Genomic DNA, 144,179 nt, shown 5'->3' with positions numbered 1-144,179 from the left:
AACATGCTAGGTATCTGCCAAATTTCATACAGGTGCTGCAAATGGCGCCTACATTAGAAGGAAATTAGACAAACACCTTTTAATTTGTTATTTGTTTAATTTGGTATGTAAATGTTAAACCTTTGAAACCGATTTGGTGTCTTTTTCAAATGCAAATATTTAAAAATACTACTAAACAGATTTACACCAAACCATAAAATGCACGTTTTCGGATTGAGGTTCTGCATTTATGCCAAGTTTGGTGGAAATCCCTTAAGTGATAGGTGGGGTAGCTGAGAGTAGAATTTACTTTAACTTTTCAATCTCATGTCTTTTTATGTTTTGTATTCTAACTAGTACTGACACCACTGGACCCTTATTTCCCCATAACTTGAGTTTCTTTAGTGAATTTACGGCCAGATGTAGGTAACAGTTTGCACGTCGCAAACAGCAATTTTTTGCTGTTTGCGATGTACAAACTGCACTATGAAATGCACAAAGCCCGTTTTGCGAGTCGCAGTTAGGAAGGGGAGTCCCCTGCCTAATTGCGAGTCGCAGTGCAATGCCAGATTGGTTTGTGACTGCGAACGCGGTCGCAAATCAATCGCAATTTGCACCCATTTTGAAATGGGTAGTAACCCATTCGCAAAAGAGAAGTTGTGAATGGAGCTGAAATTTTTTTTTCAGAGCAGGCACTGTTCCTGTGGACCACTACCTGCTCTGAAAAAATGAAACAAAAACATTTAAGTTTTCATTTTTGTAATGCATCTTGTTTTCCTTTAAGGAAAACGGGCTGCATTACAAACAAAAAAAACTGCTTTATCAAAAAGCAGTCACAGACATGGTGGTCTGCTGTCCGCAGCAGGCCACCATCCCTGTGAATGCCGCCACTCGCAAGGGGGTTGCAAATTGCGACCCACCTCATGAATATTAATTAGGTGGGCCTTTGCGACCCCCTTGCGAGTCGCAGATGGTGTCAGAGACACCATCCTACATTCCAATTTGTGACTCACTCCAAAGCACTCCAGCGCTGGTGGATCAGGTATTTTGCTTGCCTAAAAGGCAAGACACCCTTTAATCACGTCTTCTACTTGTTGGTCCAGCCCTGGGAACTAGAACTTGCTCCGAAGCCTGTTGTTTTATTTAATTACCTGGTGGGCTCCATGTGCTAACAGGACGGCCTGCTGCCTCAGGCAGGTGGGCAGCACGAGGCGGGGGCCTTGCAGCAGACACCCTTCTTCACTCACCAAGAGCTCATGGTGGGCATGATAAAGGGCTTGTGGAGTAGATTCTGCCTAAGTGGTACAGAAGGGTGCTGGGTGCTGTAGAAGGTTCCAGTCACAGGATCGAATGGCCTCCATGGCTATTTGTAAGCAGTCGCCTTGACTAGTGGCTTCCACTATCTATGCAAAAGGTATGAGTAGTGGTCTTGGCCGCTCCACCACCAGCCTGACATATTTCTCTTTTTCAAGAGCTTCTTTGGCTTCCCCAGGGGGTGACTGGGCTTGCATGGCGTGATTATAAGTCAGCAGGGTTCCCTGTGCCTGGCTGGTACTCTACGTTGAAGTTAAATTATTGTCATTGTAGTATCCACTTTTCAATTCTCTGTGGCGGCTTGGATGACAAACCTTTGAAGAGAGGGAGGAGCAGCTTGTGATCTGTAACAACCGTGAACGCCTTGCCATACAGATATAGGGGAAAGTGTCTGCACCCCCAGTGGATGGCAATGGCTTCCCTTCTATCTGGGAGTATCGCTGTTCAGTGGGTTTCAGTGTTTTATGATGGGTGAACACTCCCCGCAGTCTTGCCTCTGGGCCAGTACCGCACCCAAACCAGTGGGGCTTGCATCAACAGCCAGCTGAGACTCTTGATGAGGATCAAGATATGCCATGGTGGTATTGGCTGAGAGGGCATCTTTCGTGCTCTTGAAGGCACACTCTTGGTCTTTGCCCCACACCCATGGGTGGTTGGCTTTGTCAAATCCCACAATGGGCCAGTGATGTCAAAAAAGTTCCCCATAAAACGCCAACAATACGTGACCATACATAGAAAGCTCCTAACCCCAGAGACAGAGGTTGGGCTGGGACCTCCTGAATGTCTTTCACTTTGGCGGTGTCTGGGCCGATTCCTTGCTCTGAGAACCTATACCCAATTGGCTCTCAAGCATAGGTGCATGCACCAGAATGTCACTGCTTACATTTAGGACTCCCAAGAGCCTTTGCAGGACCGTTTTAATGGTATGCTGCAACACCTCTGCAGCACTGGAAATGCCGACATTCAAACTGGTGAACCTCCAGATGCCTGTTTGGGTGGAGAAGGTGGTTATGGGGCGGGAGTCTGGGTGTAGTATGATCTGGTGGTAGCTGGACCGGAGGTCCATTTTAGAGAACCATTTAGAACCAGAGAGTTCCCTTATGATGTTGTCTGTAGTTGAGGTCGGGGCCTCTCTCGCTTGATGGCTTGGGTAGGCAGCCACATATCCACGCAGATGCAAACTGCGTCCGGCTACTTGGATTTCCTCACAATGACTATTGGTGACACCCAGGGAGTGGGTCTGGACACCTTTTCTATAATTCCGGCTTGCTCTAGGAGTCGTAGCTCCCGTTCCAGTTTTGGGCGAAGATGGAAAGCCACCCGTCTGTGCCTGGGGGCGACTTGGGCTACGGATTAATCGATATGCAGCTTGAGGGGGGTCCTTTCAGGCACCCAATGCCATTGAATAGTGTTTCAAATTCTTTGGTGATGTCTTCTACACTGCTGCCATGAACACTGAATGTGAATTGAACTAGACTCATGTTGTGCGCTGTCTGGCAACTGGGCAAGAACCCCCACCCTTCTTGCGACACATAGACTTTGGCCGTGAGTTTTGTACTTTTGTGCGCAATGTCTGCCATGAAGACGCCAGCTATCTGTAGCGGTTGGGTGTTCCCGAAGGCATATACCTACACTTGTAAGGATTTGAGAGGCAAGTGGTCAGGTAGGCTGCCGTACACCTCTGCTGCCATAAGATTGATTGAGGCTCCTTTATCTATTAGAGCTGGAAGAGCGTGTCTGCGCACTACCACTTGCCAAGTGGGTAGCCGCCGGCTGTTTGTTATCCCTCCGCCCACCGCTCTCACTACATGAACCACCTCTTGGTTGTCATCCATGTCGCTGTCTGATGAGGTGGCGGGAAGTGCAGCTGCTGCCTTGACTGCCTTCTTGAACGTGTTGGTACTACCTTGGGAGACCTTTGAGAAATGGTTCAGTTTGCCACAGGAACTGCAGGTCTTTCCCCTGGCTGGGCAGCTGCCAGGGTGTGGAATGGTGCCGCCGCACCATCTGCAGAGTCTGTCTCTCAGCTCGACCTTGTGGATTTGTGGTGGTTTCCATGACTACAGCGTTGACGGGTTTAGACTTGATTTGGACAGCTGGTGTCTGTTCCATGTGTGTGGCACGAGCTTTTGAAACCCCCTTCAAGTGATCCAGGGTGAGGATGTCCCTCATGTTCATGTTCGGTTCTTGTAGGATGGCTCTCAGAGTTTTGAGGAGGTGCACCCTTGGATGAACTGAGCTCTAACTTCATCATCTTCGTCTGTCAAGGTGCAGGTGCTGGCCAGTTCTCTCAGGTATGCATAGAAGACATCCACCAACTTGTCAGGTTTCTGGCGTGCTTGGCGCAGTAGGAACCATGCATAGTCAGGGTTGGCATAGGGTTCAAAATGTGCTGTAATTGTCTTTCAGCATGGCATCCGTGTGGGGTGTTGCTGCCACCACTGACTTGGAGATTTTATGAACGTCCACCCTCCCCAGGTGTAGGAGTAATGGTCGTTTCCTCTCATCCTTCACTTCCAGGGCTTCGAATTAGGCCTTGAGGCACTCAATCTAGGCTTTCCAATGGGCTGCCTGCATGGGTGGGGCCCAGTAATTGTGAAATGTTCGTGGGCTGGAATGCTGGACAGTTTGGGGGGTGGATGGTTGGGGAGCTGTCACTAACTTGGCAGTCGTGGACTGCATTGGGTGGCCAGAGTATTCCTTTAAGTCCTGCCCACTATGAGCTGTGCACAGTGTTAGTGGTGTCTTCCTTTTATTTTTCTCAGCTCTGGGTGATTGCAGGCTGGGTGGTGGCTTGCTCCCTTCATATCCCCAAGGTGCCCCTTGTGAGAAATGCAATGCTTTCCTTGTGTAGGCACTAAATATTGCTGGGGCCAGTTGATGCTGGGGGTGATCTCTGGGCACTCGAGAATTATGCACAGTACCTGCCAGATGTTGTGGAGTTCACAGCAGGCAGGGCAGTGGGCACGCTGTATGGCTGGGCATGTGGAACGCTCGGCAGGAGCAGCTCTGCAGGGAGGCCCATGGTGGAGGAGTGCCGGTGTGTTTCCCTCCGAGGCGGGGACTTCTAGAGCATAGCAGGTGTGTCAGAAGGAGGAACATTGGCCGTAGGCTCGGACAGAGCCGCGTAGCTGCGTGCGTGTCTGGAAGTCTGCAGCAGGTGGCGGGTGCACTGGGTGGATTCTCATATGGGTGTGAGTACTTCATTTGGTGGTCCCTCATGGGTTAGCACCACACAGCGATTGCTCCAGCGATGACGTGCGGGGCAGGCACTAGGCCGTGAGACAGGTGAGGACGTCTGCGTGGCCCTTCTCATCGGCAGTTTCGCGTATGCCTAGTGACGACACGGAGCTAGGAGTGTTTGGTACAGGTTCTTTATTGCTTGCGCACTCACTGCTTCCTCCTCCTACACCCCCCGGATATTTAAATCTTTTCACTGCTACTACATCAGCCCAACCATTCCGCCTCATTGGAGAGGGGTGTGCTAACATATCCCCCTCCCCGGAGACTGCATCATGGGTTTGCCTGAGTACAAGCAAACACTACAGACAAGATGGGGGAGCATGAAATAACACCCATCCATAAGCAAGGGAAGCGGGTGACAAAGACCCCCCAACCTTCGAAGGCAAGGAGTATATGAAAAACATGTGCATCCTTGGATAAATCAGAGGACACAAAATGTTTTTCTGCCACTGGGTAATGACCATTAAGAAATTGAGTCGTTAATGTTTAATGCATGTTGCCATCGTCCCTGCTGGGGGCTCGTGACAGGACTGTGTTTAAAACTAAAGAAAATCTAACTTGCTGGAAACAAGACTTTGTGAAATCATGGCAGTATACTTTTACACCAAGGCTTAAATTTCCCTCTATCCTTTGTCCTTGGAGTAAGAATAAACAATGTAAATGTGTAGATACGTTTTTACTTTGTTATTTAATTTTCTTTTCTTTACTAAAGTATTTTTTCAAATTTAAAAAACAGCAGAAAACAGATTTGGATAGTTACCGTTTTTCTTGCTTTGCAATTCAACCCTAAAATGTTCTGTTGAAACATGGTCACATTGAATGAACTCTGGCCATTCGTTAATCATTCTCGAATAACTTGTGGCCCTTCCCACCATACTCCATTCTTTTATATATGCCTTTAATTTCCAATCTATTTACTTCTTGTGTTTAGTTTGTGTTTAGTTTGTGTGTGCTAGTTGTTTCTACATGCTTCACAGGCCAGTATGGTATCCGTATTTTAAGAATTCCACAACGGGGTTGCCAGATGCACTACACTTTGTAAAATACCTTTCCTTTCTGTGCTTTGTGGAAGGGGGATTCTAAACTTCACATTAGTGACTATTAAGATACATGGGTTCAAATGTATGAAACCATTCTGCCGTTGTAGACCCTGCAATTTGCAAATCACAGGATCTGCAACCTCAAAATAATGTCTCACCATGTAGCCCTATGTATAGGTTACCCTATGGGAATTGCGTCTGCAGCCTCGTGGGGAGCCATCAAGGGTCCAGGGCACTACTGCTTGCTTCCCAGATATCTTTCCAAATGGGAAAATTGTTGAAAAAACAGCACCAGTCTGTTAAGTGGCCACAAGCTGCTTTAAGAATAAAAATACTTCCAGTCTGGAAAATCAAATGCCAGGATAGACGTCTGCTCTCCATTGCAGGCCTCTGTCCCTGCATTCCCAGTCAATCAAAAGGGTTTGCAATTTGTATCCTGTCTAATTACTTTTCACTAGGCAGGTTGTTTTTCACACTCCTAATTAAATGTACAAACACAATTTGTGATGTAATCTGTTAGTACCTATAAAAAAATAAGCCCCATATTTATACTTTTTGACGCAAACCTACGCTAGCGCAGGTTTGCGTCAAAAAGTTTAACACTGGCTACCGCCATTCCAACGCGCCAGCTGGGCGTCATATTTTTGGAATGACGGTAGCCGGCGCTGTGACCTGGTTAGCGTCAAAATAAATAACGCAAGCCGGGCAGCGGAGGCGTAAGGGATGAGCGGGGGTTGTGCGTCAAACAATGGTGCAAGTCAGGTTAGCGTCAAAAATATTGACTCTAACCTGACTAGCGTACATTTTTTGACGTACAAACCCCGTGGACATGACTCCTATCTTAGCAAAGACAGGAGTCATGCCCCCCTGCCCAATGGCCATGCCCCAGGGACTTCTGACACCTGGGCATGGCCATTGGGCACAGTGGCATGTAGGGGGGCCTAAGTTAGGTCTCCCTGTGCCACTTTAAAAAAATAATGAAAATACTTACCATAGATGGGTCCCCCCATCCATGGGTGTCCTCCAGGGGTGGGTGAGAGTGCAGGTAAGGGCACCTGTGGACTGCTTCCATGGCGTTCCACCATGGAAATGAGCCCACAGGTCCCCTAATGCCTGCCCTGACCCAGGCGTTACATAATGGCGCTAAACAGGATTAGCGCCATTATTTAAGGCCCGCCTCCTCCCGAGTGTCATTTTTGCACAGGAGGATAGATAAGGCGCAAATGCCTTAGAGTCATTTTTTGCCTGGGAATGCCTACCTTGCATCTCATTGACGCAAGGTAGGTTTCCGCGGTAAACAAAATGCTGTTAACTCCATAACTTTGACGCTAGACAGGTCTAGCGTCAAAGTATAAATATGGAGTTAGCTTTGCGCTGGATTTGCTTAAAAAAAATGACGCAAATCGGACGCAAACAGAGTATAAATATGTCCCTAAATGTATTCATATTGGTAAGAGAGTCACATGTCTATTTACAAAGGTAAATCTAGAAGTAAATTTACTCTAACACTACTCGACAACTTATCTACTTTGGGCTACTCACACAATCTGAATGTACATTTACTTAAAAGTTTAACTGTAGGGGTGAAGTATGTGATTAGGAGTGGGGTTACTCTTAACCCTTGCTTACTCCTCTTTTGAACTCTTTCCATTAGTTGTAAATATTTCCCTTGTGCTTCCCACATTTACTACTAAAACACTTCACAGTCGAGGCGGAGATCGCCACACACAAATAGATAGGTCAGGAAGAAGCGTAGACCTCTGCACGTAGGTTGAGCACTGCATTTTGTAGTATATTTGCATTACAATTTTAGTACTACAAGTGCAGTTTGGGAATAGATCCTCAGTGTGCAAATTCACCTCCATGGTTTGTGAATGGGAATAGCCCTTCTAGCCCTAGATAATTTCTTTGTTTTTTTTCCATGCAGGTTCTTCCTTTTGCAGAACAGAGTTGCTCTAACATTCCCCTCTATGACTCCCCTGTTGCCTCTTTACCTTTCCAGGTAACTAAACAATGGGAACCACGGTACCCAGTGAGGTTGAGGGTGGTTCTGATCAGGAAAAGAAGAGTCCAGACCAGAAGCTCGAGGGAGATGATCCAGGTGTGTATGAGATGTGGACAAGGGCGACTAGGTCATGAGTATTCTAGGGCAACAAGGTGCTGCAAGAGTGGCGGCCGTCCATTCCTCACCCCAGGGTTATCCACAATCCTAACACAGATGTACGTTTCTTGATTTCTACCACTGTTGCGCTTATTGGTACTTCTTGTTCCTGTTTTGGGCTTTATTTAGGTTCTACTGTATGCTTGCTGTCCCTCCATAATGCTTAATCCTGGTTCCCTCCCCCCTTTTTGGACTACATTCCTCCCTCACGTGCTCATTTTCCTGGTTCTTTCTCATTTCCTCTATTTATTCCTCTTTCAGTTATTCTTATACCCTATTCTGTCTAACGGTTCCTGTCTACATTCCTCCCTCAATTGTTTTTATTCCAGGTTCTATTGCCTGTTTCCCGTTATGTTTTTTCCTCTGTTGCACTTATTTTCCTGTTTCCTGGGTCTATCCTTGCCTCAGCGTCTCATTCCTGCCAGTTTATTGTATTTGCCTAGGAAGCCTCACATAAAACTAAATCAACCCAAAGCCTTGCCTACCTTTCAGAGACATTGGGTTGCTCCAATAGTTATTTTCAACAGTCGCTCTCTTAAATGTAATCCCTTGATGCCCCATGCTCCTGCAAGGGAAGCTTTCACTCATACCCATCCCTCGTTCTCTCCCTCCTTAGAGGATCTCCAGGAAGAGCCAAAGAAGTGCAGTAGCTATGGCGACTTGACTGCTATGTCCAACCCTGCTGCTGGCAGCATATGTATAGACTCCTCCTCCCCACTACAAGCCCTGCGTAAGTTTGCTAGGACGCCCGACAAAACTGTGGTCACCCCCAAGAAGGAGGAGGAGGAGGAGGAAGAAGAGGAAGAGAAGGAGGTGAAAGAGGAAGTGGAAATGGAGGAAAACATCAGCAACAGCAATGAGGAGCCTGAGACAAGTGATCAGACCCCTGACCCCAGCCCTGATAGCACCAACAAGGAGGTGCGGATGGTGCGCACTTGCTTGCTGGGCGAAGCCAAGGCACGGGAAGCTTGCAGCAAGGTGATCGTACAGTACCCAGTGGAGGAAGAGCACAGTGAGGATGAGGCAGTGCCAGATGAGACAGATGAAGATGAGGTTTCAGACAACACCCAGAGTAAGTCTGGGTGCAGCAATGTGGAGTCACCAATTCCCACGGAGCAGGTACTATAATGGACAGGGACCTTTCATCATTTAAGTAGAGCTACACTGAAGGGAACTCCTTGTAGAGATGTTGAGAGTCCTCACTCCTAGATATGCACATATGTATTTATGTCAATACCACCAAGTTTGACAGTTACGTCACTTTGAGTCCATAGGTCTATGAACAAGCGCCACCCCCTGTCCCTCTATGTATGATTCCCTTCAGACACAGACAACTGAGCAGATGAACTTAACTTTAGTGAACTACAACTACATCTCCAGACTCCTCAGGGCTTGAGAACCGAAGCTCTGGTGACCACTGAACACACTTCTCGTTTAGATTGTTTCTATTGCTTCTGGCCACTGCGTCCACAATTCCACACACATGGTATCAATGGTGACCTGAGATAGTCTTGGGAAAATACAACCCACCATCCCAATCATGTCAAAGACCACAATGGCACAATTTTTTTGCAAAATGAAAAAAAAGTATCAAGACATCCTAGGTTTCTTTCCCATATCCTCATCTCATACACATACCTCTTTAGGGATCCCAAGTTTCAGGGGCACATAAGCATAACATTTCAATGTTTTCCACCAAAACATATTTTATTAGAAAAAATGGTAATGTCTATGTATAAACTTTCATTAAAGTCTTTTGAACCACTACACACAAAGCTTAGACTGCCCTCCGGTGTTTCAGACTTACACTCTGTGAGTGACCTCATGTGGTCTAAGTGTCAAATTCATTCCTTTTTCTGGAAGCAGAATCCCACATTTATTAAACCGGCTTTGAGAACACTTTTACTAAGAAGGTTTTTTCTCCAAACATAATTCGATCTCACTTTTTAAATTTTGCCAAAGCTTTAAGATTTGCAGCCTTCGTATAATTTTGCAGACAGATGAAATTTCCCACCAAATAATATTTTGTGAGTTTTTTCACAACATTATTTTGTAGTAGAATTGTGTTGCCACATAGCAGGTTTTACTGAGTGGTTCCTAGCAAAACCTACTTTTTGCAAGGGTGTTCTCCTGGTAATTTTGCAAATAAGACACTTGTAACAGTGATGATTTTTTAAACTTCTTCATTAAGTTCTGAAAAGCCACGTTTGCAAATTTTCTACACCTCAATGCAGGTAGCCATCTGTAGTAGATTCGGGGTTATTTTAGCCATTATTCAAAACGTTATTTTGTAACGTATTGTTGTTATGGCTATTGCATACAATTATATGCATCATTTAAAGGATGATTATGAAAAAAAATCAGGATATTCTTGTCAATCCATAGAATTTCAGTAGAAGCTGAGAAAGCAATAGCTTCGATTTTCAGGGTAGATCAGGGCTGAAACAGGGTCGGAGTTTGTAACTAGGCAGTGGTAAAAATGGGGTTGTGTTCCAGGGGGTCCAAACGTCATCAGATAGACAACAGAGGCACGCTTAAGCTGTCTATGATGTCACTTGGAATTCCGAGATGGACAATTCCACGTTATGATGTGCATGTTTGTTATGTATGCCCCCAAATCATCTTTCCCTGCCCAGCTGACCCAGTAAATCCTTCAGACCATCTGTTAAGGGGAAGAAAGCAAAGTTGTGGGGAAGCTATGCACAACACAGCCTCATGTCCTTCAGCCCCGTCAGATTACTGCACATCAAAATAAGTATTTACCTGGTGCTTTGGCTCAGAGTCCTTACCTCCCCAGAATACACATAATATCCCTGGCGTCCTACCACTCATACTCACCACCCTTGTTTGTAAACTCTGCTACCCCATATACGGCAACTCTACCTAGCATCCACCATCCACCACACTGCGCTTGAAAACATGCTCCCACAGCTCCAAACCAATATTAAAAGAAAATATTTAGGGACTGATCTAGAGTTTGGCAGATGGGTTACTCCATCACAAACATGACGGATATCCTGTCTGCCGTATTACGATCTCCACAGGTTGTAATGGGATCGTAATATGATGGATGGGATAGCCATCCGTTTTTTGATGGAGTAATCCCCTCCGCTAAGACCTAAATCAGGCCCTTAGTGTCTTGTCATCCTCTCCCTCGATATCCTCCACACCAACACACCTTAGGGCCTCATTTACAAGGCCTTTGCGCCACCGTTGCATCATATTTTTTGATGCAGCGGTGGCACTAAGCAGTGCTTTACACTGCTCCAGATTTACAACCTGACACATTGGGCCCAAAGTGTCAGTTTGTAGAAAGATTTTAATGCCTGGTCAGAGCAGGTGTTAAATTTGAAGCAGGGCTTTTCTCTATGGGGGCCTTCCTCACATTGCTGGAGTAGTGTCATTTTTTTACGCTAGTCCAGCAATGCATCAGTTTAGAACCACAGAAGTGTCACAATTTCTGACGTATCTGTAAAAACGTACGCCATGGAGCCTGTATAGTAAGTACAGCACGTCCATGGCATTGTTATGGAATTGTTGGGCAGCGCAACAATCGGGACGATGCGTCAGTTTCTCGCAAATGAGGACCCTAATGTTTAAAAATTGATTACCTGGTGCCCGCTGCTCTCTCCCTGCGTCTTCTGTTTATTCCCTTTTCGATCCCAGCCACCACCCTCAGATACCTGCTGGCAGCTGCTGTGTAAGAGCTCAGAATCTCCTATCAGTGCAGGTCTGTGCACACCTGAGTAGACAAGGGAGGCGACAACTGTTATTCCCTAGGCTCTGTTGGTTCTGCAGTGACCTAGGTGCATTAGGATAGATGGTGGACTGTGAACTGCCATTCCACCTGAAAGACCCAGGCTAGGCAGATAAGCATCCAACTGAACACCGGCACCTCATTTTTCTATTGCTCTGACATCAGAACAGTGAATATCCGTGTTTCAAACATGATGTTCTCAATTATGGCTTCCTGTGGAAGCCATGCATAACAAGACCTTTCCACATGTATTCCATTTTAAACACATTCACTAATGAGGTCACTGAAGGTCACTGAAATTGACACCAGTCAGGCAGAGCAGTGTAATGTGCTTTTGCCATTTTCAGATTGTTACCACCAACAGTAGTTGGATGTCTTACGTGGGTAAGAAGGATGCAAATATATTCCTTCAGGGAGACTGGGGCCTGTGAAATAGCTCTTTCCTAAAGCATGCTCCACGCTAGGGTGATTCACCCTTCATTTTATTTCCTCACAGGAGAACGTACATTCATCTCAAGCAGACGGAGATAAAAGGAAACCAGGGTCTGAAGTCCCAGCACAGGTGAGCTCCTTCAGGGCTGTGGTGAGATGTTTCCTCGGTCCGGGATAGAAGGTGTGAGTGTCACTGATGGGAATATGTGTGATACACAGATACACTCCACCTGTCATTCTCTGTGATGTTAACTTGAACCTCATCAATTCTCTACTGAACACTTTATTGTGTAGCGCCATTCCAGCTGCTCACTGCTGCCTACATTCACAAATCCCATGTACACGAAAGGAAAACTCATGCAGGGCCTGACTGGGGCACCAAAAGCAGCACTGTAATAATGTTCAAACCAGCCCTGCTCCCTTCGTTTCCTAGCACAAGCTCTCTCTTAGCATCCATCTACTCTCTCTCTCTACTTCTCTTCTTTCTCTCTTCTCCTTCCCTTATCACTTTCTCTCTACCTTCCTCCTCCGTCTCAACCTATCTGTCTCTCTGTTGAAGGCCCCCGTGCCTGCTGTAATTACACTCGTGAGGCTGAGGAAAGTGGCAGAAGCACTAGGGGCGGCCAAAGCTTTCAAACGTGGTCTCCAAAGGCTCCAGTACACCGGGGGCTCTGATCTCCCCTCAGCCATTCTGTGTCTATCTCTAGGCGCAGTGTCTAAAAAAAGAAAAAAAAAGTGAGTTGATTATTTTCTGTTTCATTCACTGAAAGTCGATATGCAATTTGAAAACACTTTTTGCAAAGGTAATTTTCGTGCATCTCGCCCCTAATCTCTCTACCACGCTCAACTATCACTCATTCTTCTCTTTCAGCAGCAGAATGTGCAGCCTATTTTGCTCACAAACTTGTTTCACTTCTAGTTGGTCCACCATCCCTCCCGAAAGTCACTTTGGTCTCCTCTGCCACTTCACATACAGGGCACATCCCCATACTCAAATCTCCTTATCCATCAAACGATTCATCAGTCGACTTTGGCCCTCAACTATAAAATCTCTTATTCTAACCTTCAAGATGCTCCTCTACTTATCATCTCTATCACATAACTACCTCATATTTACTACCTACCCACCATGCTACTAATTTGTAGTGGTCTTACCTTAACTTAAAAAAAAAATACAACTGCGGCCACTCCTGCCGTTCTAACTGTCATCTAATGTCCCATCTCCCGTTTTTTCTCCAAAACTTTGGAATTCTTACTTTGTAACCACATTACCATCACTTATATCTCCAACACCTTGCTCACTTCCCTCTAGTCATGTTTCCATGCTCTTCACTCCATAGAAACCGCTCTCTCACACGTAGGCAACTTCATCTCAGCTCACTTGTCACCCTTCATCATACTGTGATCTATCAGCGGCATTTGATACCATCAATAACCCTACTTTCCTATTCACCCTAAATTCCATCTGCATCACTGCCTGAGCCCTCAGATGGTTTTCCACCCTCCTCTCGCACCAGTCTTTCTCCTTCGTCTTGGACTCCCGAGCCATGTCTCTACAAGCTGGTGTCGCCAAGATTCTATCCTGGGTACTCCCCTTATTGGCTTTGCCTTCCCCTTTGGGTTTTTACACCATCTATCAATACATGGGTCACACGTAACTCTTCTTTTTGTTTCCAAACTGTTCACACGTCTTCCAGGCACACTCCTGTGAAACCTGGCCATTCACTCCCTCATGTTCCCCATATCCAAGATGGAGATCCTACACTTACCTCCTTCATCCACCTCTATTTCTCTGCCTGAATGAATCACCGTCCTTCCTGACGCCCTGACTTTCGCATCTGCTTCCATATATCCTGGTGTTTTTTTTTCCGTTTTCTCTAGCTGAATGTAATCTTTGATTACTACCCTAGCTACTGCAGCAAGGTATCAAGTATGGAATGCACGAAAGATCCATCCATTCATATTTTTCTACACAGTCAAAGCACTGAACTACTGAACTAGTCCACGGATGGGCTTTTTCTCAATAATCATACTTCTCACTGGACACGGTCTTAAACTTTGCTACCAGAACCTTAGAAATTCTCCCAAGGTACACCCCGTCTGTTTCATATCAGCACCACACTTGTTGTCTACCTGCTAAAACAACCCAATACAATACAGTGAATACCTCTCTGCTACCTGGGCTCGCTATACTACTGCATGTCTACCAGCTTGCACTAGGGTTGCGTGCTCCATCAGCCACGCCCGTCTCTGCCCTTTGTTCAGAGAAATTATGTCAATCCAGTGACCCAGTCATTTAGCAAACCAATGAAAGTGGGTGAGGGTTTTACATGCTTTTAATGATCATAGAGCTTGGGCTGAGACTTGCCAGGCTCCTGGGCACACGCAACCCTGGCACAGAGAAGCCGCACTCTCTATTCAGCTTTACTGAGGTTTTTATATCATTGTGTTGACTTAGGTTTATGGGGGGTTATACAAGAGCCTTTTAAAATTCCAATCCCTATCACTCACCTTTTTTGTCGTAGAAAATGCAATAACTGCTGCACACTGCTCCTAATTTGTGTAAAAATGTATATTTGCGGTTACGTTTTAGTATATTATTATTACACCTACATGTCTTCGCTGTTCACTTGTTTCCAAAGTGCATATGATTCATATTACATTGTTGTGTGTTGACCACTCCTTCTTGCTATTGGTATGTGATCCAACATTGTCCTTATACATAGCACTTTTGTTTGAAATGTACCTGTTAAATAACTAAACAAATCTCTGTGCTGGGTCCCTGGGCGTGGTAGCCGTGATGCACGGGTACATACATAGTGTGTGAAGGCCTCTAAGAGTAATTGGAAGGACTGGAAGAAAGAGAGGTGACATAATACATAGATCCAGAGCTATAGTGACCTTTAGAGGTTTTATAGATCATGCACAAGGACAGATAATGTAGGGGTTGGGTACTGAGCGTGTGAGAATCTTATGATATCTATGTAATGTAAAGGTACAAATGATGTGGAGGCACCGGGGTGATTTCATGTTGTACAGGAATGAACATACGAGGGTCCCTGTAGGGATATACAAGATTTTTTAGCAGAAAAGGCATGACAGTGCTGGTTTCAGTCAAGCCCAGCTGTAGAACGTGCAAGCCTGCCTGCAGTGGATGCAGTGCTTAATTTGTAAATAGAAAAGTGCCGGTGCTCAGAGCTCTCCTCTGAAACACGCGGCTGCTGCAGTTAAATGTGTGAACACGGAATACTGGGGCAGCGTAATCCTGAAGCCATCTCGGGCCTCTTTAATCCATTTAAAGCCACTCCCTGCCCCTTCAGCTCACTCTTGCCGCTGTTTTCTCCCACTGTGACGCTTTTCCGTTTTTCCCTTCCTCCATCTTCCCCAAGTGTGTCTTTTGCTCGCAGCAAATGCTTGAGGCAGAAGAATAAGCCCCGGCCCTCAAAAATAAGTGCCAGTGCTCAGCACCGGAAACAACAAGCACAAATTAAGCACTGAGTGGATGGTAGCACTCAGACCCTCATGAAAGTTGCCCGTGCGAAGGATGCCAACCTATTGGAAGTGTGGCCGAATCATAATCAAGTACTATTCATATGTGGGGGGCTGAAGTACTAGAACACAAGGGTAGCAAGCTACACTATGCTAGTGTGTGGTTGGAAGGCTGTTGTTTGTCCATTTCGATGTTGACGAGTGGCCAGAGCAGTTCTCTTATGCGTCCTGGGTTTGTATAGAAGTGTGAGAAACAGTGTGCGCAGTTTACAATGCCCCTTAATCCTTGAAGTGGGGTGTGTGCATCGTGTGGCTCCCACCCAGAAGCAAACATCCATTGGGGCACTGTTGAACAATGAGGACAAAGGTTGCCTAGTTGAGGAGGGCGCTTAGGGGGACTAAAACATGTAGGCTGCTACATCACACCAACCTAGCCAGAAGAGCTGTGGTGGGCTCTGTGCACCAAAAAAGATGCTGATCACAACAGGTCGAGTAATGCGAATGCTCGAGGCAGGAATACTTCCAAATGTGTAAAATAATGGCAAATAAGCAAAATAAGAGTTGCATCAGGACAGGAAGTTGGCGATAAGAGTGTCATCCTGACAGCTTTTAAGGCAATGACAGTGCTGATCGATGTGCAAGCACACCTGAATGAGGTTAATGGTGTAAGAACAGCCAGGGTTGGCAACTAGCATAGGAACTACACAGTCATTAAAGGCCAAAACGTAACCTACTCCTACTACACCAAACTTACTATATTTTTGAGCAGGGGTTCGCTCCTCAAGTCCTTTTCTAGCTCCAGAAAGTTCCTAAAGGTGGAGCACCAGATGGGTGAAAACAAATTCTTTGTGGATCAAACCCAAGCCAGACTGCTGCCCTGTACATGTCAGTGTGAGGCCTGAAGAACTTTGTATGTTGCTGCACTGACTGAAGAAGACTGAACCAACCAAACTCGGGTTATCATATCCTCATCCCTCTGCACAAGCCCTGTACTCTTTTAGATCGCAGACGACAATACTGACTCTCTAGTTTGGTATCCTCCTGTACTTATAATATTTCCTCCAAAACCTTTCCACTTTTGCAATTACTATGGGAATTACACCTCAGGGTAACAAATAGTGCGGTTAAAAAGAGAGAAACTGCTTCCAAAGCTTCAGGAAGGACACTGGTAATGCAGATATTTAGTTGGGCTGATTTTTACCAGTCTTAGGGCCTGATTTAGGTCTTGGCGGAGGGGAATACTCGGTTACAAACATTATGGATATCCCGGCCACCATATTAGGATCCCATTACATCCTATGGAGATCAAAATTAGCCCTGGGTGGAGTTCCGCAAGCAGCGGAGTTTGTGTAAGCCACCCTGTTCGCACTGATTTTCAGCACCAGGAGTTTCTCCCACGCTGTAAAATCAGTGTGAATGGCATCATGCAGAGCGCCAGAGGGCACTAACTTCTTTCTGCTGCTTGAGTAGATGTTCTACTCGAGCTGCAGCTTCCTCAATGCGAGCAACAGCTTTTTCATTCCGAGCGGTCGTGGCCTCACCAACTTAGAGATTTCTCTCGCGCACACCAACTTAACGTTGGTGAGCAAGAGGAAAAAACTCTGCTCCGCGTCACTTAGCGGAGTGTGGAAAACTGCAAACTCAGCTGGCAGAGCTGAATTCTTTTCCCACCCTTAATCAAAATATGGCAGATGAGATATCAGTCACATTTGTGACGGAGTCTTCAATCTGCCAAGATCTAAATCAGGCCCATAGCCTTGCTCTTCTCTTTCTGTGAACCTTCAAAAACACAGCTTTATATGTCTCCACAAGCTAACTTTCATTCTGAACTATGCTTTTTGGCCACTGCTCACCCACCCTGCTTAACCACACCTCCCAGATTCAGGGCTACCAAGATGTCAGTGTGCCACTGTGTGATACTGTGTGATATTCCTGTGTTTGCAATGTGGTTATGTGTGACATTTCCATGTGATAGGTGTGACACTTGGAGTGGCACTTTGAGGACAGAATAAATCAAATTAGTGTTTGTGAGTGTAATACTGCTAATTAAAAAAATTACCTCCTGTTGGACCTGGCCCTTCTTGCAGGGTTATTCCCAAACGTTTTGCTTTCCTCCTCCTGTTTTTCTGACCTCTTTTTGTTGGCTCTTGTACTCTGGGCACGTTATCACTGCTGATCAGTGCTAAAGTGCATGTGCATTCCCTTGTAAAGGTGGTATGATTGGCTTACACCTAATTGGCACATTTAATTTACCTGTAAGTCCCTTGTACAGTGGTATCCCTAATACCCCAGTCCTGTAAATAAATGCTACTAGTGGGTCTGCAGTGCAGCTTGTGCCACCCACAAAAGTAGCTTTTCAAGCCTGTCTCAGGCTTCCCACCACCGGTGCGCATGTGCCCAGTTTACTGCCACAGTAGCTTAGCATCTAAATTAACGGGCCTAGAACTCCCCTTTTACTACATATAGGTCACCCCTACGTTAGGCTCTCGGTAGCCCTACGGGCAGAGTGCTTTGCAGATAAGAGGTAAGACATGTGCCTTACTGTGTGGCATGACCTGGTAGTGACAAACAGCCTATTCGGTTTCTCACTGATGTGAGTGTTGCCTCTCTCATAGGGTTGCATTAGGAATGTCCTTGTATTATTCCTAATTGGTATTTTCTGATCTATGAAGAGCAGCATGGGCATGTTTGGTGTGGTTGGAATGGTAGTAAGAAATGCTGCTTATTGGTGTAAGTGGAATTTTATTACCATTGTAGAAATACCACTTTTAGAAAGTGGGCATTTCTCTGTGCTTATGACTCTTGTGCTTTGCAGCCTGACTCCAATCCATGTCTGGGGCAGAGTGACAGCTGGGCTATGTGCATAGTTTCCAGACAACCATCACGCAGGGAGGGTGGCGGTGTAACAGGATTACATCTGCATACTGAATGGTGTCCCTGGGCTGGGAGAGGAGAGGTGGGGAGCACTTACATTTGTATAGGCTGTGTCCTGCCCTCACACAAAGGGCTTCTTTACCCCCTATTGAGGTCTAGAGCCAGGGCTGGGGTTGAAGAGGATGTTGTGAATGTCTGAAGTTCCTTTGAAGTCCCTCCTGAGATCAAAGACAAAATGAGCATAAGTAAGGGGGTTGTTCACTATGTTGTTAGACACTAGATCAGTGATCTCCAAACTTTTTAATTTCGCGCCCCGCCCCAGATAAAAAATAAAAATCATTGGGCCCCCCTCAGAATTTCTCACAATTGTTTTATAAAAATGACAATGTTTAAATATGTCTAAACCTATTTAAACACTGCAGTTAAGTACTGTTACCTTTTTTTAAATGCAATAATAAGCTTCTGCTTAAAACAAAGGCATGTTATCTGTATAATGCCTTCTTTTGGCCAGTGTCTGGCACCCCCCATGGGGTCACTTGAGGCCCCCCTAGGGGCGCCCGCCCCCCAGTTTGAAGACCACTGCACTACACGGACCTGGAACCAGATGCTGCAAGGAACCACCATTGGACTGGTTGATTGTGCTGACCTGTGATCAGCTCAGCCACCAGGAGGACTGCCACTTCGCCTGCAGGGACCCTGATGTGCTGGCCAACTGCTTGCCCTGCCTGGCATTCCCCAGCTGTCTCCAGGGGCTGGGTGGTGTGCCACCCTCCCCCTGTTTTTATATGGGATAGGGTGAGGGAAGCGCTCTATTCTTGACTTACGCGTGTAGGGAGTGCTGTGTGTAAACTTCTGTCGCCTCAGTTGGTGATCGCCATGAGATGGAACGTCATTGTGTGTGCAGGTTCCCCCCGGCATGTGGAGAGAGGTCCCTGGGCTGGGAGACCACAGCAGCAGCTGCTGCAGCCCCCAAGGTGTGTGGACGAGCCGCACACTGTCAGGTTCCCCCGGGGCACAAGCAGGCACTTATTCCTGCTGCTGGAGTTCTGAGCAGCTGTTGTGCCAGGTGTTGTGTTGTGGAAGACTGACACCACCGGGCCCGGGAGTGACCAGAATCCGTGGCCGGCTGTGACTGACTGGAGGCTGCGCTGCAGTTTCCCCAATCCAGGAGGAGCAGAAGTCTGTCAGCCGCTCCACATGGATACAGGCGGCTGCCTGAGAGGATTGCCGGAGTGAGCTTGCGCTCCTCGCTGGGTGCAGGCAAACCCAAACATGGTTGTGGGCCATCCTTCTGGAGACCAGGGGGGTTCCAGTTTTTCCGCTCAGTAGTTCGTAGAGGCTTGGAGCCCAGGAGCCATGAGAGCAATACGCCTTGCCGGTGGCCATGTGCCCATTCTTGGGCGGATAGCCATGCTCGTTGGAGGCACAGGAGAAGACCCAGCGAGGTCTCCCCGCAGATTTCTGTGGTGGGTCCCCCCCAGACTAGTGGCATACCTTGAGTGGGGCATTTTTTATGGATCCGCTGGCAGGACGAGGCAAAATCCTCATCAGGGGCCCCAATCCTGTCAGTTCGGTGTGAGCATTTCCATAATGACTGTGGGAGGCACACAGATGTCTCAGTGCCACAGAGTTACCCTTAAGTGACCATAATCATTTTAGAAGGTATGCAGGGAACCCTGCAGCCTCCGGCTGGTGAACATTACCGCACATTATATGCTAGCCATGCAGGAACACTAGATCTTGTGGTTTATGCAGAGAATCTGTAACTCTGAAAATGCCAATGGTGTGTAATGATCATAGGAATGAGTTGTACACTCCAGGGATGAGGGGTAATCTATGTGTTTTCTAACTCTCTGTATTTTTCCTGCATCTCATGACCTGAGGTTACGTTATATGTCAGTCTTGCCCTGTGGGGGTGACATGCATATTTTCAGGGTCTGCCTCATATGCAGTGGGGGTGTGTGTTCATTATGATCTGCGCACTATAGGAATGTTTTCTGTTATGTGCACTCATGTTGATGATCTGACAACTGCTTGCTTAGCAGAGTATTACTGATTTATGTTGTTTTGGTCTGATGTTTTATGCAATACAGCTTATTTTTATATAACTTGTGACATTTTCTTTGTGGTGTATTTATTGTGTCACTGGGTTATGTATGTTGTGCAAATGCTTTACACATTGCCTCTGGGATAAGCCTGACTGCTGGTGCCAAGCTCCCAAGGGGTGAGAAGGGGTTATCTTAGGTGTGTAGCTCCCTTGCCCTGACTAGAGTGGTGGTTTACTGCAGGACTGAAGTGCCTACCCTAGCCAACCATGAACCCCATTTCTAACACCTCCTTTTGAAGCCCTCCAAAATGTTTATTTGTGTAAGAGTGCTAAACATATACCGTTTCTGACACAGTCTCATCTCCCTCAGAAACTTAAGTTCAACTTATCCATCCCTTATAGAAACATGTCCGTCTCCAGCCATCATCCAAACTCTCTACCTTAGGTGTCAGACACTACATCTCGTGCACATGCTTCATGTATTGTCTCTTTCTTCTCAAACCGCGTCAGGTATTCCCTTCACATGCTCCAGGCAGTCCCCATCACACTCTTGGGTACTCTGTATTCCTTTCTCCTCTACAACGACATCATGCACTCTTTACTATCCTTCTGAACCCCTTTTCTTCATCAGCCAGACAAATGCTTTCCTTAACCCTCTAAGATACCATAACTCTTGCGTGTATCTCCACTAGGTACACTCTCTGCTCCTCAATCACCTCATGTAATGAAATCAAGTGAAATAATATTTATAATGAGCTGCTTTGACCTGAAAGGTGTCCTGGTGCTAGCTTAAATCAATCCCCCAAAACAGTCCTCATGCACAATCACCCATTAAACAGGGTAAAGCTAGGTCTTCAAGGCTTTCCTGAAAGTCACTGGTCATTGGGCTTGGCATGTTCTAAGCTAGGGAGACAAGTGGTTCAGTACTGTGCTGCTTTAACTGACAAGGCCCGACCACCTACCCTGCTTTTCATAAATTTCGGCATACAAAGAAGAGCTCCTTTGGAAGATCGCAAAACTATAGAAGGTGCATAAGACTTACATTTCCTTCGAAGAAACCAAGGGCCAATCTTGTGAAATTCTTAAATGTAATGCTCATAGCCTAAAAAATGACTGTTTCAGGGACCGGAACCCAATGTAACTCAGCCAAGCACTGAGAAATTGAATAAAATCTGGGCCGCATTAAGGCTAATTTAGTCAGAGCTGACTGGATTTACAGCAGACACCTCCGTAGGTAATCCAGAGCACCCAAGAATAATGCAGTGCAATAATCAAGGTGATTTAGAATTACGCCCTGGACCACTAATGGACGAGCCACCAGTGGAAGATAGGGCAAAACTTTGCAAAGCAATCTCATTAAAGCAAAGCAGGGGGTGATAACTGTTCACATGCGTGAAAATGCAGAGATCACTATCTACATGATCCCTCAGATTAGGCATCGATGGAGCTATCGATGATGCCGCTCTGTCAGACAGAGGCCAACATTAGAGGTAAAGGAGGCACTGTTTTTTCCTGCTGAACAACAGAGTATCTCGGTTTTATCACCATTGAATTGCAGAGCCTTGTTACTGGGCCATGCTGAGATATCCTTCAAACATTTGTGGAAGGAGTGTACAGCCAGCTGTTGGGAATAATCCAGTGCCAACATGAACTGAGTGTCACCGGCACAGTTTATACAATGAATACCCTGGGCTCTAATAGATAAGGCCAGTGGACGCAGGGGCACATTAAGCAGATGTGGGCTTCAAGCCAAGCCTTGAGGCACCCCAATCTACCGACCTAAAGGTGGACGGATATAGTTGCAGCTGTACGGCTTGTGATCATTCCCGCAAATTCTAGCCTTCTTATGTTGATTCCTTTTCCTTCATTTGCCCTGGGTAGTTTCTTTTCCCTCCAAAGCCTAAAGTTCTTTTTTCACCATCGTTTCTCTCCCACCCCAATTCCTATTCCAGTGAGTACATACCTGTTTTGTAATAAACAATTTTGAGATCTGTTACAGTTGTTACTTTTTAAAGAAGTATTATAAAACACACTGGTTATAGAAATGTTTGCTTATTTTAGCATGTAACGTTTGTGAGTTCATTTTCTGTCAGTTAATGCTTTGACACTGAGTTTCTGTGAACCATATGCCACTGAGACAGATGCAGTTCTACACAAATTTTGCTGCCTGGACTGAGAAGATAATGTAATTTTATCAGCCTTGAATGAAACTAGATGGAAAGGGATAATTGTTGTTGACATCTGATTTTCGGGTCAGTGGGTTTGCTATGGCCATTCAGACAAATCCCTTTTCTGCAGAGGTCATTGACAAGGCTGCATTTCAGTCTGTTTCTTCTTTTCAGATTCTGTGAGATGTCAAACGACCGCTTGCTTACTGTTTAGTGGTTTTCTTGTCAATCTCATGTGCTTGTTTCTTATTCAATAACTTTTCTTCTCTTGCATTTATTCCTTCTCTTGAGCATAGCTTCTTTGCCATCCTTTTGATTTGATGTTTTATATCTTTTCACTGCTTGCATGGAGAGAACTACTTTTTATTTCAACACTACTTGGGAGTATGTGTTTTTGTTGTTTTCCCTCGTCTGCTGCTTCCTCCCTGAAATCCCCACACGCACTCTTTTGCAAACCCCACTACCCACCAGTTAGCCAGTTGCTTCCCCTACCTATCTCCTACCTGTTTTGACATTTTTTTTTATTCAGAATCTTTTTATTGGAAGTTTTGATGGTTTATAAGATAAGCAAATCACCATTAAACAGAAGTGCCATGTCAACGGTTAGAGTTAACATGATACTTGCAGGATGAATTAACAGCACCTGGATAGCTTGCGATGCAATGGGCTAACAAGCTGGTACTTAGCGAGAGTATGCCTAATGCGGTGCTTGGCAAACATGAACAACAGAATAGGAAGCATGAACAGAACAAGGTATGGCATCCATAGGTCACCACTGGGAATCAGTCCATCAGGTGTATAGAGAATTGTAGGCAGTGTTGAAGGTGAATCAGGTTGCTAGGTGGGAAGGGGGAGGGTATGTTATATTTTTCAACCCTTGAGAACCACCTGCTTGTTACGTTGCTTACCAAAATAATTCATTATATTTTTCGTTTTTGGACAGCCTAACAGCTGCAAATTGCTTTCCAAAAATTTATTTCTCAGTAATGTGCTTTTGCGCGTATTTGTAATTTTTTTTTCGCTCCAAGATTGGCGTCTACTGCCATTTTTGAACAGTAAATTAAAAATTAAAAAAGAAACAACAATGTTTGCTGTGTCATGACACACAAGTGCTCATGGTTCACTCAAGTGCATGGACATATCATCATCCTGTGGATACTGACTTTGTTGAGTTTGCCCTATACTGCTCTGCATCAGCAAATAAAGCATTTTTAGGTCGAGCGTGCAATCGCTTTGACCTGTTATAAGCATTGTGGGCTTTTAACCACGCCCACCACACACCTATCACTTTCACTCATTCGTGGGCTTGCCTTTCAAAAATCCTTTGTTATCATTGGTAAATGCTTTACTTTTGTCTCTCCTTAGGGCGGGGTTGTTTCCGCCTTGCAGACTGCCCCTGTTAAATGGATAATTGCACAACTGCTGATAAGTTTGACTTCGAGCAAACTTCTTTTTCTTTTTGTGTCTTTCCTTTGCACTCATGCTTATGGCATCCATGGCTCTTTGAATCGGCTTGCTTACGTCAACTGTTTTACTTTTTATTGTCAATTTAAGTGGCAAGAAAAGTCCAGTTAGGAATTTACAACTCCAATAGCTCTAACTCAAGCAAATGTGAGACCCATTGCATTGCAAATGCTTGTTTTCTTTTCGCTGATACAGAACAGCATCCTCAAAAAGCATTGGCCAAGTTAAATTCTTGCATCGCAGCATTGAAAGGCGAGGCCTATTGATCTGCCAATGTTTGTTATTTTGCCCCACCTAAGAGCCTCGTTGCTTACTCTCTATATGGAGGAGTCAGGACATAAACATTTTACTACTTCATGTGGTGAACGATTTTTGGGAAAGTACTTTAACAAGCCTGGGCCTTTCTTGAACAGTTACTCGACATGCACATGACAGAAGAGTTGACAACTGCTGTTCTCTGTTCTGCAGATCTGCCTGTGAACTCCAGAACCAGGTCATGAGCCTACACTAGCTGCCTGTTTCACTACGGTGAAGGTGCACTGACATGAGGCAGGTCTGGCGCCAGGTCTCATGGGCAGCAGTGTGTGGATGAATAAAGTTGGAGCTTAGTAGCTGAGCTGGCTCCAACTAATTTCACAACTTCTTTCCTTGTAAAATAGAATCAAAATGCTTTCAAAGCAGTTCCCGTCCCAGTCGTTTTGGTTCTCAGAGTGGCCGAAGGCCCATCAGAGGTTGGCTACAGCAGGATGGCACACGATGTAAGGCAGCTAGACTCAGACCAGCCCCAGAAGTAACAGTCTGGATATCAGGTCCTCGCAGAGGCAGGCCCAACTTCCACATTGGCTCACTCTCCTGATTTGTTGTGTGCACGGGGGATGAGAGCTAAAACTGGACTGGGGCACAGAAATAACATATTTCCAAAGAGTACACTGTCAGCTTATTGATAGGTGATTTGCATAAGCATTCTGAGACCCTCGGTAATGTGAGAATATTCCTAGAATGCGTTAGTCTAACCCCTGATGAGTGACACTTGGCAGAGCTACCAATTAAGTCTGCTCCCATCTCCAATAAGAGGCAATAGGTGCAGACAACAGTAACCAAGACGGATGGACCTGATTTCCTATTGTAGACAAGGCCTGAATCTCTCTGAATGCAGGCTTCAGCCAGAAAAGTGTGTTGATTGAATCTGCTGGACACTGCATGTCATACCTACCCTGGAAGAGAGGCGCTATCTCTGCAGCTCTAGTTCAGTTCATGTAAATAGGCTCACTATGACCAAAATTTTATGCCACTGTTACCAAGTAAAATGCACAGAACAGAAAATTACAGCCAACGCCTGGAGGATACAAGAGGTCAGGGTTCATGATTCTGTGAGCCAAGGCAAACTACCCTGACCGACCCTGAAAAACAGCAGCTCCTATGCCTGGCCAGGACCCTTGGAAGCTTATTCAGGGCACTACAGTCCGTTTCAAACGCTTAGACCTAGGGTGGTATTGTATTGCACAGCAGCATTTATACTGTATTGCAATGTAGCATTTATATGGTGCTTAGTAGTCCTATGTGAGGCAGCCAAGTACTTGTCCCCATGGGTAACAAGCTACACTGTGTGTGTGGTTGGAGAGTGTTGTGTATTGTTGTGAGCCTCAATTGAGAAAGAACAGAACTCAGTAGGAATTCTGTACCATAGAAAAATATGATGTAGTGCCTTAGCAATTGTAAAAATATCTCAATAAAATGCAGGAAGCTGACCTTGCACAGCACCATCACCCATCGTTTTATATTAAGGGGGCAAATTGTTATTAGCATATTTGTAACACGAACCAAGCAGTTACCAAAAGACAACGCATTTACGTTTGACTATGCAGAGCACAGAGTGGGCAGAGGTGACGCCATCTTGAAGCTCAGCAAAAGGTTAACACTTAGCGTCGAGAAAAAGGTAACAAAACGTCAAAAAATGCAGAGCTCTTTGGTCACTGACATTAGCCGAAAAACAGAGTCATTGATAGAAACAAGCATATTGGAGGGGCGTGCACAAATTAGAGCTGCTGAAAAGCTGTTAACGCTTACCCATGTGTGTTGGGCCGAGCCACTTTCATTGTGTGACAACAAAGGGCCATCTAATGGGGCAAGAAAATGGCAGATTATTTGGCACATTCTGTAGCTGTACTCGTTCGCTATTTTGTAATTTTTACACACATTAATACAGACTGGGTAAAGAACCTCGTTAGTACCAGTCGAATACAGCTATCATCATCAAAAAAGCGGCCAGTTCAACTTTGCAATTGGTTAGCCACTGCATGACACCGGGTGTTGCGTTTCTCTTCTCTTTCGCTTTTATTCTTGAAATCTGCAAAAAATTACAGCAGATAGTGACTTGTAAAGCCACAGAATAAAGGACATGCGGGCACTGCAAACAGTGCCATTAAATAAAGTTGTAATTGTAATTGTATTTATATAGCGCTTTCTACCCTGGATGAGGCGTTGAACCGCTTTTTGGCAAGTAGCACGCTACTCCGGAACTGGATTGACTAGAGTAATGGAGGGAAGAATCCAGAAGTGTTAATATGGAGTTTAGAGTAATAGGACGAGACTTGGGATGAGTAAAGGAGAAATGGAGGAGGGAAGAGTTTGTGCAAAGGGGTTACAGAGATCATAGTAGCAGAAGGGATATTGGATGAGTCAAAGGTGAGATAAATGAGGGAGAATTTAGTAGGGTTGTTTGGGAGATTATGGTAGTAAACTGAGGTTTGGGGTGAGCTAGATGCGGTAGAGGAGGGAAGAACATAGGCAGGGTTATTTTGGAGATCAAAGTATTAGAATGGGTTTGGGATGAGTCGGAGTGGGGATGGAGTATAGATTGATAGAGACATAGGGTGATGGGGAGACAGAGTAAAGCTAACAAGAGTAAAAATTATAATATATATATATATTTTTTTATGTAATTATTTATTTTTGAATTGTATTTATAGATTTAATGGTATTTATTGTTTTTCTCTAGTACAGTGGAACTAGAATAATAAATAAATAGATATGTTTATACATAGTAAGGGAATGTATGTGTAAGGAATATAATAATGGGTATAATAATATGAGAAGTAAAGTTGTGTTGTATAAACACAGACTTTCAAGATTTGTATTATTTGATGTTAATTAATAAGTGTACTTTTCTAACATTATGTGTTTATGAAGGAAAGAGCCAACTCTTGAGTAGTCTTCCGAAGACAAGATAGTTATCAGTGGATCTTCTATTTGGGGGTAATGAATTCCATAGTTTGGCTGCTTGAACAGAGAAGGCTGTACCACCTATTGTCTTTTTCTTGTATGGTAGTGTTTTAAGGCGGGGTGCAAATCTTGAGGGGAGGTTCTTTGTTGAATATATTTGGTTATTTTATTTCTGCTGAAAAGCGGTCCTGTTCCATGTATAGCTTTGTGGGTGATACAAAGCAGCTTGAAGGAGGATCTTCTGGTAACTGGTAATCAGTGTAGTGCTCTCAAGACAGGGGAGATGTGGGCTTGTGGCTTTACATGTAATAGTAGCCTGACAGCTGAGTTCTGAATATGTTGTAGTTTTTTTCATAATAGAGATAATCCATGGTAGAGGCCATTGGCCTAATCCAGTTTAGATAGTACAAGAGAGATAGTAGCCTGCACCTTGTGTGGAAATCCGAGGTGGGGGAAGATGCATCGCACAGTCTTCAAGATGATGAAGCTTGATCGTGCTAATTTGTCCACTTGGGCATTCATTGTTAACTTGGAGTCCATGGTAATTCCGAGGATGTTAACTTCCTTGGATATTTGAGAAGGTGGTCCCAGATTGTCAGGCCAGGCGCACAGTGAGTCATGCGAGTATTTCCATTTTGGAAGCATTCAGTTTGAGATGGCTCCAAGTCATCCCCAAATTAACAGCTCTGAGGCAACTGAAGATTTATGTGTTTTCAATGTCTTTGGGGCATTCCAATTTAAGTAGTATTTGTGTGTCATATGCTTAGTTGTAGCGTATGAGCTGAAAATCATTGATCAATTCTGGTAGTGACATCATTTAGATGTTGAAAAGCATAAGTGAGATGATTAATCTTTGGGGGACCCCTGCTTTTGTGAGGTAGGGTTTGGAAGAGAAAGGGGAGAACAGATAATATTAGTTCTGGTTTGAAGGTAGGATGTATTCCAGTTGAGAGCCATCCCTTCTATGCTGGCTTTGTGGAGTCTTTGAATTAGGGTGTCATGGTCAAAAGTATCAAAGGCAGGTGAGAGGTCCAAGAGAAGTAGTGCAACAACCCCATTGAGTAGGAGGCTGGTGTGGTTTGTAGTGGGTACCAAAGGTACTGACACCTTATACCAGGTCAGGTTATCCCTTATTAGTGAAATGTAGTCAGTGTCTAGAAGCCTGGCTCTCTAGGGGTAGTGTGGATGAGCAGCCAAGGCCTAATTAGGAGACATGCAAAGTTCATGCAATATCACTGTAGTCACACAGTACTCACACACATGAAAGAAAATACTCAGTGTTACAAAAATAAAGGTACTTTATTTTGGTGACACAAATGCCAAAAATACCTTAGAGACTATACTCCCTTAGGAAGTAAGTAAGATACACAGTATATACACTAGAATGCAGAATTCGCTGTAAAAACAGTTAGAAAACAGTGCAAATTGTGAAAATCACAATAGTTAGAAATGGGCCTGGGGGAACACAAACCATATACTAAGAAAGTAGAATGCGAAAGTCGGTTTCCCACCTACGCAAGTGTAGTGTGTAGAGGGGCGCTGGGAGTATTAGAAAACACCAAAGGTAAGTAATGGAACCCACCCCAGAGCCCAGGAAAGCAGGAGTAAATCACAGTAACTTTCTTAGAACACACAAGAACACGAGAAAGAAGATTATAAAAGAACCAGAAGAGACTGCAAGACACCAATGATGGATTCTTGGACCTGAAGACCTGTGGAAGAAGGGTACCAAGTACAAGAAGCACTGAAGAGTCCAGGGAGAACAGGAACCCCTGATAACACGGATGAAGGTGCAAAAGAAGAACCACCGGTAAAGAACAACAGTCAGTACTGCACCCAAGAAAATGGATGCGGGTTCCTGGTTGGTTCAGATGATGTCCCGCGCTGGATGGATGATTGCAGTCTGCTTTGCGTTGCTGGATTCCGCCAACAAGCCTTGGCAAACGCAAAGCTCACTGTTAGCAGAAAATGGCGCTGCCCGTCACCAGGAGGGACCTGGTGGCCTCTACCCAGAAGGTGGAAACAGAGGGGGCTCTCAGCAACTAAGAGAGCCCTCAGAAGACCAGACATCGTGCACAGGAGTCCCACATCATGGGGACAAGGAAGGTGCAAAAGGAGGCCCACGCAGCATGACACAAAGGGATCCCACGCCGCCGGAGAACCACGCAGGAAGCTGTGCTTCACAGGATAGAGTGCTGGGGGCTGGAGCTGCACAGTGCACAAAGAACTTCATGGAAGGTAGCCAACAAGCCTTGGCAACTGCAAAACATGCAGTGCACGGAGGTACTGTTTTGTGTGGGGAGGCAAGCTCTTACCTCTACCAAAGTTGGAAAGTTGGACATCTGGACCGTCGGGACCACAACAGTCCACCACCTGTGTTGCTGAATCCACGCACTTCTTCAGGAGAGGAGACCCAAACCACCGGTCATTGCTGCAGAGGGGTGCCTGCTGAAGCTGAGAAGTGACTCCTTCACTTCAAGGGAGATTCCTTTGTTCTTCTGGTGCAGGCTGAAGACAGGCAGTCCTCGGAGGATGCATGACCTGGAAACAGTTGCAGTTGCTGGCACGAGCTGACGTTACAATGTTGCAGAAGTCATCTTTGCTTCTGTGTTGGAGTTTGTAGAGTTCCTGGAGGGTCCAGATGCAGTACCGGAAAGGAGGTGAAGTAAAGGATGCAGAGGATTCCTGCTGGAGTCTTGCAATCTGAATCTGAAGAACCACCCAAGAGAGAGACCCTAAATAGCCCTGAAAGGAGATTGGTCAGCTACACAGGTAAGGGGAGGGTTCTGACGTCACCTGCTGGCACTGGCCACTCAGATACTCCCAGAGTGCCCTGCCAACTTGGAATCCAAGATGGCAAAACCCAGGGACACTCTGGAGGAGCTTTGAGCATCACCCCTGGGGTGGTGATGGACAGGGGAGTGGTCACTCCCCTTTCCTTTGTCTAGTTTTGCACCAGAGCAGGGACTGGGGGTCCCTGAACCGGTGTAGACTGGATTATGCAAGGAAAGCACCATCTGTGCCCTTCAAAGCATTTCCAAAGGCTCTGAGAGGCCACCCCTCCCATCACTGTAACACCTATTTCCAAAGGGAGAGGGTATAACACCCCTCTCCCAAAGGAAATTCTTTGTTCTGCCTTCCTGGGCTCGAGCTGCTTGAGCAACAGGAGGGCAGAAACCTGTCTGTGAGGTGGCAGTAGCTGGGGCTGCCTGGAAATCCTCAGAAGGTTGTAATGGCAGTACTGGGGGTCCTCTAAGGAGCCCCCAGAGTGCATGGAATCATACAACCAATGCTTGTAAAAGCCTTGGGGTTTTATTCCAACATGTTTGATACCAAACATGGCCATATTCGGAGTTACCATTGTGAAGCTATAAATAGATAATGACCTATGTCCACTGCACGCGTAAAATGGCATCCCCGCACTCAACAAAGTCAGTGAAAATGGTCCTGGACGATGTGGGGACACCTCTGCTAGTGCAGGGGTGCCCTCACACACAGGTACTCTGCACCTATCCTTCAGGGTTGGAAGGCCTGACATATAGGTGACTTATAAGTGACCTGATGCAGTGGAAATGACAGTGAAAGGGTGCATGCACCATTTCACACAGGCTGCAATAGCAGTCCTGTAGAAGCCTTTACATGGGCTCCCTATGGGTGGCAAAAGAAATGCTGCAGCCCATAGGGATCCCCCAGAACCCCAGTGCCGTGGGTACCTAAGTACCATACACTAGGGAATAATAAGGGTTGACCAGTCTGCCAATTTTGGGTGAAATACTGGGTTACCAGTACGCAGTGACACAATTTAGAGGAGAGAGAGCATAAGCAGTGGGGTCCTGGTTAGCAGGATCCCAGTGACACAGTCAAACACACTGACATCAGGCAGACATTGGGGTAACATGCCAAAAAGAGGGTACTTCCCTACACATTGTGGTCAACTGTATTTTTAAGATCATTCCAGATTGCTATGACTGCAGATTTAGTGCCTCTTCCTGGGTGGAATCCAGTTTGATAGTCTGAAAATATGGAGTTGTTTTCAATGAATTGTGACATCTGGGCGAATGCTGCTCTTTCTATCAGTTTGCCCAGGAAAGGTCCATTTGGTCTGTAGTTGTTGGGTTAATGCGGGTCTAGGTTTGTTTTCTTCAATAACGGACATATGTATACCTTTTTCATGTCTTCAGGAAACGTTCCTGTAGTTAAAGAGTTATTGATGATTCTTCGTAAAGGTGTAGCAGCAGAAGTAGATAAAAGAATGTTCTTGAGGATGTGCAGTGCACAAGGGTCAGAAGAGGAGCCTGAAGGCCTGCTTGTTTTGACCAAATCCATAAATTTACCTTGTGATATTTGTTTGAAGGAGTGCAGAGGCTCGGTTGGATTTCTCTTGAAGGAGATTTTAGGAAACAGGTTGGTGCTGATGGTTTTCTTCTGTTTTAAATAGGAGTCCAATGTGTCTGCCTTGGTTGTGTAATGAGTTGCCAGTTTGTTTGTGAAATCATGAGTAGTGGGATGACTTCCTTCCAGGCATTTAGGTGTTCGCAAGTCATTGAGAATTTTATAGAATTCTTTAGTTGCAGATTTAGTATTTAGAATTCTCTCCATTAAGTACTTTTTTTTAGCTTTTCTGATTGATGATTTGTATATTCTGTTAAGTTTGTGTAGCTGAAGTTTGTCTTTAATGTTGTTTGTTTTGATCGAGGTCCGTTACAGCCTTCTGATTTGTTGCTTTATCTTTTTAAGTTCTGTGTTTCTCTAAGGTGTTGGTTTTCTTTTGTCCTGTTTAGTTTTTCTCAGTGGTATTAGGATATTAAAAGCTTCCTGTAGCCACTCATAAAGTTTTGGAACAGAATTAATTGTGTCTAGATCTGTGTTGGCTGTTAGTTGTGTTTCTAAGTCTTCAAAATTGAGTTTGCTCTATGGTCGATAGATGCACGTATGTAAGGTGCTACGGAGTGTGTTGAATTGTGGTGTTTTAGTTGGGGAAGTTACCAAATGGTGGTCTAACCATGTGATTGGTGTGATGCTTTGAATGGTAACTAGTTCAGGGTTTGCAAAAATGACATCTAGGATGTGTCAAGCGATGTGTGTGGGATTGTGTACAATCTGATGTAGGTTCAATGTGTCTAGGCCAGTGGTGATAGCTTTTGGATGGGACATATTGGGTTTGTCAAATCAATTGTTTAGGTCCCCAAGAATGCATAGGTTTGAGTATAATGTTATAAGGTTTGAGACTGTAATAGAAAACTGTCTGGGGATGTTGAATTGTTAGGTGGAGGTCTGTAAAGTAGGAGAAGGTTACAGGAGGAAGTTGGTGTAGGGTTGCATCTGGCGAGGAGGGGCTCACAACCTTGCATGGAAATGTCTGTTTTACAGAGATTTATTGCTTGTTTGAATATAATAGCTAGTCTACCTCCTCTCCTGCCTATCTGGTTTTGTGTGATAGTTTGATAGCCTGGAGGAACGGCTTTATGCAACACCAGGGCCATGTCATCTCCCAACCATGTTTCTGTTACGAATAGTAAGTCAGGTTGTGTGTCAGTGAGCAGGTTGTAGATGCGGTGCTTGTTTTTTTAGAGTGATCGAGCATTTATGAGCAGGCAGTTTAAAAAATGTGTGTTTGTGGCAGTGTTGTTTTGTTTTGGAGAAGGGCGAGCAGTATATTTTGAGCTTGTAGCAGGTGTGTTACTTGTGATAACTGCATGAGGGTCACAATAGTCCTGTTTTTCTATATAGTGTTCCTCTTTCAGCAGGCTTAGGAGGCATTTTGTTGGATCCTTGTGTGTTGGTGGTGAACTTGGTAGCTGAGAGTGACGTGATGAGTGTAGTTCTTTTTGTATAGTAGCCTTATTGTGTAATAGACAAGGGGAAACAAAGTTGTCAAGAGTGGCATGTTGTTTATTTTGTTTGCGTCTGTTTACTGTGGAAGGAGTATGGGTTAGGGGTGGTGGAGGAGCATGTGGATCATAATGCAAGGCTCTAAACTGTGCAATGGATGAGAGGTGGGTGAATGAATGTTGCTGGGTTGCTTGTGGTAGATGTTTGTGAAGAGTGAGAAGTTATGAGTAAAGATTGGGCAGGGTTTGTATTATTTGTGTAGTCATGAGGGTGGGAGTGGGTGCGACGGAAAGTAGTATGAAAGTTTGTGTTATTTTGATGTGCTGATGTGTGTGGTATGTTTTGTTTTTGTGGAATAGTGACAGGAGATATTGATGTAGTGGTTTTCTGTGAAAGATTTATATGTGAGTTAGTGCTGGTGAGTGGTATGAGAATATTACGGGGGTGTTGATGTGTTTTGGAGAAGAGTGTATGAGGTGTGTTAGAGGAGATAGATGAGGGTTGAGGGTGTTTGTGGTAGTTTTGTTCACTGGAAGAGGTAACATGGGTGGTAGAGTAGAGTGTAAGGATTGTATGGTTGTGTGTAATTGGTGAAGAGGGTGAGGGTGTTTGTGGATGGTGTGTTGGAAGGCTTGGTTTAGGTATTGCATTGATAAAAGGGGGTCTGGCAGGAGCAAATAGAGGATAGTGCTGTTGGTTTATATGAACAGGGAATGTGTATCTAGATGGCTGAAAGTAATGTACAATGTGGTTTTGTGTTGTGTGGGTGATGATAGGACGTGTTAGTGGCAATGGACAGAGTAGTGTTTGGGTGAGAATGAAGGTGTCTTACCATTGTAGTTGGGGTGGATATGTGTATAGGTGTGGTATGTGGGGCTGTAGGAAAGTACCATCATGCCTGGCATGTTACCCCCATTTTCACTGTATGAATGTTTGTTTTTGCCCTTGTGTCACTGGGATCCTGCTAGGCAGGACCCCAGTGCTCATAGTGTATGCCCTGTATGTGTTCCCTGTGTGGTGCCTAACTGTATCACTGAGGCTCTGCTAACCAGAACCTCAGTGTTTATGCTCTCTCTGCTTTCTAAATTTGTCACTGCAGGCTAGTGACTACATTTACCAATTCTCATTGGCACACTGGTACACCCATATAATCCCCTTGTATATGGTACTTAGGTACCCAGGGTATTGGGGTTCCAGGAGATCCCTATGGGCTGCAGCATTTCTTTTGCCACCCATAGGGAGCTCAGACAATTCTTACACAAGCCTGCCACTGCAGCCTGAGTGAAATAACGTCCACGTTATTTCACAGCCATTTTTCACTGCACATAAGTAACTTACAAGTCACCTATATGTCTAACCCTCACTTGGTGAAGGTTGGGTGCCAAGTTACTTAGTGTGTGGGCACCCTGGCACTAGCCAAGGTGCCCCCACATCCTTCAGGGCAAATTACCCAGACTTTGTGAGTGCGGGGACACCATTACATGCGTGCACTATACATAGGTCACTACCTATGTATAGCGTCACAATGGTAACTCCGAACATGGCCATGTAACATGTCTAAGATCATGGAATTATCACCCCAATACCATTCTGGTATTGGGGTGATAATTCCATGATCCCCCCCGGTATCTAGCACAGAACCCGGGTACTGCCAAACTACCTTTCTGGGGTTTCCACTGCAGCTGCTGCTGCTGCCAACCCGTCAGACAGGATTCTGCCCTCCTGGGGTCTGGGCAGCCCCGGCCCAGGAGGGCAAAACAAAGGATTTCCTCTGAGAGAGGGTGTAACACCCTCTCCCTTTGGAAATAGGTGTGAAGGGCTGGGGAGGAGTAGCCTCCCCCAGCCTCTGGAAATGCTTTGATGGGCACAGATGGTGTCCATCTCTGCATAAGCCAGTCTACACCGGTTCTGGGATCCCCCAGCCCTGCTCTGGCATGAAACTGGACAAAGGAAAGGGGAGTGACCACTCCCCTGACCAGTACCTCCCAGGGGAGGTGCCCAGAGCTCCTCCAGTGTGTCCCAGACCTCTGTCATCTTGGATTCAGAGGTGTTGGGGGCACACTGGACTACTCTGAGTGGCCAGTGCCAGCAGGTGACGTCAGAGGCCCCCTCTGATAGGCTCTTACCTCTCTTGGTAGCCAAACCTCCTTTCTTGGTAGCCAAACCTCCTTTTCTGGCTATTTAGGGTCTCTCCTCTGGGGTATTCTTCAGATAACAAATGCAAGAGCTCACCAGAGTTTCTCTGCACTTCCCTCTTCGACTTCTGCCAAGGATCGACCGCTGATTGCTCCAGGACGCTGCATAACTGCAACAAAGTAGCAAGACGAATACCAGCAACATTGTAGCGCCTAATACTGCCGGCTTTCTCCACTGCTTCCTGGTGGTGCATGCTCTGAGGGCTGTCTGCCTTCACCCTGCACTGGAAATCCCAAAGAAATCTCCCGTGGGTTGACGGAGTCTTCCCCCTGCTAAAACAGGCACCAAACTTCTGCATCACCAGTCCTCTGGGTCCCCTCTCATCTCGACGAGCCTGGTCCCTGGAACACAGGAGCTAGAAGCAAGTGACCCCCACAGTCCAGTGATCCTTCAGTCCAAGTTTGGTGGAGGTAAGTCCTTGCCTCCCCATGCTAGACTGCAAACCTGTGAAATTGATTTGCACCTGCTCCGGCTTCTGCGCACTTCTCCAAGGATTCCTTTGTGCACAGCCTAGCCTGGGTTCCCAGCACTCCGTCCTGCAGTGCTCAACCCTCTGAGTTGGACTCCGACGTCGTGGGATCATCCTTTGTGACTATGAGTCGACCACTGTCCTCAGGTCTTCCAAGTGCCTGCTTCAGTACTTCTGCGGGTGCTGCCAGCTTCTGTGAGGGCTCTCTGAGTTGCTGAGCGCCCCCCCTGTCTCCTCCTCCAAGGGGCGACGTCCTGGTCCTTCCTGGTCCCCAGCAGCACCCAAAAACCTCTACTGCGACCCTTGCAGCTAGCAAGGCTTGTTTGCAGTATTTCTGCATGGAAACACTTCTGCAACATCCAGCACGCCGTGGGACATCTTCCATCCAAAGGAGAAGTTCCTAGCCCTTTTCGTTGTTGCAGAATCTTTGGCTTCTTCCACCCAGAGGCAGCATCTTTGCACCTTCATCCGGGGTTTCCTGGGCTCCTGCCCCCCCGGACACTATCGCGACTCTTGGACTTGGTCCCCTTGCCTTGCAGGTCCTCAGGTCCAGGAATCCGTCTTCAGTGCTTTGCTGGTGTATGTGGTTCTTGCAGAATCCCCCTATCACGACTATTGTGTCCATCTGGGGTAGTAGGGGAACTTTACTCCTACTTTTCAGGGTCTTGGGGTGGGGTATCTTGGACACCCTGACTGTTTTCTTACAGTCCCAGCGACCCTCTACAAGCTCCCATAGGTCTGAGGTCCATTCGTGATTCGCATTCCACTTTTGGAGTATATGGTTTGTCTTGCCCCTAGACCTATGTTCACCTATTGCATCCTATTGTGATTCTACATTGTTTGCACTACTTTTCTTACTGTTACTTACCTGTTTTGGGTTTGTGTACACATAACTTGTGTATATTACTTACCTTCTAACTGAGGGTACTCACTGAGATACTTGTGGCATATTGTCATAAAAATAAAGTACCTTTATTTTTTGTAACTCTGAGTATTGTGTTTTCTTATGATATTGTGCTATATGATATAAGTGGTATAGTAGGAGCTTTGCATGTTTCCTAGTTCATCCTAAGCTGCTTTGCCATAGCTACCTTCTATCAGCCTAAGCTGCTAGAAACACCTCTATTCTACTAATAAGGGATAACTGGACCTGGCACAGGGTGTAAGTACCACAAGGTACCCATTATAAGCCAGGCCAGCCTCCTACATTGGTGGTGCAGCGGTGGGATAAGTACTTGCAACTGCTTTACCACTTTGTCATTTGGTACTTTTCATAAGAGAATCATATACCAAATAGTTCAGTATATGTACACTTAACCAAAAAAGTTTACTTTTCTAGTTTAAAACTTTTAACAAAGTTTCTGAAAAGTTTTGAAAATTTCTAAAAGTTTTCCCAAAGTTTGAAAAAGTTTTTTCTCTGTGCTTTCTAAAGTTCTAAAACTTTTTCTCTCACTATCCTTAAACCTATACTATCATGTCTGTTGTAGAGCCCACTCCCAAAACTGTTAATGCAACATATGAGAGTTTGAACTATAAAGGTTTGAGGGGTCTCTGCCTGGATAGAGGTTTGAGTATAGGTAAGAATCCTACAAAAGAGTTTCTCTTTAACATGCTCATTGTAGATGACCAGAACCAGTCTGGTCCATCTCAGGAGATGTTAGAAAATGGGGAAGCTTCCCAGTCAGACTCAGAGGAGTTCCATGAGGAAGCTGGGGAGGGTTCTTACAAAGTCCTGCCCCCTAGCAGGGCACATAGTGACACTGGTAGTGTTACAGGGTCCCACACCAGTAGTGCATCTTTCACCCCTAGAGGCCAGGTTACTAGGGTCCAGACAGTTAGGGACAGGTCTCCCTCTGAAACTTCCCACATTTCCTCTGTGTCTAAACATTCCCAACCCACCCACCCTGAGGATAACTTGTTAGAAAGGGAACTCAAAAGGTTGAGGGTAGAAGAGACCAGACTGAAGCTTAAAACAGCAGCAGCTGGCCTTGGATAGGGAATCCCTAGACATAGAGAAGGAAAGACAGAGGTTGGGGTTAGTTCCCCATGGTGGCAGCAGCAGTATTTCTGATAGCAATCCTGTTAAAGAGCAAGATTCCAGGAATCTGCACAAGATAGTACCCCCTTACAAGGAGAGGGATGACATTAATAAATGGTTTGCTGCACTTGAGAGGGCCTGTATGGTACAGTTGGTCCCTCAAAGGCAGTGGGCTGCTATTTTGTGGCTATCTTTCACTGGATAGGGTCGGGATAGGCTCCTTACTGTCAGTGAAAGTGATGCCAATAATTACATAGTTTTGAAAGATGCACTCTTGGATGGATTTGGCTTAACCACTGAACAATACAGGATTAATTCAGAGACACCAGAAAAGAGTCTTCTCAAGACTGGACAGATTTTGTGGACTGGTCAGTGCCTTGGAAGGGTGGTTGCATGGCAGTAAAGTTTCTGACTATGAAAGCCTGTTTAATCTTATTCTGAGATAACATATTCTTAACAATTGTGTGTCCGACTTGTTGCACCAGTACCCAGTGGACTCTGATGTGACCTCTCCCCAAGAATTGGAAAAGAAGGCACACAAATGGGTCAGAACAAGGGTGAACAGAAATGTTCATATAGGGGGTGACAAGGATGGCAAGAAGAAGGAGGGTAAGTCTTCTGAGAAGGGTGGGGATAAAAGTAAACATTCTCAGTCTTCATCAGGCCCACAAAAATCCTCTGGGGGTGGTGGGTCCAAATCCTCTTCGAACAATAATCAGAAAAAGCCTTGGTGTTATTTGTGTAAAGTCAAAGGCCATTGGGCAAGTGATTCCACTTGTCCAAAGAAAAACACCAAACCTTCCACCACCACAACCCCTACTGCAAATTCTAGTGCCCCTAGTAATAGCAGTGGTGGTGGGAAATCTACTACTAATAGCCAATACAAGGGTGTAGCTGGGCTCACTATTAGCAATGTAGTTGGGGTTGGTCTTGTTAGGGAGACCACAGAGGCTGCTTTAGTCTCTGATGGTGGCATTGATTTTGTCACCTTGGTTGCCTGTCTCCTTAATATGGGTAAGTACAAGCAACTTCCCCTAATCAATGGTGTTGAGGTTGAGGCCTACAGGGACACAGGAGCCAGTGTAACTATGGTGATAGAAAAACTGGTCCACCCTGATCAACACCTACTTGGTCAGCAATACCAAGTGACAGAAGCTCATAACAACACTCTTAGCCAGCCCATGGCTGTTGTGAATCTCAAATGGGGAGGGTGGGTTACTAGTCCAAAGAAAGTTGTGGTAGCCACTGAATTACCTGTAGATTGCTTACTGGGCAATGATTTGGAAACATCAGCTTGGGCAGAAGTGGAGTTGGAGGCTTATGCATCAATGCTGGGCATTCATGTGCATATTTTTGCTTTGACAAGGGCTCAGGCCAAGAAGCAAAAAGGACAGGGAAACTTGGATCCTGGAACAATGGACCAAGTGCTCCCAAAAACTAGGGGTAGAAAGGGTAAATCCCAACCCACTATCCCTCCCTCTACAGATGATTCGCCTTTTGAGGAAGAGGAATCCTCTCCCTGTGCATAACCTACACCAGAGGAGCTGGCAGCAGACACTGCTGAGCTTTTGGGTGCAGGGGTGCCTGCCAGGGAAGAGCGGAGTGTGGCACGGAAACCCTGTCCCACATTAGAGGGTTTGAGACAGCACGCTGTCAAACAGCAGAATGGGGATGTCAGTGATAGCCATAGGGTGTACTGGGAAGACAACATCTTGTACACAGAGTCAAGGGACCCTAAACCTGGAGCTGCCAGGAGATTGGTCATTCCCTTGCAGTACAGAGAGTTTATTCTCACCCTGGCTCGTGACATTCCTTTGGCTAGGCATTTGGGCCAGGCGAAAACATGGGAAAGACTTGTCCCCTTGTTTCACTGGCCTCATATGTCAGAGGACACAAAAGAGTTTTGTCGCTCTTGTGTGACCTGCCAAGCCAGTGGCAAGACTGGTGGCACTCCAAAGGCCCCTCTAATTCAACTTCCAGTGGTTGGGGTGCCCTTTGAAAGGGTAGGGGTTGACATAGTTGCCCCCCTTGACCCTTCAACAGCTTCAGGCAATAGATTTATCTTGGTACTAGTGGACCATGCCACAAGATGTCCTGAAGCCATCCCCTCAAGGACCACTACAGCTCCTGCAGTGGCAAAGGCCCTCCTGGGAATCTTTTCCAGGGTGGGCTTTCCTAAGGAAGTGGTTTCAGACAGAGGTAGCAACTTCATGTCTGCATACCTAAAAGCAATGTGGAAGGAGTGTGGTGTGACTTACAAGTTCACAACTCCTTACCATCCACAAACAAATGGTCTGGTTGACAGGTTTAATAAAACTCTCAAAGGTATGATAATGGGACTCCCTGAAAAACTCAGAAGGAGATGGGATGTCCTGTTACCTTGCCTCCTTTTTGCTTACAGGGAGGTACCCCAAAAAGGAGTGGGCTTCAGCCTCTTTGAACTCCTCTTTGGGCACCCTGTAAGAGGTCCACTTGCTCTTGTGAAGGAGGGTTGGGAACAACCTTTAAAAGCTCCTAAACAGGACATAGTGGACTATGTACTTGGCATAAGATCCAGAATGGCTGAGTATATGAAAAAGGCCAGTAAAGACCTTCAGGCCAGCCAGGAACTGCAAAAGCAATGGCATGACCAGAAGGCTGTCCTGACTCAGTACCACCCAGGACAGAAGGTGTGGGTATTGGAACCTGTGGCCCCAAGAGCACTCCAGGACAAATGGAGTGGACCCCATCTCATTGTTGAAAAGAAGGGTGAGGTTACCTATTTGGTAGACCTAGGCACTGCCAGGAGTCCCCTTAGGGTGATTCAGGTCAATCGCCTAAAACCCTACTATGACAGGGCTGATCTCACCCTGCTCATGGCAACAAATGTGGGACAGGAAGAAGAGAGTGACCCTCTCCCTGATCTCTTCTCCATCACTGATGCTGATGGCTTAGTGGAGGGAGTAGTCTTAGTAGATTGTCTTACTGCAGAACAGAAAGACAACTGCATCAATCTCTTAAGTCAGTTTTTAGACCTATTTTCACTTGTACCAGGTACAACTTATGGTGTGAACATACAATTGATACTGGAGACAGCCTGCCTGTCAAAAGTAAAATTTATAGGCAGCCTGCCACGTCAGGGACTGCATTAAACAAAAGGTGCAGAAAATGTTGGACTTAGGGGTGATTGAACCCTCAGAAAGCCCCTGGGCTAGCCCAGTTGTGCTTATACCAAAACCTCACACCGAAGATGGAAAGAGGGAGATGAGGTTTTGTGTAGATTATAGAGGGCTCAATCAGGTAACCAAGACAGATGCTCACCCTATACCCAGGGCAGATTAGCTCATAGATACACTGGCTTCTGCCAAGTATCTAAGCATTTTTGATCTAACTGCAGGGTATTGGCAGATTAGACTATCGGAAGATGCTAAACCCAAGACTGCATTTGCTACCATTGGAGGGCACTACCAATTCACAGTAATGCTCTTTGGTTTGAAAAATGCACCTGCCACTCTTCAGAGGTTAGTGAACACAGTCCTGCAAGGGTTAGAAGCTTTCAGTGCAGCATATCTTGATGATATTGCTGTCTTTAGCTCAACCTGGGATGATCACCTGGTCCACCTATGGAAAGTTTTGAAGGCCCTGCCAAAGGCAGGCCTCACTATCAAGGCCTCAAAGTGCCAGATAGGGCAGGGGAAAGTGGTTTATCTGGGCCACCTGGTTTGTGGAGAACAGATTGCACCACTACAGGGGAAAATCCAAACTATCATGGATTGGGTTCCCCCTACAACTCAAACCCAGGTGAGAGCCTTTTTAGGCCTCACAGGGTATTATAGGAGATTCATAAAGAATTATGGCTCCATTGCAGCCCCTCTTAATGATCTCACTAGCAAGAAGATGCCTAAGAAGGTATTGTGGACAGCCAGCAGTCAGAAAGCTTTTGAGGAGCTCAAACAGGCCATGTGCTCTGCACCTGTCCTAAAAAGCCCTTGTTACTCCAAGAAATTCATTGTACAAACTGATGCATCTGAATTAGGGGTTTGGGCAGTACTATCACAACTGAATTCTGAGGGCCAGGATCAATCTGTTGCTTTTATCAGCAGGAGGTTGACCCCTAGAGAAAAGCGTTGGTCTGCCATAGAGAAGGAGGCCTTTGCTGTGGTCTGGGCACTGAAAGAGTTGAGGCCATACCTGTTTGGCACTCACTTTATTGTTCAAACAGACCACAAACCTCTACTTTGGCTAAAACAAATGAAAGGTGAAAACCCTAAATTGTTGAGGTGGTCCATGTCCCTACAGGGAATGGACTATACAGTGGAACATAGACCGGGGAGTACCCACTCCAATGCAGATGGACTCTCCAGATATTTCCACTTAGACAATGAAGACTCATCTGGGCAAGGTTATCCTTATTGTCCTTCGTTTTTGGGGGCGGGGGGTTGTGTAGGAAATTACCATCTTGCCTGGCATGATACCCCCATTTTCAATGTATGTATGTTTGTTTTTGCCCATGTGTCACTGGGATCCTGCTAGGCAGGACCCCAGTGCTCATAATGCTTGCCCTGTATGTGTTCCCTGTGTGGTGCCTAACTGTATCACTGAGGCTCTGCTAACCAGAACCTCAGTGTTTATGCTCTCTCTGCTTTCACAATTGTCACTGCAGGTTAGTGACCATCTTCACCAATTCTCATTGGCACACTGGAACACCCTTATAATTCCCTTGTATATGGTACCTAGGTACCCAGGGTGTTGGGGTTCCAGGAGATCCCTATGGGCTGCAGCATTTATTTTGCCACCCATAGGGAGCCCAGACAATTCTTACACATGACTGCCACTGCAGCCTGAGTGACATAACATCCACGTTATTTCACAGCCATTTTCACTGCACATAAGTAACTTATAAGCCACCTATATGTCTAACCCTCACTTGGTGAAGGTTAGGTGCCAAGTTACTTAGTGTGTGGGCACCCTGGCACTAGCTAAGGTGCCCACACATTGTTCAGGGCAAATTCCCCAGACTTTGTGAGTGCGGGGACACCATTACATGCGTGCACTACACATAGGTCACTACCTATGTGTAGCGTCACAATGGTAACTCTGAACATGGCCATGTAACATGTCTAAGATCATGGAATTGTCACCCCAATACCATTCTGGTATTGGGGGAACAATTCCATGATCCCCCAGGTCTCTAGAACAGAACCCGGGACTGCCAAACTGCCTTTCCGGGGTTTCCACTGCAGCAGCTGCTGCTGCCAACCCCTCAGACAAGTTTCTGCCCCGCTGGGGTCTGGGCAGCCAGTCCCAGGAAGGCAGAACAAATGATTCTCTTGACCCTCTCCCTTTGGAAATAGGTGTCAAGTGCTGGGGAGGAGTAGCCACCCCCAGCCTCTGGAAATGCTTTGATGGGCAACGAAGGCGCCCATCTCTGCATAAACCAGTCTACACCAGTTCAGGGATCCCCCAGCCCTGCTCTGATGCAAAACTGGACAAAGGAAAGGGGAGTGACCACTCCACTGACCAGTACCTCCCAGCGGAGGTGCCCAGAGCTCCTCCAGTGTGTCCCAGACCTCTGCCATCTTGGATTCAGAGGTATTGGGGCACAATGGACTGCTCTGAGTGGCCAGTGCCAGCAGGTGACGTCAGAGACCCCTCCCGATAGGTGCTTACCTCTTTCAGTAGCCAAGCCTCCTTTCTTAGTAGCCAAACCTCCTTTTCTGGCTATTTAGGGTCTCTCCTGTGGGCTTCTCTTCAGATAACGAATGCACTTCCCTCTTCGACTTCTGCCAAGGATCGATCGCTGACTGCTCCACGACGCCTGCAAAACCGCAACAAAGTAGCAAGAAGACTACCAGCAACATTGTAACGCCTCATCCTGCCGGCTTTCTTGACTGTTTCCTGGTGGTGCATGCTCTGAGCGCTGTCTGCCTTCACCCTGCACTGGAAGCCAAGAAGAAATCTCCTGTGGGCCGACGGAATCTTCCCCCTGCCAACGCAGGCACCAGACTTCTGCATCACCGGTCCTCTGGGTCCCCTCTCATCCTGACGAGCTTGGTCCCTGGAACACAGGAGATGGGTCCAAGTGTCTCCCACAGACCAGTGGCCCTTCTGTCCAAATTTGGTGGAGGGAAGTCCTTGCCTCCCCACGCCAGACAGCAAACCTGTGTACTGCGTGACTTGCAGCTGCTCCGGCTTCTGTGCACTTTTCCAAGGATTCCTTTGTGCACAGCATAGCCTGAGTCCCCAGCACTCTGTCCTGCATTGCCCAACTCGCTGAGTTGAAATCCGATGTTGTGGGACCCTCCTTTTGTGACCCTGAGTTCACAGATCTTCTAAGTGCCAGTTCCGGTACTTCTGCGGGTGCTGCCTGCTTCTGCGTAGGCTCTCTGAGTTGAAATCCGATGTTGTGGGACCCTCCTTTTGTGACCCTGAGTTCACAGATCTTCTAAGTGCCAGTTCCGGTACTTCTGCGGGTGCTGCCTGCTTCTGCGTAGGCTCTCTGAGTTGCTGAGCGCCCCTTCTGTCTCCTCCTCCAAGGGGTGACATCCTGGTTCTTCCTGGTCCCCGCAGCACCCAAAATCCTCAACCGTGACTCTTGCAGCTAGCAAGGCTAGTTTGCAGTATTTCTGCCTGGAAACACTTCTGCAACCTCCAGCACACCGTGGGACATCTTCCATCCAAAGGAGAAGTTCCTAGCTCTCTTCGTTGTTGGCGAATCTTCGGCTTCTTCCACCCAGAGGCAGCCCTTTTGCACCTTCATCCAGGGTTTTGTGGGTTCCTGCCCCCCTTGGACACTTGCGTAACTCTTGAACTTGGTCCCTTTCCTTTACAGGTCCTCAGGTCCAGGAATCCGTCTTCAGTGTTTTGCTGGTGCTTGTGGTTCTTGCAAAATCCCCTATCACGACTATTCTGTCTTTCTGGGGTAGTAGGGTACCTTTACTCCTACTTTTCAGGGTCTTGAGGTGGGGTATCTTAGACACCCTGACTGTTTTCTTACAGTCCCAGCGACCCTCTACAATCTCCCATAGGTCTGGGGTCCATTTGTGATTTGCATTCCACTTTTGGAGTATATGGTTTGTGTTGCCCGTAGGCCTATTTCTCCCTATTGCATTCTATTGTGATCCTACATTGTTTACATTACTTTTCTTACTGTTACTTACCTGCTTTGGGTTTGTGTACATATAATTTATGTATATTACTTACCTCCTAAGTGAGGGTATCCTCTGAGATACTTTTGGCATATTGTCACTAAAATAATGTACCTTTATTTTTAGTAACTGTGAGTATTGTGTTTTCTTATATTGTGCTATATGATATAAGTGGTATAGTAGGAGCTTTGCATGTCTCCTAGTTCAGCCTATGCTGCTTTGCCATAGCTACCTTCTATCAGCCTAAGCTGCTAGAAACACCTCTATTCTACTAATAAGGGATAACTGGACCTGGCAACAGGTGTAAGTACCACAAGGTGCCCACTATAAGCCAGGCCAGCCTCCTACACTGTCTTGGTTAGATTATTGCAGTGTCTTTTATCTAGGCTCCAGTAGGTCAATAAGTCAGTTGTAGGAAGACTCCATCTGGCTCAAAACGTAGTGGCTAGGCTGCTCTTTTTCCTTTCGAAATTCTGCTCTGTCTCTCGTCTTCTTCGAAAATTGCACTAGCTCCTAGTGGAAAAGTGTATTAATTTCAAAAGTTTGTGTTTCCAATGAGATATGTATTCCCAGAAGGCCTTTGTTCTGTCTAATTTTCTATCACGATATCAACCTACCTACCTGCTGCTTTCACTCAGCCATCCTTAGTTTGGCCTCAGTCCACCGTTTCAGGAGAGTCAGAGCTGGTGGGTTCTCCTTTCGCGCCAAGACCCCTGTCCTGTAGAATTTGTTGCCCCTTTCTATCAGAAATAATGAGAACCATCTGCACTTTAGAAAATCTCCGAAGATATGTTTTTTCCATCACAGGCACAGGGGCTGCCATGCATGCCAGTTCACGCTATTTACTAGGAATATATCAAATCGTACGTCAAACATCTTGTTTTTGTTTTGTTTCATATTCATAAAATATCCCTCATTTCAATGCTAATTACTGGGGAATTAATTTCCTAATGAGGCTTTGAATGACAGGTCTTCAGCAGGTAAGAAGCACATGCACAAGCTAGCCACTTCGTGTGGTTGCGGTGCGCATGAAGCATGCACGTGCCACGAAAGTTAAAACTGCTGCGACCATCTAGGTATGTGCCTATTCTGTGTATTGGAATGTGTAGAGTCCAGCTGGACTCATTCTAGTGTTTCTGCCAGCCACTCTGCTGAGGGCTGGTCTTGCTTGTGTAGCCTACACCCACCCAACACAGGCGTCACCAGTCAGGTGACCCTGCCAATAAAAGGGGCCGGGCGCACGTGCCTGAGGCCAGTTTATTACCACCCTACCACCGTGTCTGCGTCCCTTTACTTACCAGCATGAGGGCCCCACATTGCAATGGCGACGAGTGGGATCTGCAACCCCACGTGGTTGCAGACATGAACCTAATCGGTGGAGGAAAGAGGAGAAGTGAGGCGTCGCAGCCCCAGTCCCACTGGAGTAAAAGAAGGGGGTGAGTGCTGCTGATCAGCGCGTCCCGCAGCACTGCAAAAACGGCTGCGGGCGACGAAAATAAAGCGCTAGGAAGTGCACAGATTTGATTTCCCCCAGCCCGAGGAAAAATGCACTAAGCCCCCCCGCAAGAGTCTGATCCAGTGCGGCCCGCAGCGTGAGAGAAAGCTGCTGGGTCCGCGCAGTACGTGTGAGAAATGGCGCTGTCGCGCGCCGTGAGAAAACAAAAGAAAATAAAGAACTGTGGCCAGGGCCGGTACGGTAGCTTCCAAGAATATAAACGCGGTCCGCAGCGTGTCCCATGCCGCTGCGGCCGCGCGCGCAGAAAAAAAAATATGGTGCGATCGAGCACCAAGAATGAAGACAATGACCGGGGGCCGTTTCCCCTTGTCATTTTGAAGTGGCGCTGTCGCGCGCCATGCGCCGTAAGAAGAAGTGCCCAATTGTGCCGGGCGGTCGCCCCCTTGTCACTTTTAAAGAATGGTGCACTCGCGCACCAAAGAAGAAAATATGCCCAGGGCCGCCCCCCCTCTTCCCTGCAGGAGTGTAATGGTGCTCAGAGGCACCAGGGAAAAGACACGCCCGGCAGCGCAAGTGAAGCTCCCGCGCCGGAGAGCAAATGGTGCTGTTTGCGCACAGAACAAGATGTGCCCAGGGCTGCCCCCACCCCAAAAATGCCAGAAAAACGGCCCGCAGCACAAAGCACGGCTGCTGCGGCCGCAACGAGGGATCCGTGACGGTGCTGGCATGCACCACCAAAGGAAAGCAAATTGCCCAGGGCCGCTCCCCCACCTCCAAGCGAACAACGAAGAGGAGAGGTGCTCACACGCACCTACAAGAAAGGAAAAGCAGTGCCCGGAGCCCCCACCCACCTCACTGAAGTCCTGCCATCTGCATGCCTCTTCAAACGACGCTGTGCAGTTTAAAAAAATAAAAATAAAAAATTGGACAGAAAGGAAAAAAAAAGAGGAAGAGAAAAGGGAGAGAAGTGAGAAAATAAATAAAATTTAACTTACCTGCAGCCCCCACCAGCATGACGAGGTCCTCCCAGCAGCACGCCCTCCTCACCGGCCGGCATCTGTTGAAACAAACGAGCCGGTAACAGGAAAGACTGTCTTTCAAGCTAGAAAACAAAGTGCACTACTGGCATCCAGTGGCCAGAGTTGGTATTGCACCCTATTTCTGTTTTAAAGGGAAAACAAGCTTGGATGAAGGCAAGTTTACAGCAGCACCTTCAGAAAGTGACTGCTCCAAACCAAGAGTGCGCCTGTGGACAGAAACGGCGCAGAAGACGGAAACGGCGAGGAAGAAGGAAGCGACGCAGGCGACGCTGGAAAAGGAAAGAAGAAGACTGCAGCTGTCCCAGCGAAGCTGCAACAGTGAGAAACGGACGCAAGTGCCACGTGAGGTACGAAGAGAGCGCGCATGGTCTGCGCAGCCTCTGGCGGCCATCCGCCGCCATCGACGAGAGAACGCCACATGCCCCAGCAGTGATGGACATCACCGCAGGACAAGAAAGGGACATGCCAGGCGTTGCCACAGGACGCCCAGAAAAAAAAGAGACTGACACATGCGCAGCGAGCACAGAGAGCTGCGCCCGAGAATGTGACGACATGGGTAAAGTCCGTGAAGATGGAGAGAGTACCCGAGAGCGTGACGTAACGCACGGGAAAAGAGGCCATGTCAGCTGGCCGCACAGCAATGGAAGATGGCCACTGTTGGCCCATCAGTGAGCAGGTCATCTGAACTGACCGACCCTGCCAGAGCAGATGGCAGGAGTGAGCGCCGTAACAGCGCAGCCTTGAGGAGCAAGAGCGGAGCCCTCGAGTGAAGAGAAGTAGGAAGAGAGCGGGGACCCTCCTGCCAGAGAGAGGTCCACCAAGAGGATCCGGGAACGGACCAGACCGGGAGAGGTCTGCTTGAAGAGCAGATCATGTCCTACCCGCAGGACTCAGCCTGTGAGAGGCTGCGAATGAGCAAGATGCACCAGAGGAGGTGCAGTGATAGGTCCATGTGACGCAGCATGCGACCTGTGGCACAACGCCACATCGAGGACGAAGAGGAAGATGTACCAGTGGAGGTGCAGCGCAAGGTCCATGTGCCGCAACATGTGACCTGTGGCACGACGCCACACCAAGGAGAAGAGAGAGTGGCACGATGCCAACAAGAAATGAGGAGAGGAGTGTGACAGACCGGTCACACCACAGATCAACTCCATCGCAGGTGTGAAAGTGGAAGGAAGTAGAGTGACACAACTGAGGACTCGTGCGAGCAGATGAGGAGGTACCCATCAGTACAAGACAGTCACCGGGGTGAGCAGACGTCACTGAAGACAGCGATGCGGGTGGTCCCCCACGCTTCCCAGTACGACCGACCTGTCACCTGTCACCGGCTGCTTGGCTGTGATGGCATCCCTGACGCCGGCTGCACAGGCCACACAAGACCCGCCGTGGCCCCTATGTCCATCAAGTGGTCCTTCCGCTGACGAAGCCGCCGCCACCTGTTTTGATCTGCAAAAGGATGAAAAAAAAACATCATCATCATGATGAGGTGCATCGCCCAATCATCGAAGGAGGAGCACAGCACCACCTGAGTGGAGACAGTCAGCAACAAGAACCGATGCTGACAAGGCATGTCTGGCAACGTAGAAACTTATCACCTGAACACTTGCCATGAGCTCCGTGAACCAGACGCCTGCCGGTGAGAGCAGACCAGATCATTTGGACCATCCACCCTTGGGGTTGCACAAGACTAGGACGTGGCCCTGTTGGGAGTTCAGAGAGACTCCTTTGGCGTGGCCGATGTTGGCCCACGCAGTCCCGCCGCAATCCAGGGACAAGGGCCTCCAACAAATTCCTGTGAGAGCGGTATATCGCTGAGAGAGAATGCATCTGAGACAGCTCCACGTCAGGCATCCGGAAGCACGGAGGTCTCATATCAAGAGACTGGTCACCTGAAGACTTTGCACTATGGCCAGAGCACCTGAATCCGGATGGCTCGAGCAAGCGGACCCTGCATCAACAACCCTTGTGGCTCCATGCGAGACTAGGATGTGGTCCTGTAGGCTGTTCCTCTGAGACGTCTTTGCTGGGCCTGAGATAGGCAAGCACAGTCCACACAGTCCCGTGGAAGCCCGTGAAAGGGCCTCGAGGAGACTCCTGCTTGATGGAGATCTGGCACGAGAGGTCAGACTGCCGCTTCTCTGCCGCTGGACTCCCAGGTGCCCCAGGCCGTCACGTCATCTGCAGTCTTAGGAGGTAGACAATCTCCAGAGTCAGAATGCCATCCAGAACTGTGTACATTGGACTCCCCACTGCTCCAGATGCACCAGCATCAGAAACTGTAAATAGACTTTGACCACATGAGCCCAGGCAGGACCGGATCGACTATATCCAGTGAACTGTGAGGTCGTGGACAAGCAACTGAAGTATCTGGACTTCATCCACACCGTGTTCGTGCCCAGCTGTACCTGGTTAAATTATGGACTCCTGCGGAGGTGTCCGGATGCTCCCAGCTGCACCATGTCCACTGCAATTCTGCAGTCTGCCTTTTCGAGGCCGAGAGACAGATTGTGGTGCTTTGTTATTGTTTCTTTTACAGGTTGGACTTTTGTTTGGTTCCTCAATAAAGTTTGGGAGGGATGTAGAGTCCAGCTGGACTCATTCTAGTGTTTCTGCCAGCCACTCTGCTGAGGGCTGGTCTTGCTTGTGTAGCCTACACCCACCCAACACAGGCGTCACCAGTCAGGTGACCCTGCCAATAAAAGGGGCCGGGCGCACGTGCCTGAGGCCAGTTTATTACCACCCTACCACCGTGTCTGCGTCCCTTTACTTACCAGCATGAGGGCCTAGGGCCCCACATTACAGAATGAAGCCTGCATTGTTGAGGCCATGCAACATGAGTTATTTTGGTCTTCTGAAGCTTGGGATAATCGTTTCACTACAGAAAAGCCAAAACTATTTACTTTGTCAGTGCTTGTTATGGTTGTCAACCTAGCCTTATGTCTAAGTTCTATTGGGCTCTGGTGTGTTTAGTTTATCGAAAACGTTTTTGTATAAATGAGAAAAACAGTAACACCACATATGAGAAAAGGAAATCTGTCCCTGACTGTTTATTGCACTGAAGTTGTCTAACGGTAAGCGTTCAAACAGCTGCGGTTAGATAGGGTTCCCATCTTTCTCAGAAAAAAATACCTGCCGTTTTAGGATTTTGGGGTTCCGGACAAGGTCGACAAGAGCTGATAACCGAAAAACAGGTTGTGTAAATTCCTATTTTTTAACACCCCATAAATGCTTCTATTTGCTTTAAAACATTTAGGGGTCGTCTAGATTTTGTGTGTTTTCCTCCTGCATGTCTTTGCTATAGGTTAATGTTTCTATAGGGAAAATACGTGATTCTATTATTTAGCTATGTTTTTATCTGTCAGCATGATAACACCAGCCAAGCCCATCCTATACAGCACGATACTCGTCCAATTTGGGTTAATGCAGGAAGACGGGAGTTAACTTTCTGTTGCGAACCGTGCAGCTGGCGCCTCCTTGTGATAGTTTTCCGCGCTGCACCCTGCAACAATAAGGTTTGCTCCCAGGAAAGGCCCTGGGGCCCTGGGATACGACAAACAGAAAAAAGGGGAGGGACTTAGAGGTCGTAAAAAGAACTGCAGCTCACGGAACTGGATGTTGTTGAAGACAGGTGCCCACCTTATTAACTACAGTGCCAGAGCAAAGCTTTGGACCGAACTTCGCAATGATCTGAGGTTAGAAAATAACCTTACAAACTTTAAGCGTAAATTCAGGCAACTTTAACATCATCTGTGAACATTGCTTCACTCTTTCATTTAGCTTAGTCTGTGCTTTTCTTTACGGTGAATTCCCTTTCTTACTGTAAATAATGCTAATCTTCTTATAATTATGTCAGTTCTTTTAGCTATCCTTGCATTCTCTGCGCCTTTCATTGCCGAGGAGAGTACCTAGGGGGAGGTGATGTCCCCTTGGGGAGCCAATCTCGAGCGAGCGTCTCAGTTCTGCCTCTAGGGCTTATGAGCAAATACTTTGCAGCACGTCTAAAAGCAATTTTTTAAAAGCGCCGTCATGTGGCCAGCGCTACCAGCGTCATAGTGCTTTTTAAACTACTTTTAGCCGTGATGCACAGCCGAGCTGCTGTACCGTATAGTTACAGAACAATGACAAAACCGATAGCTCCCGTAAGCGAAACCTATCGGCTTTGCCAATGCTTGGTATTAGAATGATAGCTCAGCGGGCTGAATGCCTGATGCCGATCGAATACAACCTAAAGTCGTACTTTCGAATCCCTCCAAGTGCCAGCCCCATTCAAAGTCGATAAAATGACTGTATCCTCGGGTTACTATGGCAATTATTAAAAGTGCCAAGAAGCAGCTCATTGTGTTGTATGAGATATGTTAATTGACAACCGATCGCAAGACCACACGTAGAGTGCATCACATCTGGAGGGCGAGAGGTGGTAGCCTTGTCGCCTGCTGGTCGATAAGTGGTGCCCAACCCCACACAGGACCAAGAGGCTATAATTCCGAGCAGGTTTTAGGCAGGATCAAATGGTGGTCAGAGCCCCAGCAAACAGGTCTGACAGTACAAGCCGGATTAATGATGGCGAGACCAAAAGGCAGAATAAACAAGCATTTGCAATGCAGTAGGTCTCGCATTTGCTTGAGTTAGAGCTGTTGCCGGTGTAAATGCATAACTGGACTTTTCTTGCCACATAAATTGGTCAACCCTACTGCATAATTTGGTCCTCTAGCCAACATAATTCCAGTGGCCCTGCAGATATTTAAAGCTCTTCCATTTACTTTCTTACCCTATCTGCAGCAGCAAATGAAAACAATGTTTTTCAAAGAAAGACGAGAAAACGAAAGAAGAGCTTCACTGGCAAACTATGTGAAGTGGCGCTAATGTTTGTGGGTGTGAAAAAAAAACAATCTGGCTACTTTGTGACCACTCTGTCTTGCTTTATTTTTATTTTTTAAAATTTATTGTTCATATTCTGAACCTTTTTTTTCTCTCCGTCTTGAGGCTGCACTTTGTAATAGAAAAATGTCAGAAAAAGACAACATTCGCAGCAAAAGTGTTCTTTTTCGGATTCATTTCACAGGTGAACAAATAAAGGAAAGGAGAGGAAAGAGAGGGTAAGGGCCATTTGTTGAGGTCACAGTTTTCAGCAAGTGAGGCGTTATTGCGACAGATTAAAACTCTTTGGCACAAGAGCTGAATGTGAAAGTGGCAGCTCGAGCCACAGGCAGCCCCAGGATTAAGACTCTCTGTGGATCAAGACTATGGATTGAGTCTAGACGAGAGGCGCACACAAATGACCTGTTTATTGAGCCCTTGTGTCTGAGAACGGCAGAAAAAGATATACAACCCCCTGGGACAGTGCAAAGAAACTACCTTTCAAAACAAGCAGTGGTGCAGGAAGGATGGCATCAATGACTGGAGGGAGGGGCTGTGAGCGAGGAGGCAACAGAATACCAGAGATGGCCAACAAAGAGCAGTGCAAGAAAACTTCCTTTGAAAACTCGCAGCAGCGCGGGAAGGACAGCAGCAATGACGGGAGGGGGTTGCGAGCGAGGAGACAACAGATGGCCAGAGATGGCCAACAAAAAAGATCAATGAGCGAAGTCCACTGGGAGGGAACAAAGCACCTAAAGGCGAGACAGATGTATGCTATTTACCAACCAGAGCAAAGACATTTTGAAAGGCAGGCCAAACAACCAGCCAAAAACGCTGGGCGCAAGCACTGCCTATGTGAGACCTAAAAAGAAGAAGGGTCCTGCAGAGGGGCTCCTCTGAAGAGGAAACAGGTACACAGTCATTCGTACGCAGTTCTAGTAAAGAGATTGGGGGTTGCCGTTAGATTGCTATCTTTCCATAGCTCCTGCATTCGTATGCTTGAACGTAGCCACTTTGCTTATTCAGATGCCTGTGGTTGGTAAGTGTAAATTAGTCTGTATGTTTTTGTTTCAAACAATGACCTCCAACAACAAAGAAGAACCAAAACGGAGAACAGTAGAAAAGGAGAGACCTCGAAACAGTTGCATGACACAACCACACAGGCCTGAACCACACATGCCTTAACAACGTGGTCAGAACCACAACAGCGTCTTTACCACACATGCCTTTACCACGCATGCATTTGTGATGAATTTCGTTGTAAACGCATGCTTGGTAAAGGAATATGCGTTAAAGGCGTGCATGGTTGTGTCATACACCCTCCGCCCTGAGCCCTAAAACCCTGCCCCCTGTAAAAATGAAAACAACCCCAAGCCCCCCCACCTGCCTTGAGCTCTAAAACTGCCTCCGCCGCTAAAAACTCCCCCTGAACCCGGTCGCAGCTCCACTTACTTCGCCACACGTGCAACTACTGCACAACAGCGCCCTCTTCCCATCTCAGCCATAAAATACTGCCCTGTGAAAATAAAAACAACCCCGACCCCGCCACCCACCCTGAGCCTTAAAAGCACCCCAACCATAAAAACCACCCCCCAAACCCACCTCTAGCCCGCCCACCCCTTCAAAAAAACTAACCCCACCTTGCCCTAAAACCGCTCCACCCCTAAAAACTAACCCTCCAAACCCGGCCCCAGGTCATCCTCCCCCGTCAAAAAAACTAATCCGACCCCCGTCAAAAAAATGAACCCGACCTCCATGTCAAAATAATGAATCCAACCTTCGTTCCCTGCTTTGAGCCCTAAAACTACCCCACTCCTAAAAACTCCCCCCACCCCCAACCTGGCCCCAACCCCATTTGCCTCTCCCATTGCTTCCTCTTCCTGCTCCTGACAGCTAGACCACGCTCTCTGCCTTAACTACGCCCATGCGTTGTTAAGGCATATGCATGGTTAAGGTAGACACCACATCAATGTGTGGTTCAGGCAAGCGTGTTTTAGCTTGCGGGGAAATGGCACACTTGGCTCAGCCCTTAACTAAAAAGAAAAAGAAAGTAAGCACTGTAAAGTTAAAGCACTGCTGCACCTGGTGAGGTTTGACCACAGATGAGAAAGAAGAAACTAAAACAAAGCGCAATGGAAAGGGAGACAGCTGAAAAACATGCTGCTCTCTCATCGAGGGCATAAACAAAAAGAACAAAACAGTACCAAAAAAGGGAGCAGTGTAAGGACACTGTAACATGTCTGTGCTCCAGGAGAGGGACAAACTCATGAGGTCAAAGTAAAGCCCACACAAGCCATCAAATATTTAGCAACCAAATGAGCGTGATGATGAAGCTAACCAACATTAAGCAATGGGCAGCCTCTAAGAACACTGTAAGCTAACAAAACGTCTCACAAGAGACAGGCGAGAATTAAACATTTAATATGTAATCTAGTGCCCTCTTGTAAAGCTCTCTAATGCCCTTGGGCCAAATTTGCACTACTTAAAAACTACAAATAAAAATGAAAAACGTGGATCTGCTGTTTCATCTGCTTCCATACGGTATGTTTTATTGTTTGATGCACCTAGAAGCTAGGCCCTTGGCATTTTATGTTCATTACAGATAACGATTAGTTGTTTAACATGTTAAAATGTAAGAAAGTAGATGCAATATTTAATTTGGCTACAAGCCAGGGAGGGCGGAGCCTAGTAGGTGTACTGGAGGTTTGGGACCCTTGACAAAGTTGTGACTACCGGGCCAACCCCCCTCCCACCTCCGTGGGAGAAGTTTGTTCCCATATTTCGGGTGCGACTTGAAGGGCTAAGTACTTCACTGCCTGTGCATGCTTTAAGTTTTTATGCATGCCACACTTGAGTTGTGACTAACGCGTCACAGGGGAGCGTTAGCAGCTATATAAACCACCCTGAAAAAAGCCCATGACCCATGAAGGGCATTAGTGTAGGGCTGAAAAAATGTTGGTGACTGTAGGGTCATAGGACCATCATATCCTTAAAACTGGTTCCCATCCACCCTATTAATAAAGGGATACCTGGGGATTGGGTGAGGAATTTTTATTATAAGGTTATGCCCCCTGTCTGAATGTCTGAAAAGAGCTCCCTGGAAGATGGTCAAGTCCACCCTGACCTTTAGTGTGTCAGGGTGAACCTGATGATGAAGCATGCCACTATTGGAGTGGGTGACGGTTATGTATTAAAAAAAAGGATTTTTCCTTTCCCACACCTAGTGGTGTGGAGTACAGGTGTGGCAAGCTACCTTCCCTTGTATTCCCTTGAGTGCCTCATATCTAGGGGATACTCTGTGTTGGTAGCAATATTCAATAGCCGGATATTTTATTGCGGCAACCGGAGTCAAAACATTTATTAAAACATGCTGAAATACTGGTACATTGAAAAAATAATTGTCAAGCCTTCTTGTCCTTCCTTGGGCTTTTGGGTGTCGTGTGTTTATACACCTTTGTCAGTGTTTATAGTTTTTTTCACAATTTTCAAACATCAAAGTTTGCAACATGTATACTTAATTTCGCTTTCCAAAGTATATGATTTTCGTTTCAAAATCTATGTAGAGCCTCCTCTTCATATGTGGCACAGTGTATGCATAAATGAGCTTCGTCTTTAATAAGGTCCGTGCTGCTTTGTTTGTCTTCCTCTAGTTTCTGGTTCTGCCTGTTTTGCCTGCCCCCACCTTCAGCCTGCGCTTACTTACCCAGTAAATGGTCATTGTTTGTGTCTTTGCCAGTAGGGTGGTCACCTTTCACAGAGAAAAATGCCAGCAATTTGCTCACGTTTTTCAAATTCTGCGAGGGCCGAGACACAATACTTAAATAGAACTTTATAGAAAATCGTCCATATTAATTTTAACATGGCTTTTCTGTCTTTGTTTACTTTAATTATCAGTTTAGAATCATTAGGTCAAAATTTTAAAGTGACTTCTTCTTATATTTACTGTTTAAAGTATTAATATACTGGTCATGCCTGTAAAAAATCTGCCAGCTGTCCAGCACATTTGCCAGGATAACTTTAATTCCACACAACTCTAACTGTAATGTCCTCTTAAGTCTTTAGTGCTTTTCTTTCTTCTTTTGAAGAGATAGGTAGGTTCAGACTCCTTGTTGTCCCATTCTCCTTCTTAGAATTACATTCTACTAGTCCTCTTTAGGTGAGGAGATGGAGCCTGTCCTTTCTTTTTGGCTGCCTTGCCGCCTTCACTCTCCTTATATTTCTAAAATAGGTTCTGTGACCAAGAGACCAGCATTTATGAACCTGAGCAGTCATGGAGCATTGTAGAATGCTTCCTGACCAATTCTCGGGCTGATGCAGGACATACTGTGTGTGCCTTTAACATTGCCTGCAACATGAGAAAATGGACTCAGCGGCCAAATTTTGGTGGTCATTATGAAAATGGCGGTTCATGCCGGCATCGCGGCCCGAACCACCACATATTGAAATGGATGACGGCCGCCAGTGGCAGCCGTCACCCACCGCCATGGTCCCGCCGCCAGGCAGCCTGGCGGCGGGATGAAACACCATCCGCCAGGGTAGCTGCGCTACCCTGCGGATAATATTTCATATGCCGCCAGCCTTTTCCTGGTGGGATATCCCGCCAGGAAAAGGCTGGCGGAGGGGGTGCCCCGGGTCACCCCTGCACTGCCCATGCACTTTGTATGGGCAGTGTAGGGGCCCCCGTGCAGACCCCTGTCGCGCATGTCACTGCCCGATTTACTGGCAGTGACATGCGCGACGGGTGCTGCTGCACCCGCCGCACACCAACATTGGCAGCGGCTCCTCAGGGAGCCGCACTCAATGTTGCAGCCGTGTTCCCCGCCAGGCCAGCGGGGAAAACATTATACGCCTGGTGGGTTTTCCAGGAGGCTGGTGGTCGATGAAAAGACCGCCAGCCTGAACACGGTGGGAAATCCCACCGTGTTCAAAATGAGGGCCTTTGTCTTTGACATCTGCTGCCAGTTCCGGCGTTTAGGACCAACAGCACTTTGCATGCTGGGATTTTTGAACCAATGCTTGTGATATAAAAAGTGAAATTCGTAGCACTAGGATACAATATGCTGCTGCAGCTTGATGATTAGGTGGCTTCATTGTCGCAGGATATCTATAAGTCTCTGGTGGCCGTGCTAGCACTTACTGAACATGAAGATGGTGTTGAACAGGGGTGTGGGTTGAGACAGGGATTAAGATCTCATTTTCATGTTGTGTTATGTCTTTCCAGAAAAAGAGGATGAATGTATTGAAAGCTAATTGTGACAACGCAGGACCAAGCTCAGCACACCATGTGGAGGTGAGAATATTTCAGGGGCAAGTGATGTCAGTGGTAACACGGCTGGAGAAGGCTTGATGGTCTGTGTAACTTTGGATGACAAGCACAGCGATCAAAGCCTCTTGAGCACTTGCAAAGCAACCATAGGACTCTGCCTTAAAGAATATTTCTAGAGCTTTTCTTTCAATACATTATCAAAAATGCAAAAATTCTCCAACAGTTCGAATTGACTTACAAACTGTCTTTGGAAGTGGAGGCGGTAATGGCGCCAGCGGACTCTTTATGCTTTGTGAAAAAATGGAAAAAATCTTGCCTAATTTCCTTTGTTATCCACAACTAAAATCTGTGTTATGTTGCTAGTTTGTGTGATGCTTGATGCTACCGTCAGGTCACTGAGGATTCTAAAAAGAAGCACAAAGGGAGAGAAAATGAGAAGACAAGATAGAGGAAGCGAAGGACGGCGTAGATGATGAACTGGTCTATCTGAAATTGTCTTCCAACACATGGGGATGGTGGGCCATGAGTAGGGGGCCTTAGACGTTTAACGGAGAGAAACGGAGAGACGGAGCAGAAAAATAATTGGGAGGGGAGCAAAAGGGGGTGGGGGGGACAGAAAAGGGCAGAGTTAGACGTGAAGGGATGTTGGGGAAGTAGGGATTAGAATCAGAGCATGACAGAGTCTTAGAAATCATGGCACACTGTTTGAGTAATACTAGCAAAGGCCTGAAAAGTCCCTGCGAGGAAGGAGGCCCCCTCCCTCTCCATAGTATCTACAGTCAGGTCTCTAATGCACTCTCCTTGTAAAGGCACATTTTTCATTGTGCACCAGCCCAAGAGACAGTGGAAAGAAGGCAGAGTTGGGTGGCTGCCAGTGCCCCTCGATGCTGGGACTGCTGCAATGACAGAAGCATCTTTTTTAAAGGTGGAGCTCTCCGCAGACAGTCGTAGGCCAGACTCCGGAACTTGCCTACCCTAGTGTGGCTTGGACTGAGGTTTCTACCGTTTGAGATATCAACCTAGAATGCTGACCTGGCTACTGTCCCGAGAACTTACCTTTGAGCCAAACAGGGACAGAGCTCGCTTCAGGAAATATGAAAGCGATGAGAACAGAACTCCACTCACTATGTACCAGGAGTGCTGGAGCAGCTGCAGGTAGAGACACATTTACTGGATCTGGGTCCTGCGGGTAGCGGCTGCTGGCACAGTGAAGAGAGCCTTGCATTCTCTATCAGTGCCTAGCGGGTATGCAGTTCTGAAATGTTTGATGTGCAAAAAACGCACTTTGTTGATGTGTTCTGTACTTTTTTGCATTTCTAGCTGTGCTTGCAGACGTTTTTGACGAAGTAGGCGTGATCCAAATGAACACAACAAAAATAAAGAAAAAGTTCACTTCAGAAAAGAAAGATTTTTGATATTGGTCTTCTCATCTTCGCAGTTCTGTAATCCTGAAGAGGAAAAGAGCTGCACAAACCTGACTGATGAAGAGGAGGATGAAGAGGAAACACCACCAGCAGGAGAGCCAGAGGAGGTGAGGGATGAAGGGCTGCAGGAGCCAGGAATGAGACGGTGCACATGAACTGTGAGGGGTCCCGGGTGTGTTATCGGTGATGTACAGTTCAGACAGTGTGAGTTACTGGGGGTAATACCATGATGCACAGACTTGGGATGCTCCCTGAGGGCGCTAGCAGTGGTGCACAGCACAGGAGGTGTGAAGTTGCACGAGTACTGGGGCTCAGGGTGGGCTGTGTGATCAGCGATGTGGACACTGAAAGGGTGAGGACCCCTGAAGGAACCATAGCTGTTACGCAGAGGTACATGTGGAATTATGACGGATGCCAGTACTGGAGCAACCTAGTTATAGATTAGTACAGTATTCTGTGTAAAGCTCTTTGCAGGATGCTATCAGGAATGGACCCAGTGTTATGGTTAATAGAGATGTCATCAGTGTGGCACAGGTACAGGAGGTGTGGGTTCCCCTACCAGAGTTAACAGTGATGCACAGGGGCAACAGTTGAGAGTGGCTGTATAGAACAACAGTGTAGCAGGTCAAGGAGTTGCCTACCAATATATATTTGTATACCTGCTACTTAATAGTGCTGCTTGATCATGCATGCCAACTTATTGTGATGTCTGCTACTGCCTTTATACCTGTTTGGATAGTGATTTGTGGCAACGCAGCACTAAAGCATCATGGTCCATGGTTTGACATGATTGAGAGAACATCTAACAGAGACCAGCCCTTTAGCTGTGCAGCGGTTGGCAGAGCCTCATTGTTGGATGTTCTAGGCCAACGATTGCCCTGTCATCGCCCTGATTGACACTGCTGCCACTGGCAGTGTCATCTTCCTGATTGACTCTTCCGGCACTGTCAATCACTTGCAGGCCAGAGCATCACAGCTGGAACCCAATTTCTTGCTTGAGACTCAGAAGTCCTTCGGATCAAAGACACTCAGTGTGTCGCTTTGCATAAAGTCTGATCTGTATGCAGATTTCTCCAGCTCCGTATGCAAGAGGTGAATGTCTATGTGAGCCCTGTAAGTAAGCACCATTTATTTAACACCTACTATCAAGAATTGATCGCTAGACTTGGGAACCAAATTGAAAAACCTGAGACAAAAGAAAGATTTAAAGAAAAATCTGAAAGTGAATTACAGTTTGGATGAAACTCTTTGATGGGGGGCTACATAACTCACCAAGCTGTTTTACCAGGATTGCCTGCATGAAACCCAAGGATTTCTGCAACAAAAGCATTAACCCAATGTCTTCCATAAATAAAAAAATGTGACCTTCATGTTACATGCTGTGCACTGCAGGATATACATTAACTTTTATGCTATTTTATGAGTCAAACCTGCTACCAATTGCACATCAATATAACAAGCAAGTCTACTCACAACCCTATCCTGATGGAATTCCATTGATTCCACTTGCCAACCCGCACCATCCCCAGCTAGCGGCATCATTTCGAAAGCCATCACAAACAGCATTCCTGCTTATCTTGCTGACAAGCTCACCATCTCCAGAGGTTTTTGGGAAACCCATAGCCAGGATGCCATCAGACTGCAGACTAAGAAGTGTAAAAAAGATAAACGTAGGACAGCAGGCCTTTTCCTTCTGTGTACTCAGTATCTGGAACAACATCCTTGTACCCATCAGGACTAGCCCAACGCTGCTCCTGTTTAGGAAAGAGTTAAAGACTCACCTTGTTTAAGAATTCAGAATCACAAATGCATTAACTGTCCACAAACCAGCTTCCTCTCCTAATACCCTTTGGTTTTATGCTTGTCTTTGGCCATGTCAAAGCTCCACTCCCTTTTGGCTAGGTTCACACTATAGAAATACCATATACATGCATTTTCTAGTAGAGTTACAGCATGAAACATGCTGGATACACAAATATCTCTGTAGCAGTTGCCATACTCCCACATGACAATTTAAACTGCACTCTGTTTGTGACCAATTGAGTCAGCTATACTAGCTTTACTATCACGTTAGTTCTTTTTGCCAATTACTTTGGGACAGTAGTTAAAAAACATAGGGCCTGATTACCACCTTGGTGGAGGGGATTACTCTGTCACAAACATGACGGATATCCCGTCAGCCATACTACAATTTCCATTATATCCTATGGAACTTGTAAAATGGCAGGCCGGATATCTGTCACGTTTGTGACGGAGTAATCGTCTCGGCCAGGGTCGTAATCAGGCCCATAATTTAGAAGCTGACCTCTTGACACCGCTCCTCATGACTCTGTCCCCATTCTCCCTCCAATAGACTCCAAACTTAGAGGTTCCCTAAGTCATGATTTTACATTTCCACTGCTGTTGATGCACAGTCCAGTGACTTGGTAGCGGAGGAAATGACAGCCAGAGACTCTGCAAGTGTGCTTGGATTTTGTGTTATGTTCAATGGAGAAGAAGTGTGGTCACTTTCAATGCGAGGCTCAGGAACTGAACACTGACATGCTTAGGGGCAGGGAATTGGGATGAAGCTTGCATTTTTGCTGTGTTATGCAGTGGCCAGGCGCTTACTAGACAAGCCAAATCATTCTCATATGTGATAACTTTAGGTAGAGGCGTGCAAACTAGCCAATTAAGAATATGACCCGAGCCAAGGAAATATATGCCTTGCAAATCATTCAACAGAACTCAAGGCAAAATTAATGAAGGCTCTCCAAAATTCAAAAAAGTGCATATTGTTAGTACAAATATCGAATCGCTGCATTGAGTGACATTTATTTATTTGAAGTGAAAGTTTCTAAAAATTAACTGAAAACATTTCTATCCTAGAAAGCACTGATGATGGGGCTATCAGTGATCTAACCAGTGTATCACTTATCAGGTGCCCTCTTTATGGTGCCTAGATTATTGTAGATGGAATAACATTTCGGACTATTACACCAACTTCTTGTGACTGGACTGCCCCTGGCGTAGCGTTACAGGCTTCCACCCATGCCCTGAGTGATCCCAGCTGAAGTTTGTCTGGTATCCTGATATTTCTTTGGCACACACAAGTCATGCATGTGCACTGAGACACAGGCTTTTCATCCTGGTTTTAAAACCCAGAGTATGCTTTGCGGTCTGGAGGGTGCACCAAGCCTGTTCTGTAGTTGACATGTTTATACTATCTGGTCAGATTCGTTAAGAGGGGTAGTGGCAGCGTGCTGTTTTCCTGATTGAAAGTACTAACCAGGCCTTGTTCTATTCAAGGATAAGTGTGGTACCTATGGGCTCCACATGTGAAAAATTCAGCTGGAATGTAATGCCCAGACCCTGCACTGACATTTCTGTGTGGGTAATGCATGTCGGTGACCGGTAGCAGAGCTCCATATTGTGTGGTTGCAGAAATCAGTGTGATCCATTTTGAGACCCCCGGTTAAACACAGCACATGATGGAGGTCGGGGTACAGTCTCCCCACATAGTGGAAATGTACTTCTTGCATTGCCGAGTTAGAGGGTGTAACCTCAGACAATTAAGTGTGTGGGGATAAAGGCAGGGCAGGCTTCGTGATTTAATTGTGAATTGTTAGTAACAGTCTGAGGATTATCTCTTCCTCACACTGCCTCTGTGATTGATAGTGGTACACAGGTGGCGAGTCACCAGATTCTGTTGTGAAAGAAAGGTATTAGTGTAGACATGGTCCGCCCCCTGTATCTTTCCTGAATGCTACTCCGTAAGGCCGATGACAGCCACGTGCAGGCTTCACCCTTCTTTGTGCTCTTTTTTGGGTGCTTCAGTTGGAGCCAGCATATCACTAGCTGCTGTGAGAGCCCTCACGTTTGACAAAGAATGTGCCGGTTCTGCAGAATTAAAATTATGAAAAGAAAATCCTACAAACTGGCTCGTGGACATCAGCAGGGCGGTCAACATTCCTATGTCTGGAAAATTTGTATGGAATAGGGACTCAAACTATGCCACGTGGTTCCAGTTCCAATCTCTTCACTGGACTAATTAGGCAGTGCTCTGCAGAGCACCCAAAGGACTGCTAAGATCCAAGCCTGGTATCTTTGATAGACAGTCTTCCAGAGGTGAGGGGGCATCACCTGGAGACTCTGCATCTTGCTGGAGAGCCCTGGGTCTGCCGGTAGCCTGCCCATTAAGAGAAGGAAAAGATTGCTTGACCATGCAGAAACAGAATGCCCGAGTAGAAGCCCAGCTGTTGTGCATGGAGTGTGGCGCATCACAGAAGAAGCAGGTTGAACAGGGAAGTGCAATCTGTCCTCACCCAACATGTGTCCACCCTAGACTTGAGGGAGTCTCCTGGCCTCCCTAAGAGTTTCCACAACATGCCAAGTGAGCAGAATTGTACTATGACCCAGTATGACACCAATAAGACTCCAGTGCTACTGGGGTGTGCCTGTCATGTGTCAGACTCTGAAGAGCTGGCACTGACTCTGCCATGATATTAAGCCTTATGTTCAAAGACTTGAGACCACCCGGTGGGAGGATTCCTGTCAACGAGGGTAATGGGATACTGCCGCCCTGCACTGCTCCCGCCCTGTGCCACTGTACTCACATACCAATGCCGCCACCAGCCCGCACACTTGGGAGCTATGAGCAGGACCAGTTGCCTGTGCTCTTGTTAACAACAGCCACAGGTTTGTGTGTTCCAAGTAACCAATCCACCAGGTTACTTGAACTGCATGATCTTGAACTCTGACTACATTTCTGTCTGATAAAATTCCAACAGGCTATTTAACTCGGTGATTGAATCATCCCAAAGAACTAACAGAGTGAGAGATAAAGACGGGCCTGTGGGTCACAGAACCAGAGAAGCTCATTTTATCATATTAAAGTGACCTTGCATCTTTGCAAGACTTATGATTCACAAAGTGAACTTAAGGGAAGGCAGTATATTGCATTTCCGAATTTGATATATCACAGTCTTTCCATGACGAATTCTAAGAAAGGCTCAACCCCTCAGTGAGTGCAATTACATGACGTTCTGGGTTAACACCAGTTAAATGCAGAGTTCGGCTCCAGGCAGACTTTCACGAAGGGCTCCAACAGTAGGCCTTTGGCAGTTTCCATTATACCTCCGAGCAGAGGGCAGCAGTGCTGGTGGCTGATTGGCAAAACCCTTCACAGTGCTGTGAAAGTGCTTTGAGAGGAGCAGTTTGAAAAATCATTAGCGTAACATCCTTCTCTAAGCCCTTTCTCAGCACTCCCACTGGTATTCATCATCCGCCCATATTCACGCAGAGCTGGGCAGCACCTCCACTGTAGTAGGGCCGGGGTGGCTAGGAAGCTGTTGGAGCATTAGGAAAGAGTTGGGTGTATGTAGGAAGCTTGCTTTTTAAATAGTGGACTAAAATAAGGTACACTGTGCAAGGGGTCCAAGCAAATCCAAGTGGTATCACAGAGACACAAGTGACAACCCAAATGCTCTCTTTTGGGGTAGTGTGGTCAAGCAGTTAGGCATATCAGAGGGTAGTGCTAAGCATGTAAATCACACACACATACAGTAAGTGAGACACACACTTAAATAACACATACTTTTATATAAATCTTGATACCACGATCACCAGAATCAGGTGAGTTCTTTTCGCAATAGGAATTTTTAGAGTTTTCAAAAGTCAACGCAGTGCAATTTTTGGATGTCTGAGGCTTTTTCAAGTCGGAAATCAACGTAATAGAAAAACAAAGCATTTTTACAAAAATATAAATAATTTACTACTATGGGGTGGGATGCCTTTTAAACGAATGCCACTCTGTTTTTTCACTTCACAAGTGAGAACATTTTTTCCTGTCCAATGTAACATATTCATGAGCACACATGTGAAGACACTCCCGAAAAATCTTTTACTATGGTAACAAAATGAATCCAATTCCTAAGGTAGTTCTTCTGTATCTATCGACATGTCTTAGGCAGTGATTGAATATCATTGTCATTATCACACCATCCATGACTGTTTTAAAAGCGGTTTTCAGGAAAGTGTGTCTCCTTTGACTGCTCAGGTTGTTTAGGACGGACAATAGGATATTGGTAAATTTTGTCGGTGTATATGTCGGGGGACCCTTTATAGTACCCGTTCACTTGGTAGTCCTAAAGAGGAGGTCATGCCCTGGTCCATAATAAAATGCAGTATTTTACATATGTCTGGCTCACGAGAGAGTTTCCCGTCTCAGGAGGTAAGTGCCTCTGTAGAATAGAGTGTCAGTGGCCAATAAAGAAGAAGAATGCTAAAGTCTGTGTCTCAGTATAGTTTCTTACGTATCCGTAAGGTTGTGTAGTTAGTAGTTGCCTGGATTATAATACTTGGCGTAGCTTAGTTGTCCGTATTCCTGCATGGCGCGGATCTCATCAAGAAGTTCCTATGTGAAGAGACCAGAGACAGGTCAGGGGTGGAAATGAAGGAAAATCAGAGGAGGAACAGCCCTGGTGGTTTTAGCTGTTCTAGAGATCATAACACATCATTAGTTGAGGCACGTGGAGATCGAATCAGTGGTGGTGGTAGGATGAATTTTCCATTGAATATGAAAATAACTGAGCTGAGAACAAGTTATGCTGAGCCATGGGTTTCACTGTTTAAACTTGGTCATAGTAAGGCATAAAGGTTTAATACCGCCTGCACCAGATATAATGTAGCGCAAAGGCTTACAGAGTGGCGCAATGCATGCATTGCACCATTCTGTAAATACGCCACAGGGATTCCGGCCTCGTTGGGCCAAATTAATGTAAAAAATAATGACGTTAATGTGGCGCAAGGTAGCACTAGGGGATTATAAATATGCCCCTAAGTGCTTACAAGTCAATATGTGTGGGGAATAGAGAGGTGAAGTGAAGTAGATACAATAAAGTATGTGCAGAGGAATGATGAAAAAAGATGGCACAGAAGAGGAAAGAGAGGAGGTGTGAAATATGCAGATGAGGGATTTCAGAAAGAAGTGGAGAGAAAAACAGTGTATGTGTCCCACAAAAACAGCGGAGGAAAGTGGTGTGAAGTGCAGAACAGGAGTGATTGTGACACCACTCCCTCTTTCACAGACTTCAGTAATGTTTAATTAACCATCTTATAATTTCCGAATTTAAATATTTTCAGTTCTGTGTTTTCACGACTATCATTGTCACTTATTTATCTGATTCTGAAAACAAGCATTGGCAAAGCCAGTGCCTTGTTTTAGGTTCATGTCCCTTATTGTTTGATGTATCTGGATACAATAAAGAAATCTCAAGATAAGCACTCAAATACTAGTCAGGTAGCTTGCTATGTGAAGCTCAGGATTTTATTTGATATCTTTTAGGCCACACCTTCTTGGCTAGGACTCATAGTTCTGCTTCTTTGGCCATCTCCTTTTGGAGACCTCCACATTTTTCCTTCTGCTTAAAGCAACAATATGATTGCATTGTATGGTATTGCAGAATCTACATGGGTAGCACGCTACACTGTGTCGGACGTGTGGTTGTGTTGGAGAGATATTGTCTTTGTTTTGGGTCTCTGTGGGAAGTATTCCCATATCGTACGTGAGGACCACCAAAGTGCGGTTATCATGTTTGGGGAGACCCAGAGCTTAGCAGTGTGATGGATGAAAACGTGTGAGGGGTTGGCACACAGTTTATGGTTTTTAGTAAGCTGGCAGCTTTGAGCAGCTCTGCAAAGTCCCTTTATGGTATTTCTTATGCTCATGGCACATTTACCTGGTTACTGCACTGGGTTGTCCATTCTGAGATATTTTGTTTAGAGTTTATGGTCCTGAGCAGGTATAGGTTAGAGGAAGAAATGGATGAGAGATCTGCTGGGATGGACTTTATTATCATCCCAAATCAGATTGTCATTGTGAGATGCCAAAAAATGGCTGTAGTATGTAACTAGTCAGGGATCTGGTGTGGTGGACTAAATTAGAGTCCTCCTGGCCTGTAGTATGTGGCAGACCTCTTTATTTATTATGCGCCTATTCTGATGGTAATGGGTGGTTTATTGCTGTGGACTAGTACACTACTGGGTGGTGGATATGATCCTTAGCAGTTTTGTCTTATGTGAGTGTAAGAGAGTCACGCAGGAAAAGGTAATTATTAAGCAGCTTCTATAAAGTACAATCAACTCTCAGGTTATATATTGCATTGTGATTGCATTATATGGCACATCAGGCCTCAAGAAATTTACTGGCCCACTCGTTATAACAAATGAAATTTTGTTAGAGGGAGCTATTTTTGGGCCTCCTGGCCTGGGCTGGTGGGAGAGCTCCAGGTGGGAATGAACAGGTGTTCTGTTCATTAAGAAAGTGAATGAGCAATAAAGGCACATTTAAATCGTTTATTTCATCACACGTACTGTTCATTCAAAGACAAAGGTTGAATGTTAGCTCTTGTTGTGTTACAAATTGCTGCTTACTTTAGTCAGGAAATTGGTGTTTATTTTTCTTTCTTGAACTGAAAAGTTAGAGGATTTTGTAAAGCGATCTATTGTATCAACCATGCAGGGCGCACAACATGCAAATAGCTTGTAAATGATCTATACAAATATTTCAAAATATACTTCAGTAATTGTGAAAGCACTTTTTTATAAGTCTGATGTGAGATGGAAAGAAAGGTTTTAAAAGGATCAAACCAAATCAGAATACTTTACTTGGTGATGTACAAATGATAAATATTTGCTGAAACCTGATGTCCAATTATTATCGTTTGTATGCTATATGATTTTATCAGTAAAACTGCATGTCAGTGGGAAAGTTTTTGGCCATTTCAATAGAAAGTGTGTGTCTGTAAATGACAGTGGCTACCACGCCATGCTTTAGTAATATATTTATTAAAATTGAGTTTGTTTAAATATGAACTGAGAAACATTCTTGTCTTCTGTGATGACAATGCTATTAGTGAACTAAGTGACAAGTCAGGGGTCACGTGAATCCTATATGTGGTCTACATTTGTGTTATAAATGGAGCAAAAGTTTATTCTTTGAAACCAAATGAAGGAGTTTTTTGTTCAGCAGACATGCTGAACTCACATATTTGAAAGTGCTGTTCTGTGTCATTATGAAGAAAAGGTGACTTAGTGAAATAAAATATTTTCCTTAGATCACATAGCTGGAGACAAGTTTATGGTCAAGCACATTACAGTTAGGTCAAGTTTATTATTCAAGTCACTAGACCTGCAGGTCTGGTAACCTTTTTCTGATTTTTTTCGAGGCCGGCACTTACTACCTCTGATGAGGCATTGTTGTGCTTTCTGCTGGGCAGCACACTGCTGTTTACTAAAGGTGCCATCTAGCAACCATGTCCGTGCAGCCTGCCAAGTACCACACATCAGGGGTTAGCCTAACGCAATTTTGTGCAGGTGTCCACATCACTCACTAAAATTCACGAGCCATGCGTAATTACAGCCCCTCACTTGGTCGTGCAATGATGAGACACTTCATTTAAGCCCGCACACTCAGGTGCCACTGCTGCCTGCCTGCCATGGGCAAATGTATGTAGCTGGCTGAGCCAAGATGAGTCTTGTCTCCCCAATCATGTGGTTCTGGCTGCAACCCTGTTGTCACTAAAATAAACAAACAGCAAGTGTGCTGACCCAGCTTCACTTAGATCCAGCAGTGCCTTCTTTTGTTTTTCCCATGGATTTTGGCGCATTTGCAGACTACTAAAACTAGTCAATCCGGGAATGGATCAAAATGCAGTGCCTTCAACAGTGAGGCGTAATGAGGAAAATATATTTTTCCTTGTTTCTTTCCCTTTCTGTGTCAGATGCATTCCGCATCACTCATAGAAAGAGGAAATGCCTCTAATGATTTTATGCAGGATGGTGACCCTGTGCAAAAACAGTCCTGCGCAGTAGTGGAAGGGTGCCTTCCACTGACGCTAGGCACTACACAGTTTACTAACGCAAGGAGAGAGCAGAAATCCCCCATATCTTTTTAAATATGGAGCATTTCTGCTCTCTTCATTGCAAGTAATGCAGCAACTTTGCTTGCTGCCTTGCTTTGAGTGAAAGATTAGTAAATATGCCCCTTAATGTCTACAAGTTGAAACAGTGTTATTCCTACACCTTATAACCCTCATTGTCTTATGTAACATTTCCTATACATTGATTTAAACACTTGTATAATTTATTACGCCTCTATGTGTGATGTAAAGCAGTCTGACACCCACACTGGGATGAGCAGTGATATAAAAGAATTAAATAAAAAAATCAGTAGGTGCCATTTAAGTCATTATTTGCGTAATTACTCATAATTACTCATAAACACAGATAAATCTTGCAGTCTTACAGTATTTTCACGTCTCTTACTTAGAGGGATGAACAAAGTCAAAAACCTGCATCCAAGATATAGTAAAGTACTTGTGAACTGGTAAGCAGTGTGTCTGTGTTTCCTTCCACTGCATTAGCATCTTGGTGTTAGGCAGTAGATGACTCCCAGCCAGGATGAATAAAAGAAGGGTGGATGGCCCTTTAAAACAGGCCTTTATTTTTTGGGCCCACCTGGAAGCGAACATGAGAAAGCGCCCTTGCTGCCTGCAGGTTACTGCTTCAAACGGAACGCAGACAACGCCCAGGCACTGCTGAATTAAGTAAACGTGTTAGAAAACGACAGAAGGACTAATTCGGCATGTTTCCCTGAAATAGCTGCCGGAAATGGGATCAGGCGGGATCTCCCTACTTTCCAGCACTGATTCCACGGGCCCCCCCTCCACGCTCCCCGTCTCCCTCTCACCCCATTCCGCCACACGCCATGAACCCCTCCAACAATTCGGTACCACCGCGAAGGAGCAAATGTACGTGCTTGAGTCACGGAGGTTGGGGCAGGTGTGCAGTATTTGTCTTTAGAGTTCATTCACTGTTCTGATGTAATCAGCCAGAAACGACATGCCAACGACAAAGGAGCTGCCTCGTTTTACTCACCAACAGCAGCGATGGCGCCAAATGTCTTTATCCGAGCAAGGGTTTGTTCTGTGAATACTTCTAGGCCTGGTTATGCCAGTAAAGCAGAGCTGTATTTTATTGAGCTCAGGGGTACCAGAATGACTTTGTGGAGCAGGTGTAGTTTGAATTGTTACTTGAAAATAAAGTAGAAGAGCCAGTATTTTGCATCCTATGATTCTTAAGCTTAGGACTCTCTTGTCCCTCGTAGGTACCCGTACATGTCATTTCTAAGGCTAACCTTAAAGGAGGGAAAATCGAGGAGTGTGCCAAGTCCATCAGTGCCTACAAGCAGCTTGGACAGGCCCTGCGAGCGAACAACTTCCCAGGTAAGAGGGGCTGTGACTTTCCTCTCACATATACAGGTAAGAGGGGCTTCAACGCTAACCCTTCACTGTTCATTCAAGAGAAGCTTTAACTCTCCCCCAACTCTGTCTACGGAAGAGGAGCCCCTTAATGTAAGCGAGGCTTTAACTTTCACCATATACTGTCTAGATATGAAATGTAGTAAATTCACCCCCTAACCGGGGAGAAGGGGGTGTCATCCTAGCCAACAATACTTTTCCCTGGTAGGAGAGGTTCCAGTCTCTCTCACCCAACCCAGACCCAAGTAAGTGTAACTGTTAGTTGTCACCTTTACCAAACAGTGCCAATAAAATATGGTCTGGAACCCTTCTCCTACTGTGTATATCCCAACCCTGTCCAGGTGGGAAGAGCTGTGAGCCCACTCCATCCTGCCCAGGTAAAAAAGGTTCTGATCTTTCCCCGCAAGCCTCCACGGTAGAGGTGCCCTGGCATGTCCCCCTCCATGTCTAGGAGTCTCTGATCATGAATGACAACCTTGTGCCTCCACTTTCTGTCCTCCCGTCTCAGGGGATCTCTAGCTCACCATCGTTCTGTGGATTGTATGTGCTGCTATGACCCTCCCCGCCTCTCTTGTTCTCTCTCTCTCTCCATGTTTTGCGCACACTGTCACTGGGTGACCAGCAGGGTGATCCTCTTCAATCCTACCCTACGTTTGTCTCCATACAGGATTGCCTGTTCCCATGCAGACTCTGTCACAAGAAACATACACCAAAGAAGTGAATCAGAAGGGCCTACTGGAGAAGTCCCAGAGCCCGCACTGGCACGGCAAGAAGACGGATGATTTAGGTAGGGTGAGCACATTCCGCTGTGTAGGACTCTACAGTAGCGGGTTTCTCACAAGGGTGTGCTTTAAATCCCCACTCAATAGTGGTCTGGTGATGGGGGGTTGTAGGGAGTAGTGTGGGTGGATATACATGGCACAGTGGACATAGGCCTTGAGGACTAGAGGGAAGCAGACAACACCACAGCCGTGACATCTAGTGTAGGGTCACTGTATGGCATTGGGCGAGGTCCTGGAAGGAGCAGAGGTGCAACGGTGACTCCCAGTGGCGTAAATATATCACTGTGGATGGTTTGTAGCGAGTAGACGGCCCTTAGTTAATGTCATTTGTTGTCTACCAAGTAGATGCACTTGCTTTGTCGCGTGGGCTCTCATTATTCTAAATGAGACTACTGGATTTCTAGGTAGCAGGATCTATATCGGTGTGGGGGACTGAGTCTGACCCACGTGTAAAGAACTCTGTCACCCTAAATCCGGTTTTTGCTCCGGCTAACTAGCAGTGCCTCATTTCTCCCATGTGGAAGGAATGATTTGGCAGCCGAGCGCATGACATCTTTGGAACTTCTCAGGGAAGTCGTGGTTACTCAGATCCAAACCAACTCTCTTATTTCCAATATGATCTCATATACAAATGACAAAGACAGTATAAGTTTTATATCATGTTTTAATAAAACGACTGTATTTTAGATATTAAGGCGTGAGCCGCAATAACCAGAACGATACAACACAGTAGGATTGAAATAGTTACTAGGAGAGTAAAACATAAGAACAAAGCTATCATATTGTCAAACAGTTTCTACTCTCCTTCTGCGTGTTTTATCTAGAGCACAGCATGTTAAGCTTCTAGCTTGCCTATTAGAATCACTGTGGAGACATCAGCCCTCATACCTGAGTAAAGACCTGTGATCTTGGTTCAGCATCTGCAACGAGGCAGTCAGCGTCTAGTTGTGGTTCCCTGGTTGGAATCTCCCTCTTGCGTGTATTGGGACAAGGAAGTGATTTTATAACTAACATGTCACCGTGATCACAAAATGTCCCTACGCAGGAATGCCAAGTCTAAACTCTTACCACGTCTATCGGCAATGTACCAGACTGTATCCTTGACTGAAGCACAGAGTAAATATGTTATGGAGAACTCCAGTGCTGAAGTAGGCAAAACAGTGTGATATGAATAAAAAACAACACCGTAGAACTGGCTATTTGAAAAATAACAGTACGAAGCCTAATAAAAAGCATGTAGAGCAAAGTGCACAGAGGCTCTAAGCTGTCAGCAAATGAATAAAATATATTCAGGGCAAAGTGCACAAAGGCCTAAAGCCTGAAGCTAAAGCGCAATGAATACGTAAAACTAACCACACTACACCCTCCCCTTGTCGGTAGCAAGTGGTTCCAATAATATAAAAGGATGCCCCAAATATAAACAATACCTAAAACAATTATTTCGACAAAGTGAGAAGACAACAAAGTCATAAATTTAGGTAACATGTGACCATAAAGCCAAATTCAATATAGTGTCAATTTCGTAAAAATCCAATCGTCAAATAGAAGCAATAGAACGCAGGAGTTCCTCCACTTCGATATATGTCAATAACGGAAGATCCACGCCACAAAGCACCATGGAGCAGGTGTGATCCAAAGCCCCAAAACCATTCAGGGCGGCACCCCGTGCAGGGCCTATGAAAGAGACAATACCATCTTCCTCCAGGAAGGGAATCTCATAAACTGCCTCACGAAGCAAGCGCATCTGTAGTGCACAAGTCTGGGAATGAGCCCTAATTGGGAACATCAACAGATCAGTATCGACCATTGGAGGGCGCTGCAATGAGAGACAGAGAGCCAGTGCATGTTCAAACGAGCACCAAAGGCACCAAAACACGGGTTGCACACAATCCAAAACCGGTCTGAATGACAGAGACCAGTCACACTCCAAATGTCCAAGGAGTGTCGCTCCAAAATGCTGCATCATGCGTTCACGACACAGCTGCGCTGACGGGAGCAGCAATACAGGATCTCGTTGTGACGGGACAGCCATTGCGAAAAAATAGCAACAACAGCAAGACTCCAGCCAATAAAGCCAAAGTAATCGGGAAACCCCCAAAAATGCTTCCGAAAATAGAATGTATAGCCCAAGGTATCAAACCGAATATGGAAGAGAAGGTGTGAGCGAAACCAACACCAACGACTTTGAAAAAATGTGCAATACCAGCAGTGCTGGATGCATTAAATATACGTCCCACAAGTTCACCGAAGTGATTCGGAAAGTTAGTATTCAAAAGGGACTGTATCTCCGCCGATGACCTTGCCACCTGAAGTGCGTAGGTCTCGCTAGCAGATGTAAGGGCCACATGCTTTTGAAACAATAAAGCTTTTAGCCGACTCAATTTGTCAAAATCAACCTTGGAAGTAGCAATATGAGGCCAGATGTCCGCTACCTCCCTAATTTGAGTGGGGGGAAACAACACATTCCCGCAGCACGTAACGGCCTTGTTGACAACGACGATGTAAACTATTCCGGCACGCATGCCACAGCAGCGTTCGCTGTTAAGGACAATGTAACTGCCGTTAGAAAGCACCTGGAAAGTGTTTTTAATAACCGGGACTGGAACTCCCTTCAGATAACAAGCTAAGTTAGCAATCGAAGCGTTACACGCCCCGTGCAAGGACAGCTGTTTACAAACCATTGAATGGCTGACAGAAGCTTTGCATTCGCTGCCGCTAAGAAAAACCTCCTTCAAACCATTAACACATCTGTACTGAAAGGGAAGGTCCCACACCTCGTGTATGTAACTGTCTCCCAATAGTTCATATCTTCCCACCGGAATGTGTTTCAAACACGAAGTAAATTGCAAAGTAGAGATAGGCAAATTAATAACCCCATGAATCAACCATTCAGCTGACGGAATCTCAGCTACCGTGAAAGGCAGTTTCTCTAATTTCTCAATATTTAACATAACATATGTTGCTTCCTTTTTAGCCATCAGTTGTTGTTGACGAGTCAAATTAAAAGAGATAAAGATCTCTCTGGCACGAACGTGCTGCCATGGAACGCGACCCGCCTTCAAGGTCTGAAGAGTCCAACCCAGCTGCATGATGGACCGCGTCTGACTCTGCCCATGATATAAAGAAGACATGTCCGATTTAATAATGTCAATGGCAGAGGAAACAATGCTGTCAATCGTGTAAACACGGTCAGAAAGGGTATGCATGCCATTATCAACAACAGACAAAGTCTGCATCAGATTTTCTTGATCAATCTGCCTCAACCGGGCTGCAGCCTCCTGTTGTGAAAGCTTCCAAATCTCATTATAAACCTCGTATAAGAACCTTTTCTTTCGTGGTACTTTGGGACCTGACAAAAAATCTTGTAAATCAGTATCATTAGACAGTAACGTGAGATGTGACTTAACTGCATCCAGCGTGGATGACTTCAACCATTGCTGACAAAGCTTCCCCACACTGTATGTAGTTATAATATCAGCATGTTCTGGTGAAACGTAACGAGGGTCTGCCCTACTAGTCCTGAACCCCCCTGAAGAGGTGACAAAACGTTGATGACACATATTAGTGTCCACAGGCCATAATAACCACCCGCCTGGATGTAACGATGAAGTGTTAAGCGTACCATTCTGGACCCAATGTGTAAAGTCACTAAAAGTAGCATTCACATAGTGCTGCCAATTTGTTAATTTAGAAGGGACAGGTATACTGGGCAAAGTCAACTCCCTAATTGTCGCTAAGCCCAAACAGCTAGTCTGTTGTACTGTGTCATTGAGGAAAATCATCTGCACAGGGATAATGCATGCTCTAAATAGCGTGTCCCTGCCTTGCATGTGCCAATTTTTTCGAACCCCAAACACTTTTCAAGTCAACAGTTTTAAACCAGTATTCATATCCCTCGACCGAAAGTTTAGATACAAACACATTGGAATACAGTAATTTAGTATCGGTCAATAACATTTGCTTATTAGAATACTGTGCAACTTTAAAATAGTAGGACTTAGCATTTCGTTGATCATGCCCAGAAAAATATGCAAATTTATCATAATACGTTTTCGAACTCCCTTGTGGAGGAGTCGAGCAATGTTCCCATTGCACATAATTAAACATGGGCTTAGGGCTACTAGCTTTATGAATAAAGTGGTGTCCATAATAGTTGTAACAAAACATGTCACCATGATTATCTCTAAACTGGTAAGCATCTTCATCGTCATAGACAGTATAATATTGCAAATCCGTTAGCATAGAATCTACTGTCTTCACATCCCAATCATCAGAAACAATGCCAGGTATAACAATATCATTCATTGATAATTTGAGGACATACGGTATTTGAATCAATTCAGTGGGACCATATATATCAAACATTACTTTATCCCACACAATTCCATCCGGAACTGGTATAGCAGAAATGTTTACTGTGGACAAGTCTCTTCGAACCATATGAGACGAAAAATGCGGTTTTAACACAGTCTCCACGTGCTCAATGTCAGATCGATCAGGAAGAAAATGACCATGTATGATCAGAAAAAAAGTAACCACAAATCCCTACCATAATAAAATAGTCATCCCGGCCAAAAACAGCCAAAAATAGTTCCAAGGAAACACAAAATATGTGCGTTTAAGCCAACCCAGCATCCGTCGTGGACCGAAGACATCGAGGACGAGGAGCCGGACCCATCATTATCAGCGTCGTTGAAGCAGCCAGAAGCAGTTCTAGCAAAAGGTGCAACTGTGAACGAAGAAGCAGATGGAGGCTCTCGCCGTGGCACGCTATAAACCACATGTTCAGAAACGTCAGTAGAACGTACAGCAATTTGATCACAAGATTCCATATTAATCGCCGTTGGTGGAACAATCGCAAGATCATCATCCACCCTCCCCAAGCTCGGAGAGGAAACAGTGTCGGTGAAAATCACCTGCAGCGGGACTTCCTCCCCAGTAGTGAGAGGGATTCTGGAACTACTGGGTGTCCCTCTTGGTCTGCTGTGCAGAATCGGCCACATGTTGTAACTTGACATTATCAATGGAAACAAAGCGATTTCCTTTGGCCCCTCGCAGCGGCGGTAAAATCACAGTTCTCGTGCCGCTCACCCCCAACACAGGGACAGGTTCTCGATAAGAAGGACCAAATTATTTTTTAACTGCGACCTTTTCACGCACTAGATCCCCAATCCTGGGTATCCAACCAGTAGGTGTTACTGGCTCATCCTTAATTCCTGAGGAGGCAGCACTGGCAGAAGAGTTATCTTCACGGAATTGTTGTAAATCCTGCAAAACAGTGACACGATCATTTATGTCAAAGGGCGTATCTGCCGCCTCCACACCAGGACCATCTAGATCAGGAACATACATTCGTGTTCCAAACAGGCACTCATATGAAGTACGACCCCCCAGTGACCTTCTAGGCAAGTTATTAAGTGCTCTCTGTACTCCATATAGGTGGGCTAGCCAACCACGACCCGTACCTATAACTCTGGCCGTTAAGGACTGCTTTAAATCACGATTTAAACACTCCGCGACAGAATTTCCCTCGGGATGAAATGGAGACGAGAATTGGAGTTGGACCCCCAACGAAGCCATGGTGTCCCTGAATGCCTTAGAGGCAAAAGCAGGGCCCTGGTCCGAATGAAAAGCCGCAACTGCAAATATATCGACAAAGATGCGCAAATCTTTAATAACAGTTCGAGCGTCAGCCGAGCGTTGTGGCCATACCCATACAAATCTGGAGCACGAATCTACAGCAACCAATATATATTTGTATGCACTATCTGGTGTCAGCGGACCACAATGATCCAAGTACACACACTGTAATGGTTTATTTGAAATCAGAAGGGGCATCTGCTGCGGGCGTCTAGCCGACGATGCTTTAATTTGTTGACAAACGTCACAACAAAGGACATATTGCTTCGTATCTTTATAGAGACCAGGCCACCAGTAACGAGCCTGCAATAGTGAAATCGTGGCAGCCACCCCAGCATGTGCAGAAGCCACCCCCTCATGTGCTGCAGAAATTAATCGAGGTCTGTCAATTTTATCGGGAATTTCACGTACACCAATGCCTGGAATTGTAACAGTAGCATTCAGCGCACCATTCAAGCAGTAACTATATTTTGAAGGAAATCCTTTAGGAAAGGGTGTGCCAGCAGCCGTAGCCTTTATGGCAGCCGAAATTTCTGTGTCTGGTTTGGAACTCGAACGAGTCACTGCGGCCACAGTGGCGACAGCCACTGCCGATTTCGCGGCTTCATCAGCCAAAGTATTCCCAGCAACGTGTATTCCAACGCGCTGGTGTCCAAGTGTATGCACAACATGGACGTTAGGAAGCGTTTCCTTCAGATCCGCAACCTTACCCCACAACATTTTATGTTTAATGGTGTTGCTTTTAGAATCTCTGAACCCATTCATCTTCCAATAGTGTAGATATTCGTTGAAAGACTGCACACAGTAGTAGGAGTCACAGACCAGCAAGGTTAAAAGCGCCGGATCCGCGTGCTCCAACGCTAACAATAGAGCTTTGAGCTCAGCCAGCTGTGCCGTGCAATCTACCAAGGTTTTAGTATAAGTATGTCGGGGGCAGAACACTTCCCCCTCCATAGTGCCGCTCACCATCGCACATGCAGCAGAATACTGTTGTTTAGTTCCAACCGCTGGTTGCGCAGTTCCATCGGTATACATGACCACTTGATATTGGTCAATAGGCAACGTACCAGCAGGAACAGGGTATTCCATTTGATATTGAAGAAATTCTTGAGTCTGCAGTTTAGGGTCAAATACATAATCTACATCAGTGGCTGTCAAAGACGTAGCCCATTGTATCCATCGCGGGTGTAAAGCTTTCGAATTAGGAACACTCGCTTTTGTAACAGCCTCTAAGGCCGGAATCGGGGAAACGACAACGATGCGTTGACCCTGGGCCAACGGTCTTTCTTTAATAACAGCCATCTGTACTGCAGTGAGAATTTTCTCAGTTTGTGCAAAACGTTGCTCTGCAGCAGAATACAAGTGAGACTTGTATGCAATTGGGACTGTCTCCCCTTCATTAAAGGTGACATAAGTAAACCCAACAGCCCCAGGTATCACCCTGATGACTAAATGTGTCTTATTGTCCCGTGTGTGTAAGTGTTTAACTGCTACGAGATCACTCTGTAACTCTCGCAGTATGTGTGTGTGTTCAGTCGTCCAAAATCTACTCGAAAAATTCGGGCGAATCAACTCGTATAAGGGCTTTATACGCGTCGCATATTCAGGAATGTAAGTTCTGCCAAAATTCAGAAACCCCAACAATGACTGGAGCTTCTGAACCGTATTAGGAGGCTGCAATAAAGCACATTTCTCCAAAAAATGTGGCGCTAGGCTCTTGCCCTCACTCGACAACTCATATCCCAGGAAAATGACACTGAGGAAGGCAATCTTTGATTTCTTAAAATTAAACTTATAGCCAATATCAGCAAACCCCACAACAATGCGCGATACACGCCTTAGATGTTGCAGAATCTCATCATCTGTCAGATATATGTCATCAACGTTAGGCGCCATGTCGCGTGGGCTCTCATTATTCTAAATGAGACTCCTGGATTTCTAGGTAGCAGGATCTATAACGGTGTGGGGGACTGAGTCTGACCCACATGTAAAGAACTCTGTCACCCTAAATCCGGTTTTTGCTCCGGCTAACTAGCAGTGCCTCATTTCTCCCATGTGGAAGGAATGATTTGGCAGCCGAGCGCATGACATCTTTGGAACTTCTCAGGGAAGTCGTGGTTACTCAGATCCAAACCAACTCTCTTATTTCCAATATGATCTCATATACAAATGACAAAGACAGTATAAGTTTTATATAATGTTTTAATAAAACAACTGTATTTTAGATATTAAGGCGTGAGCCGCAATAACCAGAACGATACAACACAGTAGGATTGAAATAGTTACTAGGAGAGTAAAACATAAGAACAAAGCTATCATATTGTCAAACAGTTTCTACTCTCCCTCTGCGTGTTTTATCTAGAGCACAGCATGTTAAGCTTCTAGCTTGCCTATTAGAATCACTGTGGAGACATCAGCCCTCATACCTGAGTAAAGACCTGTGATCTTGGTTCAGCATCTGCAACGAGGCAGTCAGCGTCTAGTTGTGGTTCCCTGGTTGGAATCTCCCTCTTGCGTGTATTGGGACAAGGAAGTGATTTTATAACTAACATGTCATCGTGATCAGAAAATGTCCCTACGCAGGAATGCCAAGTCTAAACTCTTACCACGTCTATCGGCAATGTACCAGACTGTATCCTTGACTGAATCACAGAGTAAATATGTTATGGAGAACTCCAGTGCTGAAGTAGGCAAAACAGTGTGATATGAATAAAAAACAACACCGTAGAACTGGCTATTTGAAAAATAACAGTACGAAGCCTAATAAAAAGCATGTAGAGCAAAGTGCACAGAGGCTCTAAGCTGTCAGCAAATGAATAAAATATATTCAGGGCAAAGTGCACAAAGGCCTAAAGCCTGAAGCTAAAGCGCAATGAATACGTAAAACTAACCACACTACAGCTTCACTGGTTGCAAACACTATCACTCAGTGGTTGGCACCAGAAACGTGTAAAAGATGCCACTTTTGCGGTAAAAGATACATTTGTTGCTTTGTATGCCTTGCTTATGTGTTCCTCACCTCCCAGAGTGCTTGGACTTCTGATTGTTCCACTTCAAGTGGCGTTCAGTTCAGTTTAAGAAACACAGTTTAATACTTGTGATACACTTAATGACGCTAAGTTCTAACTTCATTGCCTTAGCTCTGATTTTGATAAATGCTACCGAGGCATATCAGCACTGCGGAAATGTGAGAAGTTTCCAAGACTAGTATCACTTCTTATTGTCTTGCACTGCAAATCTTACGCTATCCAGGGCCCTACCTTCTGAAAAGCATATGTGCCAACCATCGTGAATGCAATGACAGTTTCAGAAGCATTTTAGAAGCCTGTGCCCATTGACATGATCTCTTCGGAGGCTTCCCTTGTCCGCCACTAGCATCCGCAAGCCCTCTTCACTGGACATCAGTTCTAGGGCAAGTACAAAGTTCAAGAGGGATGAGCCTGTACTTTAGGACATTGTTGCTAAAGACACAGTTGACAGTAATTTCCTTCTTCACTCCGAGTCCTAAGCCCCACCCATATTCACATCTCATGCCCATTTGAGCGAGCACCTTACTGGTTCTTTGTTGCTAAAGACCTGAGAGATGAGACGCAAACGAGATGCATAAGGTGACAGGTAGCGTGTGAATGGGGGTCTGTGCGTGCATCGTTGGCCTCATTACACTTGTGGTCCTACACTTTTCTGCTTATCCTCTAGGTGTCATTAAGAGTTACAGAGGGACATAAGAATGAGAGTTGAACAATTTCTGCAGCTTGCTACTGCCCATGTGTATGTCTGTGTTCAGAGTGGTACTTCCCATGATGCACAGGTGTCTTCGAGATCGTTGATAATTACTTATGATGTTTGTAATCTGTGGTCAATAAGAAGCATGTCTTGTGATGTGTGTTTCTCTGGCCAATAAGAAGTGTTTCCCTGTGCTGTGTTGGCATTTCTGTGATATAGAGGATGCACCACGTATGCTGTTTGTGTTTATTTGTTTGGTCAGGAGAGGCACCTGTGAAAGTATCCATGTATGGTCTTTTAGCAGCTGCCATCCTGCTGGACTAGCCATAAAATATAAAAAATCCCAGCAGGGGAATTCAACGGACTCCTAAAGTGGGTGGAAAATGGGGGCGAGGTGTATTCTGAACCACAGTAGCCTTCATCCCAGTTTCCCCTTTGCAATGATGCAGAAGTGATCTCTGGTTTCTACCTTCTCTTTAGGGCACTGGCATGAAAGGAATTTTAGCAACTTGAACCTACTGAAGGCTTTACAGGAGAAAAACCAGGACAAGTTAAAAAAGATCTGAGTGGGTGCAGGCTGTGCTCGCAGACAGAACTCTACACCTTGGAAGAATAATGCATTGACTCCATTATCTTATGCAGTAGAAGAAAATGATTAATTGCCTTAAAGTTTGTGTGTGATTAATACCTAATCAGTCTGTGTGTGTGAATAATGCCCCCTTTGGATATCTATGGTTGATGGCCTCTACTATCTGGTTATGCTCCATTCACCTGCAGTCAATTGAAGATCAATGGCCTCTGTAGTCTGTGTGAGTTGGTAGCCCTTCAACGTGTGTGAGTTTGTGCACCCTTTACTGAGTGTGAATTGATATCACTTCCACCTGTCTGTTGACACCCCTGAAGCCTGTGTATAGATAAACTGTCATTGTAGAATTGGTGTATGACTTATGTCTCATGGAATCTGTGCATGCTTACTGCACCCTGCTGTCGTTATGTCTGATGAGTTGTACAGACCTTGTGACTTTTTCCTTCTACAGTCTGTGTCTGATGCACTCTTCAGTCTGTTATGATCAGTGCGCCTTGCTCACTGTGTGATTACTGCTCTTCGTAGACTTTGTCTGATGGAAGTTTGTGTGACATTGCTTCTTCAGCATCATGATAGAAACCATTTTTCATATTAGGTTATGACAAGAATTGCAGGCATTTAAGATGATGTTTGGAATCAGAGGCCTCTAATGTAGGCAAAATATGGGTAATCTATTGTGCATAGTTGCAAGCATAATGAGTGATGTCCAGTGGATATAATAACTTTACGTGTGTTTCTTCCACCTTGCATGACAGAATATGAAAGGCAGGCTCACTGGTGGCTGTAGATATAGATGACAAAGAAACCTATTAGTTTGTTTCATCAGAAGTATCAACCACTTAGATTAACCTAGAAAAATAGTGTTTTTCTAGTGAAACATTCTGGCCTCTAAAGGCATGCTTTTGAGTCAAATAGTGAATTCAAGTGTTTGCCAAAGGCCATGTTCAGCGTGTAGTTGGGTGTTCAATTGGGGGTTTGGTACAGGGCCTGTACAGAGAATAGGCCAGTGGCTAACCTTTTGCTGTTCACTGCTGAAGGAGCTCCAGAAACTAAAATGAGATCACATTTACACAAGTTTACACTCTCTTCCTCAACCATGTGAAAACAAACTCATATTCTGAGTAAAACATGTACTACCAACAGTACCAGCCTGCCAATTGATTTCCCACTGTACTACTGCAGTTCCACCTGAGTGTTGTAATGGACGCCTAGAGCGTTAACATGTTGTGTTTATGACCATTGTGTGGCACATTTGAACACCATCTTGATGGAATCAAACCTGTGAAACTCAAAGCATGTCCTTTGGAAATGTACAATATCAGGGAGTTTATTTTGTCATAGTGCTTGAGAATTCTAAAGTGAGGAAACATTTTCCATGAGATCTCAAATATCTTCCTTGTCCATGTCAGTAAAACATTCTGACATGCAGACTGGAACGTGTACTTTCAACACTAGCAACAGTCTAACAGTTAATCCCCAGTAATCCACTGCGGCATCACCACAAATTCCTAATGAACAACTAGAGTGCTAACATTCTGATTTATCACAAAAGTGTGGCATACCTCAACGCCATCTTGATAGAATCAAAGTTGTAATACTGGAAGGAATTTCCTACACAAGATGCTACAGTAAATGAAAAAATAAGGGTTTCTTTTTATCATAGAAATTGTGGTTTAGTGCTTTGAAAAGCAGAAAGCTAGATTGCGGACATGTTTTCTATGAGCTATGAAATATCTTCCTTATCCGTTTCAATACAACATTTTAATATGCAGAGTGAAACGTACTTTCACCACCACCTGCAGCAGTCTGTCAATGAAATCTTGGATATTCAACAGCAGTGTCACAATAGAATTGTAATGAATAACTAGAGAACTAACATTTTATACACTAAAGTGAAGCACTCCTGAACGTGTGTTGTTGGAAATAAGTTTTTCAATTGAAAGCTTTAGGATTCAGATGTCATCACTGATGAAATATGTAAGGTCATAAGCAGTACAAGTTATACCTATGCAGCTATCTATAAATGACGAATTTCAGTGTTTTTTGTTTTTTAAACAGTAGTGCTTTTTAAGTGAACTTCTAAGGTTTTTTCAACGCAAGTCAAAACCTTCCTCACTTGTAATTCCACTTTGACGTTTGTTTTTTTAGTGATTTTCTATGCTTTTTTAAAGTAAATGAATATTTTACTCCAATACTTTTGTGTGCAATCTCTTTCAGTCGTGCGTGGTAGGGAGTTGCTGCTGTGCGTCTCAGGCCTGCTGGTGGCCAACCACCAGCTACACACAGTCTTCGGCTATGTATACATGTGGTTTTCTGTGGTCTTTGGCTTGCAGCCTGGCCCTGCTTCTAACCTCATGCTTGCAACCAACCACCCCAAGACATCCCAGCTGGCCACAAACTGATATCCCACATTTAGTTAAAAAAAAAAAACAATTTTTTGGGGATCCCGTGGGACCACGCGGTGAGGGCTAAAGGAGGAGGGTGTTCTGGCTTCTGTGCGAGTCCTCCCGGACCTCAGAAAACCCCAATTTGTTCTGTGTTTATGGCCCCTCAAGGGCTTGGGGTTCAGGGTATCCCCACCCTGGCCCCTTATATGCTTTTTTAATGTTTTTTCAGGACTTGGGGATGAGTCCCCAAGCCCTAAAATGGCAGCTGTCACAATTTTCTTCCTGTTGCCGCCGCCAGTCACATTGCACGGCCCCATGGGACTCCCACGGACCTCACAAATAAAAATTCATTTTTTGTTGTTTGTTTTTCCTGTGGGAGTCAGCGGCAGCAGATTTCTATAAATTTTTACCTCTAACTTATCTAAAACCGCTGAACAGAATTAATCCAAATCACTAAAAGCATATAGCTTTCTGCAAATTTGGTGTAATTCTGTTCAGCCATTTTTTCTGTAACTAATTTTTCTTTCTTAAATTGCATGGGGAGAAAAGTATTTTGGGTCCCCCTTTTTTCTTGACCCTGCTTGACAGATCACCCTGAAACCTTCCAAGAAGGAGCTGAGGTGGATGAACATTTTTGGGGGAACGTTTTGTGAAGGTTAGTGAAATGACACAAACGTTATTAGCAAAACAAAAAATATGCTTCCTACGGAAACTCTGATTGACGTATTACTATATAACTACACAGTGCTAACGTATGTTAAAGCCTGCCCCCCCCCAAAAAAGAAATCACTGAAAAAACAACAATCAGAGTGCTGTTATAGTTAGGTATTGGAATGAGACTAACATTAAAAAACTCATAAACACTGAAAGACGCCAGTTATACTTTAGTCAACTAACTGTAACTTGCTCCCCCATCATGCAGGATGTATGATGGAACAACACATGCATATATTATGCATGCCTTTACAATGCGATCTCTACAATGACCGCGTCTTTACCACACATGCCTTTTCCATGCATGCCTCTACAACGAATTTCATTGTAAAAGCATGTTTGGCAAAGGAACATGCGTGGTAAATTCTCCCCTGCCCTGCCTTCTGCCCCCTACACCTGACACCATAGTCCACCCCCTGCCCTGAGTCTTAACCCCCGCCCTACTCTGCCCTGTCCTAAAACCTTCTCCACCCTGTCTTAAAAGCTACCCCAGCCCGCCCGAAACCCTAAAAACTACCCTGCCCTGTCCTAAAAACTACCCCAAACCCTGCCTTATACCATAAAACCTACCCTGTCCGAAAAACTACCCCTCCGTGTCCTAAAAACTATCCAGACCCCCCACCCTGAAACCTAAAACCTATCCCGCCCTGTCCTAAAAACTACCCGACACCCCACCTTAAACCCTAAAGCCACCTTGTCCTAAAAACGACCCCAGCCTGTCCTAAAAACCACCCCAACCTAAAATCTACCCTGTCCTAAAAGCTACCCCACCTTGTCCCAAAAACAAACCGACCCCCACCTCCGCCCTAAAACCTACCCTGCCCTGTCCTACAACTACCCCTCTCCTGCCTTAAACCCTAAAACCTACCCTGCCCTTCCCTAAAACCTACCCCGCTGTGTCCTAAAAACGACCCCAACCCCCCACCCACCCTGAAACATACCCTGTCCTAATAACTATCCCACCGTGTCCTAAACACTACCCGACCCCCGCCCTAAACCCAAAAACATACCCTGCACTTTCCTAAAAACTTCCCTGACCCAACCTAACCCCTAAAAGCTACCCTGCCCTGTCCTAAAACCTACCCCACCCTGTCCTAAAAACAACCCCAACCCCCACTCTAAACTCTGAAACCTACTCTGTCCTAAAAACCACCCCAAACCACTACCCTTCACCCTAAAACCTCCTCCACCCTGTCCTTAAAACGACCCTAACCTCCCCTCCCCCCAAACTCGGCCCCACTTACCTCTGTCTCCTCTGGTCGCTGCTCCTTCCTGTTCCGTCCAGACTGCTCTCTCTGCCGATACCACACATATGCTTGGTAAAGGCATGCGTAGTAAACGCATATGCGTGGTAATGGCAGCGTGGTCAATGGGTAGCGTTGCATTGACTGCGTTATTAGTGATGCTTCCCCATCATGCACTGCTTATGACCTCACCTATTACTTTATTCATGACATGTTAAATGACATACTTGATTACATCATTCATGACATCTCAGTTATAGCCTCCGGCCAGACCTTGCAACCATTCTGCAATAAGACTTGGACTCAGTACCTAGCAGACCGTGAAAAATGTACTCGCTCACACGCTGTGGTGAATCAGATTTTATCAGGTCGAGTCATTTTAAGGTCCTACTGATCCTTTCTAGTGAGAGAGCTTGAGTTGGTAAAGAACAGTTCTTCGTTTCATTCAGAAAGCAAATGAGCAATACAGATGCCTTTAAATTTTGTAAGAGGTAAGTCAAGAGTTACATGCACCCTATATGTAAGCTAGATTCTTATTATACATGTAGCAAACGTTTAGTCTATTCAAACAAAATCATTTTTTGTATTACAGACATGCTGAGCTCACATATTAAAAGGTGTTCTCATATGTGATAATGAAGAAAAAGGTGACTGTGAAATAAAAAGTTTGCCTTGCATCACACAATATGAGATCAGTTTATAGGTCAAGCGTATTACAGTTACGTTGTGTAGATTATTCAAGTCTGTAGGCCTGAAGGACTGGTAACATTGTAATTTTTTTTTTAACCCTGGCCTAGGCTTCAGTATGGCCCTGCCCTGCACCCAATTGTCTGCATGAATTAAACCTCCACACATTATCTTCAACCACACATAGGGCAATTTCGACACACGGGTAAGCCTGTAGTTAGGTTTTCACCCATCCCTCCACAAGTGGCTTACCCTCACTATGCACCACTTTGGACATACACACTGGAGGTTGTCTGCATGGCCTTGAGTCCCACCAGATCCTGCATAAAGTAGGGGTTGGGCAGTGGGCTTGCCGTATTGCCCGACCCCAGCCCAGATGTTCGTGTATCGCCAGCCCCAACTGTCCATGGCTTTCGGCCATATCCAGCTGGGGGTTGACCACAGGGCCTAGCCTGTGACCAAGCCCTGCCCTCACCCCTACATGAACTCATAAGACCCTTCTTGGTCTGCCTTCAGCCCTTCACAGCAAAGTTTGACCAAAGAGTCTGTTGTTAAATGATGTTAGCAGCCAGCTCTTTGCAAGTGACCTGTGCTTACTGCACCCATCCATTGGTTGAATACAAGTAAAAAGACAACAACATCCATCAAAAGTGCTTCACTTCTGAAATATATATTTTTTTAATTGTCTTAAAAGCAGTATGCATAACAATTCATCCGACTACCAAAGACATTCTTATCAGGCTAGCCCAAGACCATTAATATAATTCAAGAGTCATTAAAAGATTATTCATCCAAATGTATTCCTTCTTGAGTGGTGCTTGCAGCAGGCTGTGCCCGTACGTAACTATGAATCCTAAATTTGAACCAAACATTGCGTTTGGCAAATGTATTTATGGCAAAGTTGCGTGAAGAGTCAGTGTTACAGTGTTCGTCTAGATATAACATCAACTAGTGCCATCTGGCAGTTCAGAGCAATACATAATTAAACCAAACAGCCAATTCATCAATTACCAATATTAATATTTTCCACCTTAGGAGTCTTTTTGAGGCAAAACACCATTTCTAATTCTTAATCCTAAGAGCATAATAAAAATTATAGTACAAACTAGAGCTGGGTCAAGGGTACGCCTGGCCCCTTTGATTGTGATAACACCCATACTGAGTCAACCTTGATCAGACTTCTGACCCTGCCCACCTGGGTTTAGCCAATCCCGTATTCCTAGTCTGATCCCCACCCACTTCAGCATTGGCGACCAGATAATGGCCCCACGTTTCCTAGCATTCTTGTCCTTGCAGTTATACAGTGGCGGCTTCTCAGCTAGGGTGGAGGAGCGTCGCCCCCCCCCCCCACCAGCAGCAACCACTGCAATTCCTTTCCCAAAGAAACAATAATAAACCATGTTTGTTATCCTTTCCTTGTGAAAGGGAGGGGCATTGGGGTCACGAGCAGTGGGGGGAGTGCACAATGCACTTCCCTCAGAGCGCATGTGTGTTTAGCCAGCTGTCTCAGGCCGGCCAAACACACATGCGCAATAGGCTGTCTCCAGCCCAGCAACTACATTTCTGGGCTGGCGAGAGCCTGCACAGGCTCCCAGTCTGCCTGGGAGTGCCCTGGCTGGGCGCTCGCAGCGTCAGGAGTGGCGCAGGGTAGGCTGGAAGCCTGTGTCGGCGATGACGATGAGGGAGAAAAGCATCGTGGGGCGACAGAGGAGGTATTTCTATTTTTTTATTTGATTAATCCCCCTACTCCTGTGCCCCCGCACGCTGCCCCGCCCCCGTTACACCCACGAGCCACGACTGCAGTTATACAAGGTTCGCTCCAGATTTTAAAAATTTATCAGACTTGAAAAACATTACTGCATTGTTGATGGCTCTGTGTTTAACCAGGCCACCCATATAAGAAGGTGAGCTACGGCCATAGCGATGAATACAAAATAGAGCATACCCCTATCCCTTAATCGGTGTTATTTGATACCAAATAACATTACTGAAGGAGTGATGTCAACTTTCAGTTTAAGTACATCCTCCACAAAGTCCTCTACTCCGTCTTTTATCTCCTGTAGCTTTCTACATACAGAAAACATATGGGCCATATCTCCGTGGGTCTTGCCACATCAGGGACATTTATCGTCAGATCTTTTCTGCCAACTGTGCAGTTTCACCGGAGTGTAAGAAAGATTAAAGCACGGCAGAACTTAGTGTACAGTTGCCGACTGCTCTGTCTTTGTGAGACCGGACTTCTGCCATGTGATGGTAGAGAGACATTTAGGAGTCAGGTAGATTGATCAAGCCCTTCCAGCACAAGAGGGCACAGGCGTTTTTGGTGAATCAGACCAGGTTTAAGGTTACTTGGAATGATAAAACATGAATGTTTACATCCCAAGTCAAAACTAAAGAATTCTTGAAGAATAATAGTTTTTGAGTCTTGGGTCTAATGAAATACTCGCCTGGGCTCAGGGTCACTGATTTGGTTATGGGGTATGGACACTAGGAGGGAGGGGGGTTTGGTAAGTTTGACAGTATTGTATTCTCAATACTTAGGACGGAAGAACGTCAGGGGTGCAAGGAGGGATGGGTCAGTCAGGGGAGTGGCGGGGTGGTCACTTATAAAAAAGAACAGAGGAGCAGATGCAAGAAGTGTGGTTGGAATTTGCAGCTCAGGACTTAAATATGAGGAATTTCCTAAAAAGACAGTTGTTGTGGCTAAAGATGGGTGGCTGATGCTATCTTTTCTTTGAGTGGGGCTTTAACTGTGGTATACGGATCTATCGAACAAATGATGCTGGCTAGGATAATGCAAATATGCTTTCCCAATATGTGGTTTCAATGATAAGGCAAAGAGGCAAAACGTTGCAGAGGAATTCAGAACAATAGAGCCAGACATTATATGCAAGCAGGAAACCCATATCCCCTGGCAGAGGAAGGATTGGTTGTGAATCAGGGGATTTTTCCTCCTTACAGCACTTCTCAGAGCTCCTCTACTGGGCGGTGGCAATTCTAGCTGGTGAGCTAGCTGCTTGGTGAAGCACAAGCTCATGGACAAGTTGGGTACATGGGCTATAGACGAATGCCTGATAGTGGGGGCCATTTTTTACCCTATGCTCTATTCACAGTTCCAGTCTGGATAAGGCAGCAATTATTGATGAATTGGTGGTAGAAATGGCTTCATGCCCCACCCCCCTGATGGTGTGTGGTCATCTAAATATCCACATGGGAGTGGCTGTTAATAGCAGACAGGCGGAGAAGTATGTTGGGAGGAAGCCGCTGGTATACAGACTAGTGCCTCATCTTAATGAGGAACCACGGCTTGGTGTATTTATGGGACTGGCTTAAATCCCCCGATTTGGGAATAACATACTTTTCCATCCGCACAATAAGTGTGTCCGGTTGGATTATTTCTTGATTTCTGCTGGCTTAGTAGGGAGAGCAGACATTAGGAGGCTCCCGAGGGTCTTCTCTGATACTAAGCCGCTGATCCTAGAAATTTCAGGTTTCGGACTTCTCAGTAGGTCGGATTCAGTAGAAATGGACATTTGACAGGAAACTGCTCTTAAACACCAACTGCATTGACCACGAGAAGATGGATTGTGCATTTCTTGGAGGCAAATAGGAACAGTGCTTCAGAGAGGCAGTCTGGGACACTTTCAAGGCTGGGGTTAGGGGCAAGACTATCAGTTTTGCCTCATAGCGCGAGGTAGCAGACCAGGGAGATTAGTGGTTGTTTGCCAAGCCATCAGAAATGTAAGGGCAACACATTAGGTTGACCATGGGGGGGCAGAACGACCAGGAAATGCAACAAAGAATAGTGGTCGCTAAGGCCAGGATCAACAGCTACCATTGTAGAGTACTGGCGGAGAAATATCAGACCCATAGTTTAGTGAGTTATGAGTATGGCGAGATAGTGGGCAGATTATTGGCACTTCGCATAACTCAACAGGAGGTTATGGAAGGAAAGAATGGCAGCTTGACAACCACCCCAGACACTATAATTAAGATGTTTGAAAACTATTATGAGGACTTATATAAGGATGATATTGTTTCCTCACAGGGTCAGCCTGGGGTGTTTTCTGGGGGGAATTAGTAAGGGGCTTTAAGAAGGTGAAGAGTCTGAAGCCTCACATTCAGCCATAACTTTTGACAAAATAAGAGAGGTTCTAAAATCGGGAAACATCCAGAAGAACGATTACATTGTTAGCGCAAGCGGAAACATGCTTCTGTTAACAATGACTCCCTTTTTCTCTGCCTTAACCATGCATGTGCTGAACAACGCACATGCGTGGTTAAGGCAGAGAAAAAGGGAGAGTTCAACCGGAGAGGAGGTGGTCAGGTAAGTGGGGCTGGGGCAGGGTTGGTGGTAGTTTTTAGGAGTGGCGGAGTGGATTAAGGGCTTGGGACGGGGGTTGGGGGGTCGGGGTAGTTTGGGTTTTTTAGGGGCAGGGTGAGGGGATCGTAGTAGTTCTGTTTTTTTAGGGGCAGGGGGATCGGGGCAGTTCAGTTTTTAGGGGGAGGGGTCAGGGTAATTTTGTTTTGGGGGGTCGGGTACTTTTGTTTTTGGGGTGGAGGCAGGGTAGTTTGGTTTTTAGGGGTGGGGGATTGGGGTAGTTAGGATTTTGGGGGTGGGGGTAGTTTGTTTTTTGGGGGTGTGGGATCGGGTAGTTTTTTTTTGGGGGGGTTGGGGTGGGGGGATCAGGATAGTTAGGTTTTTGGGGGTGGGGGGGTCGGGGTAGTTTTGCTTTGGGTGGTGGGGGTTGGGGTACTTTTGTTTTTTGGGTGGGGCGTGGTAGTTTGGTATTTGGGGGTAAGGTTGGGGTAGTTTTTAGGGGTGGTGGGGTGGATTAAGGGCTTGGTGCAGGGGTTGGGGGGTCGGGGTAGGTTGGGTTTTTTAGGGGCAGGGTGAGGGGATCGGAGTAGTTTTGGTTTTTAGGGGCAGGGTGATCGGGCAGTTCTGTTTTTAGGGACAGGGGGTCAGGGTGGTTTTGTTTTGGGGGGGTCGGGGTACTTTTGTTTTTGGGGTGGAGGTGGGTTTTTTGGTTTTTAGAGGTGGGGGATCGGGGTAGTTAGGTTTTTGGGGGTGTGGGTAGTTTGGTATTTGGGGTGGGGCTTCAGGGTAGTTTGTTTTTTGGAGGTTAGGGTGGGGGATCGGGTTAGGTTTTTAGGGGTGGGGGTCGGGGTACTTTTGCTGTTGGGGTGGAGGGGTCATGGTAGTTTCTTTTGGGGGGGTTGGGGTACTTTTGTTTTTGGGGGTGGGGACGTAGTAGTTTGGTATTTGGGGTGGGGGATTGGGGTAGTTGGTTATTTGGGTGTGGGAGGTTCGGGTTAGTTTGGTTTTTGAGGTAAGGGGGACCGGGTAGTTAGGTTTTTGGGGGTGGGATGGGGGATCAGGGTAGCTTGGTTTTTGGAGGTGGGGGATCAGGGTAGTTAGGTTTTTAGGGGTGGGTGGGGGGGTTGGGATAGTTTGGTTTTTGGGGGTGGGGGATCGGGGTAGTTTGGTTGTGGGGGGATCTGAGTACTTTTGTTTTTAGGGTTCGTGGAGGATCGGGCTGGTTTGGTTTTTGGGAGTGGAGACGGGGGGATCGGGGTAGTTTTGTTTTAGGGGTGGGATGGGGGTTCGGTTCTTTTTAGGGTGGGTGGGGAAGGTCAGGGAAGGGTTTTGGTCTCAGGGTGAGTGGGAGGTATCCGGGGTAGTTTTAGTATTAGGGGTGGGGTACTTCTGGGCCTTAGTGCAGGTGGGGGGGGGGTGCATGCTAGAACCACACATGCCATTCCCACACATGACTTTACTAGGCATGCTTTTACAACGAAAAACCGCTGTAAAGGCATGAGTGGTAAAGGCATTTGTGAAAACAACGCAGTCGTTGTTCCAACCGCATTGTTCAGGCATGCGTTGTTCCAGCATTCATTGTTCCATCATACATTCCATAAAATCACTTGCTCCCAGAAAAGCTTCAGGGCCTGATAAAATACCATTAGAATTTTAGAACTTTTTTTCCCAGAGTTGTCCAAAGACTTGCTGAGTACATTTCTTGGTGTCCAGCAGGAGGGAGTCCCCCCCCAGCCTGATGGGGAAGTACAAATATAGTGGTCTCTAGGAAAAAGGGAAACCCCCTAAGACTCCTGGGTCTTGTAAGGCGATTTAATTTGTAAACTCAGATGCCAAATTGTACACTAAGGTCTTCGTGACATGTATGGGGAGTGTCATGGCCCAGCTGGTCTTCCCTTGGCAGCACGTCTTTATACCAGGGTGTGGGACTACAGGCCATACTCGGCGTGCCATTACACTGTTCGACATTACAGAAGTGATGGAGAACTCTGATTATGATCCTTCTAGATGCACAAAAGGCATTTGACTGGGTCTCCTGGGCATATTTCTGTGAAGTGCTCAGTCATACGGGGCTTGGGTCAGGCTTGATTAGGATTGTAAAGGCACTATATTATAACCCAACTCCAAATTATGGGCAGGGAGTCCGAAAAGATTGCTTTAACAAGAGGTACTAGGCAGGGATGTTTCTGTACTCTTCTGTTTGCGCTATATCTTGACCCATTTATGATCCAATTTTTTAGGAACCAGGCTATTATACCAGCCAGGGTAAAGAAGTACGACACTAAAGTGTTATTGTATGAAGATAATATCACTTTGCTAATGTCAGAATACTATGGAGGAAGTAGAAAAAGAGGCTGAGCTGTTTGGGGCAATCTCAGGGTATCATCTGAATAAAGAGAAAACTCAGATTGTGTGCACTAGTTATATTGTAATGACGGATAGCTGTAGAGTGGACAAGGCAACCTATCTGGGAATTAAGATTACAGCTCAAGTGGGGTACATCACTGAAACTTTTCTCCATTATTGGGAAAGATAAGACAAGGCCTAATAAGAGTGAATGGCTTACATCGCATCCTAACAGAGAGATGTAACATGATAAAAATTACTATTTTACCAAAGGTACTCTATCTATTTAGAGTCATCCCACTAGAACTAGAAATGTTATGGCTTAAAAAGCTAGATACTATTTGTACCAACTTCGTATGCCAGTATAAAGGGACACTGCAGACTTTGAAATATTTGGTGCTGCCTAGAAACAGAGGGAGCTGGGCAGTCCCTAATTTCAAGCTATATAACTGGTCAGCACTTTCGCAATACATAGGGATTCTGATTACAGACAGGGAGAGTTCCACTCATGTCTAAAGTTGCTGTCTATTTATGAACTGACTCTCAAGAGAGAATGCCAGAGGATGTGTTATGAGGAACATGGAGCATAGCTACTACAAGAAGTAGAAATTCAAGTCAGGTAGAGCAGCCTTTAAGATGTGGAAACAGCTTAAGAGCAAAATAGGTATTACTAGATATAATAGGTATAGCTTGTGGTGATCTCCCATTCTTCCATCAGTATTCCATGACGGAGTCTGTAAATTATGGGTGCATGCGGAGGTGATGAAGGATGGGTGATTTATTCAACCATGGCCAACTCTGCTCATTTAGTGATCTGCAGATCAAGTTTGTCTTAGGAGGGAAAATCTGCAAATACTGCAGACATGGGGTTTTGTATCAAAACCTGGGAATGGGGTATTCTCTGATGAAATAATTCCTCTTCTGGACTCATGCTTGAGAAATGCAGAATCAGACAGATCGATATATCATGAATGATCTGGGTTCAGACAATCTTGAATCTCAAGTGAGAAGATGGGAGGCAAGGCTGGGGACTCAGGGCATAGACATACATAAGTCACTTGAGGTCAAGATGGAAGTCTTGCTCACAGCTAATCTGAGGAGCCAGCACTATGAAATATCCAGTTTCTTTTGCAAGTTTACAGACAAGATGATAAGAGTTCAGCCATTGATTTGGGTTGTTTTATTACTTCTCTTTGACAAAGCCTGTAGCACACTGTCAGAAACCATAGTTGATCTCATTAGTAATTTTAACAATTTTATTTAAACATAATCAGTGATGTCATCTATGATGTTATTTAATATTGTGAGTGATGTAATGTGTGAGGTCATAAGCAGTGCATGGTGGGGGCACAAGGAATAGTTCTCTAAACCATAACTGGCGTATTTCAGTGTTTTTGAAAACATTTTTAACACTAGCTTGTGTCTAATTCCAGTACCTAAGTTAAATATCACTTTAACCATTGTTTTTTCAGTGAATAAATATACACACACACACTGTAGCATCAAATGCAGTAGTAAGAAATCCGATATCTTTCAGGGAACTCAAATATGAAAAATGATTCATGGATCCCTGTAAAATATGTGTTACATCATTATGGCAGCCACAAGTTACCCTGCAGATGCAGAAGTGTACTACCAAATTGTGCAGCATAGTTATCTAATTCATGTACAAGAAAAAACAAATTATGCAGCACATTTTCTGCACTGTTATTGTGAACCAGTATTGATTTCTTGCACTTATTTGATTACAAGAAAGAAATAATCTGTGCACGTTACTAATTCTGAGCTACAGTCCCTTTTCAATCTGATTTATATTAACTTGATTTAAAAATGTATTCAATCAAATTACAGCTGCTTTTTTGTGTGTTTAATTTTGTAATATAGATTCCGTTTTTATCCTTTATATCTACAACTATGCAACCTCTTTCAAATTAAGGAGCAAGATGCAAAGGATTTTAGTGGTTTGTGGGATAGGTGATGCTCTGACCCTGTATTATAAGGAATAAAACATGTTAGAAGGGTGTTCATGTCACATCATTTTCCATGACTCTACAAAGGAACTCCATCTTCAGCCTTGTTGCGCTGGATGGTCACATAACTCCTTGGTGACTTGCAATAGCCCTCTAATGAATGGATGGGGTTTCTTTAGCCCATAGAATTATACTCTGCACATCTGTGTTACGCAGTGGCAATCAGTACTGTGTAGTTATAGTTCAGCTGCAAATTCAATTGTAAAGGCATTTTTTGATTTGTCTATAACTTTGTTCCTCAAGTATGGATCTGTGCAAAATTTGGCACTCAAACGTAAAGGGGTAAGGAGAAGGAGGAGGAGTGAAATAGATATGTTTTCCTATTTTAGGTTGCATGGAAACTTTTGCTCACATCTGCAGCAAAAACTGAACAGATTTATGCCAAACTTGATATTAAAAGTAGAACTTTAATCATAAGCATGCTTTTCACAGTTTGGTGTAAATCAGTTTGGTAGTTTTTAAAATATTAACGTTTGAAAAAGGTGACCAGTGTGTTTCAAAGGATTAATGCCTTCACATACCTGGGCCGTTCAAAAGCATGATTTCCAAAATCGTAATTTCGTTCAACTACATTTGAAATTTTAGTGAAATTTGATTTGCTGACGAAGGGGATAATTATTTTTCCTGCAGTTTTGAAACTCGCAATTTTAGGCAGATTCGTGTTTTTCAAGAAGGTGGGAAAAATTCTTCACCATAGCAGTCAATTTTGAAAGGTGCTGGACCCTGGGGATGTGTTTGTGGGGAGTCAGAGGCATGTAAAATTGTGGTAAAAAAACAGATGAAAAGAAATGTAGCTTGCTAAAATTTCGATGCAATTGAAAATCCCGGTTAGGGGACTACCATTTTGTATTAGGAGAAAGGCATTACTTTTCCTAAAATTGCAGTTTTCCTGGAGATAATTATTTTTACTACAAAACAAAAAAGTAAAACAAAGCCACAGTTGGGTAAGATGCAGGGCCGGCTTTCCCGCTGGTGGCGCCTTGTGCGACAGTCTTTTTTGGTGCCCGCCACCCCATGACCACCTCCTCAGATTCCCTCACTACCACCAGGCAAATGTGCATCTCATCTCTCCATAGCCCCCCTTTCACATAAATCCATTTTTTTTAAGGCACTTGTAAAGGTAGGCTTTACTAATCCACTCAGCCATCCTTGTAAAATATACTTCAGTTTTTTGCAGCAGGCATATTAACCCTCTCTGCTGCTTTATGGCAAGTCAAAGCTGCCGCTATAACTTCCTTCTCTATCCCTAGGAGGAACATTAATCACAAGTGGTATCTTGACATTTTAATTGTTTGTGAAGGCTGGATTTTCAGCAGGTGCTTTTAAATCGCGAGTTTCATAAGTTATTGTTAAACACAGCGCCCCCCCTGAGGCCAGCGCCCCCCAGTCCAGGTCAGCACCCGGTGCGGCCACACTGCTCGCACCGCCCTAAAGCCAGCCCAGGGAAGATGCACAAGATGCTACTGCAGGACCAGGCCAAAGGTCATGCTTTGTGACCAACCCGTGCTGTGCATGGTTGAACGCGTGTAGCGGCCTGTAATGAGGACATGGTGGGTAAATGCATTACACAGTTAATCACCCCTAGCAATTCACTGGGTAAATCACTGTTAAAGGTTACTTATGGTTTCAATAAACACAAACCTGAAAAAGGGCTGTATTTCACCAGTTATGGTATGCAAACATGCACCGTAACTCTCACTGCTCGTTATGCTCCATACACTACTTTGCCAGTGGCACAGGACAAAAAGGCTGTCTACCAAGAACAAAAATGGACAGGGGGCATGGGTAATGGCGTGCATTGCATAGCATAACTGATGAATTCCAAGGCTTTTTCAGGCTTGGGTTGATTGAACCATAACAAGGGCCACTGGGATTATATTGCAAATGAGGACCGAACTATGCAGTAGAGTTGACTAAATTATGTGGCAAGAAAATGCAAACTGCAGTGTATGTCTGAACATTTTGTGATAGATTACTTTGTAAATTGTTACTCATTGTAACACTGGACAAATGTTTCAAATATAAATTTCAATATTAAAGAGGCATATTTTGTTTTGTATATACTTTGCCTTTAATTGATTAACTTGTATGAAATCCAGCATTCAAACCGCATAGTCAGATAAGGTCTGGCATACCAATTTTCATTCAGATCTGCGCAAGGGAAGAAACGTTAAGGTGATGGGTGAAAAAGATGTATTTTTTCATTTTAGCTCCCAGAGGAATTTTAGACTGCGCCTGAATTAGTTTACAAATGCAATTGGCTGGTGGCTATCTCAAGGTTTTTCTTGCCATCTTTATGCTCAAAAATCAAATGTGCCATTGGTAGAAGAATAATCAAAATGAGTGACAAAGCGAACACTGCAGATGGCGCAAGTTATACGTTTTTAACTTTAGTTGTCTAATTGACTATATTTATAGCAATGCTCAGTAGCAGTATAACACTCTGAAAACCACAGAAATTCATCAGTTATATTTTTCTCAGGTGACTATAACTTGTGCCCTATGGTAACTATAACTAAGGTAACTATACCCTGCGCTCCTGCCATGTGCAGTTTTCTCATCAATAATTTCACTTCAAATAATGCAGTTATATTATCAGTGGTGTCATAGAAGATGTCATGAGAGATGTAATATGTGGGGTAATTAGCAGTGCATGACGAAGGGACAAGTTATAGTTACCTTAGGGTACAAGTTATAATTACTTGAGGTAACTGGTGAATTTCAGTGTTTTTTTTTTAGTTTAAAAAGTTACGTTGTTACTGAACATTTAACCTAACTATAAAGCTACTTTAACCTTTAGGTTTTTTTTTCAAAGAGTTTCTAGGGTTTTTTATCATAAAGTAACATTTAATTATATGTAAATAGAACCCCTCCACCGCGCATGGCCAAAGGCCTTGTGCATCACAATGTTGGCTGCAGGGACCTGCCAGCGGCCAACCTCTTGCATCCAGCCACCCCAACGTGCATACAGCCTTCGGCCTTGTGCAGTGAGGGTTGGCCACAAGGCCTGGCCTATGCCCAACCCCCCTTAAGGGAAGCAGCCCCAACCTGCCCGGGGCCTTCTGTCATGGAAGGCAGGGTGTTGGCAACAGCCAGGCCCTGCAGCCAACCCCTGTAAGCAGTCAACCCTTCGCTGCTCACAGCCAACCCTCTCTCCCCAAGGCAGCTAACCCCAAACTGCACATTGCCTTCGGCCAGAAGCGGCGGCATGTTGTCCATAGGGCCTGGCCCTGGGGGCCCCACAACTCCAAGACTGTTTTTCTATATGGTAGAGGGGCGCATGTTCCCCCAAGCCTTATATGGCCCTGGGGACTCCATTCCAGGATGGGGATGGAGTCCACCCAGGGCACCCACAGTATACTCATTGGGGGCCAAAGGGGAATCCCCAAAGCCCCAGTGTCCCAGCCCGCTCCCCAGTTCTAGCGTGAGCCAGCATTGCTCCCACCCACAGGGAGCAGTTAAATATGCTGCTCCCTTTGTGCAAGAGCAATATTTTTATCTGTTTCCCTGCCACATCGTTGCAGGCAGGGTAACATCAGAAGTCTGCTCCCAGCGGCAGGAGCATTTTCGAAGTACCTGCCGGTAGGGAGCAGACTTTGGGGGTCATTCTGACCCTGGCGGTCGATGAAAAAATCAAGTAAGAACATTGCGAAACCGATAAACATAGGCAATAAGTCCTGCACAGTCACTTAAATTTCCACTGTCCGTGGGCCAAAGTGTATCAACACATGGGCAAAGCCCACACAGGAGACCTGAGTCCGTTGGAGAGAACACTGCTGGGGCATCAGATGACAAAACTACAGGCACCTCAGGGGGAAGGGAAGGGGGGGCACCTCAGCCACATGAGTCCACGACGCCAGATCCACAAAGGGTCCACCATGCCCACTGTGCCATCCTGGGGAGTGCAAAGCCACAGTCTCACAAGTCTCTACAGTGGGTGGTCTGCCCACTGTGCCATCCTGGGGAGTGCAGAGACACAGGCCATCAGGTGGATCACAGACTCCACAGGTAATGGAGGAGGCAGGGTGCCCCGAGTGCAGCGTGAACACTAGCTCGACACAGAACCGGCACTGTCAATGGGCCAGCGGTGCTTGACAGGAAGGGCCCAGCGGAGCGGTGCTTGAGACGGCGGGCCCAGCGGAGCGGTGCTTGACAGGAAGGGCCCAGCGGAGCGGTGCTTGAGACGGCGGGGCCCAGCGGAGCGGTGCTTGACAGGAAGGGCCCAGCGGAGCAGTGCTTGAGACGGCGGGGCCCAGCGGAGCGGTGCTTGACAGGAAGGGCCCAGCGGAGCGGTGCTTGACAGGAAGGGCCCAGCGGAGCGGTGCTTGACAGGAAGGGCCCAGCGGAGCGGTGCTTGACAGGAAGGGACCAGCGGAGCGGTGCTTGAGACGGCGGGGCCCAGCGGAGCGGTGCTTGACAGGAAGGGCCCAGCAGAGCGGTGCTTGACAGGAGGGGCCCAGCGGAGCGGTGCTTGACAGGAAGGGCCCAGCGGAGCGGTGCTTGACAGGAAGGGCCCAGCGGAGCGGTGCTTGAGACGGCGGGGCCCAGCGGAGCGGTGCTTGACAGGAAGGGCCCAGCGGAGCGGTGCTTGACAGGAAGGGCCCAGCGGAGCGGTGCTTGACAGGAAGGGCCCAGCGGAGCAGTGCTTGAGACGGCGGGGCCCAGCGGAGCGGTGCTTGACAGGAAGGGCCCAGCGGAGTGGTGCTTGAGAGGAGGGGCCCAGTGGAGCGGTGCTTGACAGGAAGGGCCCAGCGGAGCGGTGCTTGACAGGAAGGGCCCAGCGGAGCGGTGCTTGAGACGGCGGGGCCCAGCGGAGCGGTGCTTGACAGGAAGGGCCCAGCGGAGCGGTGCTTGAGACGGCGGGGCCCAGCGGAGCAGTGCTTGACAGGAGGGGCCCAGCGGAGCGGTGCTTGACAGGAAGGGCCCAGCGGAGCGGTGCTTGAGACGGCGGGGCCCAGCGGAGCGGTGCCTTTCTGCACGGCGGAGCCCTCTTCAGCGGTGTCTTTCTGCACGGCGGGGCCCTCTTCAGCGGTGTCTTTGTGCACGGCGGGGCCCTCTTCAGCGGTGCCTTTGTGCACGGCGGGGCCCTCTTCAGCGGTGCCTTTCTGCACGGCGGGGCCCTCTTCAGCGGTGCCTTTCTGCACGGCGGGGCCCTCTTCAGCGGTGCCTTTCTGCACGGCGGGGCCCTCTTCAGCGGTGCCTTTCTGCACGGCGGGGCCCTCTTCAGCGGCGCCTTTCAGCACGGCGGGGCCCTCTTCAGCGGTGTCTTTCTGCACGGCGGGGCCCTCTTCAGCGGCGCCTTTCTGCACGGCGGGGCCCTCTTCAGCGGTGCCTTTCTGCACGGCGGGGCCCTCTTCAGCGGTGTCTTTCTGCACGGCGGGGCCCTCTTCAGCGGTGCCTTTCTGCATGGCGGGGCCCTCTTCAGCAGTGCCTTTCTGCACGGCGGGGCCCTCTTCAGCGGTGCTTGTCCAGTCATTCAAGGGAGCCAGACCTGGCCAGGACTACCTGCTTAGTCGCCCTCCGACCGTGCAGTTGCTGGACCCTTCTGTGACGGAGTCCTGGGCCCGTGGGTGTCCTCCCTCACACCCGGGATGGGGCTTGTGGGGCCCTCCTGGTCCGCGCCCCTGCTGGCTGACTTCTCCGCCCTGCTGCCCTTGCCCTCCTTCGATGAGGCTCTCTGGCCCTTGCTTCCCCTGGATGTTGTGGCAGGTGACGGCCCAGGACTTTGCTCCTTGGGGGCAGCCGTGTCAGTCTTCTCGCGGCGGCCCTTGATTTTACGGGTCCTCTTTCCAGGGGGGGGGCTGGCTGTCCCCTTGCTGCTGGCCGATGTATCAGTGCTGGGAAAGGGTGGACTCCTAAACCCGTGCACAATGGTGACACCTGAAGCAGGGCTGGTGGTGGCTGAGGTGCTCTTGGGACTCTTAGCAGATGGAGGGGGTGGGTCAGGTGGGGTAAAGAGGTTAAGTTTGGAGAGGTAAAGTTTTTTAGGACCAATGTAAAGGGTAGGTGTAGTGGGTATGGGAGTGGAGGAAGAGGATGTGGGTGTAGGAGAGTCAGCTGTGCTGTCTTTGGGTGCAGGTGCTTGTGACGTAGGCTGTCGTGAGGTGGTTGGCAGTTGGGTGGGTGGCTGCATGCGTTTGTGTGTCTTGGAAGAGGGGGTGACAGACACAGTGGGAGAGGACACAGGGGACGTGTAAATGGCAGTGGGGGTGGTGACTGCACGTGTGCGGACTGTACTGGAGGGTGTGCTGGTGATGGAAGTACTGGCTGATGGTGGTGTGCATGCAGGTGTGAGTGGAGACGTCACAGGGAGGGAGGAGGGAGACGAGGAGGAGGGGGACACAGGGGTGGTAGTGACTGTTGGCATGTCTGCATCTGGGTGTTGCTTGGGTAAATGCTTGTGTGATCTGTGGTGCTTATGTCTGGATGAGCTGCCCTTGGGTGTTGAGGTGTGTGCAGGCTGGTCTGATGGTGTGGATGGGATAGGCTGAGGAACAGGAGACAGAGACAGGGTGGAGGCAGTTAGAAGAGGGAGGCTGGAAACAGGGACAATGGCTGCCGTCAGTGCTGAGGCCAGAGCATTGAACGATCGTTGATGGGCAGCCTGACCCGAATGAATGCCCTCCAGGTATGCATTGCTCCGATGCACCTCCCTCTCTACCCCCTGGATGGCATTCAAAAGGGTAGACAGCCCAACAATGATGGTCTGTAGGAGGTCAATGACCTCCTCACTGAGGGCAGCAGGGCTAACATGGGCAGGGCCTGAGGTGCCTGGGGCGAAGGAGATGCCCGCCTTCTTGGGCGAGCGGGCACGGAGCGAAGGCTGAGGGGCTGCTGGGAGGGCGGAGCTGGTGCGCTGGGTGGCGGCTGTACCTGTAGAGGCGGGGGGCCCGGATGTTGCCGCCACCGCTAGGGAGCTCCCTTCCGAGGACGTGTCGGTGTCGCTGGTGTCACCACGGGTCCCCGTTGTGGTGCTCCCCTCGCCCTCCGTATCACTGGTGACCTCGGTGTCTGTACCATGGCCCACCGGGGCCTTGTGAGTTGCAGCTCCCTCGTGCTCCGATGCCAATTCTCCTCCGTCTGATGATGCTAATGCACACATGCACAAGAAGATAAAGAAAAAGGGTGGGGGGAGAAATAAAAACAGGTTGAGTGCATGCATTGTCAACACCGTTGGCGGAGAGGACAGACACAGGAGCCTCATGCACTACGCCGCGCAATCGGGGTACACTACTCAGTACTTGTGACTAGGCCAACAGGTCTGTGGACAACAAATGCGCACATGGGTGATGCTGGACCATGGATTGCTGTACTTGGCACCCTACAGAGGTGGGGGGCGGGGGCACAGGGCCATGCCTAAAGGAGGGGACTACACTACAGAAAGCACCCTGGCCTAATGTCACCCACAGCCCTCCTCCCCCACCCAGACGCCTCCACTGCGTGTAAAGATAGCAGAATGTGCTGGTACTCACCCCCTTGTGTCTGCTGTGATGTCCTCACGCGCCCATCCAAATCGGGGTAGGCCACCGCCAGGATCCGGGACATCAGGGGGGTCAAGGTACGACTGGCACCCCTCCTACGTTGGGAGGCCATCCCCAGCAGTGACTCGGCGGTCTTCCTGGTCCCGCGGCGGATGTCCTCCCACCTCTTTCGACAGTGGGTGCCCCGTCTGTTGTGGACCCCCAGGTCCCGGACGTCCTTGGCGATGGCACGCCAAATGTCGACTTTCTGATGGGCGCTGACCTATTTGACATGTACAGGGTGGGAAAGGAAATTTCAACATTTTTCTGCATGTTAGATGTGATTGCCCCCCCCCCCAACCCTGCCATGTGGCACATGCTCTCATCTGTCGTGCCTTGCACTCCTCATTCGCTCCCCACCCCACCATCTTACATCCACCATACACAACCCAGGCATAGCCCATTCAACGTGCACCCAGTGTACTTACCTGTTGTTCTGGAGGACCGTAGAGTAGCGCATACTGGGACAGGACCCCATCCACAAGTTTCTCCAACTCTTCTGAAGTGAAGGCAGGGGCCCTTTCCCCAGTTGCAGCAGCCATTGTCTCTTCCAGACCGAGGTCACAGCAGCACTTGCAGTACAGGTCCTCTCCTGTGGATGATCAGGTCTCGAGTGATTAAGCAGATAGAAAATGGCGGTCACGCCCGCGGCGGTGCGTACCGCGACCGCCGGCGCACATTGTCATTGGCTCCTGAGACCCATAGGGTTCAATGTTAACCAATGCTGCTTTGCGCCGCGGTCTTCGACCGCCTACCGCCACGGTGTGCCACGCCAGCGCAGTGACCTCACATCCCACTGTCACACTTCACAGGTCAGGCAGTCGCCATTTCAAGGGCCCACATGGCACGATTTCTACTGCGTCACACAGGCCTAGGCCTTGCATTGCCACTCATACACGCCTGTCAATGCATAGCGATTCGTGTACTGTGCAAGCTGTGGGAACGAACCTGTGGGTTGCTTGACTCTGTGCTCCATGTTGTCCTTCCTAGGCACCGTCCGCTGGGACTTGCGAGGAGAAGGATGAATCCTCCCGTGTACCGACCGCTGGTGGACCTGTCGACAATGGAAGAACGACATATTATACTTCGATACCGACTTGACCGAGCCACTATACATGAACTGTGTGCCCAGCTGGAGCCAGACCTGATGTCCCCCATCCGCCAACCCACAGGGATTCCCCCTCTGGTGCAGGTTCTGTCAGTACTCCATTTTTTGGCAAGTGGGTCTTTTCAGACAACAGTGGCCATGTCATCAGGGATGTCTCAGCCTATGTTTTCTAAGGTTTTGTCCCCTGATGAAATACATGCGGAGATACATTGTTTTCCCTGAGGAGGGTGATTTGGCCACTGTGAAGGGTGATTTCTATGCCCTTGGACATATCCCCAACATCATTGGTGCCATTGATGGGACCCATGTGGCTTTAGTACCCCCAAAAGACAATGAGCAGGTGTACTGAAATAGAAAAAATTACCATTCGATGAATGTCCAGGTGGTCTGTTTGGCTGACCAGTACATCTCCCATCTAAATGCCAAGTTCCCGGGGTCAGTGCATGACGCGTATGTCATGCGAAATAGCAGCATCCCTTATGTGATGGAACAGCTACAGAGACACCGTGTGTGGCTAATAGGTGACTCTGGTTACCCCAACCTGCCTTGGCTATTGACCCCAGTGAGGAATCCCCGGACCAGGGCAGAGGAACGGTACAATGAGGCACATGGGCGAACTAGGAGGATTATAGAACGGACCTTCGGGGTCCTGAAGGCCAGGTTTAGGTGCCTGCATATGACAGGGGGATCCCTCATGTACTCACCAAAGAAGGTGTGTCATATCATCGTGGCCTGCTGTATGCTTCACAATCTTGCATTGCGACGCCAGGTGCCTTTCCTGCAGGAGGATGGTCCAGATGGTGGTGTTGTAGCAGCTGTGGAGCCTGTGGAGAGTGAAGAGGAGGAAGACGACGGGGACGACACGGACAACAGGGACACAGTTATACAACAGTATTTTCAGTAGCACACAGGTAAGAATCACCCACGCCATTTTACATTTACTTCTGGCCTCCTGCATCTCTACTTTCTATGTTTCCCCCCAGTTCCTTTTCACTGATTTTTGACTTTCCCTTCCCTTTTCAGAGCTGTATGACCCACAGCGTGACTTCTGCTTTGTTTGCCCATGGACTAATGCTTATTGACACTGGTATGTTGTCATCACAATGTAAATGAACATTATTGCACCGTTATGTGTAATACATTTGTAAAGAATACAAGCAGACTCCTGACGTTTGAAGTGCAATTGGTGATTTATTTTAAGTGCTGCGTATAGGTCCATGATAGTAAAACGGTGATGGGTGGGGGTGGAGTAATGTCCATGGCAGAGTCCAGTTCTCAGTAGCACAGGTGCATTGCCCATATGCCTGTGGAAGGATGAAGCAGGGGCAGTTCAAGGTTGGACAGGGTGACAATGTGGGACAGTGGGATGACATCAGGGGTTATCGTTTGCTGGCGGGGGTCTTGGAATCCTACTCTGTCTTCTTGTGTGATCTCAGGTTCCGCTTGCGGGGTGGTTGATCTTCAGCAGGAGGTGGGGTTCTGGTGGCCTGTCGTGGTGTGGGGGCCTCCTGTCTACTAGCGCCGGCGGAGGTGGTAGGCTGTTCGTCGTCCGGGCTGGTGACAGGGGCCCTTTGGGGTGCCACATGGTCCCGCAATGTGGTGACTATCTGGTTGAGGGCCAGGACGATGGTCCCCATTGCGGTACCGATGTTCCTGAGTTCGTCTCTGAACCCCATGTACCGTTCCTCCTGCTGTGCCTGGATCTCCTGGAACCTGGCCAGTACCATCGCCATCGTCTCCTGGGAGCGGTGGTATGCTCCCATGATGGTGGTGAGGGCCTCTTGGAGAGTGGGTTCCCTGGGCCGGTCAACCCCCTCTCGCACAGTAGCCCTCCCAGTTGCCCTGTTTCCCCGGGCCTCTGTCCCCTGGACGGTGTGCCCACTACCACTGCCCCCAGGTCCCTGTTGTTGTTGGGGTGGTGGGTCAGCCTGGGTGCCCTGTAGTGGCGGACACACCGCTGATTGACGTGTCCTGGAGACAGAGGCATGGGCCCGCTGGGTGGGAGCTGTGCTGGTATTCCCAGAGGGGGGTGGGTCTGCTGTGGCCTGTGTCTGTGTGTGGGGAACCGACTGTCCAGAGGTCCCCGATGGTCCGGGCTGGTCATCAGGTTCTAGGTCGACAGAGCTGCTGTCATCACTGGGGGCCTGTTCTGGGGGCGGGATGGACAAATCTGGACCCTCCTGGCCGGTGTGTTGGCGTTCGGGCCCTGCAGGTGTAAAAGAGTATGGTTATTGCTTCTGTGTGTGCCATGGCGTGCGATTTGTGGGTGCCCTTGTACCCCAGTGCTGGCATTCCCTTGTGGGAGGAGTTGTGAGGGTGGTTTGTGGGGGGGGATGGGTATGTGCAGTGGTCATGCTTGGGTGACGGGTGTCCATGGTTTGTGTTGGCATTCAGGGATTGGTGTTGTGTTGGGTGGGTTGTGCTGGTGAGACATTGGCAGGGAGGATGTGTGCTGGGGGGTTGGGGGTGAGGGTGGGGGTGTGGGTTAGCATGCTGGTGGTTGGGGGGGGGTGAAGTAGTTGGGATTCGACTTACCAGAGTCCATTCCTCCGCCTACTCCAACGAGGCCCTCAGGATGCAGGATGTTCAAGACCTCTTGCTCCTATGCTGTGAATTCGGGTGGGGTGGGTGGGGGTCCGCCGCCAGTCTTCTGCACAGTGATGTTGTGTCTTGACACCATCGACCGCACCTTCCCCCGTAGGTCGTTCCAGCGCTTTCGGATGTCTTCCCGGTTTCTGGGATGCTGTCCCACAGCGTTGACCCTGTCGACGATCCTTTGCCATAGCTCCGCCTTCCTGACTATTGTGGTGTGCTGCACCTGTGTGCCGAATAGCTGGGGCTCTACCCTAATTATTTCCTCCACCATGACCCTGAGTTCTTGGTCCGAGAACCTGGGGTGTCTTTGGGGTGCCATGGGGTGGTGTGGGGTGGTGTTTGTGGTGATGAGTGTGGTGTGTGTGGTGGTGTGTGGTGTTTTGTGCGTGGATGTAGTGTGGGTGATGGTGTTGTGTTCCTCTGTGTGTTGGGGTTTTCGATAGCTGGGCTCTCTCTCTCTCTCTCTCGCATTCTCTCCGAATTTCTAGTAGTGGGGGTTTGTTGGTGATGTGGGTGTGTGTTTTATAGTTGATTGGATGTGTGGGTGTGGTGTGTGTATGTGTATCAGGTGTGTGTATTTCGAATTGTCCAATGTGGCTGTGTTTTGTAAAGGTGTGTGTATTTTGACCGCGGCGGTGTGTACCGCCAATGGAATACCGTGGTTGAAAGACCGCCGCGTGGATTCGTGGGTCGTAATGGCATGGGCATGGGCGTGTTTGTGTTGGCGTGACGGTGGAGGTTTGGTCATCTCCAGTTTATCGCTGACCGCTGATGCGGCCTTCCGTGGATGTCGGGTTTTTGGCGGTTTGGCAGTTGTTGGTCAGAATGACCGCGGTGGTTTACCGCGGCCGCGGCGGTAGAATGGCGGACTTCTGACCGGCGGTAAGAGCCTTTTACCGCCGAGGTCAGAATGACCCCCTTTGTGTTTGCTCCCGTGTGGTGGGAGTTTTGAAAATGCTCCTGCCTGGCAGGAGCAAATACACGTTTTCCTGCCTGTGCCGGTGTACGCTGTGTCTCGGGGGTGGGTTACTTGTGAGCTTGCCCTGGAGGATGAGGTCCCTGGGGCCACAAAAGGCTCAGGAAGGGGTGGGGGGTCACATGACCCCCCCTCCCTTTTAATTAGTCTGGCGGCCCCAGGGGATTGGGTCCCAAAGGCCTTTAGGATCTGTGGGAGGTGGGCTGCATGGTTTGCCCTCCCTTAAAAAATACAGTGGGCCCAAGAGGGGGGAATCCCCGGGGCCGAATATGGCCTAAGAAGGGGCATTGCCCTTCCTCCAAAAAACCCTTTGGGCTCCAGGGGATGGGGTCCCCAGGGCAGAAAGTGGCTTGGGGAGGAGAAGCCACACACCCCTCCCCTTAAAAAATAATTTGGACCCCAGAGATAGGATCCCAGGACCAAAAAAAGCCCAGGGAGGAGGGGACTGAGGCACCTCTCCCCTAAAAAAATACATCTTCCCCCGGGAGATGTGGTCCCCGGGGCTGAAAATGACCAAGGGCGCAGGAGATTGTGTATTCTGTTTTTTTCATTTAGGTGTGCATTTCCAGATCCTCTGTAAATTAGCTGCAATTTAAAAAAAAAAAAAAAACGTTTTTGGAGCCAGCAGGGTCTCTTTGGGACCCCACTACCCAGCCTAGGGAGTCTGGGTATCTATGCCCTGCCACCTTAGGTTTTTTTTTTGTTTTTCTTAGGATTTGGGACAAAGTCCTGAGTCCTTAGATGACTGTTACCACTTGCTGGTTGAGGTGGTGGCAGCCAGTCAGCTCTCACTTTGAGATCTGTCGGCTCCACAGATCCTCTGCGGTGTGAAATATACAATTTCATTGAACCCTAATTTCTCCAAATCTACTGAACAGATTTACACCAAATCACAAAATAGAACTCTATACCAGGATCTAGATTTCTGTGTAATTTGGTGTAAATCTGTTCAGTGGTTTGGGTTGTAGCAGTGCCTAAAGTTTCTATGGAAAAATAAATGGGGAAAACGTGTTTTTCTCAGTGCCTACTTGACGGATCACCTGGAAACTTTCCACGTGCAAGCTAGCCAAAAAATGCATTTCCTATAGAAAAATGATCCTACCTATAACTAACCAGTGGTGACCGGCATTGTTTTTTTTATATGTGTGTGTCTATATATATGCTTCAAGAAATGTACTCACCCACTCACTATCGCGATTCAGATTTTAGTCAGAGTTTATCGGGGCGAGCTATATTTAGGGACTGCTGCCCTGTTCTGGCGAGTTGACAAAGAACATTTATGAGCAATAATCTTGTTTAAGTCTTGTTTTTATTGTGTAACATTTGCTCTGCATTCAAAGACAGAGGTCAAATGTCATCTTATATCTTCCTGTAATTTGCTGCTTTTTATCCTTGAGATTGGTGTTTACTTTTCTTTCTCTAACTGCAAAGTTAGAGGATTTTGTAAAGTGAAGTATGCTGTATAAATAGAGTGAATTGGAAGGCTCTAGAGTGGCTGATTTTTTTGTAACACAACATTTAATAATTTTTTTAATGAACTGTACAAATATTTCTCAATATATTTCAGCAATTAGAACTACAATTTCTGCAATTCTGTGTGTTCGAAACAAAGATTTTAATAGGATAAAAACAAATCAGAATATTTTACTTTGTGATGTGCAAGTAATAAATATTTTGCTGAAAGTCAGTTTCCACACATAATTGTTTATACACTATTTAGTTATATCAGTAAAATTGCATGCTAGTGGGAAAGGTTGTGGCCATTTCAGTGGAAAATGTGCTGTCTGCAAATAACTGAACTACCACATCATGCTTAGTCATATATTTAACGAAAGTGACTTTTTAATCACACATTGAGAAACATTCCTGACCTGCCCTTAGTAGAATCCTATTCTTGAGCTAAGAGGTAAGTCGGGGGTCACGTGTGCTGTATGTGGGCTAGATTCTTATTGTACTTGGAGCAAAAGTTTAGTTTTTTAAATCAAACAAAATAGTTTTTTTGTACAGCAGAAACGATGAACTCACATTTTTTAACATGCTCTCATATGTGATAATGAAGAAAAAAAGCAACTCTGTAAAATAAAGTATTTGCCTAGGATCACACATTTGAGACCAGTTTCCGGGCCAAGTAGATCACCATTAGGTTGAGTGGAAAATTTAAGTAAAATATCCCCCAGGGTTGCAGTTCTCCGATATGTGATGTTAGGATGTGGCCCCACAGTGTCCTTTAGATTTTTAAGCATGTTGAAAAATGTGGTAATTCCTATTCAGTACATATGTTTTATATCAGTGTCCCAAGGTGTACTCCATGAGCAATCTACATATATTGGTGTCCTGGCAATCAGTTGCTTGCACTCCTAAAATAGTCGTTTTGTACTTATACAGGAGAGACTCCCTGTTTTTCATTCTGGATCTTATTAATGGCTCATCAAGGACACTTTGTGGATATCCATCAGAAGTAATTTTTGTTATCACTCTTTATGATTCTTTTCCAAATTCATGCTCTGTGGATCATATTCTCAGTCCCCTCAACATCCGACCATATGGGATGTTCCACTTCAATGTTTTTGGATGCCCTCTATTAGCATAAAGCATGGAATTTTCAGCTGTTGCTTTTCTGTGGAAAGTGATATTTAATAAATTTTCTTTTACACTCAAAACGACATCCAAATTCCAAATATTTCATATGATTTTCACTATATGTGTTAGTGATTTTAGTGATACATTTTTTAGATTTACAATTTTATATATAGTCAGTGAAAAAAACGAAGTTAAAGGGATGTTATAGTTATGCACAGTGTTTTCATCAGTGATTTAATTTCCGATGTTTTCAATGAAGTCATAAAACATGTCATGAAATATGGTATGAGAGGTAATTAGCAGTGCATGCGAGGGCGTAAGTTACATTTACTTGAGATAAATATAACTAATGAATTCCAGCAGTTCTAATTATTTAAAAGAGTATGTTTTAACATACATTCTCACCTTACTGTAATGTCATTTAACCTTTGTTTTTTTCATTGAATTACATTGAAGTTTTTGTTTAACGTAAAGTAACATTATGACAATTGCGAACTATTACTTCACTTTAACTGTTGGACACTGATTTGCTTCACTCTACTGTTGGCTCCATTGGAGGGTAGGGTCTCTTAGTGCACCGAAGTGAGTGGTGGTGTGTTAAAACCTGAATCTTTGTTGGAGGCTAATCGCTTCACTGTGCCTTTGACTCTTTGAAGGGTTCTGAGCCCTAAGTGTCCATATGAGTGATTGGTGGTGTGCGCAGACCTGGACCTGTGTTGGAAACCGAACTGTGTCACTATATCATTGTCTCTATTGGTGTGTTCCAATCCCTGATTCTAGCCCTGTGTGTGCATCTGAGTGAGTGGCAGTGTTTTGTTTTTTAGTTGTGTGCAACTTTGAATTGCCTATAACATTTGACCTGGTTGACAGATTTGCACAAACCTTGTTAATCTGTGACTTTGGTCAGCTATGTTTCGGCATGCTAAATTTCTTGAAGTTATGGGCGAGTGAAAAAAATGATTATCCATTTTAGCTCTCATAGGAAATGTTGCTCTCCTCTGCAGCCCCAACAGCAGAACCGATTTACTTTAAATTTGATAGGAACGTAGAACCTTACACCAAAAGCATGCTTATTGTTAGGTGTAAAACATTTAATTCGATTTTAAGATATTAGCGCTTGAAAAAAGAGCAGAGCGGGATTTAAACAATCAATGCTTTTCTGTATCTCATCTGTTTAAACTCTTGAGTCAAACCTGTCAATCACATTTTCAATTTGTAAGACAGTGTGATAAATGTGATTGGTTGAATTATGGCTGAACATTTTTGTCTGGCCGGCTTGAAACGTGATTGTTGGAACAGCTCAAGAGTTTTGCGCTGGTCAAATAAAAGTTTTCGCAGCCATAGGAGGCCAGGCCCAAAGATGACTGACCTCAGGGTGGTAGTGAGGGGACCTAGATGCCTGGGTGTGGCTGTGAAAGTTGAAGCCAACTTGAGAGCTTACCAGCAGATATTTTAGGTGCTGCATTTGACCATAATTTTGTGCCAGACTCTTAGGTTGCCCCTGACTTGCGAGTTACAGCCACTTTAAAAAAAAGAAAAAAGGCAGAAGAGCCAAACACTAGATTAAGGGCCTGATTACAACTTTGGAGGAGGTGTTAATCCGTCCCAAATGTGACGGATATACCACCAGCCGTATTACGAGTTCCATAGGATATAATGGACTCGTAATACGGCTGGTGGTATATCCGTCACTTTACCGTCACTTTTGGGACGGATTAACACCTCCTCCAAAGTTTTAATCAGGCCCTAAGAGTTTTGCTTGAAAAGCAGGAAGTAGGGGCCCAACCCCTTTGGCCATGCTTAGGGTGGGCAAGCCACCCAACTCTCTGCTCCCCACACGGTACAAGGCCAAAGGATATGTACATCATGGTTTGGGTGTCTGCAGCGTATTCAAGTGCCTGTAAGTTATTTTGTGTCAGTTTGCAAGACATAACTGTCAAATTTCATAGTATTTGTGGATCATTTGAGCTTCAAACATACCTCACTGTTTTATATATATGTGTGTATGTGAGTGTGTGTGTGTGTGTGTGTTTAGTTAGAACCATTATTTTCCATAGACAAAGCATTTTTTGTTTTGCCAATAACTTCGGTGCTGTTTGACGAATCTTCACAATATTTTCAAAACGTATATTTTAGTCGGTTCAGCTGCTGTGTTGAATGTTGAAAGTTTCAGGGTGATCCATCAAGCGGAAGCAGGAAAAAAAAGGCGGGGTCGCTAAACACTTTTTCCCCATTTTACATCAATGGGATTTTTTAACATTTTGAACAAGCCTACAGCCAGAACCGCAGAACGGAATTACACAAAATTTGGCGGAAAGCTAGCTCTTGGTCCAGAAAGAGTGCTTTTTGTGATTTGGTGTAAATCCATTTGGTAGTTTTAGAGATATTAAAGGGCAAAAAGTAGAGATATCTGGGCATGCAGATAATCTGCAGATCCAGCTGTTCCTGTGCTGATTTGATTGGCTGCCAACACTTCAACAAGGAAGTGTTGGCAGCCATCTTGGGACCTGGCTTTAGCCGAGTCCCACAAAAAAAGGGGCCAGAAAAGGGTCACACTGAGCCCCTAGCCTTGGTCTAGGCGGGCCCCATGGACCCCGCCAGGACTTAAAAGCATTAAAAAAAAAACACCTCTGAAATTCTGCGACTGGAACCCCCGAAATGGTGACTGGGTGCTCTGGGGGGCACTCAGGACAGATGGCAGAGCTCCAGGGATTGGGTCCACGGGGCCAAGATCAGCCCAAGGAGGGAGACCGTGTGGCTCCCTTCTCCAAAAAAATAAATATATTAATGCCGAGCCCCGGGGGATAGGGTCCCTGGGGCCGAATTTGCACCCTAAAGTAACTATGACCCGCTCCCATGCCATGCACTGCTAATCACCCTAGATATTACAGCACTCATTACAACTTTTATAATGTCAATAAAAATATCAATAAAACATCAGCAGTCAAGTTATTGAAGAAAGTACATGGTGGGGCCACAAGTTATAGTTACCTTAGGGCGCAAGTTATAGTTACTCGAAATAACTATAACTACAACTGCTAATTTCTCTGATTTTGTGCGAGTAAGTTCAGAACCCAACTATAACATCCCTGTAACCATTGTCTTTTTAAGCGTATATATACACACTCACATATATTTGGCGGCTAGGTCATTGTAAGGCCAGACTTTAAATATGACAAGCATTTTTTGTTTGGCTAATAACTTTAGAGGCATTTCACAAATGTTCACAGTACTTTCCCAAAAATATTTAATCTATCTCAGCTCCTTCCTGTGAAGTTTTGGGATGATCCGTCAAACGGGGAGCTAAGAAAAAGGGGGGAGCCCACAATGCAATTTCCTCATGCAGTTTCCATTGAGAATATTAGATAATGCAAAAAAAAAAAACAGCTGATCAGAATTATATCAAATTTGGCCTGAGCCTAGATCTTTACCCAGAAAGCATGCTATTTGTGATTTGTTGTAAATCATTTCAATCGTTTCGGAGAAATTACAGTTAAAAAATAGAGATATATTGGCAGTTGGTCTTTTAGGCCCATCAAGAGTACTGCAGGCCTGAGAATTTAAAAAATAAAGCATTATGATTCATTGAGCAGACTCTTTCTCCTATTGGTCATTTTGCTCATGAGCTCTCCGATTGGCAGGCCCCAACATCAGAAGAAATGCTATGACTGCAGGACACAGGTGACTCAGTCCCTCTGCCCTGAAAATGTTTAGAAAAGACCATATAATGGAGCATAGTAGGTGTACCCTCACCCTCTGGCCCTTCTGGACCACAATAAAAAAAATAAAAAAATTGGGGGTCCTTGCAATCCTGAGGGACAGGGAAAGGAATTGAAGAATAAAATGCCGTGTGTGTGTCTTGGTTCGGGGTGGTGGCTGGGGAGGAAGTCCACCCATGGGAAGGCTTTGTGTGAAAGGGGGGTGGCTAAAATGTTTTGTTTTAACTGACATTTTCATCTAACTATAATATTACTTTAATCTTTGTTTTTCAGTGAAAACAAAGTTATATGTGTGTGTGCGTATATATCTATATGTATGTATGTGTATATATATGTATATATATATATATATATATATATATATATATAAATATATATATATATATATATAAAGAGGGAGAGAGAGAGATATGTTGACACATAAAAGATATGCAAGCTGTATTATTCTGTTCTGCTAAATACTTGAAGTGGTGATAAATGTGGTGCTACTTGTATTTGTGTCACTAGTATTAGAACATAGGGGGTTATTCTAACTTTGGAGGAGTGTTAATCCGTCCCAAAAGTGACGGTAAAGTGACGGATATACCACCAGCCGTATTACGAGTTCCATAGGATATAATGGACTCGTAATACGGCTGGTGGTAAATCCGTCACTTTTCCGTCACTTTTGGGACGGATTAACACCTCCTCCAAAGTTAGAATAACCCCCATAGTGTGTAATGCTAGTTGATATCGTATTACCAGTAACAATGTTTGTAACAAAAATGGGAAGAGAACTAATGCAAATTATAATAATACTAATGGAATTAGTGATAGTTCCCTTGTCTCTTAGTAGTATTTAATTTGATTAATGGGTTTGGAACCGTTGTGACTTGTAGAAGTTATTACCTGTTCTTCAAAACCTGCTTCCCCTGTCTGCTCGATGCTATTGGGAAAATCTTACGCTTAGCCCATTCTGATGGTGTCTTGGCAGCTGCATATGTTGAAAGACAACTGGGTTATTTTCACCATTGGCAGTCTCCACGGTGGTCAGGGCAAGGATCGCTGCATGAACTTGTGAAGACACATAGCTTTTGTCAGGGCTGGTCTTATAAAGGAAGGGACAAAACATTTGTTTTTCTCATCTCTCTTTCATGCACCCTCCCGTTCTTGGCTCGTTTTGCGTCACACTTTCATAGACTATAATTCATAATCATGAATTTCTCTTTTCCACCACTTATCCTAAATGTACTTCCACCAATAGACAAACTTGGTCCCAGCTAATAAACTATTGCAGTAATCAAACTTTCTCAGTACCAGGGAAGAGAGAAGTGTTTTGGATGTGTGGAATACAATGTGGGGATGGATTTTGTGAACGTTGAGTACTTGGTATCTGCATCCATGACCGTAATAAAGGTTTACGAGCTCATAATGGCTTTGACTAGTATGACATGATTTCTGGCTGAAAGTGTATGGTTAAGAGTGTCTTGGAGATATCAAGCAGTAGTTGGCCAAGACTTTGATTCATCTTTTGAGGGAAGTGCTTGTTTTTTTGTCTTGGAGGAGCTAATTACAAGTGACAAATAGCTGTATATCACTCTGACTGGATTGTGGGTCAAAGGTGAAAGAGAAGAGTATGTGTGTATCATCAGGATATAGATGATGGGAAAAGTTAAAAAAAAGAAGATGCCTGTACTGGGTGTCATGTACAGGGAGAAATGCAGAGGGCCTAGATCCAAGTGTTGTGGTACACCAACTGATAAAGCATAAGGCCCAGAGAGTGAAAAGCTTCACATAATAGGGAAGGATGGATTTTAAAAGAGGAAAACCAATTGAGTGCTTCATTTGTGATACCTAGATTGATGAGTGTAAAAGGGAGGGCAACATGCTCAACAGTATCAAGTGACCATGGTGTATCAAAGAGTATGAGTATTCATTGTTTGTTTTGTAAGCATATGTAAAGAAGTTGAAGCTGCAGTATCATTGAAGTGTAGAAATTCAAAGCCTGGTTGGAAGGGGCTGTTGAAATTCTGATTTGTGATAAATGTGGAGGATAAGGGGAATTGTGAGACTGGACAGTGGCTAGGTGGGCTGGAAGGTCATATGTGAATTACTACTGTAAAGATAAGTCCATTGGAGATCTGAAGCTTTTGTGATAGGTACCAGAATTTAATTAGTAGTTTAAAGAGTAATGTGAGACAAGATAGGACACATGATGAGATGGCAAGAAGTTTGATATGCAGACTGAGTAGGACAGATAATGCACAGGAAGAGTAAGCCAGATGAAGTAATCTACAAACATTGGAGAGAGAGCGATAGTGAGGGAAGAGTGTCCAGAGTGTGATGATGATGGTAGGGACAGTGGTGGTGACTGAAGTGATTCTTGCGATGGTTTAACATTTGTAGTTTTGGAAGAGAAGTATGCTTCAAAGTATAAGGAACAAAGAGGGTTCTGAATGAGTGAGGGGTAAGAAGTGAAGAGAAGATTGGTTAAATGGGTTTGTAGAGTGGTTACAGTGTGTGCAAGTAGCTTGATTTGTTTATCCCCAGTGTAGATGTAAGCTTATTGAAGACTTGTTTATAGTTTATTAGGTGTTCAAGTACCTTGGACTTAAAATATTTGCAGAGTAGTGTCACGTTTTGCCTTCATGGAATGAGTGGGGGAGGTATCCTTGGTTGAGAGGGAATATTAGGGGTAAAGATCTTTAGTGGTTATAATGGATGGCAACATACCTTCGGGTGACATTAAATGCAGTTATAGAGGTTGAATGGTGCAAACCAGTAAGGTTGCTGTACAGCTGGTCAAGGTAGGATGTTAAAACACAGGCAGTGCTTTCATTTGGTAATAATCTTTTGTATAGTATGTGGAGAGTAGATGGGGTTAAGGACTCCCATATGATGGGTGCCGTTGTCAGAGGTAGGTGGATTGATGCTAGGTTGCATGTAAGTGAATAATTTAGGGAGAAAGGTATGATGTACAAGTTTGCCTTGAGTCATTGTAGTAAGTAAATGAATTTTAAAAGAGAATGATCATTTAAAGTATGGCTGGTGCCGACCTTGAATTTGTGGCAAAGTACCCAGTCCACAAAACTCAAAATAAGGCCCAGTGTTAGAGTTTAGATCTTTGAAGAATTATTTAGCTGCTCCAGTAAGCTGTTCGATGATTAAAACATGGACATTAAAGTGCGTGGTGGAGAGCCCAAGTAAAATTCCTGAGGTCTTATCCTACCTACTCCAGTGGTAAAGGCAACTCTCCTTACAGAGGTTTTGAATCTGGCACAGTCCTCAGCAGCCCATATTGCCTTCTAATGATGCCCTTACAGATATGCTGGTGGGCTCCTGGGCAAAGCCAGGTTCTTGCCCTCTGACTAATACACAGGTGGCAATAGACATAGGTCTTCTTCTGGAAATAATGATTTTTACAACATTCAATTTCAAACCAACATCCAATTTTTCTACCAGCATCTACAATACATATCAGATGTCTTTCCATCCACCCCATCCAACAGAGTATCAAAAAAGATGGAGGCATTTACAAAGAGGATTTTCTCTTTGTTCACTCTGGCCTTCAGGTTTATTAATACATAATTACTCCTGGGTAGATATTTTCATGGATTATGAGAGAAAGTAGTGGATGTCCTGCTGGCAGTCCTTGAGGAAGTACGTCAGACTTTGCAACATTTGGTCTCTGATGGTCAGGATTCTGCAAAATTCTCAATCAAGTCGGCTAGACACTACTGACTGGATAGGGCAGTCTGCACCAGTGTGGTGCTTAGGTGCCATGCCTGAATTTGCCCCACGAGCTTCTCCACCAATATTCATATCTCACTTATGGACATACCCTTTAGTGGGTGTAGGGCTTTTGAGGCAAAAACTGACTCTGCCCTTGCAAGGTTCAGTGAGAGTAAGCCGACTGCCCTTTTCTTAGGATAAGCTCCACCAACAAGACATCTTCCCCAACAACAATCCCCTTTTCATAGGTCTGGAAGGGGTTATCTGCAACGTCATAGGCAGTATTCCTTTCAACAGCAACAGATATATCAGTCCTTTATGTGACGAGGTCTGTGAACTAGTCCGCAGTTGTTCAGGTTCCCAAAGGCAATGTTCTCTTCACATTTTGCTACCTCCTTCTGCAGCCACCTCAGAACCATTAAACTTAACATTGATAACACAAAATCGACTGGTTGGTAGTTGTACCACCTTTTAACTCCCTGGATGGGTCAGCAATACCTCAGATCAATAGGTGCTGAAGACCGTGGAACAAGGTTACTCTTTACACTTCCTTTCCTTTCTTCCAGATATATCAACCATAGCACAGCATCTCCTGGAGGATCACTTGTCTATGCTCCAAGTATAAGCTTAGCTATGTAAGCCAAGGGAGCAATAAAGAGTGCTGGTTTCAGAAATGGGGACTGGTTGTCACTCTCATTACTTCATTGCTTTCTTATACCGAAAAAGAACAGAGGCCTTCTTCACATCTTAAATCTTCGCCCTCTGAACATCTTCCTAAGGAAAGATAAGTTCAAGATGGTCATTCTGGTCCAAGTTCTGTCTGCCTTCGATCCATGAGACTGGATGGTAGCACTGGACTTGCAGGACACATATTTCCATATTCCCGTCCTACAACCCCACAGATGTAACCTGCGGTTTCAGGTGGTCAGGAGCATTTTCAGTTTTCTGTGCTCCTCTTTGGCCTTACCAATGCACCTTATGTGTTCCAAAAAATGATGGTGGTAGTTGCAACCCATCTGCGGCAGTTGGGAATACCAGTCTTTTCATATCTTGATGACTGGCTACTGAAAATGGACTTGCCTCAGCAGTTCTTAACCAACTCCCGATGATGGCTAATATGTTGATATTGTTGGAGTTTTCCATCAATGCGCTGAAGTCTCACCTGACTCTTTCACAGTGACTTCATTAAAACCACCCTAGACAGGGTGCTTTTAAGAGCCATCCCTCCGATTCAACAAGGCCCAGGCATTCGGACTATGATTTTGATGTTTAAACCTATAGCCTGGGTCTCAGTAAGGTCGGGTCTAAGGCTTCTGGACCTCTTGGCCTTCTGCATCCTGCATGTGAACATCGGTGGGTGGCACATGTGGGTTCTGCAATGTTATCTGAAGTCTCAGTGGGCTCAGTACCAAGGAAATCTGTCAGATTCCAGATGTCGGGGGAAACTGTAAAGGATCTGCAGACACCTCTTCTTGCCCCACGCAGAACTGACTGTCATGTGGACCCTGTGCCAGGAGGCTCCTCTCCTCTAGAAATGGCGGATTGCACAGGACATTTCCCTGATAGCACAGCATCTGATGGGATCTTTATACTCCAGAGCAGACAAACCGAACCAACTTTGCCTTGCAAATCACAAAGAGCAGTTACACTCTAAGTTAGCACAAGGCATCTTCCATCAATGGAGGGGGAAACCTGGCTTGATCTATTCGCCAACATAGAAAAGCGCAGTGTCCAAGCTTTTGCACATTAGAATTTCAAAGGTAGTCTGTCTTCTTTAGACTATCCCTTTCTCCTACATTGGAGATCAGGACTCCTGCCCCTTTCTGCCCCTATCTCTCCTGCCCAGAGTACTCAAGAAAATCAAGTGAGACCGTGCCCAAGTTATCCTAGCAGCTCACTTTGTTAGACATGTATTGTAAGAAGGGCCAAGGAAGAAGACCACGAAGGTTGAAACGCGTTGCCCTATGTTTCTGCTTCATGAATTTTTTTTGAATAAATGAAGACCATCATATTTTTGTAAGGAGTGCCAGACTTTGATTTTTATATATTGTGTTTTTTGGAGAAATTTAAAATGGGTCCTGTGCCCATTAACTGAGCACCAACCTCGACAGGCGAGCCCTGGAAGGAACACAGGATTACCTTTGGCTGATATATATATATATATATGTTTGGCGAGCTATGGTCAGTGCTTTTATTTCCTTACTTTGTGTTTCTTTTGTGGTCCATGCTGCGAGTGTGCACGGCGATGTTCTGTTTCCCCACTCCAATGCACTCCCTGTCGATGTGATGGGGCAGGGAGCTATTATGGTGTCCGGAGCGCGGATGATGCAGGGGCCAATTTGACGTCTTCCTCGTTTTGGCATGTGTCTCTTCTCTGACTGTTTTCAAAATTTTGCTTTTCTAAGCCACTCAGTCTCACAAGGTGAGATCTGGTTGCCCTGGATACCCTTGATAACAGGAAGCATGTGTGCTGCTGTATCGCGTCTTAGTGCGTCTGTGTATGTTGTTGCCTGCTTTTCCTGGAGGCATTATGGCTAAACGTGTGGAGAAACATCACCATCCCCAGGTTTCTGAGCTGGAGGACGCTGAAGAACTCCTGCATATTTCTAAGCATGATTTTCATTCCTCGGTTAAGGAGGCCATGGATGTTGCCTTGATGGAAAAAGATCTGCCTGCTAATCATCAGAGATTGGATGAGGATGCTGATGATCAAGTTGATTGTAGAGGGCGCTATATCCAGTCTGATCAAGGTAAGGAGGTTTTGTCCAATATCATGGAGCAGTTGGGATTTCCTGCTCCGCTACTGGCTGAGGTGGACTTTTTATCACAATACAATACTTCTCCTTCTGACCGCTTGCCCTTCCAAGACGTTATTCACAATTTGCTGCTTAAGGAGTGGAGTGATATTGGTAATTCCTCATTTTCCTCACAAACAGTATCTGTTGGAAGGATATGAGGATAAAGTACCTCAACTCCTAAGGTGAACAATTTTGGCAATTGCAGCAGATAAAAAGGTGGAGTCTGCCTTGAAGCAGGCTTATGCTGCCTCTAATTATGGAATCCGTGCCAATGCTTATGCTGCATATGCCACACAAGCTCTTTTGAAAGACTTTCATGCTTTGTTTGATTGTCTTCAGGCTCATGGGGACCCTTCTGACTTGTTGGCCAATATGGAACTTTTGTCTCAGTTCTTATCTGATGTTACTTTTGACAGTCTTTGGACCACCACTGCTGCTGCTGGCACTTCAATTGTGGGCAGGCGCTCCTTGTGGTTTAAGTCTTGGAAGCTGGAATCAGGCCAGTGTTCCCTCATATGTATACTGCCTTTTTTGGGACAAAAATTGCTTGTCCCTGAACTAAATGACATGGTTGAGAAGGCTGCTGAGGAGAAGAAAAGACTTCGCTCTTTTAAACAGAAGATGGATAAGAACCAAGGGTTTCTCAGACGTGGTGCTTTTCAGACAACAGATTGTCGGCCCTTTTGAGGACGGGCCCATGGTCAGGTGGCCGCCTTCTATAATAAAGCCCGAACCTCTTCCTCCGATGCCTCTTCTGTCCAGCAGAAGAAATGACTATATGGCAGTATGGGGGTCACCTCACAGCTTTTCTTGCACAATGGAAACAGGTGGTGTCTGATGAGTGTGTTTTTTCAGTAGTGGAACATAGTTATCGGATGCAATTCAAAGATCACATTGCACCTCCACGATTCAGAGTTACTCCTTCTCCAAAGAATCCAGAGCAGTTGCGCGGTATCGAGGTGGGCATCGAGTTTCTGTTGCTGAAATGAGAAATCGTTCCGGTTCCGGAAGTTCAATAGGGTTTGGGGTTTTACTGGACCCTATTTTTGGTCCTAAAACAAGACAGTTCCTTTCACCCCATCCTCAACCTCCAGCCTCTGAACTAGTTTCTGCTTGTGGAACATTTCAGGATGGTGTCTCTACAAGCAATCATTCCTCTTCTCATGAAGGGGGATATCTGAGCCACTCTGGATCTCCAGGATGCTTACTTCCACATGCCAATACATGTGGAGAGTCAGCCGTTCCTGCGGTTTTCAGTCTTCGACCAGCACTTTCAGTTTCAAGTGCTTCCTTTCGGCTTGGCTACATCTCCCTAAGTGTTCACACAGTTATTGGCCCCTTTTGTTGCTTTCTTGCATTTGAAAGGTGTTGTCCTTTATCCTTATTTGGATGATTGGTTGCTTACTGCTCTGTCTTTTTGGAAGGCTTAACAAAATGTGCAGTTGGTGCTCGGGCCTTGATCGACTTCGGTCTCCTGGTAAATCTTCCGAAGTCTCACCTTGTTTCCTCCCAGTTGAAGATGTTCATCGGTGTTTGTCTGGATACTCAGCTGGGTGCTGCTTTTCTTCCAGATGACAGGATTCTTTCTCTTCAGATAGCAGTATTAGACTTGTTGACTCGTTCACACAGTTCTGCAAGGTGCTGGTTGAGAGTGCAAGGTCTGTTGGCAGCCTCCACTCCTGTAGTCATGTGGGTGCAGTTTCATTTGAAGCCTATTGTGAATCACATCCTCACACACTGGGATCCCAGCTCCAGGGACTACAGGGTACTGATTCCTCTCTCAGGTCATGTGACTCAGGCTCTGTCATAATGGTTGGTCAGGGACAATCTTTTGAAGGGAGTGCTTTTCCAACTTCCGCCCCCAGTTCTTTTGGCGACCGATGCCAGAAAGAGGGGTTGGGATGCAGTCCAGTGTCACCTGGAGAGGGGGGAGCCTTGGTCTCCAGGAGAGAATCATCAGTCCTCGAATTGGAGGGAACTCATGGCAGTGGTGCAGGCCTTGCTTGCTTTTCAACCATATTTGCAGGATCGGAATGTGGTGGTCAGGATGGACAACCAAGTTGCCAGGGCTTACCTCAACAGGCAAGTGGGTACGAGGTGCAGGTCCCCCAATCAGGTTGCATCCGCGATAATTACCTGGTCATACGCTCATGTTGTGCTTCTGAAGGCGGTGCACATCAGGGAGCAGTTGAATTACTGGGCGGACAGTCTCAGCAGGAACCTTCTGTCCTCTATGATGTATCACCTTGCCCAGCCCTTGTTCCTCTTGGTGTGCAGGAGGTTTCGGGTTCACTGGTTAGATCTGTTTGTGTCCCCGGACAATGCCCACTGCCCTCACTTTTGCATGGAACTTCCATTTCCCTGGCCTGGGCAGTGGATGGTCTGTCCAAACCATGGCCACAGGGGCTGCTATATGCTTTTCCTCCAATTTTTCTCTTGCCCTGAGTCCTGCAGAAAGTCAGGGTGGAACTGTCTTGTGTGATCCTCATTGGTCCTTACTGGCCCGCTGTCACTGGTTTCCCATCCTTCTGTCTCTGGCCGAATGGCAGTCTCTGGTTCTTCCTCACAAGACTTCTCCCCTTGAGGTTCCTCAGTTGATGGGCTTGATGGTATCTCAGTTATGTCTGATGGCTTGGATCTTGAACAGGTAGGTTTGGTTCAGTTAGGATGTTCTCCACAGGTTGCTTTGGATATTCAGTCTTCCCAGAAACAGTCTACCTTGAAGACTCATAAAAAGCACTGGGGGTCTTTTTCTTCTTGGTGCAGTGTCGGTTCTGAGGATCCTGCTAGTGTTGTTCCTTTTAAGAGCCTGGACTTTTTACGAGATGGTTTTTCGAAGGGTTTGGTCCCCAGCACTCTTTCAGCTCAGTGGGCGGTTATCTACGCTTGTCGCTCTTTTTTCAGATGACTTGTCTGCCTTGTCTCCCCTGGTGTTTAGATTACTTTGGGGCTTCAGGTTGCAGCGGCCTCCTGTCCAGCAGTTGGTCCCTTTGTGGGATTTGACCATTGTCCTGAAGGGCTGGCAGGGGGCACCATTTCAGCCTCTGGAAGAGGCTGATTTGACTTGGCTGTCAGCTAAAGTGTTTTTACTGGTGGCCATTACTTCAGCCAGACGGTTGGGTGAGTTGGGTGCCCTTATGGCTGTTTTTCCCTACTTGAAATTCCTCCCGGATCGGGTAGTGCTGAGGTTGTATTCTAGATTTATTCCTAAGGTTTCTTCTTTGTTTCATTTTTCACAGGAGATTGTTTTGCCTGTTTTTTCTGACTCCTCTTCACCCCTTACCTCTACCCTGGATGTCAGGAGGGCTCTTCTGATCTATTTGGATCGTACAAAACCATTCAGGTTGCCTCAGTTCCTTTTTGTTGCTTGTGGATCTGTCTCCAAGGGTTCCAATGTTTCCACTCAGACTCTAATTAGATGGATCAGGCAGGCTAACGCCCATGCTTATAGTGCTTTGGGGGAGTCCCTTCCTGATGATATCCAGGGAAGGTCCACTCAGGCAGTGTTCACTTCCTGGGCAGAGGCTGGGGGGGTTTCCCTTTTGAAGATTTGCAGGGTGGCCACTTGGTTGTCTCCTCATAGGTTCCTCATTCATTACCTTCTTTCTGTGTGTGAGGATCGTGATGTCCATTTTGGGTCTGCTGTTTTGTCTGCTGCTGCTAAGTAATTCTGTTTCCCTCAGTAAGTACAGTGTTACTCCTGTCGGGTGGAGGACAAGTCTCATTGGTTAGGACTGGGACGAGGAGGACCCCTATTCAGGGTAATGAAGATTACTGGTAAGTAACAGAACATTAACTGTTTCTAATAAATTAAAAGTTTTTTCTTTTGATTCCCCTTTATCTGGGGGGAAAAAAGCTTGGGTGATTTCTGCCACCTTGCCTGATACAGAACTCTGCTCTGCCAACAACTGTCATTAGGCGCTACTACCAGCCTACGAGATCCTCAGTGTATAAATCCACATAACATAACATAGCATGGAATGGCTGCATTTAGCTCTGGCGTGAATCACAAAGGTTCTTTTTGTTCCTTAAATTTTGTTGTCTATTAAGGTCACCTGACATAGTCCCAGAGTTATCCAACCCAATCAAGAACATATGCTCTGGCTGGATAGATCTCTACAGGTATTTACTGAAGTCCTTCTGTCTACTGATTTATATATTTTTTGTAAATGAGCGGATGCCCAGTGTAGGTCCCAAAGGGCTGGATCCTTGCTAGATTTTCAGATTATTATCTGACTATGTAAAAGAGTTACATTTAGATTCACTTTATGGGTTTCCTGAAAGTGTGGCTGTCTTGGGCCTACTTTGTTTAAGGGTCCATTTTGTTTTTAGCAGGGAGCTCTAGGGATGGAAGGGCGCAGCCTCAGTATGAGATGACCGATCTGTGTGGGGAAGTGCAAGGTGACATTCATCTTCATAAAGTGTGAGGTGACATCCATTTCAAAGGAGATGTGTGACAAAAATGTTTGCTGGTGGGTCGATTCTTATCTCAAAAGGAATTGTGAGGGAACGGGATGAATATGTGTGTCTGCGTATATGAAGTCAGTGAGAGCCTCCATGAAGAGACATAATTTGGGCATTCGGGATATGGAATCATTTGTCCATAAAATGGTAAGTGCTTTGCATTCGGTGGGGGCTCTGTGTTTATGAGCACTTATATGAGTTGATGCTAGCAACAGAGTGGATGGGGAATGAGGGTTCACTAGGTAGGGTGTGGAGATTTTGTTCCTGCGGTAAGGATGTGTTAGGGGGTTACTCTACAACTGCACTTCCTGTTTCCTAGTGTCTGTATGATTTCAGCTCTGATATATTTTTAAGGCATCTGGAGACAAACGTTCCTAGCACATGCCAGCCTTAACCAGGACTTACAGCAATATCTGGACTCCCAGCGCATTCCTGCGAGGACCTGTGGTGTCCCAAGACCTGTGCGCCAAGCTCAGCAACCGGCTGCCCAGCAGAAGATGGTGAAACAGCCGCCTGTACGGAAACGACACACCCACAGAGCGCGCCAGCCAGCCCCTCCTCCTCCAACTGACATTCAGACTGTTTCTGAAAATGACAATGACAACTTCTGGGACTTTTACGATCAACCCATTGTACCTATTTAATGAGAACACCCAGCTTTGGGTGCTTAGTTAAGAGTGGGATATGACTGAAATTGGGATAAAGATGAGAGAAGCAGTAATTGATAACAAAAGCTTTCCTTCCTACCTAACGTCCGTCCTTTCGTGGTTATAACAGATGTTTAGTTTCCTGCATCTGTACTGTACAGGTACCATTACTGGTAGTTTGAATAACTCATCGTCCTCTGCCAGCACTACCCTGGCCTCAATAAAGTATAATTTACTGCACACCTTTTTGCTGCCCTCCACAAACTGAGGAAGTGGCCTTCACACAGTCATGTAAAAAATATAATCAGCAAGGCCAGAGATATCCTGTACAATCAGATATACAGAAGTTATGAAAAACAGGGCTGATATCTGTAAATGTCAGGTGCCATTTCTCTTATGATGTGATACAACTACATATGAAGCTGGAATAAGCTAACGTGATAGGTTGATAAGGATGCTGCAAAGATCCTGGTGTAACCTACAGGTCTCAGTTTTGAATCCCAGCAAGGCCGAATTTGCTCTATTCTCTAGAGGCCCCAAAATTGAGCAGCATGAGGGTGATGATTCCTGTTAAATGTGCAGCTCCCAATTTGATTTATTGTGTGTACTATTTGATTACAAACTATTGGTATCTCATTGCTACGTAGTCTGAAAACTCTTTTGTCCAAGACCCAACTCAAGATACTCATGTAACGCTGCTGTTTGTCATCATATAAGCTGAAATTGGAAATTTGTGAAGACAATGCCTTGTAACAGGCTATCTCAAGTCTGATGTTACTTTGATTTCAATGGAATGAAAAAATATTTTTAAAAAATAAGGGCAATCAATGTTAAGTTGCGTTTTTCTCATTTACAATTGTATTCCAATTAATTCGATTGAACCAATTGTAGGAGACCATGGGCCTGAATTAGATATTGGCGGAGGGATTACTCTGTCACAAAGGTGACGGATATCTCGTTTGCTGAAATCTAAATCCCATTATAGGCAATGGGATCTAGATTTCGGTGGACGGGATATCCATCACCTTTGTGACGGAGTAATCCCTCCGCCAATAGCTAAATCAGGCCGTATCTGTTTTTTAAACTGAGGTAAATGTGCAGTAAGGACTGAGAAGAAAACAATGAGGCGAAGGGTGGCATTCAATCCTGCATTTATTATGCAGAATAAAGGGAGCCCCAGCATTGGAACTCAAAAAGGATTATATGAGTTCTTCGCGACAACAGTTTTTCCTGCAAAGAACCTGGCTGTCCACTGCTGAGAGTCAGTTTGTCTTTATTGCCAACGAGGTAATGCACACAATTCTGCCTCAAGCATCCCATACCTAAGATCCACATTTAGACAGACTTCACCTTATGCGTGGGTCGTTCTTACCTTGAATTCTTCCTGCAAGTGAGGCTCCCTGACCCAGCATCACTCAATCATATAAGCGCACGGTCTGGAAAAAGTCATAAATGAATTCAAACCATTCTAGGTAGTCAACTAGGCCACAAAGTAGTCAAAAAAGTATTTCCACATACATTGTTTCTAATCTGCCCACCATTTTGTTCGCTCAAGAGATGTTTTGGCCCATATTTATACTTTTTGACGCTAAACTGCGCTAACGCAGTTTAGCGTCAAAAAGTTTTGCGCCGTCTAACGCCATTCTGAAGCGCCATGCGGGCGCCGTATTTATGGAATGGCGTTAGACGGCGCAATCAGACCGGCGCTGCCTGGTTTGCGTGGGAAAAAACCACGTAGACCAGACAGCGCCGGCGTAGGGGGAAAATGGCGCATGGGCGTCTTAAAATGGGGCAAGTCAGGTTACGTCGAAAAAATCGTCTTAACCCGACTTGCGCCATTTTTTAACGACGCCCATCCCCCATCAACATGACTCCTATCATTGTAAAGATAGGAGTCATGCCCCCTTGCCCAATGGCCATGCCCAGGGGACTTCTGTCCCCTGGGCATGGTCATTGGGCATAGTGGCATGTAGGGGGGCACAAATAAGGCCCCCCTATGCCACCAAAAAAAAATATAAAAAATAAAAATTTATACTTACCTGAACTTACCTGAATGTCCCTGGGGTGGGTCCCTCCATCCTTGGGGGTCCTCCTGGGGTGGGCAAGGGTGGCAGGGGGGGTCCCTGGGGGCATGGTAGGGCACCTGTGGGCTCATTTTGAGCCCACAGGCCCCTTAACGCCTGCCCTGAGCAGGCGTTAAAAAGTGGCGCAAATGCGCCGTTTTTTGCCACGCCAACTCCCGGGCGTCTCTTTTGCCCGGGAGTATAAATACCACGTAAAGGCCTGGGAGTCATTTTTTAGACGGGAACGCCTCCCTTGCATATCATTAACGCAAGGAAGGGGTTCACGCTAAAAAATGATGCACATTCCGGGAACTTTGGCGCTATTCGCCTCTAACGCCATAGTATAAATATGGCGTTAGTTGGCGTTAGTTTTGCGTCGAAATTGCGTCAAAAAAAACGACGCAATTTCGGCGCAAACGGAGTATAAATATGGCCCTTTATGTGGCGATGGTTATGGCCAGAAGTTGAACATGGCAAAAAAAAAAAGGTGGGGCAGACCCATGCTAGCAAGACCCTGGCTTGGCCTGGCACCACCTACTCTCACTAGCTAGGCAAAAAGAAGATGGAGTTGCTAGCTGTACTCAACGAGTAACTTTTACGTATGTATATATTTATGCACATATTATTCGTATAGTGCAAAGCCAGCCAAAATATAGCAGAGTGCTCTACAGTTTCAATGGCACAGAGGAATCCTTACTGCTTGTCCTCTTTGGAGAAACAGATAACTCACCCACAGCATTTTCAATGTGATCAATTTGCTCCTCCCACAAAATAATGAAAAGCCCTCACATTCAATAGCAGAGGGCCTGATTTAGAGTTTGGCTGATGGGTTACTCCATCACAAACGTGACAAATATCCAGTCTACCATGTTACAAGTGCATTGTATCCTATGTCCCAGGCTCCATCCCATGTATAAAGAGCACAGTAGAAGTGGTACATTCATACCCTATGCTGTGTATGACCCGTCAAATCTTATTGTGTAAGGTCCTATTGGTAGCTACCTCCCTCTGTCTCAGGCCACCCTCAAGCACATAGACCACACATTCGAATCAGGATAGAATACACATTAGAAATGCTAATCAGAAATAGTCTGCCCAAGGATATTGCAGTGTCCAGGACTTTGGAGATCAAAACGGTGTCACAGGATCACAGGCATCGCAGGAGGGATGGTTTACAAAAATATAATAAACATTTTGTCTCTTTGACTTTTCAATTAAAATTTCAAAACGATAGTTAATAAACGTAATCACTGTTTAAAATTAAAGAATGAAATAATTTTACAGCGTCTTTTTGGTGACTTTTCCAGACAGTGCTTTCTAAAGACGCCAATTTATGTTCGAAATTCAGCATAAGCTATTTTTAAAACACAGTACAATTATTTAAATAAAAGGAAAGAATAAAGGTAATATTTCCTAGGGCAATGCAAGAAACTGAGGCCCATATTTATACATTTTGGGCCATATTTATACTCCGTTTGCGCCGAAATTGCGTCGTTTTTTTTGACGCAATTTCGACGCAAAACTAACGCCAACTAACGCCATATTTATACTATGGCGTTAGAGGCGAATAGCGCCAAAGTTCCCGGAATGTGCGTCATTTTTTAGCGTGAACCCCTTCCTTGCGTTAATGATATGCAAGGGAGGCGTTCCCGTCTAAAAAATGACTCCCAGGCCTTTACGTGGTATTTATACTCCCGGGCAAAAGAGACGCCCGGGAGTTGGCGTGGCTAAAAACGGCGCATTTGCGCCACTTTTTAACGCCTGCTCAGGGCAGGCGTTAAGGGGCCTGTGGGCTCAAAATGAGCCCACAGGTGCCCTCCCATGCCCCCAGGGACCCCCCCTGCCACCCTTGCCCACCCCAGGAGGACCCCCAAGGATGGAGGGACCCACCCCAGGGACATTCAGGTAAGTTCAGGTAAGTATAATTTTTTATTTTTTATATTTTTTTTTGGTGGCATAGGGGGGCCTTATTTGTGCCCCCCTACATGCCACTATGCCCAATGACCATGCCCAGGGGACAGAAGTCCCCTGGGCATGGCCATTGGGCAAGGGGGCATGACTCCTATCTTTACAATGATAGGAGTCATGTTGATGGGGGATGGGCGTCGTTAAAAAATGGCGCAAGTCGGGTTAAGACGATTTTTTCGACGTAACCTGACTTGCCCCATTTTAAGACGCCCATGCGCCATTTTCCCCCTACGCCGGCGCTGTCTGGTCTACGTGGTTTTTTCCCACGCAAACCAGGCAGCGCCGGTCTGATTGCGCCGTCTAACGCCATTCCATAAATACGGCGCCCGCTTGGCGCTTCAGAATGGCGTTAGACGGCGCAAAACTTTTTGACGCTAAACTGCGTTAGCGCAGTTTAGCGTCGAAAAGTATAAATATGGGCCTTTTTGTGCCACATTTGCGTCATTTTTTGATGCAAAATTGGCGCAAACTTAGAAAATACAATTGTATTTTGTAAGTTTGCGGCGCTAAAAAAGTATAAATATGGTCCTGAGTCTTTTCAGCTGGGAGTCTCTTGGTTCTCCTGAATTTAAACAGCAGTTCCCTCAAAACCAAAATTCACTAGGGAATAGACTCACCTTTTATTTTTCACCATCAGAGTGGTTTCACTGTACATGCTATGCGACTGGAAACAACAGTCGACATTTTAAAATGAAATAATGCCCCTCAAGTGGTTGTGAAGCAGCATAAGGATATGTTTTGTCTTTAAATTAAAATACTTTGCATCCTGTGACAGCGAGGAACGTAATGAGGTTGTTGTGGTTGTTGACGCGATGCATTACGTTGGTCCTACATGCTCAATTACTATGAGTCTGTTGAATTCAAGACATGCTAGGGAAACCGGAAGTCTCAAACAGCTGGTGCCTGGAAGATCATGTGTTGGGAAGCCCAGACCACAGTGTAGATTTCAGTGGTGGAACAAGCCAACTTTATTATTTTGCAGATCTGTTTTTGATTCTCAGCCGCAAGTGATAAGCACCATTGACACCTCTGTAATGACGTTAAGTGCACACATGCCAGGAATTATTTTTTAGAACAAGCGGTTAGAAGTACCAAGCGCAACAATACCTCTCTGGGATTGTTCCAAAGGCAGCGAAGGCCTTTCATAAGAAGCTGTACAAGCGAGTGTTGTACAACCATGTATTATGTTCATTAATTGCATTCAGAAGCAGGCAGACTCACATTTGCTACAGTTGTTTCAGGTGACACAGCAGGCTCGGAGTGAGGTTCAGCGTAATTGAGGGGCATATTTATACTCCGTTTGCGCCGAAATCGCGTCGTTTTTTTTGACGCAATTTCGACGCAAAACTAACTCCATATTTATACTTTGGCGTTAGACGCGTCTAGCGCCAAAGTCCATGGAGTTAGCGTCATTTTTTTGCATGAACACCTTCCTTGCGTTAATGAGATGCAAGGTAGGCGTTCCCGTCTAAAAAAATGACTCCCAGGCATGTGCGTGGTATTTATACTCCCGGGCAAAAATCACGCCCGGGAGTGGGCGGGGCAAAAAAACCCGCATTTGCGCCGGATTTTAACGCCTGGGTCAGGGCAGGCGTTAAGGGACCTGTGGGCTCAGAATGAGCCCAGAGGTGCCCTCCCCTGCCCCCAGGGACACCCCCTGCCACCCTTGCCCACCCCAGGAGGACACCCAAGGATGGAGGGACCCACCCCAGGGACATTAAGGTAAGTTCAGGTAAGTATTTTTTTTATTTTTTTTTGTGGCATAGGGGGGCCTGATTTGTGCCCCCCTACATGCCACTATGCCCAATGACCATGCCCAGGGGACAGAAGTCCCCTGGGCATGGCCATTGGGCAAGGGGGCATGACTCCTGTCTTTGCTAAGACAGGAGTCATGTTAATGGGGGATGGGCGTCGTAAAAAAATGGCGCAAATCAGGTTAAGGCGATTTTTTGGACTCAACCTGACTTGCCCCATTTTGAGACGCCCATACGCCATTTTCCCCTACGCCGGCGCTGCCTGGTGTACGTGGTTTTTTTCCACGCACACCAGGCAGCGCCGGTCGGCTAACGCCGGCTAACGCCATTCTATAAATACGGCGCCCGCATGGCACTTCAGAATGGCGTTAGACGGCGCTAATTTTTTTGACGCTAAACTGCGTTAGCGCAGTTTAGCGTCAAAAAGTATAAATATGGCCCTCAGTACGTGTGGCAGAGTTGCTGCTGAGAGCTTACACTGGCTTTGCAGATGTTTTAAGCAGAAGTCATCAGAAGACTCACAAATGGAAAATCGAAAGGAAGGTGTTAGCGTGGTATTTGTCAAAGTAAGGGGAGTGCACATAGTGAACTGCTTCTTGCCACAAACAAAAGAAGTTCAAACTAACTCAGGTATCTTCACTGCCTGTCCCTCCTCAGTGTTGTGTGGCTATATTTGTATGAGATGTTTACCTACGTTTTTTCCCCTTTGAATCGGATAATTTGTAAGATCCATCAATCCTGCATGACATGGGTTCTTATAGCTCCAAAATGGTATGGTAAGCATGCCTCTCACACATTTTATACTTCAATACATTTCTTCAAACTACTCCACCTGTCAGACTTGATGAGCCTTCAAAAGGGCCTATTTCTACATTCCGATCCAAGGTCTTTCAGTCTAGTGATTGGCAAAACAAGATCCCAGACTATGGTTATCCAATGGAGGCGAGACAGCCAAGGTCTATGGCGCCTTGTGTGGCAAAATAGAAACGATTTGCACACTACTGTGTTTCTGTTTATCAGGACTCTGTGAAAGCATCAGCCAAGATCATTGTTAAAAATCGTCTTACCCTACAGAAGGGCATTAAGCAGCTATTATTGCTTTCTTACAAAACAATTTGTATCAATGTTTAAGATCCTGTTTCTAAAGGCTGGGAAAATTATTATTCCTCTCAGGTTGCTTTCACTTTCTACTTATGTCCTTAATATTGTTTTTATATGATTGAGCTCACAGTTTGAATGTTACATTTAGGTACTCTGCAGCAGCTGCCATGGAAAGTTGTTTTAGTAGCTTTGGCTTAGATACCCAGAGTCAGTGAGTTGCAGACCATTATTGATGGCGAGTCACAGGCACACAAGGACAGGTTGGTACTACACAGCCATCCATGTTTCCTACCAATGACAGTCTCTCCTGATATCATCCGGTCCATGGAAATACCGAACTTGTACTAATCTACCAAATGTGCCCGAGAGGTAATTACATACAGTTGATATGATGTTAGACAAGCCCCAGCCACAGCAGGGCAAATCCATTTCTGAGGCTGCCATTGCGTAGGTGAACTGTTACATACATTCCGGTTTGTTAGCCAAGGCTAAGCAAATACTTCAAGCTACATTCCAAGGAGCGGCAATGGCTTTTCTATGGGCCATGATAAATATACATATTTTGTCTTTGATGCCACCAAACTGGTCTTCATGAGAGAAGTCTACCGTTACATACCTACCTCATAAATTAGCCTTAGTCTGTATTTTCTCAAGGATATATTACCGGAACATAACATACAAGAGTCAGTCAAACAGGGTAAGTTCAATGTGTTTTTATTGAATTTCCATCCCAGAATGTTCCCCGGGCTGGCTTGATTCTTTCTTTGCATATCTCTACAGTTCTTTATATTTTTCTGTACAGCTACACAAACATGTTAAAAAAATAACATTTAAAACACTAATAAAAACAAACAAGCCCCGTCATAAAGTCTAATGTTATTAAGTAATCTATAATGGCTATAAAAAGAGGCAATTAGATCAAGTTGGTTGAGCAAGAAAAGAAAAAACATGAATGTGCAAAGTTCATGCATGCACATTGTTAAAATATAATCACATATTGTCTTATTTTACCACTTGTCTCAGTTTATGACACACAGCTTTCTCAAACTTAACGTATAAAATCAGATATAAAATTAATTTTTCCATCATTGGTATTCCAGTGGGATTTCGAAATCTTTTTTGGCAAAAATGAATGCAAATGTGGGCTATTTTTCCAGTGGAGCAGAAGTCAGTCTCTTCCTTTTTTGGAACATGAAGCAGTGGTCTACATAGAACTTTTTCAACTTCGTCCTTCCAAATGTTCAATGTCTCTGTTTGCTGATATACAACATATTAAGGCCCATAGTTATACTTTTTTGCGCCACATTTGTGCCATTTTTTGCCGCAAAAGTGGCACAAACCTACAAAATATAATTGTATTTTGTAAGTTTTCACCTCTTTTGCGTCACAAAAAAGTATGAATATGGGCCTAAGTTTGTTATCTTCTGAATTTTATTGGGTTTTCAAAAATCGTCGTTGCTGGGGTGCAAATGAAAATTACTGATCTAAGGTACTTTTCCCGTAGTGTCTGCTGCTGGGGCCATGCTTAACAGTTGATATACTCATTCTCTTTGTGGGTTTTCTTGTTCTCTAGTTGGCCTAAAGGTAATAACTTCTCCCACCTTTGTAATCCAACCAGTGTTTTTTGTGGCTCTGCCATCAAGCTCTGTTAACTCCTGCTGTAAGATGAGCATTCGGCTCGGGTCGCGGCCGCAGGAGCAGGACGTGCCACGCCCCTGCCATTTCCTATTTTTCTCGAGGCCCCAAATTGGGCATGGGGCCTCGTCATGTTCAGGGCACAGCGCGCCCCTGCTAGTTTGTACCTCCCTCACACTCCTTCAGCCCCACTTACCTTCTGCTTCTTTTTCATTGTTCTTTTCTGTTTTCCTCGTTTCTTCCTGAATTTATGCCTTTCTTTCATGTCCATGATCCATTCTCTTTCCCAGCATGCCTTCATTCTCCCTGCATGCCTTAGGAACCTTACTTAACATGGTGACTTTTTCTATAGGTTTCTATGCTATGTTCCCAATCCAATATGGTGTCTTTTACTTCCTGCCGGTCACTTCCTGTTCTTTGGGTTTATAAGGTGTGTGATTCCTGTTTTCTTTGCACTGCAACACTTCCTTTGGGTGGTGATCTTCGCTCCTGTTCTTCTGCGTCAGTTATATGTTTTCTGAGCCTGTTCCAGCTTTTTCATTGTCATTTTTTTTGTCTTCTGTTCAGATTTACTTTTTACTTTTTGTTTTTGTTCCAGGAGTTCCTGTTTGAAGTTTTTTCCCCTTTTTGAGTTTTTTCCCTCGGGAACTCCTTCTGGAGGGCACGGACTGCCTTTGGCGTGCCCTCCATCAGCAGCACTATGGCTACCAGAAAGGGTCACCCCTGCTTGGGTCAAGGCAGCACCTATAGGAACCAAGATCTCGCCACATTTCCAGTGGGTCCCAGACATAGACAACGAGTAGGTCGTGACACCTGCACTTTCTCCCACTACAGGTCAATCAGATGTGGTATAGTAGCCACAGTTCTATTTGTCCCATAATACATCAATCCTTTGTGGTATTAGTGATATAACTAACAAAGAGATGCATGTTAACAATTGTAAGATGCTCACCACCTCTAATAAAGGTATTTTCATTCTGATCTTACATGGTGTTGAGTAGGATAGTTTTCGGAGCTGGTAGGGTAGGCTACTTTAGTTCAGAGAGAGTGTTTCACAGAATGGGGTCTGCTAATGAGAAGGCTCTTCCTCCCATAGATTTAATTTGGCATGGCTCTGAGATGCAAGGACAGTAGGCCACAATGGAGATAACACCTATACATCCAGCAAACCAATTTGAATATTATTCTGTCTGCGGTTGGAATGTGATGTAATGACGTGGTCTGCTTAAGAACACCAATGGTTTGCACAGTTGTCGTTCAAACTCTCTAGCTGTGTTATTACATTTTTCAGAAATCAGACCTAAAAACTGTTGAAGTAGCAAATGTAAAAGTTGATAGTTGTCCCACAACATGGGCTAATAGATTAAGGGAAAGTAGGTGAAAATTGCTTTCAGTTCTCCCAGTTGATGGACACAGTTTCTCACTGCCTCACCTTTCTGAGCTTCTAAAGTGCATCCCACTATTAAGCGCAAACCTAGGTTTTTAACAGTAGTGTACAAGCCTGATGCTTGGTTTAGCAGAGGTAGAAGCAACTGTGCTCTAAGGTCACCTACGGCTTTACATCCAAATATGATAAACTTTATCTTGATAATTTTCAGCTGAAGCTCACTCTAATACATTCATATTTAAATCTTGCCTAGTAGGTTCTGCTGAGGATTGATGAAATTAAAGTAATCCTTACCGATCCAGATATACACGTGTGTCATCTGCATAGGACTGTGCTTGCACATCAGATGCAGTGAATTGATGGGTTTTGTAGCTATTAAGCAGGACTGGTGACAGAGGCAAGCACTCTGGGACTCCATATTCAGGGGAAAGCGGCAAAGACAAATATGGCCCAACATATACTCTTTGAGATTGATTTTACAGAATGGCCTTAACCACCTCATAGCCACCTAACAACCTCCACTGCGTTAGTGACTCTGATTCACAACACCGAAGGCTGCATATGATCAGGGGGCAGCCTGCTTTTTCTTCACCCATATCGGGGTGTCATCCCAGAATCCTTGCAATGCATGGAGTCACTACATGCTCGAAACCCAAACTGAAAGATAGAAAGCTAGCTCTGTCCATATGTTTTTGGAGCTGAAAGTCCACGATTTTCTTTATAACTTTCAACATGACTGAAAGATTAGTAATATGTATAAAGTTGATGATTTTAGGTGGATCAAAGTTTCGCTTTTTTGAGTAGACTTATAATGACTCCATCACTTAGGCTTAGGGTTACATAGCCTTCATAAAATGATTTGCAAACAAGCCTCACTGGGAGGCTCAAAATCAGAAATGGTCCTCCTCAGAAAACTTAGGCCCATATTTATACTTTTTGACGCTAAACTGCGCTAACGCAGTTTAGCGTCAAAAAGTTTTGCGCCGGCTAACGCCATTCTGAAGCGCCATGCGGGCGCCGTATTTATTGAATGGCGTTAGCCGGCGCAAGCAGACCGGCGCTGCCTGGTGTGCGCGAGAAAAACCACGTACACCAGGCAGCGCCGGCGTAGGGGGAAAATGGCGCATGGGCGTCTTAAAATGGGGCAAGTCAGGTTACGTCGAAAAAATCGTCGTAACCCGACTTGCGCCATTTATTTTCGACGCCCATCCCCCATCAACATGACTCCTATCATTGTAAAGATAGGAGTCATGCCCCCTTGCCCAATGGCCATGCCCAGGGGACTTCTGTCCCCTGGGCATGGTCATTGGGCATAGTGGCATGTAGGGGGGCACAAATCAGGCCCCCCTATGCCAAAAAAAATTATTAAAAAAAAATAAAAAAATACTTACCTGAATGTCCCTGGGGTGGGTCCCTCCAGCCTTGGGTGTCCTCCTGGGGTGGGCAAGGGTGGCAGGGGGGGTCCCTGGGGGCAGGGGAGGGCACTCTGGGCTCATTTTGAGCCCACTTGTCCCTTAACGCCATGCCTGACCCAGGCGTTAAAAAGCGGCGCAAATGCGCCGTTTTTAGCCACGCCCACTCCCGGGCGTCTCTTTTGCCCGGGAGTATAAATACCACGTAAAGGCCTGGGAGTCATTTTTTAGACGGGAACGCCTCCCTTGCATATCATTAACGCAAGGAAGGGGTTCACGCTAAAAAATGACGCACATTCCGGGAACTTTGGCGCTATTCGCCTCTAACGCCATAGTATAAATATGGCGTTAGTTGGCGTTAGTTTAGCGTCGAATTTGCGTCGAAAAAAACGACGCAAATTCGGCGCAAACGGAGTATAAATACGGCCCTTACTGTGAAAAGTTCCATGAATGCGCTGGTGGGCTTGAGTAGTAGTTTAGGAGCAACCAACTTTCAGCATTTAGTAGGTGCTCCCTGCATTAGACGAAATAATGTTTTTCACAGTTTTCCCTCTTGAACTCAAAATCTTGTATTTATTTCCGCTGATGTACATATATCAGCTTTCGTCTGAGAAGTAGTCGTAATGTAAGAAAGAAGCCTGCTCCAAATAGTCTTATTAATTGAGATTCTCTTACTGACTGTTTCTGGCTTTGTTGTTATCTTGTGTATTTGTATAGATGCCTGTAAACGTTATCCCACATAGCACTCTTTCAACGGATTAATTGTCAATAAAGAAAGAAGAGAGTTGTTTTCAGAAGGTGACCAAAGGAGCAAAAGAGGCAAATGTTGCGTGCGTGAGAGGCGGTTTCTCGAGATAAAGTTCAAGTTCTTTTTGAGTCTCAGTGACAAATATCACAGAAGTGAGAAGATGGTTTCAGTGATCAGAGAAGAGTCACAGAGTTGAAAGTGTTGCTTGAGGAAAAGAGTTTTGTGGACAAGAAGGGTCACAGGACGTAGTGGTGGGCTACTGACTATGTCACAGGAAAGGGGTGTTTTATTGATCAAAGGGACATGTGGTGTAAAGTCACATGGCAGGAGAGTTTTGGTCAATTTTGGGTCACAGAAGAAAATGCTGGGGTTTGGGAGTCAGGGTCACTGGGTGAGAGATATCACATAAGAGGGGATGGATTACACTGATTGGGGATGGTCACAGAGTAATAATTACCACAGGAGGGAAGAATGGGTCTTGGTGTAGAACAGGTCTGGAAGGAGAGATGGGTTTTTGGGGTTCAAAGAGGTGACAAGTTGAAAAGTGTTAGAAAACAGAAAGATTTCACTGGGGATACGCAGGGCCAAACAGCAATATCATACACAGGAATGAGGGAAGGGTTAGGGGGGAGGCAGTGCTAGCTATCACGGTAGGGAAGCTGAGATTGTGTTTAGGAGAGAAAATAGAATCACAGGGCTCTGGAACATAAAATGAGGCATATCTTATTTTCAACCTGTACAAATGAAACCGTGTTACTTTTTTTATTCTATTTTCTCTTCAAAGTAAGGTGCATTAGGTCCCTCGCTTAGTCTCCATTTTAGATTCTATGTTTTGGCTTCACTTATTTTTCTAATGGTGACTTTTTTTTTTACATGTTTTCACATTAAAACAAGATTGTGGTGTACATGCAGTTAATTCCTAGTAAGCATTGTCGCCCTGTAATCTGAACATTTAGTTCCAGGGCTGTACATAGAACACAATGTCCTTGTCATCTTTCGGATAGGGGCAAGATGTTATTTTGGAACCAAAAGGTGTCTGTTGAGGCTGGAAAAAAGGTTCCATTAAGGAAGCACTGCTGGGGGCGTGGTCTGGCCGCAGACGAAGATGGACGCTTGCTAAGGGTGCTCCGCGCACCGGAGGCCTGGGACGGTGGTGGCAGAGCCAGTAGAGCCGGAGAGAGGAGACCTGCACATCGCTGCTTTCCTCCAGAGTGGGGGCGGAGGCATCGTGGACCCTCATCTTACTTGACACTGCTCCCGCTGCCCGGGGCTGATCGGACAATCGTTGGGCAGATTCCGGGCCTAGTGCCCAGAGTGGAGTAGGGGGCTCAATTTCTGGCTTGAGCCCGGGTGGCTGGCCCCTCCTGCTGTTGATCCGCTGAGGAAGGGGAGGAGGGGGTGGCAGCTGAGCGAGGGGTGGCGGGGGTGCTCCTTCCTCTTCCCCCTCAGGCTCCCCCCGCATAGACGTGAAGAAGCTGCTAGGTGGTGTCGCACGGTGGATGGGTCCCACTATGGTCTGACCCCCAGTTCCACTAACCCACCCTCCCATGGATTGCCTACACACCCAGAGCCCTGAGCAGTGGTGGATTGTGGGCTCCGGGCATTGCCTAGAAGGGGCCCTGGACCGGAGCCTTGGGCCCTCCCCTTCTTCCCTGCTGCCATTCCCACGTGGTACTGGGGGAGAAGCAAGCACCTTTGCCTACTAACAGTGCTTGAACCTGGGGCTCACCTGCGGCGTTTGGCCTGTTTCACCCACTGTCTACCGCTGCTTCGCTTGATGAGGCGCCTTCAGGTGAAGGGGACCCGCTCCAGCGCGTCATGGCCTTGTTTTTCTTTTCTTGATTGAGAGCCCAGTGTCCAGAGACCTTTGCGTGCTCTACCTCACAGACCCCGGATCAGGGAGCAGAGACCGGGACGGCAGCTTGAACTCTTGGACGTGACTCTCTGGGGGCCCTCCTCTAACCCTGACACCTCCTGCTGCTATGTTCTGACCTGTGGCGCAGGAGCGGGGGTTCTCTCCGCCATCGTGCTCTTCACCTCAGCAGCACCTATAGTCTCACCTCCACCCATGAGGGGGGCGCCCTCCTTCTCCCGGCAGTTTCGCTATGAGACACCCATGCCTGGGGCAAGTCAACTGGCAACCCAGCCCACCAATTTCTCTTCTCGGAGGCCCTCACCCATCACCGGAATACACCAGTGACCCCCAGCACCTCTGGTATCCAACCTGCAAGAAACCACACAGACACCTAAAACAGATTTTTCCATGGAACCCATTGTACAGGAAACCACTGCGGTCGGCAGGAGGCTGGAGGGCATGGATATCAGAATCTCAGACGAGGCAGCGGAGTCCAGGTCCATCCGTACTGACATTGCCAGTTTCCAAGACAAGGTGACCGATATTGATTGACGCCTCTCCCTCATGGAAAAAAAACTTAACTCATCACGCAACAGGGACCGCAAGCTGCAGTATCTCCGGGACAATCTCATGGACCTCGAGGATCCAAGCTGCAGGAATAATGTCTGCTTCTTCGGGTTTCCAGAATGGGTGGAGGGTAGTGATGTCAAAGCCTTCCTCATTAACAAAACCCCTGCTATCACAGGCCTGCATTCCCCCCCCTTTGGAGCTTCAAAGGGCACATCGACTAGGTCCTATGCGCAAAGACCAGGAGGACAGACTTCACCATATCATTGCCTGCTTTCTTCACCATGACCAAGTCCTACAACTACTGACCGCTGTTTGCGCTCATGGGTCCTATATGTATGAGGGTCTGGAGCTGCGAATGGCCCCTGATTTCTCCTGTGATACAAACGAAAAGCGGAGGGCATTCCTGGCGCTGCAACCCCAACTTCACCAATTGGACATTAAGGCCCATATTTTTACTTGGTTTGAGCTGAATTAGCATCAATATTTTAATGCTAATTCAGCGCAAACCTAACTCCATATTTATACTTTGGCGCGAGACACGTCTAGCTCCAAAGTTATGGGGTTAGCGTTGTTTTCTGAACGTGAAAACCTTCCTTGCATCAATGAGATGCAAGGTAGGCATTCCCGTCCAGAAAAGGACGATATGGCCGTAGCGCCTTATTTATCATCCGTGCTGAAATCCAGCACGGGGATAGGGGCCTTAAATAATGGCGCTAAGCTTGCTTAGTGCCATTATTATTACTGCATGGGTATGGAAAGGCGTTAGGGGACCTGTAGGCATCTTTCCATGGTCAGAGACCATGGAAAGAACACACAGTTGCCCTTCCCTGGCCCTAGGGACACCCCCACCCACACCAGAGGGACACCACAGGATGGGGGACCCATCCCAGGTAAGTCCCGGTAAGTATTTTATTATTTGTTTTCACGCCCGCGGGCCCTGACTTGGGGTCCCCTCCATGGCGCTGGCCCCAATGGCCATTCCCAGGGGACATTTGTCCCCTGGGCATGGCCATTGGGGTGGTGGACATGGCTCCTGTCTTTACTAAAACAGGAGCCATGTCAAGGTAGGTTGTGCGCCAGAAAATGGCGCTACACTGCTTAGAGGCATTTTTTGCCTCTAAACAGTGTAGCGCCATAATTTGATGCACAAGTTCCGGTTTCCCCTACACCTCCCCCACCCTGTTTGCGTCCTTTACAGGCTTCAGTCTCCTAAGAGAGGCAGACCTACCGAACGACCTCCCCGATCGCATGAGGACAGGGAAATGGCGCTCCAGGCGTTGGCGGCTGTCACCCATGAACATGGCAAGGACAAATCTAGATTCCCGCTGAAGCCCATGTCTGCAGAGGACTGAGAGATATCCCCACCAGAACTCGACCACGTGGCTGCAGCAACATCCAAGGAGAGACCCCCTCCCCTTCCCGTCATCCCTCTGGACTGGATAAGTATACCACAACCGGACATTTGGCGTTGCTGTCAAGCGAACCTGTGACCGTGGTTATTTCTTGTCTTCAGGCAGCTTGGTTTTCTATATACTGTTACTATTTTTGTTGGTTCTGACAGGATCACAAATTATGACACATGATACCTACTCTCTCATCCATGTTGGGATGCTGATCATTACTTCTTATGCGTTGTTGCAATCTCCTCAGGAACTCCATGGCCACACTCTAGCGCCTTCCGACCCCCCCATAACGAGGTCCGCCTTCATCATGGTCCTAAGGGGTGTAGACTCTTATTAACCTGCCCTGTGGGAATCTGCTATCAATGGAGCCTGGGAGCTTTGCCCCCATACTTAAACCCCTATGTTATCTCTGCCCTGGGTCCCCTTGTTCTTCACAGCGTACTGCATACTCCAGACCCTCGCTGCTGCAGCATGATCTTGTCACACCTCCGATCTCATAACCTGCTTCCCCCTCACTACTGGCCCTACAACATGCCATATAGGGCAATGGCCTCAGAGATCTGTTGATCTTCTACACCCGACGAATACTCATCACAAGCTGAGACAGGGAATCGCTGTCGTCCCCCCCCCCCACCTGTGAGCAGAGCCCCGCCTCACTACTGGCCCTACCACATGCCATATAGGGCAATTGCCTCGGAGATCTGTTGATCTTCTACACCCCGACAAATACTCCTCACCAGCTGAGACATGGAATCCCTGTCACCTCCCCGGCCCATGAGCGGAGCCCCTCCTTCTTCTTATCCCCTCCCGTGGCCACTGCAGCGCCTTGCCCACTACGCATGTTGCCCGCACTCATCCCCGCTCCCCCCCTAATCGTTCCCTCTGCGCTCGCATTCAACCAAACCAATCACTCCAGCTATCCTGATATACTGGTATGGTCTATACTGTTGCATCTGCCCCTCCCCCCCCTTTTATCAAACAGGGGCTTCCGCAAGTTTAGGTCTGCAGTTTACAGATCCCCACCGGCACCAGAGCTTTCCCTTCACTCCAGAACTATCTTTGTGTCACCCCTCCCCCTTGTCCTCCCCTACCCTTCCTGCCGGTACACCCTTACCTTCACAGCCCCTGTTCACCTGTGTTCATCCTAAACCTTCCCCCGACCGGCCCACCACACCACATCCTACACCGCTACCACACCAAGGAGTGCCCACTCTGCCCCTCACTGTCGACTGTATTAGCTTGCCCCCTTAGGGACCAAGGGACCCCACCCCAAGTGCTCTTCATTTGCTATTGCATCCACTCCCCCTCCCGGATCTCACACTTTGTAGGCCCATACTGGTACCTTTCTTTAAGCTACAGACGACTCACCTCATTGACCGGATGTCACAGAACAATCCCACAAGCTCCCCCTCCAACTTGACCGCTATCTCGTTGAATGTTCACGGCCTCACTCACTCTATCAAAAGGAAGAAGATACTGGCCTATCTGCAGTCCCAGAGGCAGTTATTGCCCTGCTGCAGGAGACATATCTATCCCAACTCGAATCTGATATGCTGCGCCGCGATTGTGTGGGATGATCGATCCATAGCAGTTGTCCACGCGCCTCCGCGCCTGCCCCAACTCAGAATTGCGGCGTCGCCATCCTCTTTTGGAAGTCTTTACCCCTCACTATCTTGAAAACGTGTTCGGATACCCAGGGTCGCTACATGTTAGCCAAAGTCAAGATAGCAGACAGGGTTCTATGTCTAGGCTCGATCTATGCCCCCACTGGTAGTAAGCGTTTTTTTTTCTTTCTCTCAAACGCCTTCTCACTAAAATCAGAGCCTCACATTACCTTCTTGTGGGGGGGGAATAGGAGCCTTGCTCCTCATCCGTTCCTTGACCACACGGGTCCCTTAGATCACTCCAACCAGGCAGACAGAGACCTCTTTCACAACATCTGAGCTAACCATGGCTTAACTGGCCCATGGCACCTAGCCCATCCGCGGGGAAGGGAATATTCCTTCATCTCAAAGGTACACAGCTCCCAGTCCAGGGCTCATTACTTCTTGACATCCCATGGGATGGTGGCGCTACCCGGCAACTCCCGTCTCCTGGCGGCTGCACTCTCAGGCCACTCTCCAGTGCTCCTCACTTTGGACCTGGGGCTACCTCCCCGGGATGCAAACCATTGCGATTGAATGTTTCCCGCTACCGTATTCCCCAAGGCAAAACTCAACTACGGCCCACGTCTCCACATATCTCGTCGTTAATAAGGGCTCTGTTTCCTCCCCTAGAATGCTGTGGGCAGCCGTGAAAGTGATCCTCCGGTGCCAATTGAGAGACGTAGCCCTCGCCAATGCCTGACAAAGCTCCCAACAAATAGACCTTGAAGCACAGATATCGAACTACACGCACACATAGACCACAGATCCCTCTCCACTCAATCTCCAAAAACTGGAACAGGCCAAGATGGAACTTAACACCCTTTACACCTCTAAGGCTGAATATGCTCTCCAGAGACTCAGAGGGTGCCATTATGAACATGGGGAGAAGGAAGGCCGCCTTCTGGCGGAGCAGCTGCACCAACAGGAAGCAGTGCTTGCCATCCCGGCTATACAAACTGCTACCGGCATCATTATCACCCGCCCCCAGGACATTGTCCGTGAGTTCACTGCATTTCTAGCAGATCTGTGCCTGCCTACATTTGCAGAGAAAGGCAGAGACTTACTGCAGGGTGAGATCAGTAAGGAGGAAATTGCACAGGCCATTACCAAACTTTCATGCCACAAAGCGCCGGGTGAGGATGGATTTCTAGTGGAATTTTACAATATAATTGTATTTTGTAAGTTTTCACCTCTTTTGCGTCACAAAAAAGTATGAATATGGGCCTAAGTTTGTTATCTTCTGAATTTTATTGGGTTTTCAAAAATCGTCGTTGCTGGGGTGCAAATGAAAATTACTGATCTAAGGTACTTTTCCCGTAGTGTCTGCTGCTGGGGCCATGCTTAACAGTTGATATACTCATTCTCTTTGTGGGTTTTCTTGTTCTCTAGTTGGCCTAAAGGTAATAACTTCTCCCACCTTTGTAATCCAACCAGTGTTTTTTGTGGCTCTGCCATCAAGCTCTGTTAACTCCTGCTGTAAGATGAGCATTCGGCTCGGGTCGCGGCCGCAGGAGCAGGACGTGCCACGCCCCTGCCATTTCCTATTTTTCTCGAGGCCCCAAATTGGGCATGGGGCCTCGTCATGTTCAGGGCACAGCGCGCCCCTGCTAGTTTGTACCTCCCTCACACTCCTTCAGCCCCACTTACCTTCTGCTTCTTTTTCATTGTTCTTTTCTGTTTTCCTCGTTTCTTCCTGAATTTATGCCTTTCTTTCATGTCCATGATCCATTCTCTTTCCCAGCATGCCTTCATTCTCCCTGCATGCCTTAGGAACCTTACTTAACATGGTGACTTTTTCTATAGGTTTCTATGCTATGTTCCCAATCCAATATGGTGTCTTTTACTTCCTGCCGGTCACTTC

At 46.2% G+C, this 144,179-nt stretch overlaps 1 protein-coding gene across 2 annotated transcripts; it reads left to right on the top strand.

The window, feature by feature from the left end:
• Positions 1–50,920: 50,920 nt before the first annotated feature.
• CIMIP4 (ciliary microtubule inner protein 4) lies at positions 50,921–125,586 on the top strand. Of its 2 annotated transcripts, none has more exons than XM_069231351.1 (6): positions 50,921–51,043; positions 57,430–57,498; positions 58,913–59,005; positions 70,045–70,162; positions 70,866–70,985; positions 124,484–125,586. In XM_069231351.1, exons 2-6 carry the CDS (start codon positions 57,439–57,441, stop codon positions 124,771–124,773), a joined length of 681 nt encoding a protein of 226 aa, XP_069087452.1. In that variant the 5' UTR covers positions 50,921–51,043; positions 57,430–57,438; the 3' UTR covers positions 124,774–125,586. The 2 variants fall into 2 exon arrangements, with proteins under 2 accessions (XP_069087452.1, XP_069087453.1); XM_069231352.1 differs by lacking the exon at positions 124,484–125,586 and adding an exon at positions 80,824–83,019.
• Positions 125,587–144,179: the final 18,593 nt, after the last annotated feature.

This window comes from Pleurodeles waltl, chromosome 4_2, assembly GCF_031143425.1.
Source record: "Pleurodeles waltl isolate 20211129_DDA chromosome 4_2, aPleWal1.hap1.20221129, whole genome shotgun sequence".
Lineage (NCBI taxonomy): Eukaryota > Metazoa > Chordata > Amphibia > Caudata > Salamandridae > Pleurodeles > Pleurodeles waltl.
The sequence above is the reverse complement of the archived record's forward strand: the minus strand, read 5'-3'. Positions and strand labels throughout refer to the sequence as shown.

Excerpts from the sequence above, each read along its gene's own strand:
- CIMIP4 (XM_069231351.1), top strand. The coding sequence starts at position 57,439 with ATGAATGTATTGAAAGCTAATTGTGACAACGCAGGACCAAGCTCAGCA. Across the intron at positions 59,006-70,044 it reads CAGCAGGAGAGCCAGAGGAG|GTACCCGTACATGTCATTTC; the intron begins GTGAGGGATGAA and ends TGTCCCTCGTAG. Across the intron at positions 70,163-70,865 it reads GCGAGCGAACAACTTCCCAG|GATTGCCTGTTCCCATGCAG; the intron begins GTAAGAGGGGCT and ends GTCTCCATACAG.